The 127443-nt window shown below is 47.4% G+C and overlaps 3 protein-coding genes across 5 annotated transcripts; 1 reads left to right on the forward strand and 2 right to left on the reverse strand.

Moving 5' to 3' along the window:
* The first annotated feature begins 37202 nt into the window (after positions 1–37202).
* Positions 37203–38802, forward strand: LOC144890907 (kinesin-like protein kif7). Its single transcript, XM_078772804.1, has 4 exons — positions 37203–37331; positions 37983–38189; positions 38313–38533; positions 38673–38802. Exons 1-3 carry the CDS (start codon positions 37212–37214, stop codon positions 38346–38348), a joined length of 363 nt encoding a protein of 120 aa, XP_078628930.1. The 5' UTR covers positions 37203–37211; the 3' UTR covers positions 38349–38533; positions 38673–38802.
* An 8716-nt stretch (positions 38803–47518) lies between these two features.
* Positions 47519–69273, reverse strand: LOC137422278 (lysosomal protective protein-like). Of its 3 annotated transcripts, XM_078771499.1 has the most exons (10): positions 68555–69045; positions 63288–63374; positions 63068–63145; positions 62859–62927; positions 59359–59436; positions 57029–57113; positions 54327–54418; positions 54059–54138; positions 49982–50091; positions 47519–49811 (listed from the first exon to the last, which is right to left on the reverse strand). In XM_078771499.1, exons 6-10 carry the CDS (start codon positions 57104–57106, stop codon positions 49719–49721), a joined length of 453 nt encoding a protein of 150 aa, XP_078627625.1. In that variant the 5' UTR covers positions 57107–57113; positions 59359–59436; positions 62859–62927; positions 63068–63145; positions 63288–63374; positions 68555–69045; the 3' UTR covers positions 47519–49718. The 3 variants fall into 3 exon arrangements, with proteins under 3 accessions (XP_078627625.1, XP_078627624.1, XP_078627626.1); XM_078771498.1 differs by lacking the exon at positions 59359–59436 and having other exon boundaries at positions 68555–69273; XM_078771500.1 differs by lacking the exons at positions 59359–59436; positions 63068–63145; positions 63288–63374; positions 68555–69045 and adding an exon at positions 61219–61284.
* LOC144890644 (uncharacterized) lies at positions 69044–82185 on the reverse strand. The gene is made up of 9 exons (XM_078771497.1): positions 81785–82185; positions 81540–81618; positions 80183–80233; positions 79845–80028; positions 79179–79651; positions 77921–77956; positions 74335–74688; positions 73841–73968; positions 69044–70424 (listed from the first exon to the last, which is right to left on the reverse strand). The coding sequence occupies exons 2-8, from the start codon at positions 81588–81590 to the stop codon at positions 73894–73896; spliced, it is 1224 nt and encodes a 407-aa protein (XP_078627623.1). The 5' UTR covers positions 81591–81618; positions 81785–82185; the 3' UTR covers positions 69044–70424; positions 73841–73893.
* Between the last annotated feature and the right edge of the window lie 45258 nt (positions 82186–127443).

Below are 127443 nucleotides of genomic sequence, written 5' to 3' on the forward strand. Positions count from 1 at the left end.
CCTCGCCGAGTAGGGCCCGCAAAAGGGAGCAACGTGCGGCTTCGCGGCGAGGAGGTGATCGGAATCAGAATGGGATCGCGGGCCTCCCAGAGTATTAGCACGCGATGGGTGCAGTGCACGACGATTCGCGTGGAGGAGGTGGTTCCACCGAGTAACAAGTGGTCGGAGTGAGCCGGTCGTGAGAGGCACGGCGTGCTTCCGACGAGCAGTGCGCGATTCGCGCGGAGGAGATGGGCCACAGAGTAGCGAGTGGTCGGAGTGAGCCGGTCGTGAGAGACACGGCGTGATTCCGACGAGCAGTGCGCGATTCGCGCGGAGGAGATGGTTCCGCCGAGTAGCTCTATGTTCCGCTGATCTCCACTCGTCACGGAATCACGATCAGCGGAATGCGTGCCCCGAGCGGCCTTTCTGCAGACCTTTGCAAAATGGCCCTTAGTGGAGCACAGGTGGCACGTCGCCTCTCGGGCCGGGCATTCAGAGCGAGGATGCTGCCGATTCCCACAAAAATAACGTTTTGCATTCCGGGCAGGCCGTGGCCGGGCAGCGGCGGCAGCAGTGAGGCCGGAAGCGGAGTCCGCTTCCGGAGCTCCCAGAGACTTGGCCGTTGTGGTGGTCGGGTCCTCCTCCGTATCCTCGGCGGTAGCCCTCTCAGGTCGCGCGTGTTGCGAGGTCCCTGCCACGACTCGTGGGTGATCATATGCGGTCAATTTTTCTCGGGCATCTGTGTATACGCGTGCCAGCCGTAGTGCTTCTGTAAATGTCAGCTCCGCGACCTCCAAGAGATGGAGCCGCAAGACTCCAGAACTTATTCCGGAGATGAATGAATCTCGGAGCAAATCGTCCTGCACTTGCTCATAGGTCCGGACGTCCTGCACGCAGTCTGCCAATAAGCAGCGCAGCTCCTGCGCGAAGCGATCGATCGATTCAGACGGTTGCTGTCTCCGCTGAGAGAGTTGATGCCGGCCGTGCACAGCGCTCCGTGTCTTTACGTAGAGGCGCTTCAGCTCGGCTAGGGCCGTAGCGTACGTCCCAAATCGAGAAATGTTCTTGACAACAGTGTGATGGACCCCGGACAGCTTTATCGCAGCGGTGGGCTCTGTCTCGTGAGCCGCAAAGTGATTCTGCAGCGTTTGAGCCAACGAGCAAACTCCGATGCAGATCCCTCAGCTTGAGACCTGGGTGAACCTGGTGAACCTGGTGAACCCCTGGGTTCACCTTGGTATAATTTCACTACTGTGTGTGAACCATGAGGGGAAATACAAGGTGTGCGAATGAAGAGGTAGTGTGATGGATTTTGCTGTGAGGTAATCATTACCATTTTATAATTAAATAAGGTGTGTGTGAACCATGAGGGGAATACAAGGTGTGCGAATGAGGACGGAGTGTGATGGCTTTTGCTGTGAGGTAATAATTACCATTTTATAATTAAATATGGTGTGTGAACCATGAGGGGAAATACAAGGTGTACGAATGGGGATGGAATGTGATGGATTTTTCTGCGAGGTAATCATTATCATTTTATAATTAAATAAGGTGTGTGTGAACCATGAGGGGAATACAAGGTGTGCGAATGAGGAGGTAGTGTGATGGATTTTGCTGTGAGCTAATAATTATTATCATTTTACAATTAAACTAGTGGGGTCACCCTTGGGAATCCCACGGGCATGGACGTGCGTGACATTTGGACATCTTGATTTAGATGCTACACATTAAATTTTACAAAATGGTTACTGGCAATTCATCAGATCCAGAAATGGTGTAATGAACACAATTTATTTATTTCACATAATATGTGACCCCTCACACCTCTCCACCTGACACTCTCCTCTCTCCACCCTCACGCCTCTCCAATCCCACGCCTCCTCACACTGCCCTCCAATACCTCCTCACACTCCTCTCCAATACCTCCTCACACTCCTCTCCAATCCCTCACACTCCTCTCCAATCCAATCCCTCACACTCCCCTCCAATCCCTCATACTCACACTCCTCTCCAATCCCTCACACTCCTCTCCAATCCCTCACACTCCTCTCCAATCCCTCACACTCCTCTCCAACCCCTCACACTCCTCTCCAATCCCGCCTAACTCTCTCCTCTCCAATCGCTCCTCACTCACCTCTCCAATCGCTCCTCACTCTCCTCTCCAATCGGCCCTCACTCTCCAACCCCTCGCTCCTCTCCAACCCTAGCCCCTCTCCAACCCCTTGCTCCTCTCCAACCCCTCACACTCCTCTCCAATACCTCCTCACACTCCTCTCCAATTGCTCCTCACTCGCCTCTCCAATCGCTCCTCACTCACCTCTCCAATTGCTCCTCACTCGCCTCTCCAATTGCTCCTCACTCGCCTCTCCAATCACTCCTCACTCTCCAACTCCTCTCTAACCCCTCGCTCCTCTCCAACCCCTCGCTACTCACTCTCCAACCCCTCGCTCCTCTCCAACCCCTCGCTCCTCTCCAACCTCAAGCTCCTCTCCAACCCCTAGCTCCTCTTCAACCCCTCGCTCCTCACCAACTCCACGCTCCTCTCCACATATATATATACACATACACACACACACACACACATATACATATATATATATATATATATTGTTACAGACGCGGTTTTTGGATGTTGGTTTACCGAGCGGTTTGGTATGACCACGTCTGCAACGTTTACCCGATTATACCCGAACGTTGACTAATCGCGCTACGCTAAATCAATTGAGGAAAAGGACACAACGGCTGGGATAAATGCCCTACGACACCAAGGGTACAGTTCTCGGAGGTTATAATTATAATATTGCGGAAGGTTCAGATTACAAGGACAAGAGGTACAGCATAGGAAGGTGGGCACTTAATTACGGTCTTATAGTAACCCCGACAGACGACAGATAAACAGGACAAAAACTGACTCACACGGGGATTGATGGCAAGGGAGGGCAGGTAGTCGATGGCTCAAGGTGCACCTTGGCTCCGGGGCAGAATCCACACGGTCCGGTCCAGAGATGCGGGGAGGTATCACAGCGCTTGGAGGTGGCGTCCTTGTCTCGTCAAGCTCAGCGCGCATCTCACGTCACCCCCGTCTCCCTGCACATGCGCAGCGGGGAGTGCCACGCCCTCGGCTCGTTGGCTCCGCCCCAGACGGAATCGGTCCGCCGTTCCGATTGGGTGCGGGGGGGGGGGGGGGTTACCGGGGCTCCGCCCTTGACGAGGAGCTGACAGCCAGCCCCTACTGGGTAACCCCGTCGAGCACATGTTCAATGGCGGACAACCGAGCCGGAGTGAGGACGCAAACTCCCCGCGCCGCCGCTGTTGTTGTGGTTGTTGTTGTTGTTGTTGTTGTTGTTGTTGTTGTTGAGGAAGAGATGCGGGGAGGTATTGGAAGGTCCTAAACTTCCTAACAGGTGCCATATAATCACATTCTGGTGCAACGAAGTGTCAGAATTAATGGAAACGAGTCCTTAACTGACATAGACGAAGAATAACTAGCAAGAGGTCTAGAGTTGTCTACGTGAGATGCGGTGAACCTGGGCACGACATTTAATGGGGGAAAAAGGGGAAGGTCGGCTCTACTGGGTGTTGTTTACAGACAATGGGACTAGGGAATGGGGGATTGGGGATAGTTGGGGAGTATTGGGGAAATAGGGGAATATTTACAAGCGGATATGGAGGCTAAATTCCATATCCGCAACATTGCACCCTTCTCTACCCTCGGGGCGTCCCGACCCGATAAATTCTTACCTATTTTAGTGTGGCACTCAGATGTAGTTCCCTCTACTATTAACTCTACCCTGAGTGCGACAGTTTTACAGATATTCACAAATGAGTAAATATGTCCCCCTGCGACGTTGCACCCTTCTCCTCACAGAAACACACCCACAGGATAACCGAATTGCGGAAAGAATTCGCAAACTAAACATACAGCCGGTAGGGAGCAATATTTACAAGACTACGCTGATATTTACACTACGATCCAGGACCTGTTTTTGGAGGAACACATGCAGATGTTATGCATTGAGAGAGCACGCATGCCAGCATCGATACACCAACCCACGAGTGCTCTGTGGCCTTACGGCCTTTAATAATGTGCAGAGCACCCCTTCCAAGCACCATAAGCACCACCCCATCATGCACAGTCAGCACCATCCGGTGCACCACCATTGTTTATTAAAATAAAAACAACAACCCCTAACCCTGCAGGTGTCTCTTGCTCTTCTTGTGGTGCACTTGGCCTTCTTGCTTCTTTCAAAAATAAAGAAAGGCGCCAACCGCGTCCATTTCTGTATTGTGGCCTTCAGGGGGCCAACTAAAAGTGGTTCACCTGTATGGCATAGGTGCCACGTTGACCCATAGGTCCATCAATGGGTGGTGCTTGGCCGCAAAAGACTGCGGTCCATGGTGGGCGGCCACAAACATTGCGGTCCATATGGTGTATCGATCCCAGCAGCAAGCAGCGAAAGTGCAGGCCCACAACTGCAGAGCCAGCACCTCTCTCTCCTCTCTCTCTGCCCCAAAGCCAGATCCTCGGAGGTGGGAGACAAAAACAGAGCAAGTGAGTAAGGTGGTAAGGGCGCAAAAGTGCACGCAATATAAAGTGATGCACACTGGGGGCACATGGGAACCAGGTGAGACAGGTACGTTCCTACCGTACGCCCCCCCCCCCCCCCACCAGGTAACCTACATTTCCCCTCCCTTACCCCTTACTGTATCCACACAAAACACAACACTACCCATAAACATCTACTTTACAAATCAACAAACGTCCCTACTGTCTTCCCCGTTCCTCCCATAAACCAAATTCGTCTTCTCTCCCTCCTAACCAATCAAATTTGCCATTTCCAACTCTCATCACAATTTGCCATCTCCAACTCAACATCAAAATTTGCCATCACCAATTCATCATCAGTCCCTCCTAGGGAGGGAGAGATGGAATCACCCCAATGTCTCATCCACGTCGTGATGCGTCTCACCAATCCAACACAGCAATTCTCATTGCCTGCACACAGAACAAAGAAAACACAGGTGTGGAGTCATCATCACCACAGGTAAGTGGCTGCGTATGGTGCGACAGGTTCATCAATCCTAACTATTTCCTAAATGACTTTAACAACTTTACATTACCCGGGGTCTTTCTCCTGCCAAACCATTGGCCCTCTTACACTATGGGTTCTAAAAACCAATTCCCATTGACCAAACTGTGGTGCTTTTCAATTTGGGGTCTCACTCCCCCGATTCATCTCCCGGTGCCCTCGCACAATTTCTGGGCTGTGACGTGTAGCTCTCCCAGCAGGTCTACCCACCTGCACACCTCCACCACTGCAGTTGCCACCCGAGCTTACCTAGCTCCTCACCTAACCTATCTACCTGGGGAAGGCCCTCTGGCGCTCTCCCCACTCGGTGCCCTCTCTGGCACTGGGCTACCCGGGTCCGTCCTCTGGATCCTCGGGCCCCATCCACAACTCTACCGGCTCCCAGAGCCCACCTGCGGCCTCACCTGGCCGACATCCTCACAGTGGTGGAGTGCCCAAACCAACTACACACACTAACAGGCTACACGCCCAGCCATTTCCACAACACTAATGCACCCATCCAAATATCATTCTGTCACCCGCACCACAAATGCCAATATCCAACCACAATTTACCTATACCTTCTACCTAACACTTACACTACCCTCCCCGGGTACTCGTGAAAAAGGAGTCCACTCTTCCCCCATTCACACCTTCGCACCATGCACACCACTCCGTACCACTCACTCCACACACCTGTCCTTGCACACCTGTGCTCTCACACCTGGTGCCGCCTGCACCCTTCTCTCCCCAAGCGCATTCACGCTGATCCACACACTCACTACTCATACACTGCTCCACACACCTGTCCAGTTCTCACACAGCATCATCTCATCTAACTACTCCCCTCTGAAACTTGCGCTTTCCCGTCGTCCCTTTAAACTATTGCGCTCCCACGTCATTATCAAACACACTAAACGACCTGCGTCCCCACTACAGGTATCAATCACTAACTAACCTTAACGTTACCTAATGTCATCTCTAGATCCCTAACAATATAACCTAACCCACCCGGGCTAGTTTTCACTGCCATACACCCCATAAGCTATTGCGCATTTGCCCCACCCTGGGAAGGGTGGCAGGGATGCCACCCTTACCCACCGGGCCCATCGCTCACTACTAATTTTGCACATCAAATTTCAACAAATCAAAAATTTGCCACTCACTACCCATCATCTGCCAATCTTTACTGCCAATCCTTTGCCAATCATCAAATTTTGTTTTTCTCTAATTTTGGGTCCAAAACACTAACCTCATCACCCAGTCTACTCACTAATGCCTCTCGGTGCGCCAATTCCTGTCCAAAGCCCGGCTTCGTAAAGCCGAGCAATGAACGCGGGTCGTTTTGTGCCAGCGGCTGGATGCGTCCCGCATTCGGGGCAGGGACGGAGGCTTACCCGGGCCGAGATCCCACGCACCACCTCGGCACGGAGCCATCCCATGGCCCGATCTCGACCTGCCGGAATGCCTCAACAAAAAGTGGTCGCCGTGACGACCCTTCCTATCGGCCTGCCCGCTCCGCCTAGTGGAGCTCGGACGCGGCCGTTCAAAGCGAGGCCCGGCACGCACCGAGGGCCCGCTTCGGCTCAAAGTCGACCTAACCTCTAACCCGGTTACCGTCGATGCCTCCTCACCTGCATGCTTACATGCATACGCTACCCCTTTCGTGCTCACACCTCCACCTGTTCCCATGCTCCTCGTACCTTTCCTTACACACCCAGGTACTCTCATTCCACTCACAGACTTGGTCACACACCTGACCACCGAACACCTTGGCACACATTCGTCGCTCGCACACCTCACCAACACACCTCTTCGCGCCCCCTCCTCGGTCACCTCCTCTGTGACAATCACAGGTGTGCTCTCACTCGCACACCCAACCACGTGCCTCACTACCAATTCCAGCGTGCATTCCCACTCACGCTCTACCATTCCAGGTGTGCTTCCTTTCTCACCTGTCACCACCAACTCACGCTCCGTGTCACTCGTACTACTCTCACCTCCATTCTTGACAGCGCACTCACCCTTCATGCACCCGTCCGTTACACACCTTTCTCGCGCACACTCTCCCGTTACACCCTCTGTAACACTCACCACAGGTGTACACTCTTCCTTACCTTTGACAGCGCACTCTTTCCCCATGCACCTGTCCGTCACACACCTTTCTCGCGCACACTCTTGCGTTATATCCTCTGTAACACTCACATCCTCTGTAACACTCACCACACCGCGCTTCCATGTGCTCCCTCGCACACGCGCTACGACCGACTCACTCTCGCCAGCACCCTCACTCCTTGGCACGCACTTTTTCCTCACACACCCCAGAGTCGGACTTTCTCGCACCCCTCCTTTTTCGCACACCAGACCTGTCGCACACTTTACCAACGGCCTCTCACGAACACCCGGGTCCATCTCGACCCCCAAGCTCATTAAATCACCTGGCGCATCATACGCACGACCATATTGGTCACCACTTACACCGGGTCCTCTTCCTCTTCGCTTCTCCTCCATCACCTGCGAATCCCTCATCCGGTTAATGAGCACATCATCACGATCCGAATACAGACTTTGGACCAATTCTTTTACCTCCTCTTTTATCTCTTTCTTATCCTCTCTCCGTCGCTTCTTAATTTCGCTCACCCCTTCTTCCACTTCTTCTAATTTCTGCTTCACCTCTTTTATTTCCCGGTACGTCTCCTCAAGCTCGTCCTCTAAGGCTACCTTGACCGTTTCCATGTGCGTCCTCACCTGCCGGTCCTTTGTCTCCATTACCTCTATCACCTCGTCCAACCTCGTTGTCAGTCCCTCACGTACCATCTGACATTCCCTCTTCGTCGCTACCAAGTCATTTTTTTAGGTCATTTTGTGTCGCTTTTAACCCTCCTATTACCGCTGTGTTCTTCTTTACCTGGTCCGTTAGTTCTTTTTGTCCCTCCGTCAGCTGTTCCACCTCCTGCGTCAGGTCCTCTATGCCCCCTTGTAACTTTACAGTCCCCTTTCTCACCTCCTTCTCCATGTGCTCCTTACAGTGCCTCACCTCCTCGCGCACTCCTCCGATCTCCTCACTCACTCCTCTTCTGATCTCTTCTCCCATCACTTGCATCTCCTGCCCAGATGCCACCCTCATCTGCTCCATTTCCTCCCTGTGAGCATCCAGTTTAGTTTCTACCCCCATTCTGACCCCCTCTATCTGCTGCCCCATTTGTTTAACTTCCCTTTCCGCTTGGTCCCTCATGTCCCTCAATTTGCCTTCCATTCTGTTTTCTAACCCCTCTAACGCCTTTTGCATCCCTTCCATTTGATTCTCTTGAGCGGCCATTCTGTTTTCTACCCCCGTAAACCCATGTTTCACCCCTTCTATCCCATTGTCTAACCCCTCAAATTTCTTGTCTAATCCCTCAAATTTCTTTTCTAATCCCTCAAATTTCTTTTCTAATCCCTCACCGGTACCCCTCGCTTCGTCCCTCATTGCCCCCATTTGGCCCCCCATCTCTCCCATTCGCTCACTCTGAGCCTCTATACTGTTTTTCAAACCTCCAATTTGGTCTCCCATTTGTCCCATAAGGGCCCTCATTTGCAGGAAAAAAAGGTTTGAATCCACCAGGGGCGCTACTACGGTCGCGGGCGTGGTCGCCGTGGATATGTGCGAGGCGCCATTTTGCGCGCCCGCAACGTCGGGCGCAACGACGCTATTTTGCGACCCTGCTACCCTCAATGCTTCGCTCTCATGTCCCTCATTTTGGTCCTGGATCGACCCTGCCTCACTCTCCTCTACCGGAGCCCAGCCGTCTTGATCTGCCATAGCGCGACTTTCAAAATTCGGGTTTTTATTTTAAAACAAAACAAATTTCGGTTACTTGTAATTTTGAGCGCGTTAAGCGCGCTCCGGATCGATCTCACTCCTCGACACCAGTTGTTACAGACGCGGTTTTTGGATGTTGGTTTACCGAGCGGTTTGGTATGACCACGTCTGCAACGTTTACCCGATTATACCCGAACGTTGACTAATCGCGCTACGCTAAATCAATTGAGGAAAAGGACACAACGGCTGGGATAAATGCCCTACGACACCAAGGGTACAGTTCTCGGAGGTTATAATTATAATATTGCGGAAGGTTCAGATTACAAGGACAAGAGGTACAGCATAGGAAGGTGGGCACTTAATTACGGTCTTATAGTAACCCCGACAGACGACAGATAAACAGGACAAAAACTGACTCACACGGGGATTGATGGCAAGGGAGGGCAGGTAGTCGATGGCTCAAGGTGCACCTTGGCTCCGGGGCAGAATCCACACGGTCCGGTCCAGAGATGCGGGGAGGTATCACAGCGCTTGGAGGTGGCGTCCTTCTCTCGTCAAGCTCAGCGCGCATCTCACGTCACCCCCGTCTCCCTGCACATGCGCAGCGGGGAGTGCCACGCCCTCGGCTCGTTGGCTCCGCCCCAGACGGAATCGGTCCGCCGTTCCGATTGGGTGCGGGGGGGGGGGGGGGGTTACCGGGGCTCCGCCCTTGACGAGGAGCTGACAGCCAGCCCCTACTGGGTAACCCCGTCGAGCACATGTTCAATGGCGGCCAACCGAGCCGGAGTGAGGACGCAAACTCCCCACGCCGCCGCTGTTGTTGTGGTTGTTGTTGTTGTTGTTGTTGTTGTTGTTGTTGAGGAAGAGATGCGGGGAGGTATTGGAAGGTCCTAAACTTCCTAACAGGTGCCATATAATCACATTCTGGTGCAACGAAGTGTCAGAATTAATGGAAACGAGTCCTTAACTGACATAGACTAAGAATAACTAGCAAGAGGTCTAGAGTTGTCTACGTGAGATGCGGTGAACCTGGGCACGACATTTAATGGGGGAAAAAGGGGAAGGTCGGCTCTACTGGGTGTTGTTTACAGACAATGGGACTAGGGAATGGGGGATTGGGGATAGTTGGGGAGTATTGGGGAAATAGGGGAATATTTACAAGCGGATATGGAGGCCAAATTCCATATCCGCAACAATATATATATATATATATATATATATATATATATACGTATATATATATATATATATATATATATATATATATATATATATATATATATATATATATATATATATATATATATATATATATATATATTGTTGCGGTTCTGAGAGTGTAAATATTGATCATTAAAGGTTAAAGGTTTGCCCCTATAGTTAGTCCACATGCAACACGTAGGCCACCTTAGAACATTAGTTATGTCATAGTATGTGTGAGGATAAGGCCATTTCCATTTGTGATAACTGCGTTGTGTAAAAGAAATAAGCTTAGGTCCCGTTCATTTTGCGGCCACCCTCCAAATCGACCTCTTTGGGCAGCATCCATCCCGTGCCCCATTTTGGCTATGGCACCTCGCCTTAGGATGCTCACTAGTCGAGGGACATGAGGTAGGCCTGAGAGAGGGTGGAGCCGGCGTTGAGTTCCGGGAGCGGCAGCGAGACGGTAAGAGCCAACAACCAACCAGGGCTCGGTGGGCATGGCTTAATGGGCGTGGTAAGGGCGCGGCTGGCGAGTTCCAGAGGGTTCGCTGGGCGGCGCTATATAAACGTGCGCACAAAGCCCTCGAAAGAACTTATGCGACAAGGACTTATGCGACAAGGACTTATGTGACAAGGACTTATACGACAAGGACTTATGCGACAGGACTTATGCGACGTGACTGTGCTAAAAGGACTCACTGGGGAAGGTTGGCTTTGTAAAGGACTGTCCAGGATTGACGCAACAGCGCGCATGATAAAGGCCTCGTGAGGAAAGTGCATCGGAAGAGGACTGCAGCAGATACGCGCTTTGAAAGAGCACGTATGCTATTGAACTTGCATTAGGGAGCGCCTATTGAGCGGTATTGGGAGCGCATATAGCGCCAGTGCATCTAATACGTATGCGACCGTGGTTGCCAGTAACCGCCAGCCAGCCTTGCCTTTCGCCCGGTAATTGTCCGCTCCACGTAAACGACCCACGGGGAGCTTCTGCTGCCCTGACCATCTGCTTCGCGGTACGAGTCGGGGACCGGAGCGACTGCCTGGACGCCGTCATCCCTGGACCATCAGCCTGACCTTCTACATCCCCGTGTGAGTGTGTCTGAGAGTGAAATGGGCCCGTGTCCAGGGGTAAGTATAAGACTGTATAAGCTGCACTGTGTGTTCTTCTTCTCCTTCCTGTACAAATTATAATAAACCAATTGTTATTCCTTGTTTCTTCCTAATTCAACCGTATCAGTCCTTTCCTCCATTGGGTAGGCGCGGCACGATTCGGAACCGCTCAGATCGGGTTTAGTACCTGTTAGCAGCTCGGATCATGGCTCGCTGTCGCTCGGCGTTTCCACTATAACCGTGATTCGGGCGGGGTTATTTCCTTGCTTCCTGGGAGGCGTTGGTAATTAGTTATTAGGAATTCGGCCTACGACCCTACCCAACGCTGACGGGAAGGAACGTCATAGCCCCGGATCGCGTCGGCTAGCAAAAAGACATGGGGACTAATCCCCCCTTGGTAAGGGGAAAGGCCGACGTTGAGATCCGCAACAACATCTATATTATAACAGCCGTAGATGATTCTGTCTGTCTGATGGGTGTCTGTCCGGGGTGTGGCTTACTCGGTTTGCAGAGTAGCTCCACCCATAGCTCCACCCATTCTGGGAGTGGCTTCATATAGTTATAAACAAATATCCACCATTTTATTAACTCGCATAGCTTTGAGGCCTGTTTTGTAGGCCCGTGGTGTCTTGCTCTCTCTCCTAGTTTTATTTCAAATCAAATTCGATATATCATTTCATTTTTCACAGTCGCTAACATAGTTTTAGACTCGGTTGAAAAAAAGCGGGAAGAAAATCCAATGAAAGTTGCCGTTTATAGAACGAAATGAATTCTCAAACGCCTGTAACTTCAAGGCCATTGAGTCTCTCTCACGCCTTTATCTCCAATCTAACTCACCATATGATTTCATTTTTATCGATGGTTTCAGACTCGGTGTCAGCAATAATTGAGAACATTCCACACACGCGGGAAAATGCAGATATATTTTTAAAAATCGCGTCATGGTGTATCATACACCGCCCAACATGACACCGACGGCAACGTGTCAATATATATTAAAAATTCGCTTTTGCTTTTCCGTTAAGATATATTACTTTTTCGTTTGATGACAGTCGTCACAAAAACGTCAACAATGATGCCGACATATATTTCTTCGTTTTTATTTCATTCAACATTATTAGCCGGAAGTAAAATATGTTTCAGGAAATTACCGAGAGATATTTCTTCGTTTTTTAAATTAGTTATGTGCGCATACACTTTAAATAGGTTTATTTGAAATCTTTAATTTTCCACAAACATTCCACACACGCGGGAAAATGCAGAGATATATATTTTTAAATCGCGTCATGGTGTATCATACACCGCCCAACATGACACCGACGGCAACGTGTCAATATATATTAAAAATTCGCTTTTGTTTTTCCGTTAAGATATATTACTTTTTCGTTTGATGACAGTCGTCACAAAAACGTCAACAATGATGCCGACATATATTTCTTCGTTTTTATTTCATTCAACATTATTAGCCGGAAGTAAAATATGTTTCAGGAAATTACCGAGAGATATTTCTTCGTTTTTTTTATTCGTTATGTGCGCATACACTTTAAATAGGTTTATTTGAAATCTTTAATTTTCCACAATATAATTTACTTGCCATTTATCATTTGATGATTACGAGACACTTCCTCTTGAGGATCGGGACAATTCATGCGCTGCGTGGAAACTTCTATTTCCAAAATGAATGAGACGATCGATGAAGAACGCAGACTTGAACAGGATGCAGCAAGAAAGCGAAGATGAGACGGGCGAACGAGTCCGTCGACGAACGTCAATGCAAACTTGCGGGGTCACCCGTGGGAATCCCATGGGCATGGATGTGTGTGACATTTCGACATATTGAGTTAGATGCTGCACATTCATTTTTACAAAATGGTTACTGGCAAGTCATCAGATCCAGAAATGGTGTAATGAACACAATTTATTTACGCGCAAGCAAGAAAGCAAGACGGGCCGATTTCCGATTCCGACGGGCCGATTTCCGATTCCGACGGGCCGACGGGCGAGACGGGCCGATTTGGAGCAAGAAAAAGAACGAGACGGGAGAAAAACGAGAGAAACGAGACGGGGAAAGCCGATTGGAGAGGCGAGTGAGGAGCGATTGGAGAGGCGAGTGAGGAGCGATTGGAGAGGCGAGTGAGGAGCGATTGGAGAGGCGAGTGAGGAGCGATTGGAGAGGCGAGTGAGGAGCGATTGGAGAGGCGAGTGAGGAGCGATTGGAGAGGCGAGTGAGGAGCGATTGGAGAGGCGAGTGAGGAGCGATTGGAGAGGCGAGTGAGGAGCGATTGGAGAGGCGAGTGACGAGCGATTGGAGAGGCGAGTGAGGATCGATTGGAGAGGCGAGTGAGGAGCGATTGGAGAGGCGAGTGAGGAGCGATTGGAGAGGCGAGTGAGGAACGATTGGAGAGGCGAGTGAGGAGCGATTGGAGAGGCGAGTGAGGAGCGATTGGAGAGGAGAGTGAGGGATTGGAGAGGAGAGTGAGGGATTGGAGAGGAGAGGAGTGTGAGGGATTGGAGAGGTGAGGGATTGGAGAGGAGAGGGATTGGAGAGGAGAGGAGTGCTAGGTGGAGAGAGGAGAGTGTCAGGTGGAGAGAGGAGAGTGTCAGGTGGAGAGGAGTGAGGGGTCACATATTATGTGAAATAAGTAAATTGTGTTCATTACACCATTTCTGGATCTGATGACTTGCCAGTAACCATTTTGTAAAAATGAATGTGCAGCATCTAACTCAATATGTCGAAATGTCCCACGGGTGACCCCACTATATTTCTTCGTTTTTATTTCATTCAACATTATTATCCCGAAGTAAAGGTTCACATGTTCATTTCACGTGTGCAAAAACAAACTCCATTTCACGTGTGCATGGACATGAAACACAGACGGGAAATTGCTTAGAGATATTTCGTTCGAAGCAATTCTACACCGCCCAAATAAAATATTTCACTGATACACCGAGCGAATTTCAGCGAATTTCACCGAGTTTCAGGAAATTACCCAGAGATATTTCTTCGTTTTTATTTCATTAGTTACTAGCAGAAGTACTCAGCGTTGCCGGGCGGGGGAGGGGGAAGGGCACGTACACTTTAAACATGTATATACATGTGGGATGTGGGATATATACATGTGGGACGTGTGTGTGTGTGTGTGTGCGCGTGTGTGCGCGCGTGCATATATGTGTGTGTGTGTGTGTGTGTGTGTGTGTGTGTGTGTGTGTGTGTGTGTGTGTGTGTGTGTGCGTGCGTGCATATATGTGTATGTGTGTATATATGTGTGTGTGTGTGTGTGTGTGTGTGTGTGTGTGTGTGTGTGTGTGTGTGTGTGTGTGTGTGTGTGTGTGTGTGTGTGTGTGTTTGTGTGTTAGACTAGGCTAAATTTCCAGAAATGCATCTAATACAAGTTATAGGGGCATTTCTGAGTAAAAGTTGGTAACAAGTGTTTTTAACCTATTTTGGGGGTGCTGATCATGAAAAAATAGGATACCAAGCTGAATTTTTGGTATTTGATGCTCAAATCTGGAAAAAACAAAAAGGCCGCCAAAATATTTAACTTTTAGCCGCTGAACTCAGAATCACACAGGAAGACATTTCAACAAGTACACTTTACGTGAAACAAGATGAATATTTCCAGGCAATCAAATTTGTATATACTATTTTAGCAGAAATCGATGTTTCGGCCATTTTCCAAGATGGCCGCCATCAAATCTTATATTGACGATATCTCCAGTTCTAGTGAACATAGAATCATTATTTTGATGTCTAGCCCCAGGTTATCGAGGTCAAGGAAGCATATGAGCGCACTATTATTAGTGTTGGACCAAAGCTATATACTGAAACAGGACACATTCAAGGTGGTTGCTCACAAAATAGCTCTAAATATCGGCTAACTGCAGCTAAAATGATATCTACAGACACTTACACATGGACCCTTGTGCCACACAGCTCATATAATAAACAACACGATTACAAGGCAATACAACTTAAATTTTGATCTTCATTGATTAATACGATTACATGCAGTGAACAATCACATATGAACGTTTAACTATATACAGGTAGCACAGTCATGACGTCTTTTACGATATGCAGGCTCGACGGTAAGTTGAATAATGTCGTTAACACATTACACATTGTCATTAAAGCAACCGTCCTGGTCAGTTTCTTGCCGACATACACATGCAGCTGTGCAGCCAAGTTTTGCTTTACGGCAGCTACAGCGCATGGTACGACACCGTGACCTGCAACTGCAAGAAACAAGTTCAAGACACGACTCAGGAATTGGATGGAGTGTCATCAGCACTGGTTGCAAATTGGTAGCGACCCTTTTCCATCCCAACTCCGTGACATTCGGCAGGTTCGGAAGTGGGCAGTGTGCCTCCTTCCATATCAGAGATTGGTAATGCACACACTGGATGTGGAATTTGAGAGCATCGCTCGTGGGTGGCATCGCTTCTGGTTTGCAGGCCTTCTCAAACATGACCCGACGAACGCTATCTGTTGTCTCCAGATTGTTCATCCCGTAGATTTTGCAGACAAATATTTCTGTCGATTTTGACACTTCAGGGGTCAAATTCCCTACTCCCAAACCCACAAGAAGGTGGTGATACTCAAGGAAGACTTTCCATGCTGAACGTTTCGTGTATCCACAGATGTGCGATGTCGTGTCCGATCCCGTAAGAGCGTGAAATGGCAGAAGTGATTGGACTGAATTTGATGGCAAGTTGTGATATAATGGACCTATGGGTATGTACTTTCTCTTCTGGGCAGTACCAGCCATCATCCATAGATTTCTGCAACTGACATGCGGAAAATGTGCCACCAACAACAGCATGACATCAGTGTCTCTCGCACATACAACTACAGTGTCCAGCCGACTATCTATGACATGTAGAATTATGCGTGTGTCCGCTTCTTCGTGTGTTGCTTTTAGTGGAGTGAGGTCAGTATTGCCACGTGATGACCTGATTTCACGCTCATCGTCAAACCCCCCTGCAACCACAATCTCTGTATCACCAGGAGCATGTGCCAGAAGTTCTTCCGAGAGGAAGCGAGCAAGGTCTGCCTTGTTTTCTGGAAGGGCAATGAAGTTTATCCAGGAGTTAGGCAGTGGCACCTCCCGTCCTTCTACAATACGACGTATTGGACGACTTGTCTTTGTTCGTTTGGTTCTTGTTCCTGCTTTGATCGACTCATCTCGGTATCTGTCAAATACAACGTCTATGCAAAGATATTGCATTCCTGACTGGAAGATTGATCTTGTGAAAACGTCTGCCAAGTCTCCAAATGTCTTGGCAGCAACCGGTTTCCCAATGGCCACGACTCGAGCCTGTCCATCTATAACAAGACAAGCTGATTTCCCGTGCAGATCGAGCGTAGCAGGACATGGAACATCTGCTGTCAACATATCAGCCAGCAACGATTTGTTTCCTGTCCTTAAATTGCCATTGAGCTCTGCCAGCGAGACTGGTACTCGAAGAAGTTCGTGGTTCAACACGTTGTCCAAGTTGATCGTGCGGCCAGATGCATATGCCGTTACCAAACGTTGGAGGAAGTTTTGATCAGCTTTCAGAACAGTGCGTTTGTTCTTTTCGGCACTGTGTTGTACTACCTTATAAAGATCGTCGAATGTTGGAGCATTGTTCTACTTGATGGTGTCATACAATGAGTGCTGAGGCACTGAGGTTTCTGCGTCTCCAACAAGTCTATCCTCCACAAATTCATCCAGTTGTTTCTGACCCATGACTCGTGCGTTCAGTAGCGATGTTTGGATTTCTTCGCTAGCAACGTCTTTTGTTGCAATGTTTTGCAGCGCAGCGTGATGCGTATCAGGTGCAAACACATGGAAGCGTTCCAATATGCTGAGCAGAATGTTCTCGTCTGCATTGTCACATTGTTGTCTTGCTGGTTTCGATTCGTTATGGCTGAGCAAGTCTTTTGGATATATCTGCAACATTTCACGCGTATCTGCTGCAATATGTGCTCTCAGGTTGTAAGACAATGCCCATCTGTTCAAGGCTGTATTGGTTTTGGTGATACCAACGATTCCTCCGCCCCTTTTACCAGTTCCATTCAACCACTCTTGTGCCTGGTCGGGATCAACCTGATTGAACTTACGCGCCGACCGTTTGACCACAAAATTTCCTTTTTTGAATTCTTCGAGAACTGACTCTGGTAGGTTTCTCATTTCAGCCAAGTAGACAGGACCCCAGCGTCCATAGTTTACATGGTCATACCTGAGAAAGAAAGGTAGCATGCAGGTGAATGAATGGATGTGAAGGTCCCAAAGTCCATCTCGTTGGGCTCTTGTGAACATAAGTAGAATTGCTACCATTTCCAGGTATCCCCACCAGAAAGAGAAGTTGACATTGTCCTCCTTTCTGCGTTCCAGGAAATCTGACATCAATGATGAAAACGTTGGGTTTGTCAGCAAGGTGACAAGGATCTCAACATCTGCCAGGTCGGATGCAGCCTTGGATATTTGAATATGCAGTTGCTCGTCGGCTTCTTTCACATAGTCTAGTAGATTGGGTCCTAATAGTCGCCATAGGGCCTGGCATGTAATTTTGTGTGCTCGCATGGCTTTGTTGAACTTTTTGCCAGCCAATGCTGCTTCAATGGTGTTCTGTCCCATTAGACCAGCTTCAACGCAGGCCTCTGCCAATCCAGATCCGTGCATGTGTTCTCCAATAACTTTTAAAAAGTTCATTGAAATGTGTAGCCCTCCTAGACGTGGAATGAGTCTCTTCTTGTACTCCGGATTGCACCACTTCAACTCCATGAGCTTGCAATAAAGTGCTTGATCCACACTCAGTACCGTGTATTCTTGTCCGAAGCGAGATGAAACTTCCAAACATCGCTCCACGACTGTTTTGAGTGTATCAAACTCGTGCGCTGGTGCCAGGATTATGGGCATATAGCCAACTGTAGTTTGTGGAGGATCATTTTGTGTCAGGGACTCATTGAATACTGTCCAACTGGTTTCCGTTGTTGAGTTGAGTCGCATGAAATTGAACGCTAAATCCACCGATTGGGCCCTTGCTGCACAATCAGTGTCCTTGGACGGTTGATGATACCAAGTTTTTTCCACTTGGCCACTGAAAGATGGTTCGGCCCTGACGGCAGGCATAGTTGCAGCATTTAAGGTGTCCATGACCTCTGGGACATGCAGCATTCGGTCTTTAGAAAGAACCATGCTGTCCCACTTCACGTCTGCGGATGGTCCTCTCTGCCACGCTGCCAGCTGAGTGGCATGGAAGGTTTCTTTTCCGTCCAATGTCTCATCCAGTATGTCGATATTGTCAGCAGTGTAGAACAGAAAGCGGTCAGGAACTAGATTAGGTGGTATGACGGCACCGGTGTTTGGATTCATAGGCTTAATTGTGGACTTGGCTAAGGTTGTGTCCAACTGCAACACTTGATGGTAACTGAGGGTGTGTCCTGCCTTATGGAACATTTCCACCAACTCCTTAGATCGTGTAGTTTGGTGCAGGGTGCTGCCGAGCCCTATATGTTTCGGCGTCAGTTTACTGCCTCCGCTCACTCCATATACCATGTCCTGAGCACTGCTGAGGACTTGTTGTTCTAGTTTCGTATCATCTTCTTTGGCATCGCATGGTTCTATTTCAAGCTGACACGGACCACCATATAAGAGCTTGAGGAACATGTAGACAGTCTCTGGTACGCAACTTAGTGCGTTTCCGATGCTCACTTCAAATCCCACGTGGCCAGGCTTATCAAGCAAATCTCCTCGAAGTTTTAGGGCAACATGCACCAGCGACAGGAAGATGTCCTCTTCAGGCTCGAACCTAGGCATTGTTAGTTGTTCGTCTGCTTCATACGTCAGTCCAGATACAGCATTGCCGGTATACTTAGATGGTACCAACAACGTTTCTCTCTGAGATGTCCCACCATCAGGTCGAACAAAGAGGATGGTATCACCTACTCGAGATTGCAGTTTTTCCCTGAATGTTGTCCGACGACTTACAAAGGACTTCGGAATAACTGTGTTAGCTTCCTCTGAAAGATTTACATACCGATCCCAGACGTCACTTAGCCTCAGCACATGACCCTTTTGGGCTGCATACATAAGTTCTGAAGAAAGCCATATCAAAGGTAAGTCTTGACTGGTGTGAAAATCTTCTTTGACTTTGGATGTACTTCTTTTGAACGAACTTAAGCAAGGAAGGTGATATTTACCTTCCGCTGCGATGAGGTCACTAACGCCTGCCAAACTGAAGCATAGCTTGTGATGTAATTTAGATGCCTCTAAAATATCTTTGCTGACATTGAATGTCATAACTGAACTTAATCGTTGTTTTGACGTACGATCCTGACAAAACATGCACAGCGTCCAGTCAACTGGCTTGACAGAGCTCCGACGTATGACACGACCTTGGGTAGACCCAACAACTGAGCTGCATGTTGGTACATTTTCTCGGTCCTGATGATGATCTTCCAGTCTTTCTAGGCGAAGAAGTTTATTTTTATCGGTGAATTGGACATAACAGTTTTTGTGCCATACGATTGAGGTGGTATTCGAACCCAACGCCAGATCCAGACGATCAATTATATTGCGGTTTTTTGGGTCGCGTAATTTCTTTCTGGTTTCGTAAGCCTTAGCGAGTGTGGCTAGACCTTGATTGCTGGCAGATCGCAAATCCCCATCTGTTTGGCATAAAATGCATAAGGCGAAGTCAATCGATGATGGTCGTTTCAGAGTAGCAACAGGATCCATCTTGATTTAGTCTGAAAATAAAAGAAAGAGAGGTTGCATGTCACCGTCCCGGTAAATAAACCGTCCTTAACTAGACATGATAACAACCTTAACTAGAAAATACAGTTGACAGTGATCTGAAAGCAATGTAATGCCAATCAAGGTAAAACGGCAATAAAAGCCAATATGGTGTATGAAACATCTTCCATTGAAAGCCTGCAATTCAGCTTGGTATCCTATCTTTTCGTGGTCAGCACGCTCACATACAGCTAATAAGCATAGATACCAAGTGCTACTATGACATTCCTATTTTTAAAAGAAAATTAGAAATGTCAATATCGCGTATACTTTTTTTGACGGCCATTTTGTTTTTTGGCTGATTTAAGCCCTAAATATGTAATATTCAGCTTGGTATTATTTTTTATCGTGATCAGCACCCTCATATACAGCTAATAAGCATGGATACCAAGTATTACTACGACATTCCACTTTTCTGAAAAAAAAAACAAATATCGCATAAACTTTTTTGGCGGCCATTTTGTTTTTTGCTGATTTAGGCCCTAAATATGCACATTTCAGCTTGGTATCCGTTTTTTTCGTGATCAGCACCCTCATATCCACCTAAAACGCCCGGATACCAACTTTTACTCAGAAATGCCTCTGCCAAAAAAAAATCAGAAATTTAGCCTAGTCTATGTGTGTGTGTGTGTGTATATATATGTGTGTGTGTATGTGTGTGCACGTGTGTCGATGTATATTTGTCTGTACGTGTGTGTGTGTGTGTGTGTGTGTGTGTGTGTGGGTGTACATGTGTGTATGTGTATATATATGTGTGTGTATATGTGTGTATGTGCATATGTGTATGTGTGTGCATGTGTGTCGGTGTACATGTGTGTGTACACGTGTGTATGTGTGTGTATATATGTGTATATATGTGTGTGTCTGTATGTGTGTCTGTATGTGTATATATATATGTGTGTGCATGTGTGTGGGTGTACATGTGTGTGTACGTGTGTGTGTGTATGTATGTATATGTGTGTGTGTGTGTGTGTGTCTGTGTGTGTGTGTATGTGTATATGTGTATGTGTCTGTGTGTGTATATGTGTATGTGTGTGCATGTGTGTATCCATATGTGTATGTGTATATGTGTGTATGTGTATATGCATGTGTCGGTGTACATGTGTGTGTACGTGTGTGTGTGTACGTGTGTGTGTGTGTGGATGTGTATGTGTGTGTATATATGTGTGTGTGTGTGTGTGTGTATGTGTATGTGTGTCGGTGTGTGTGTGTGTGTGTGTGTGTGTGTGTGTGTGTGTGTGTGTGTGTGTGTGTGTGTGTGTGTGTTTGTGTGGGTGTGTGAATAAGAGAGAGACCGAATTGTGAGATACAGAAATGAAAAAACGAGGTGTGTGTGTGTGTGTGTGTGTGTGTGTGTGTGTGTGTGTGTGTGTGTGTGTGTTATTGTGAAACAGGTGCAGCATCTAACTCAATATGTCGAAATGTCACACACGTCCATGCCCGTGGGATTCCCACGGGTGCCCCACTAGTATATATATAATCCGCAACAACAACACACAGTTTTGAGAACCCCTCATTGTAAATACTTGTAAATAATAATTCTTGTAAATATCCCAGCATTTTAATAAGGTCGCACCCATAGTTAGTCCACAAGCAACACGTAGGACACCATAGGAACTTTCAGTTATTTCCTTAGTCTGTGTTTAGTTAAGGCTGTGTTCCCAATAGTTGAATCTGCGTTGTATTAGTCAAATAAGATAGGCCCTATTCCGTTCATTTTGCAATCTCTCTCTCTCCAAATTGTGGTATGCGCCTCTGCCAGCCGCAGCCGCCTTAGCGCTCGACCCGGCCGCCATTACGCACGTGGTCAAGCTGGAGAAGAAGGGGGGGCGGAGCGCCAAGAACGAGGCGTGGCCCTGTCAACGAACCAACCAGGGCTGAGGTGAGCTTACTGGTGGGCGTGGCGCGGCTTGATCTCTAAGCGCACGCGCCAAGCCCTTTCACGGACTGCGCGGAGACGGCTGATTGTGTACGGACTGTGCGAGGGGAGGCCATTGTGTACGGACTGCGCAAAGTGCACCTAGTGATTGATTACGAACTTCTTTCGGCGGGCTCCGGTTTCATGAACTCGTTTGAAAGGCACTTTATGAACATTGAGAGAGAGAGAGGCAGCAGGCGCACATATTACGTACGCAGCAGTCCAGCTCTCGCATATGTAAAGGTCTGGCCGCGTGCCAACGACACGCGAAGCTGCCGGCCATTCTTCGCCGCGGACCCGGAGCCGGACTCGAGTGGACCGAAGCCGGATCCCATCGCCTGGACCATCTGCTTGGACCTTCCTCCCCTACCCATCACCATCCCGTGTAAGTCTGTCTGTTTGTCCGGGGGTTAAGTAAGACTGTATAGATAAGCTTGGGTTGGGTTGGCTGGGTTGGCTGGGTTGTCCTGCTTCTTCTTCTTCTTGTACATTCTTCCCTTTCGTTTCCTCTTCTTTGGTTGTTGTAAAAAATCCTTTGTTCTTCCTTACCTTTTAGTTTCCCCTCCATTCGATCATCTTCGTCCTTTCTCTCCAATGAGTACCCGTGGCACGATTTGGTAAACCGCTCAGGATCGGGTTTAGTCCTTTGTTAATGGCTCGGGCTTCGGATTGCTAAACCGCTCGGCAATTTTCATCTTGTCCGCGGTCCGAGCGGGAGTTATCTCCCTGCTTTGCGGTCGGATTGGCACTCAGGTATTTGGGACTCCATTGACCAATCAACCTGGCCAATCTCGACCGGAAAGGAGCGTTATAATTTCCAGGATTGGGGGACGGCCAGCTTAAAAGACAAGGGATTAACCCCCCCCTTGGGAAGGGGAGCGCCGACCCCCCGAATCAGCAACAATTGGTGTCAGGAGTGGGATCTGGAACCTGGGACTAAATTTTTTCGACCAAATTTTGGACACCAATTGTGCTATTGGCCGCAACAATTGGTGTCGGGGAGTGGAATTTGGACCCGAACCAAATTTTGTCAATTTTGAGAAAATTTGGTCCAACATTTCGAGCGGCCAAAATTTTTATTAACATCCAAATTGAATCGTGCCATGGCTAGTCAAGGCGATCGGATGCCGGTGGGGGAAAATGAAGGGTTAGAGGCAACCCAGGACCCCAGTGAAGAAGTGGGAGAAATGGAAGAGGAGGTTGAAGGAGGTGCGGTAGGGGGGTTGTAGGCGCACAAAATGGCGGCGCCTCGCACATGGCGACGAGGGCCGCACCCGCGGCGCAAGTGGGAGGGATGGACATGTAGGCCCTCATTGCGCAGCTACAGGCAGCCATACAATTGGGGGTGGACAGAACTCAGGAGCAAATTGGAGGATTGAGTAGGGAGATGGAAAAGAACAGGGAGCAATTGAGAAATGAATTGGGCTGTCAAATAGGGGGGTTAGAAAGTAAATTTGGGGGGTTAGAGAACCAAATTGGGGGGTTGAGACATGAAATGGGAGACCAAATAGGGGGGTTAGAAAGCAAATTAGGGGCCCAATTGGAGGACGTGAGTGGCGAAATGAACGAGGGGTTAACGAGGGTGAAAAGCAAGATGGACACCCGGGAGAATCAAATGAAAAAAATGAAACACGGGTTAACGGGGTTTGAAAACCGAATGGGTGGCCACATAGAAAAATATGGGAGAGACATTGACCGCAGATCGGGTGAAAAGGTTGTGGGGGTACGTGACGAGGTAACGCGGCTAGAGGAGCGCGGGTTGAGCGACGTTGAGCAAGGCACAGCCGGGTGGACCGGGATAGAAATCGCGACCCGGGGTATGGGGAAGCCGGCGACCGCTGAAGTAGAGAATTTGATTTTATTATCGCCAGCGGTCGTCGAGGGAAAAGAAATTAAGGAAAAAGAAATAGTGGAAATTGGGTCGGAAGCGACGGCAGAGATAGAAATTAAATATGTGGCCACTACTCTCCCCTCACACTTGCGCCGCGGGCGCGGCCCTCGTCGCCATGTGCGAGGCGCCGCCATTTTGTGCGCCTGCAACCCCCACTACCCCACCTCCTTCAACCTCCTCTTCCATTTCTCCCACTTCTTCCCTGGGGTCCTTGGTTGCCTCTAACCCTTCATTTTCCCCCACCGGCATTATGTGGCCACTGCTCTCCCCTCTGGGCTGGTGCTCCTGCCTCACACCTAGCTCGTCTTCACGCTGTTGAAAGCAAAGCATTCAGAATCATTGGAATCTCCCGCGATGAAGCTAACTCCAAGGGCCTCTCACTCACTCACCGCAGGCAGGTTGGTGGTCTTTCCGTCTTCTACCGACTCCTCTCTGGCCTTGCCCCCCCCAGCTCTCTCTGGGCTCTATCCCGCAAATATTCCTACAGGTCGCACAAGATCTGCCTGCAACCCTCTTATGGTTAAACTGCCAAAATCAAGACTCTCTGCTCACCTTCACTCCTTCATTCCTCTTTTCTCCCACCTCTGGAACAAATTCCCTCACTCTCTTCAATCCCACTCCACCCTCCAGGTCTTTAAAACAGCTGTTCACCACCATCTCTTATCTTCCCCCATCCAAAACCTTGATCTTTTCTATCCCCGCTAAATTCACCCCAATTCCACTTTTTTGAAATTCCAACTTCTGTCTTGGAAGTCCTTGGTGTCCTTGTGTTTTATACTTTTCCCTCCCCCCCCCCCTTCCCACGCCTCCTCCCCCCAAGCCCTCTCCCTCCCACACATCTCCCTGCTCTTAAATGTTGTGTGCTCTCAAGTGTTTGTGTGCTTGCCCTTCTCTTGTCTTCCCCTCCCTCTTTTTATATATTTTGTTTGTCTGGTTGATTTGTTTGTGAAGTAAATGTCAGCTCTTTCACGAGCCTCGATTCAGTATACAAAAAAAATAAAAAATAAAAATAATAATCGAGGGAACAAATGGAATATGCTCAAAGTCTGTATTTGCATCCTGATGCCGTTCTTGCTAATCCTTATAAAGATTTGCAGGTGCATGTGGAGAGGAGGATCCGAAAGGTGAGTCGAGCTGTATATGGCGCGAAAAGATTTTGCGGGAGAGTGTTTGGCACGAGAGGGTTTTTCGCGCGCTTGGGATCCCAGCGTAACCCGGGCGGTTGTGGAAGGTCCGTGGTGCGCTGTGTGAATGGATATGGCGCACGTGTGCGAATGGCGCCGGAGCGCGAGTATGACACGGAGGGTCAGAATGAATGCACGACAGAGTGTGATAGTGGGAGTGATTGTGATACAGAGAGTGAGTTGGTTGTGGCGGGTGTGCGAGAATGCACACCTGGGTTGGTTGTGGAGCGCGTGATTGGGTGTGCGATAGGGGATTGCACACCCATGGGTAGGTGTGCGCTGAGTGGGTGGATGCAAGAGTGCACCCCCATGAGTGTTACGGAGTACGTAACGGGAGAGTGGGCGCCGAGATGCGCGCGAGAGAAGTGTGTAACGGAGTGTGGGAGTGTGCCTGGGTGGTGTGCACGAGAGAGTGCGGTGGCGGAATTGACGGAGTGTATGGGATGTATGAGTAAAGAAAGGAGCGCGTGGTGTGAGTGTGAGTGCGAGTCGAGCATCGACGCTAACCGGGGCAGCGTTTAGGCCGACGTACAGCTGACGCGAGCTCTCGGGGCGTGGTGCGCTTTGTGTGCTGCGGGGGCCGGCAGGGATCGTTGCCGTGGCAGTCTCGCAAGGACCGCCATGCACGATTCGTGCCGGGCTCCGCCCTGTATGGTCGGTGCCACGCCGTAGCGGTGACCGGCACGATTCCGGGGGAGAAAGGCCAGGTCGGACCTTCGCCCCCTGGCGGGCGCGGTGTTCCGACTGGGCGATGTTGGGTCATCGGGCCGGGGACCGCAAGGTCCCACGCCAGGATGGACCTTGGAACCTCGGTCCGAGTATGCCTCCTCCCCAGCATCGAAAATGCCGGACGGACCCAACCTACAGGAGACAGACCACTATATACATTGCTCGGTTTTTCGAAGCCGAGCAGTGAAAATGCGTTCCACCCGACGAGGCTCAAGTACAGTGAACTAGTAGTAGTTGTAATGGCGATAGTGATGTAGAGGGATGGTAGCTTTACCATCCCTCACATTATTTATTTTGGGGGCGAAGGAGCTATAGGATTTATGGGGTTTGGCGGTGAAAGCTAGCCAGGGTGGGCTAGGATAATAATTGTAGGGACCTAGAAATGACTATAGGTGACTTGAGAGAAAAGTAGTGACATTGTACAAGTAGTGGGGACGTAGAGAGATTAGGTGGATGATAACAACGAGGGAGTGCTTAGTATAAGGGATGACAGGGAGAGCACCAGTATTAGAAGGGAAATAGTTAGATTAAATGATGCTGTGTGTATGAGCTTGAAGTTTAGGATGAAATGAGGAATTAATGAGTCTTGCTGGTGAGCATGTTGAAATGAGGAATTGGAGCGTGGGAAAATCTGAGCGAATGAGGCAATGGTTTGGAGAAGTGAAAGTGTATGAGTGGAGTATTGAGGACATGTGTAATTGTGTATTGAGTGCATTGGCTTGCATGGTGTGCAAGTGGAGAGCATGGTGGTATGGAATAAATGGTCTGGAATAAATGGTCTGGAATGAATGGTGTGGAGTGAGTAGTGTGGAATATGTGGCGTGGCGTGTATGGTGTGAAGGAGTGGATGGGGGAAGGATGGACCCCTTCACGAATACCCGGGGAGGGTAGTTTCAAAGTAGGTAGAGGGAGTAGGTAAATTTTGGTTGGATATTGACATCTGTGGTGCGAGTAGTAGCAAAGCATTGCTTGGTTGGGTGCATCAGTGAAGTGGAATGGCTGGGCGTGTGGCTTAATTAGTGAGTATGGTTATTGGAGCACTCCGCCACTGTTAGTCTGTCGGCCAGATGAGGCCGCAGGTTGGCTCTGGGAGCCAGTTAGTGTTCAGTTCAGTAGTGTTCAGCGGGGCCCGAGGATCCTAAGAGAGGACCCGGGTAGCCCAATGCCAGAGAGGGCATCGAGGGGGGTAGCGCCAGGGAGGGCCTTCCCCCGGTAGGTTAGGTTAGTGAGGAGCTAGGCAAGCTCGGGTGGCGACGTTCAGTGGCGGAGGTGCGCAGGTAAGTAGGACCTGCTAGGAGAGCCACACGACCCAGCCCCGAAATTGTGCGAGAGCACAGTATAGAAAAATCTGGGGAGTGAGACCCCAAATTGGTGAGCACCACAGGGATGGTCAATGGGAATTGGTTTTTAGAACCACATAGTGTAATGATGGCCAATGGATTGGCAGGGCAATACCCCGGGTAGTTTAACTGTGTTAATGTCATTTAGAAGAATAGATAGGAGAAAATCTCTTCGCACCATCCGCATCCACTCACCAAGGTGACAGGACTCCACACCATGTTTTGCGAATGTTTGGAATGTAAGACGCATCTTGACGTGTTGGAGACATTGTGTTGATTCCATCCCTTCCTTCTTGGGAGGGATTGGGGACGAATTGTTTTTTTTTTTTTTTGATCAGTCATACACCGCCTGAAATAACAGACAGGAAAATGCCGAGATATATTAAAAATTCGTCCATTTGATGACAATCGTCACGATGAAATATTTAATTTATACGTCGTCACAATAATGTGGAGAGAGGAGCATAGCTTCGTTCACGTGTCGCTACACACGGGAAATTGCCGAGATATATATTTTTTAAATCGCGGCATGGTCGCGGCATGGTCATGGCATGGAAAAATAACATCAAGTAATCGAATCAATAGGAATGTCCTGTGCCTATAACATCGACGTTATAGGCACAGCTGCATCTAGGCATTGTGTAACATCGACGCGGCTTTTGTTTTAATTAAAACTTTTTGTGCTTGTTCTTGACTTGGGTTTCCCTTCTGAAGTCAGAATATCAATCTGGTGAGTTTCTTTTACACTTTGGTGATTTATTTGTTGAAAGAACCATGTCACTGATTGTCTGTCGCAGCAAGAAGTCAATAATCGGATTATATCACAGGTGGCATGACAAAATGTACGGACAGGTACATTTGACGATTGACTTCACAATCAGGTATATAAGGGTTGTTGCGTTCTGTATCGGTGGAAAACAACTGCTGCACGTCTACAAAAGTTATTGCCGCTTCCTCTGGAGATGGTCCGTCAACTCGACAATGCTGTTTGTCATGGAGTGGTGGCTTTACGAAATTCCGGCATGAAACAGCGTGCTATTGCTCGGCAGTATGGTATCACTCAAGGTCAGGTGTCAAAGATCCCGAAACGAAATGCTCAGAGGGGTGTCCCTCCTCCAATATCGAGGCCAGGACGTCCCCGCAGAACCACAAGGAGGGATGATCGCCAGCTGCACCGGATAGTCCGCAATGGCCATACCAAGTCAGCTAATCGGCTAGGGCTGAGTGGCAGCAACTGACAAATGTGCCTGTATACAGAAGGCTAGTTAACCAACGACTGGTTCAAGCAGGCTATCGTGCCAGGCGTCCCCTGAGTAAGCCATGCCTGACAAGACAACACCACCAGCGCCGATTGCAGTGGGCCAGAGAGCACCGTCAATGGCAGCCAGGACACTGGAATCACGTGATCTTCAGTGACGAGTATTGATTTCTGGTCTATCGTCAAGATGGCCATGTCTGAGTGTGCAGACAAGTGCATGAAGCCTACAACGAAGATTGTATAGTGCCAAGATTCCAAGCTGGAGGTGGTGGGGTGACCGTTTGGGCTGCTTTTCATACAGGGGGCAAAACTGACCTGGTTGTTCTGAATGGAAACCTGAACCAGTTCAAGTACAGGGCCATTCTGGAAGAAACATTGCTTCCATTTACTCATGTCGCCTTTCGAGGAAACTTTGTCTTCCAAGATGACAATGCATGGCCTCATCGTGCTCGCATGATCCAACACCTTCTTGCTGACCGTGGTGTAGAGCATATGGAGTGGCCTGCCATGTCCCCGGATATGAATCCGATAGAGAACTTGTGGGCAAAATTAACGCGTCAAATCGACAACTTGGACCAGCAGCCCACCACTGTGTGTGAATTGCAGCAGGCTATTGTCACTGCATGGCAAGCGATTCCTGTCCAAACCTTGGCAAATCTCGTGAACAGCATGCCTCATGCCTCGACGCGTACGTGCTCTCCTGAATGCTGGTGGGGGTTACACAACGTACTGAACTGTAATTTTACTGTCCTTAATCACAGTCGTAATTTAACTTTTGTTTTTGTTAAAAAAAAAATTGGCTAATGTGCAAAATAAAGAAATACTTCTGGAAAACGCATAGAGGTTTAACACAGTACTGTCGGTGAATTGAGTTCAATATCAGTTTGCATCAATTTCAAGGATCAATTTATTTGCTTCAAAATGTCAAATGTGGTTTTTGTTTCTTTTAAAGGTCACATTAACAAAATCTAGAATAATTTCAACATAATTCCAATGAACTTTTTGTTCTAAGTCATCTTGAAAAGTAAGTTCACCCCCACAAAAAAAATATTCCATATTAAATGCCAAGTCTGTGTGTGTATATATATCGAAATCGAAAAAGAAAGTTTTGACTTTTTGACTTTTTTCGGGATCGAAAAAGTTTTGACTTTTTCAACATATTTCAACATACAGCTATTTGATCTTCATTTCAACAATATTGATAGATAAAGGTGATATAATATAACAAATATCATGAAACATTTACATTTTGCAGTCCATTGTATAATTTAAATAAACATAAATGCAAATTTTGCATGTGGAAAAAGTAAGTACACCCCTACATTTATCACTACTTCAAATACCTAAAATTAGAATCAGGTGCACCTGCTCAGGTGCAAATGATGAGAACATCGTTAGAGAGGATCTTGGAGGAACCTGTCTCATTTAAATCTCAGACATTTACTTTGGTTTGCCCTTTGTTGTAGAAGTGTGCGGCGTCACCATGCCGAGATCAAAAGAGCTCTCTGAGGCCTTCAGAAAGAAGGTTATAGATGCCTACGAGTCTGGGAAGGGATTTAAAAAGATATCCAAACAATTTGAAATCAATCATTCGACTGTCCGGAAGATCATCTACAAGTGTAGAAGATTCCAAACAACTGCCAACTTGTTCAGGCCAGGCCGCCCCAGCAAGTTCAGCCCGAGAGCAGACAGCAAGATGCTGAAAGAAGTCTCTAAGAAACCCAGAATGTCATTACGGGACCTACAGGTAGCTCTTGCCACTGTTGATGTCAAAGTGCGTGAGTCCACCATGAGAAAGAGGCTGCACAAATTTGATCTACATGGGGTGAGGTGTTTTGAATTACTTGGTGGTGAGGTGTTTTAAATTATGTGGTGGTGGGGTGTTTTGAATTACGTGGTGACTGCACTGTACACCACTATATATATATATATATATATATATATATATATATATATATATATATATACTGCACTGTACACCGATGAGCTTTACATAGTGCTGGATTGTGTTACGGATTCGTCACTTCCGTTTTTGCTGTTTTCATCCACTGTAAACATTTTTGATTCCATGTACTATTATTGTTGTCGTTTAAGGGAGATAGAGGTTACTATTTTCAAAAGGTAAAAAAGTCAATGTTTTAAATGAAACCGGAACCGGACGACGACAAAGAGGAAGGCGGAGCGAGTGAGTCGGGGAAGAAGCCTAGCTGCTTCGATGTCTGGAGCAAACGTTGACGAACGGAGGTCACTAGCGAACTTCAGGTTTCCCGGGAAAGGGATTCTTGCGACAGAGTTGTTATCGCTGTGACAGATCAACCTGCGTGTCAGGTTTTGGCAGTTGATTCCGAGGAGAATCGTCGTCATGCCGATACGCCTTGAGAACGGGCCGTTGCCCATTTTGACTCGCGCGCTTTGCGCATCGCACAAGGTTTTTCGCTTCGCTTCAACCATTTTCACCGCATCCAGACGTTTATCTGGTGTGTGTATGTATAACATGGATTTTGAAGGTAAATCTGCGGTTCGCCGGTTTGGAGCTGGGAAATGTCCATACCCGAGGGTGTGATTTCCCAGTCGCCTGGAGGGCGCATTTGGATTTCCCCGTCGCCTTGAGGGCACCTTTGCGCAGCTTTGGCCGCGTGACTGTGACTGCCATCCGAACGGGATTCTGGTCTCGATTGGACATCGTTCGGACGATCGCTGGAGCGGATCGACTTGGGCTTGATGCCGGAATAGAGACATTGGGGAATGTTCTTCTTTTCGCTCACTTGGAGCACAGTGAGTTATATTGTACGAACCTGATGATACCATCATACGAAATATATATTGGTTGTACAATTGATTACTATTGTTGTTGTACTGTTATTCTTGTGTGATCTTAATACAATATTTGTTTGTTGGTAACAATTGGTGTGGCTTCACCATTGATCTTTGACATACAGAATAACACCTTTTTCTGCCGTGACTCCTCTCGGGGCTCGGAGGTACACCGTGACCGGGGGTTGGGGAGGAGCATGTAACAGAAATTTGGGGCTCGTCCGGGATCGAATTCCCTAACATTCCCAAAATTCCCAAATTTGGAATTTTTATAACATTACCAAATTTGTCCAAAAATTTGGAACATTTTTGTGTGAAGGTTAACAGGTGCTAACTAATAGTCACCATGGTGTTTGACGCAGAAAAGTCTGCGGCGTCCCCTCATGAGGCACAGTTCCAAGCATTAAAAAAAATTGGAACTCTTGATATTGGCCAAACATTTTAACTTGGAGGTCCGAGCTCATATGAAGAAAGCAGAGATGCCGACATTGGTGGTAGAATCTCTGGTGGGACAAGGAACATGGAAAGAGGTAGCCTTGGATTGGTTACCCGAGGAAAAAGAAAATGTGGAGCTCCGGAAAATGGAGATGCAACTGCAGAGCCAGGAAAGGTTAAAAGAGTTTGAATGGAAAGTCGAGGAAAGATGAGCAGAGGAAAGGAGAGCTGAAAGGGAACTCGAGGAAAGAAGAGCAGAACAGGAACGAGAACTCGAGGAGAGAAGAGCAGAGGAAAGGAGAGCTGAAAGGGAACTCGAGGAAAGAAGAGTAGAACAGGAACGAGAACTCGAGGAGAGAAGAACAGAGGAAAGGAGAGCTGAAGAAGAGAGAAGAACAGAGGAAACGAGAGCGGAAAGGGAGTTAAAGGAACGTGACATGGCGTATCAGAAGGAACTTGAACTCAAGGCGCTGGAATTAATGGGAGAACGGAGAGAAGTAGCCGGCTAGTTCGACAACTAGTCAGAACACTTGGGAGGTTGGTAGGCATGTGAGGCTGGTTCCACCCTTCAATGAAAAGGACGTAGCCAAGTTTTTTTTACACTTTGAGAAAGTGGCTCATATGCTAAAATGGCCTGTGGGGTCCTGGACTATGTTAGTGCAAAGTGTTTTGGTGGGTAAAGCTCAAGATATCTATTCGGCTTTACCGATTGACCAATGTGCAGATTATGAGATAGTGAAGAAAACCATTCTCAAAGCCTATGAATTGGTCCCTGAAGCTTAACGGCAAAAATTCAGGAATGCCAGGAAGAGGGAGAGTGAGACCCATGTGGAATTTGCCAGAATGAAGGAAACCATGTTTGATCGGTGGTGTGACTCGAAGGGGATTGGGAAAGACTTCAAACTGTTGCGACAATTGATTTTGGTGGAGGAATTCAAACAGTGTGTCCACGCGGACATTAAAGTACATCCGGATGAAAAGAAAGTACCATAGTTGTATGAGGCAGCAACCATGGCAGATGACTTTGCCTTGACACGCAGGATGGGGTTTCCTCAAACCTAACTTCCCGCCTAGAGTTAGCCTGGGGAGTTATGGTAAATCAGGTTCGGAGAACAAATATTCATGGAGGCGGCCTAGAGATGACTATGAGGACAAATCTGATACCGCGACTTTTAGGGATCAGAAGACTACAGTTCCAAGACAGACTTATCTTCCGGGGTGCCCGAGGCAGACCACGAGTTTTTCCTCCGGGCCTACTTGCGCTTTTTGCAAGAAACCTGGGCATTTGATGTCCCAATGTTATGCCCTGAAAAGGAAAAATCAGGAGCGGAGTCAGACTAGTACAACTCCTAATGCATTGGCCAATGCGAGAAATCGTCCTTGGAGGACAGTGCCGTGTGAAGGTTCCCATGCCAAAGTTATGGCATCACAGAACGACCTTGTTCAAGAGGGTTACAGACCTTTTATTTCAGAGGGGTTTGTGTCACTGGTTGGAGACTTGACTAACCAGTGACCTGTTAGGGTATTGAGGGACACAGGAGCACATCAATCTTTGATGCTTGAAGGCATTTTGCCATTGTCAGAGAAGACGGCAACTGGTGTTCGTGTTCTTTAACAGGGGGTTGGTGGCTATGTTAAAGCTCCCCTTCATGTCATCCATTTGAAGTCTGATTTGGTGTCAGGACCGGTCACCGTAGGTTTACAAGCCACTCTTCCTGTAGAGGGAATCTCTTTTGTTATCGGGAATGATTTGGCCGGTGGTCGAGTTTATGGTAATCCGAAGTTTGTTGAAAAGCCTAGTATGGAAAATAACACCGCACGGTTGGAGCGGGAGAATCCGGGTATCTTTCCATCCTGTGCCGCGACTCATGCTATGGGTCGGAAGCGCTCTGAAGAGAAGGAGATGTACTGACGCCACGCTTTGCACAGGCACTTCTTGTCGAGTACCCTGAAACTAAGTGTCAGCACACACAAGTCATGGATGGAGGCAATGTTGGCAAGCTCTTTGTAGGTAGACTGAACTTTGACACAAGTGAAGATGTTCTGGACTCTATCTTTGGCAAATATGGACCACTCTCGGAAGTGCTGCTGATAAAAGACAGGGAGACGCAAAAGTCGAGAGGGTTTGGATTTGTCACGTTTGAATACACAAAGGACGCCAAAGATGCAGAAAAGGATTTGAATGGCAAGGATTTGGATGGTCGGACCATAACAGTAGAGAAGGCAGGCCATGGGTGTCGAGGGGGCTACAGAGGAGGAAAACGTGGAGGTAGTTTCAGGGGTGGCTATGGCTCCCGGGGTGGGAGTAGTAGTTTTGGTGGCGGCCGTAGTCGTGATTACTACGGAGACTCCGAGCAGCAGCAGCGCAGTTTTGGCAACTCTCGACGGGATGACTATTACGGTGGTAGCCCAGATGTGGACCGCTACTCACGTGACTACAGCACCCAACTCTACAACTGTGATTATGATTTCTATGATCAAGAGTAGAGTTGGAAGCACTGAGTGCTCAGGAGCAGCCGAGCCAAGATTCCTACACGGATTAACCCGTGAACTCCACGTTCCTAAATGCGTCCATGCAGTGAATACTTCCAGGCCTCACCACCCAACCACAATGAAACCTGGCTCTCAGCTCGGCCTCCTTCAAAAAGTGCTATAGATTTGCTTTGCTTTGGATTTCTGATCACAACCCTTGGCCTTCATTCAAAAAATGAAAAATAAAAACCAGAGGTTGATGAGATGGAGTTTGGCTTTGCAGGAGTTCAACTTGGAAATTGAGCATGTAAAGGGCAGGGACAATGTCGTTGCTGATGCTTTGTCCAGAGTGAACTAACTTTGGAAATTTCTGTAGGTTGTTTGGAAGTTTTGTTTCTTTATTTTGGGAAATATTAATTATCGTTGCTCACGGGAATTGATGATTTGGGTGTGAGTTTTACTTTTGTTTGTTAAAAGAGTTTTTTCCTGCAAAGAAAGTTTTCACTATGTTCAAACTTTCTTTATTGAGGGTGGGAAGTGTTACGGATTTGTCACTTCCGTTGTTGTGGTTTTCATCCACTGTAAACATTTTTGATTCCATGTACTATTATTGTTGTCGTTTAAGGGAGATAGAGGTTACTATTTTCAAAAGGTAAAAAAGTCAATGTTTTAAATGAAACCGGAACCGGACGACGACGAAGAGGAAGACGGAGCGAGTGAGTCGGGGAAGAAGCCTAGCTGCTTCGAGGTCTGGAGCAAATGTTGACGAACGGAGGTCACTAGCGAACTTCGGGTTTCCCGGGAAAGGGATTCTTGCGACAGAGTTGTTATCGCTGTGACAGATCAACCTGCGTGTCAGGTTTTGGCGGTTGATTCCGAGGAGAATCATCGTCGTGCCGTTACGCCTCGAGAACGGGCCGTCGGCCATTTTGATTCTCGCGCTTTGCGCATCGCGCAAGGTTTTTTGCTTCGCTTCAACCATTTTCACCGCATCCAGACGTTTATCTGGTGTGTGTGTGTCACGTGGATTTTGAAGGTAAATCTGCGGTTCGTCGGTTTGGAGCTGTGAAACGTCCATACCCGAGGGTGTGATTTCCCAGTCGCCTGGAGGGCGCCTTTGGATTTCCCCGTCGCCTTGAGGGCACCTTTGCGCAGCTTTGGCCGCGTGACTGTGACTGTCATCCAAACGGGATTCTGGTCTCAATTGGACATCATTCAGACGATCGCTGGAGCGGATCGACTTGGGCTTGATGGCGGAATAGAGACATTGGGGAATGTTCTTCTTTTTGCTCACTTGGAACACAGTGAGTTATATTGTACGAACCTGATGGTACCATCATAGGAAATATATATTGGTTGTACAATTGATTACTATTGTTGTTGTACTGTTATTCTTGTGTGATCTTAATACAATATTTGTTTGTTGGTAACAATTGGTGTGGCTTCACCATTGATCTTTGACATAGAGAATAACACATTTTTCTGCCGTGACCCCTCTCGGGGCTCGGAGGTACACCGTGACCGGGGGTTTGGGAGGAGCACGTAACAGTATCCACAAATGCAATTTCTTTGGTTTGCAGTGGAACAAAACAAAAAAAAGCTGAAAATATTACTAAATCTTCGCTTATTCCGCACAAAAATCCTAAAATGGCCCGGACAATATTATTGGCAACTTTTAGAAGTTGTTAGAAATAATTAGATTTCAGGCAGGTGATTGTCCTTTACTTTGGAAATGAACTCACATGTGGTGAGTTGGAGGTGCTTGCAATATAAAAATCATTCCTTCAACCAGTTTGAATGGAGAAAAGGAGTCATTCTGCTGTTTTTTGTCACTGTTTGTACCGCAATGAGCATGGAGAAAAAAAAGAAAACCAGAGAATAGTCTGAAGAGGTCAGACACAAGATTGTATTCAAGCATGGACAATCTCAAGGCTACAAGTCCATCTCCAGAGATCTTGATGTTCCTGTGTCCACTGTACGCAATGTTATCAGGTAAGGCCCATGGCACTGTAGCCAACCTCCCTGGACGTGTCCACAAGAGAAAACTTGATCGAAGATTGCAGTGAATATTTGTTTGAATGGTGGAGAAAGCACCTCGATGAACTGCCAAACAGATGCAAGCTGACCTTCAGACACAAGGTATTACAGGTAGGTTCAACTCACACCATCCATCGCCAACTCGATGAAAGCAGGTTCTATGGTAGGAGACCCAGGAGGACCCCACTGCTGAGAGAGAGACATAAGAAAGCCTGACTGGAGTTTTCCAAAACACACCTGAAAAAGCCAAAATCCTTCTGGGAGAATATCCTGTGGACAGATGAGACCAAATTTTAGCTTTTTGGTAAAGCACATCATCTCTAAGTTTACAGAAAACAAAATGAGGCCTTCAAAGAAAAGAACACCTTCCCTACAGTCAAACATGGAGGAGGTTCAGTGATGTTTTGGTGTTGCTGTGCTGCCTCTGGCGCTGGGTGCCTTGAATGTCGTGTCTGGGCATCATGGCGATGCATGGCATCATGAAATCAGAAGATTACCAAGGCATTTTGGAGCACAATGTTCAACCCAGTATCAAAAAGCTGGGTCTCCGTCAAAGGCCGTGGGTCTTGCAGCAGGAGAATGACCCCAAACACACTTCAAAAAAACATGCAGGAATGGTTCAAGACAAAATGCTGGACTGTTCTGAAGTGGCCAGCAATGAGTCCAGATCTAAATCCTATTGAACACCTGTGGGGAGATCTGAAAACAGTAGTTGGGAGAAGGCATAATTCAAATCTGGGAGAACTGGAGCAATTTACACAAGAAGAGTGGGACCAAACTGCCAGTAGCGAGGCGTAGGAAGCTCATTCATGGCTATAGGATGCGCTTGACTGCAGTTATTTTGTCCAAAGGCTGTGCTACCAAATATTAAGTCTCGGATGTCAATAATTTTGTCAATGCCATTTCTTTTTATTTTCTGATTTAAAAGGATATATTAAGTTCTGAATCAAAAACAAAGGTGCTGTAATATTTTCAGTGAAATAAAGAATTGTGGAGACCAAATACTTTTGTCAATTTCAACTTATTTTTAGAGAAATTTGAAGAGTTATTTTTAAAAAGTGCAAGGGTGCCAATATTTTTAGTCACGACTGTAAACATGTGTACAATTCACACTTTTCTTGCATTGTGTGACCAGACCCTGAGTAACGACCAACTGCGCATGTCATCCCTCCTACTCTCCTTGGATGAATCCAAGGCTTCTGTTAGCGATACGGGGTGAATCAGTGGGAAAACGCTGGAACAAAACCACCTGGAACTCTTGGCTCAACATGCTGAGATGGAAGGGAAACGTATTATCCAAAGAGGTATCGGTCCTACAATCTCATCACAATGCAACACCCCACAATGGATTCCTAGTTATTGTCTCCGCCTGCCCGCCATATTTTTAATACTATGCCTGTGACTGAACATATACTTGCTCTTTGTTACTCTGCGCTAATACAAGCCTTCATCACAAGCGGTTGGATATGGAGGTACAGCATTCACATGGTTGAATTCCCGTAGCATCACAGTGGAAGTATTGATTACTGCGCACCACGTTTTGCTGAGAAAGCTGCGAAACTTTGTGTGGAAGTTTCAGAGCCATCACAGGCATCGGAAATGTCGTTGTATCCATTCGGCTCCAGTAGCAGAGAAGCGGGTCACCCTTCTGTTTGGGATGCCCGGGAGCAGGTCACCCTCCTTCGCCAGCCATTTTCTCCCCCAAATGATCATGTTAATTCTGGGTTGCTGACTGCTTTAATGTCGGCTAACCATACAGCCAAGGAGCTGCTGCTCTTTGCCACGTCTGATGAAGCCGCCTGCTTTTTGTTGAACTTGGAAGTTTTCATTGCTAGATTATTAAGCTGTTGTATAATTTTTACTTTTAGCATGTTATGCGACATTAATGACACTGACAATGATTAAGATACAATGCCATTTGCCAACATTCATGCGTTGTGCTGCATGTCACACAGGACGAGCACTACCTGCTGCAACTGGACGAAGCCATCGAGTCGCTGGACGCCACCATTGCTTACCGCAACGAGGTGCTTAGCTCCCGGCAAACCGCACCTAAAGATCCCACTGCAGTCCTTCGCCAAAGTTGGGACAACATAATGGGACACCTGGCCAACCTGGCCACCAAGGAAACCCACCATCTTCTGTGCAAGTACTTTGATAAGGTTGACCTTCAAAGAGGCATTACGTCATGCATCTGCAGAACCCCTCCGCTAAGGTTTTCTCAATTTCTTTGCACACATTGCTGCAATAATCCATCCCATCATTATGTTTTGGTGGACCTCCAGGTGGTATTGCTCCAAGAGGAGAAACGGCACCTTTAGCTCTCCTGCTCCTTTGCTGGAAGCGAAGGCCGGGGAAAGCGAACTACTCGTGGCCGAGTTGCAAGTGGCGATGCAAAACCTCTCCTTGGAGAACGAGCGTAAGCTCACCACACAGCAGAGTGAGCATGACCGCAGCCTGCAGCTGTACATTATCCACGCATCGACTGCGCACTCACTCCCAGCAGGTGAGCACCACAGCACCACAGCACCACAAACATTTAAAAAAAAAAGGCCGAACTTTTAATAGTCACAAGGTGTACCGCCTCTCTTGCTCCACCTCAGAGCATATGGGAATTCTCTTGATATTTTGGTCATTTTATCCAGCAGGCGAAAGTGAGAGCTCTACTGTCATTAAATCTTATGAAGACAAGGTGCAACTACTGCAGAAGGACCTCGTCTTCTACAAATGCACGAGTCGTGAGCTGAAGCGTAAACTGCAGAAAACGTTTCCAGAATCGCGTCGCTCACAAGGAGCCTCAACCAGCCTTCCAGGTGACGTTACTCAAATTTTTCCCTTCGCCTTCCACTCCCAACATTCCCCTCCAGCTGCACAACAAATAAACAAAAAGAGCAAATTATTGACAATTTTGGAAATGTTCCGGCACCCAAACTAAATGATTTTGGAAGTTTGAAGGAACCAGATTATCGTTGTCACAGTTGGTAAATACTATCGTTGGTCCAATGTGATGCAGATGCGTTAACGTCGGACCACCCATCACTTGGCGAGGAGGTGCAGCCCGACAGATCGGACGACATTGACCACGGACAGGAGGAGGTAAAAGATGGATCATTAAACAGCTCCATTTCCAAATCGAATATGGCTGAACATTCACCGAGTGTCAGCCGCAACGAAGCGGTCTCTCACCTGCCACCTCAGCGTGCCGCCCCTGTTCCGCTAAGAAAGCTATGGCGAGAGCTTCATCAGGTTCCCATCTCCAAAATCAAAGCGAGACGTTCCAGCGTCGTCCATAAACCCGAGGCTCCTCAGGATCTATAAACTAAGCAAGAGATGGTAAAGAAGAGTACAAAGTTCCTCATCGCAATCCCACGGGTGAAGCCTCACTGTGTGCCTGGGTTGTCATCCGTCCCGGCAGATGCAAGAAAATGCCACCAAAACCCAAGTTGTTTCCTTCTGTTGTATTTTATGTGACTTGACTTTCCAAAGATTTTGCAGTTTCACTGTTTAAAATGGCTTGGGGAGTGGGAGGTGGAGTTTATATTCCTTTTCCGGTATAATTGAAGGTTTTAAAATGCACTTTAACAATCTGAAAGACAATACCGTACATGCATGCAGCTTCATTCATTCACTGACAAGTCATTTCAGATATGTTGGTACTATTATTCCAAACAATCAATTATTTAAAATGCTTCATTTGTTGCCATTCTGAAAGAGAAGGAAATATTTTTAAGCATTTGGTGTTTTTAGGGTTAACTATTACATCATTGGAGTGATGTAACCTTTGTCATTTCCCCATTTGTTATTTACCCATGTCATATGATGCCTTCGACATGAGCCTTGTTCATTAAAACAACTACCCCGAGCACAGAACAGGCCACACTGCCTTCTTCTTCTTCTTCCGGTGGTTTTTATCTCTATATATGTGGGTTTCAGAAAGTGGAACGGTGACCTCCCAGGTCTCAAAGTATCCTCCTCCGCTTTGGTGAGGGATCACAGTTTATGGTACAAGCTTTTTTTTCATTTTTTTTCAGAGTTTTGCTCCAAGGGTTCTTTTCAGGATCATCACCGAACCCAGATTGCCTCCAACTTTTTAGTTCATTTGTGGTAATGTTCCCAAGGATGCTTAAGATCTCGAACATTCGTCTTTATAATTCCCGTTGCCCCAATCATCACTGGTACAATTTTGGTGCTTTTCAGCTTCCAGGATCTTTTCACTTCATTATTGACGTCTTGGTATTTGGTGCTTGATTCTGCTCGTGTGTGCTTCTTCTTCTTTAGTATGCAGCACATCACCGTGGGTCGCATCATTTGCTTGAGAAGCTGTGTTGCTGATGCAGTGCCCCCTGTAGGTTGGAGCTGGAATTTGGAATTTAGCCATGGCGACGGTGACCGCTCGCCTTCTGTTTGTGAAGGACACTATGGGATCTCTAACATCCAACGAATGCTGACGGACGGAACGTCCAGTTTAATGTGCATCCGAGGGATGGCATGCACATTGATGAACGAACCGTCCTGCCTGTAAAACACCGGGATGGCAGTTTATAGCTGGGTCGGGATTTGAACCCAGGCTAGATAGCTTGGAGGAGAGTGCGTGCACCTCCAGGCCATCCCACCAGCCCCATCACACTGCCAAGGAAAAGAGTTTTTCCTTTTATCAGTTTTTCCCTTCTGTAGTAAAAATCCCAAGGAAACGTATGCAGGAATTTCAAAACATGTTTACAAAGTTGTCATCTTTAGAAAAAAGGTGAAGCTGACAAAGCATTGCATTACTATAATTATTGGGGAAAATGTCAGGGGCATAGAAAATGCCCCTTTATATAGTACTAGCTGAGGTACCTGGCTTTGCCCAGGTTGAATAAGAATAAGACAAATATATGATGAAAAGAACATGTATATTTTAGAGCAATATCACAGTACATTGCCTACATGACGTTTTGTCAATTTTCAATTTCTCAAAACCTCTTGGTACACAACATTTCTGGTTTTCTTACTTGGTGCCAAGACATAAAGATTGCTTGGTTTTCCAACCCTCGAGCAGCCCACGTACAGCTGGCCATGGGCAAACACTTGTTCTGTGAAGTTCAGGCCTACAACCTTCATTGATTGCCCCTGTGCCCTGTTGATGGACATAGCAAAACATAGCCTGATGGGGAACTGAATCCTCTTGAAGGAGAATGGAAGGTCAGGTGGAATAAGTGGTATCCTTGGAATGAATACTTTCTCTCCTCTGTATTGTCCTGAGAGGATGGTTGCCTCTAGGACATGCGGCATCATTTGCTGGATTGTCAATCGTGTTCCATTACACAGCTTTGGTGGATGAAGATTCCTTAGAAGCATGATTGGTGCTCCCACCTTGAGAATCAACCTGTGTGTTGGGAGTCCTTGAGGCTGAAGACTGTTGAGAAACTCAGTTGGGAAGTTTACTGCCTGATCTTCATCTGTCACTTTGCCAAGAGAATCATAATGTCTTTCATGACCGGGAAGTTGGTGGAGGAGCAAATTGTTGATCTCTTGAACAGCATTGTTCTTGGGGGCCAAAATGGCTCTTTCGGCAAGCCATGATGAGTCCTGGAACTGGGTCTCCATATTGGGAAAGACCTTTTTGATCAAGTCATCTTTTGTTTCAACAAACTGTCCAAATGGTAGAATTATTTGTTCTGATGCATCTTGAGAGTATAGACTATAGGCCATTGCCAACTTTCAAAAGCTGGCTTGAGAACGCCCCTGCAGTGTTGTTACCAAGAAGGTGGACTCTCATGTTGGTATTCAGGGTAAGTCTTTGCACATGTGGCCAGAGGAGATAAGAAGACTTGATACAGGCCTTGACTTGATCTGCTCTTGTGCCCCGTTGGATGACTGGGAGAGTCTGACGAAAGTCTCCAGCCAGAACAGTTGTCACACCACCCATGATTTTCTTGTTGTTGCGAATATCTTGGAGTGTTCTGTTCACTGCTTCGAATGCCTGCTTGTGGTTCATAGTAGCCTCATCCCAGATGATGATTTTGCACTGTTGAAGGATCTTGGCTTTTGCTGAATTATTGCTAATGTTGCAGGTTGGGGTGTCTTGCTTGGTCAAATCCAAAGGCAGTTTGAAAGTTGAGTGTGCTGTCCTTCCTCCTTCAAGAAGTGTAGCTGCAATTCCACTTGAGGCCACAGCCAGAGCAATTTCCGAATTTTGACGAACCTTGGCCAGGATGTTATTAATGAGGAATGTTTTTCCTGTCCCGCCAGGAGCATCGAGGAAGAATATCTTGCCAGCATCATCATCAACACTCTTCAGGATAGAAGTAAAGGCTTGCTGTTGGTCCTCAACCATTCTTGGGACATTCTGCTCTACAAATGTGGTCAGCTCTTCCATGTTGTAGTTTGTTTCCCTCAGAAGCTCCTGAGCCATTCCCTCAATGCAGACAGTAGGGATGGTGTTGGATGGGTGTTGAGCTGTGCTCGGCTTCCGTCAGACGTGACACTGCATTCAGGCCAAAGCATTGAAGTTTCGTCTCATCAGACCACAGAATCATTTGCCTCATGCTCCCAGAGTCTTTCATAAGCCCTTTTGCAAACTCCAGGTGTGCTGTCATGTGCCTTTTTCTCAGGAGTGGCTTCCGTCTTGCCATTCTTCAATTTCTCAAAACCTCTTGGTATACAACATTTCTGGTTTTCTTATTTGGTGCCAAGACATAAAGATTGTTTGGTGTTCCAATCGACCGTCGTTGGTGAACCCAAAAAATATTTCCAACAGTTGAAATAATTATTGTTTCCAACAGTTGAAATTTAATGGAATTCGAATTCGAATAAAATCTCAACTAAAAAAAAAAACCGTTTATTCGTTCTTGGCGCGAAAAAATGGCGTGCATTTTGTCATTATGTGCGACTTTACGTCACTCCTACGGACGTGAAAACATTTGTTTTCCTTAAAAATATATTTAAAATAAATAAAATAGTACATAAATTAACAATAAAAGAAGCTAAAAAACAATTTAAAATACAATAAAAAGCACATTAAAAATATATAAATATGTACGTACAGTATACTGTATGTACGCGCAACTGCCGATTCTCATTCAAAACAGAGGCGACGTACAGTATTCCTTTACTGTGTCTGTGTTAGCCATGGGTCCGAAGAAGGATAATGCTAGTGTTTCCAAGCATAATGTGGTTACGATGGACGATAAGTTAAATCTGATTAAAAGGTATGGAAAAGGTGGAAAAGTGTCGGTGATAGCGCATAGACCTTATCGCGAATCGGAACCGCAATGCGTCATGGGATCGGAAAGGGGCAATAGCGCCGCCACAAACTACACCATGGAATTACAGCTGGCCCGGTTTTTTAAACCATTGATATTAAAATAAAACGTAGCCTATAACCACCGGAATTTTATGCTGATTCCGAATCTGTGTCTAAAACTTTTCTTCGATGTGTAGTTCTTGAGTTATAAGCGGACATCCCGACAGACAGACAGACACTCCTCCTTTATATATAGAGATGTGCCATGTGGCAAACTATAGAAAAGAAGGGACATTCCACATTCCATGGCTTGTAGAAAATACTGTCTTGTCCCTGTCGATTAAGAACACCACCGGATGACGAATACCTGAACGTTTTTTTACTCCTGAGGCAAACTCCCAATTTGGCGGTTATGAGTGTGCGCGAGATGGAGGCTGCAAGACGTTTATCCGGAACGGAAAACGGGTTTATTCCGAACCCACAGAACATGCAAACACCACAATGAATTGATAATCAAACGATTTAATAACCAAATAAAGCAAGACGAAATAAATGTTGAGGTAAACGAATTGAAATTCTTACTTTGAGGATCCTCACACACAGTCACGAATACGAACACACGGGAAATTAAAATGAAAAAAAAAATGTTCCTTTTTAGTGACAGTGCCTAGCTCACCCAAACGAGTTCGTTTGATGAGGTCGGCAGTGGTGGCCGACACCAACGCTTCCCATGCCCAATTGGCACCAGGCGACGAAGAGAGCGCACGGAGCCGTGAATCGAGCAATGAAGACGACCCTCTTTCCCTGCACTCTGTCCGAAGTGCCAAGAGCCCCACAACACGCCGCCTTTATTGCTCCTCGAGTGCCACAAAATTGCGCCCAACTCCATGCAGCTCACGATCGGAAATAGCCAAAATGGCAAAGCTTCTTGTCCGAGCAAAAACACCGAGAGCGACTCTTCCTCTTCCTCTCTAAAAAAAACCTCGATGACGTCACCCCTACCAATGGCAAAGTTCTTGACAAATCACCCCATGTCTTCTGGGCCAATCATCACCTTCAGGGGTGTAGCCTGACGGCTCTTCTTGACCGCCCATTTATCTGCCTCTCGTGGGCGGGCTTTCACCTATTAGGTCCTTTGGGTGGGGCTTAATCCGGGAACCAGTTTGCTTGCAGTTGGCGGTTGCTGTTGTTTAAATGAGGTTTTGCATGGCCGGCCTTATCAGCAAAACGTAAAGGGAAAATTACAGAGGGAAAATCCCTATCGCTAATTAGCACTGCTTCACCCCTCATGTGAAGACACATAAACAGCCTTAAGCTACAATTTCCCGACTTATTACATTGAAATGCTCTGACGCTTTACACGGTCCAAGCTATAATTATACAGTCCTACCTTCCCTACGGTATCCTTTCAGCTACCCCTATAAACATAACAATACCAAACAATAGAAAAGAAGGGACATTCCATCGCATGTGGAAAATGCCAGACGATAAAGAAGGGACATTCTAAAAATCTTGTGTGCATGCTGTATAACCCTTGTGTTCTTCGGAGGAACCATGTAATGCTCTGGAAAAGTTCATATAAAGGGGCACCCTTAATTTACCTCGCCCTTATTTTGGGTTTAGTTTACCTCGTGCAGGATGTTGTGCTGCTACATTAGTTTTATGTTGCTGATCAAAGGTCCGCAGTCGGCCTCCAGGGTTTAGTTTAACTGAGATTCAATTTCTGGTTTCGATTTTCATAGTCGCTGAGGTCGATAAGGCCCCAGTAAAACAAATTTAGTGAGAATCAGTTCAGTTTTGCCGACAGTATAGTGACATGTGGTGAGGCTTTGTCTCTCCCTCCCCCCTTCCGTTCTCCCTCCCCTTTTTTCCCCCCATCCCTTTCCCCTCCCTTCTCTGCTCCCTTCTCCACTCCCTCTCCCCTCCCTGTCCCTTCTCCACTCGCTCTCCTCGCACCACCATTCCCTCCCAGAGTGTGCAGTATAGTGAGGCTTCACTCTCCCTCCCCCTTCCTTCCTTTCTCCCTCCCCTCTCTTCCTCCTCCTATCTCCACCTCCCCTCTCTCCCCCACCTCCTCCCATCCCCATCCCCTCCCCATCCCTTCTCCACTCCCTCTCCCCTCCTCTGGTGAAGTTCTGGTGCCCAACTGTTTCTGCTGACGTCCTCCTGCAGTCGGGTTACCTCCTTCCAGGAGGTTGCTGGCAGGATTTGCACACGTACAGTGTCCACCTCAGAAACTCTGCGGCCGCCGCAGGTTTCTGTCAATTTAGGGGGGGTACGGCCGCCGTATCCTAGCCGTAGAGCAAATGTGACTGAGGAGTGAAAGACTTGCCCGAATGTTACTTTAATGTTCTCTCCAATCCAGGTGTGTACACACATCAAGCGATGAAGGCTTATAAGTCACTGGAGGCCCATCGGTACTTCACTGCTGGCTTCGGGCAGACAGTACATCATGTCAAGTCTGCAACAGGGTTGATTATCTTGAAAGCTGATGTACGTCCATCACAGCGGGCTGATGACCCTTCACATCACCCATGGCTAGCCACAAACAGTGACGGAGTAGTGCAAGCTGCCCACTGCACTTGCATGGCTGGGTAAGTTTAAATATAAACTATTACTTTTAACTTCAGTTAGTATTTTCATTACATCACAGCTACTGAAAATATCACTTTCTATCAAGACTATAGTATTTCATATTCATATAATTTACAATAAATTGGGTCGTGTGAGTACTTAATATAATTTTATTTTGTCTCTCCCCTCCAGGCTTGGCGAGTCCTGTTCACACGTTGCTGCCTTGCTCTTCAAGGTGGAGGCAGCAGTTCGTTTCGGGCTGACATCAGTGGCCTGTACAAGCAAGCCGTGTGAGTGGAATAATTACCACACGGATAAGGTTCAGCCAGCTCCAATCCATAACATTGGTTTCTACAACCAGGATGCTATCAAAAAAGTGGATTTGAAAAAAAGAAAGAGACGGCCCACATCACATATGACTCAGCCTTCTGTAGATGAACAGCAGAGTTTCCTTAAACTACTCAGCACCAATGAATGCCCTCCTGTTGCCCTTTCACTATTCTCGCCAACTTCAGCTGCGTTCGAGTCTCAACGGATTCTACCACCAACACCGCATCTGCCGTTGACATTGCGGTCACATTACAAAGAGACTAACAAACAACTACATTCTGCAGAACTGAAAAGAAAATGTGAGGAACTAGCGACATCTTTGGCAGTGAACAAAAGCGAATCTGAATTTTTGGAACAGAAAACTCGACTCCAGGCAAAGACCACCATCTGGCATGAACACCGAGCTGGTCGTATCACTGCCTCTTCTGCTCATACCATCCTGCACACTAACCAGGACAGCCCAGCTCCATCCGCCATCCTCAGATTGACAAAACCGAATCCTTCAGAGATACATTCAGCCCCCCTCATTTATGGCCGCAAAAAGGAACCCGAGGTATTCCAGTTAGCGGGTCAACTCCTCGGACAATATCATGAAAACTGTGAACTCTCGCACTGCGGAATGGTGATATGCGAGGACAAGCCATGGTTGTCAGCATTGTTAAGTGCTCCTGTCATGGGACAAGGATTTTAGAAATCAAGTGCCCGTATTCAGCAAGGGACAAAGAAGCAGAGGAATTTGTTATGACAAGGCATCCTACATGTATGGTGGACACTTGAAAGAGGAACACCAGTACTACACACAAGTTCAGCTAGAAATATATGTTCACAATGTGCAGGCCTGTGAGTTTGTTGTGTATGTGAAAGACTCTCTTCTGCATCAGACAATTGTTCGCAATGATATGTCCCTCAGCAAAATTCTGCCAACGCTTGAAGGATTCTGGAAACGTCACATCACACATGAACTCCTCACTAGATGAGTAGAACATGCAAATGCACAAGTTAAGCGTGATGAACGGATATATTGCTATTGCAGGAAGAAGTGGGATGGAGTTTCTGTTCTAGTTGGATGCGATGGGTGGTCTTGCCCGTTTGAGTGGGTACACTTGAATTGCATACGTCCAGCTAGGAAGACAGCACCGAAAGGCACATGGTACTGTTCGAAATGCTGCCACGAAAAGTAAATTCAAGCATGAAATGCTTGATATCATGTATCGTACTTACAATATAATTTACATGTAATACCTATAATGCCTACATTACCTCGTTCATTTCATAAGTTAGAAATGAAGTACAAGTATAATCAAGGTTCTGTGAAGACAAAGTACAAGAAATAATAAATGAAATAAAGTTGACACCATGAAATTCATTGTGCAGAAGTCATTATATTTGTAATTGTTTTCACATGTGTAAATGTTATGAGACAGTGCAGTATTTTTTTTGAGAAGAAAATGGGAGTGAAGGGGTGGGATGTGAATGAAAAATTTTTTTAATTGAAAGAGAAACATTGCATGTAGTTGAAATAAATTTATAGAAGAAAATGTATATTCACTGCTCGAACCAAAATAACACCATTGTGTTTTTTTATATCACTACCATTTGAAGTATTTCATTTATATCACCGATTCAGATAGAAGTTCGTTGTATTTTGTGTGTGGGTGTATTTTATTGCATGTGATTGGAGCAACAGAAATTCAATGCGTTAATTTTAAGTAAGGTTCATTCCAGCTTATATTCATTATTTTATATGATCCTCCCCCAAAATCATTGATTCATATAAACGGGTTATTGAAATGTTTTCCAACACTTTTAGAAGACACTTTTGTTATAAGTGCTTATTTTTAGATTTGTTTGTATTTACCAACATAAAGGTACATTAAGGGTACCTTATAATTTCCAATAGTAAGTGGATAGGTTTGTTGATTGCACTTAAAAAATGAAACAAAGAAAAAAACACGTCTTGCCAAACTCGCATACTCGCACAGATATTGCTCATACACAATTTCAAATTACAAACAGAATATGCACGCATTACATTACTTACAGGTAAAAATAAGCATAAATCACATCTCGACAAAATCAATGACTAAAAATGAAACACTTAAAAGGCAACTCTCATCACATTCTAGTCAGTCGACAACTCCAAGAAATTTAAAGAATAATTGCAGCAAACAATACAAATTACAGTTGCAAATGTTTATTAAGGGGCTGTCCCAAATGTGTACATTGAACAAAATACTAAGCTTAAATGGAGTGAGCTGGAAAGAACCTGAACCAAATAAAGAAAGAACAAATAACAATATACATGTGACAGTATGACATCAATCTGTACACAATTTGATATTAGCAAATGAAGCCATCATCCTCTATATACAATGCTTCCACCAAGATTGACTAACACTGCACATACTCTTAGCAGTCTATCGATGCTTGCCTCCCCCACTTGGTCCGTTTCATCTTTTAGAGTTTTTATCATTTGGATAGGCAAAGTCCCTTGGAGAATTGTGTAGCGTTTCTTTAAAAGTCCTATTACCCGCTCAACATGGATGCGGATGGAGGACATCTGCCGTGATACTTCAACCTCAGATGCCGACAGTTGCTTCTTTCCTTTGGTGAAGGCAGGTATCACTAGTTACACCCCACATATTACAGCAAAGTCTTCCTGCAGAGTGAACCCCCTATCTGCCAAAATCTGGTCATGCGGCCAATGAAGTTCAGGAGACATAAACCCAGAACGGCGCACAAGTTCAACATCAGACACTCGACCTCTCCATGCTGTTGACAAATATGTAATTGCCCCTAAAGGGTTGCATGCAATGAAAACTTTTGCCGTCGTATGTTTTTTGTAGTTGGAGTAAGTTTGCTGACACGCTAGTAGATTTCCTGCATTTTCAATGAAAATCTCAAAACAGTCTATTATGCCAGTCAAACGTGGATATAACACTTTAAATTCTGGTGGAAGTGTCTGTGCAGCTGCATCCTTTTCTGGCCACTTGAGTAAAAATGACAATTTAGCATACATCACATCGATCCACTTCCAAAAATAGTCTCTAACTGTGGTCTCCCCACAAGCAGCAATATCTGAAATAAGTTCAAATGGCAAGTCCAGGCGAAGTCGAACAAGAGTTATGAAGAACTGATCTATGGAGGCTAGACTGTCCTTTGTCCTCCCACTCACATGGCTAGCCAAAAAATTGAAAGTCTGAAGAAACACAGCCCATGTCAAACCTGTGTAAAAACGGGACTTCGCATCATTGTCCTTAATGACAACTCGATAGCTGAACTCCTTTGTATCGAACTTTAAGTTCATCTAGATGTTGAATGGCCTCCTCCTTCTCCTGTGTCAAATTTTGAATTTCTTCATGAAGATTTGTGATTCGTGTTTGCTCTCGACTTTCATGTGTCTGGGTTGATTTGTCATTGTCAGTTGCCTGTGCTCTATGCTCATCAAGAAGGGCAACACCTAAATTAGTAGCAGTGTTTCTCTCACTTAAAGTCTCCTCAAAGTCCAATCGCTGTTTACATTTTCGCTTGGAAGATGTGTCTTCATGGCGTTGGTGTCGCTTCAGGCTGTGCTCTGCTTTCTGTAGGCTGTGAGGACGATGAGGGAAGATCGACGGCACATAATCAGGATGAAGTGCATCCTTCGAAGGTCGACCTGCAAAAATTAAGCAAACAAACACAAAATGAGAAATAGTGACATCTTGACATCTTTAACAATAACAGTAAAATATCACTCATTCAGCCAAGCATTATCCTTAAATTTGCAATAATTTATTTAACTTCACTGTCGCCCAAACATGCAACGGTAATAATCATAAACCTTACCTGAGACAAAATGATCAGAGCAGATCGTCCTTGAATTGACTGGACGCCAGTGGGATCTATCTTCATTCTCACGGCTGATCGCGGCCAACCACCGGTCTCTTCTCTCTGGACTGCATAGTCGTTTTGGGATTTCAAAGAAAGATTGTTTCTTATCTCTCGACAGACTGTGATTATGGCAGCCAAACGCTATACAGTTTCGAGGCATTTTAACTCTATGACAACTGATGAAGACGCATAGGATATGTACAACAAACTGAAATATTCTCCCGAAAAAGAACTTGCGAAAAAATAGCAAACCGTTCATAAATTCAGTGAAAGCTGCAACGCAACATAAGTAACTGTTGTGTGTATCGCGCATGTATACACATTACACATGTACGCACACATTGCTACGCGTCTTTGCTTTCATCGGCCCTTCGGTTGTCAAGTGTCAGAGGGTGAAAGTACCCGGATGTACTTTCATACCTGGTGTGCTCGTGAGGTACATGTACACATCCGCGAACTGAACTGAACCGAAACAGGTCAAGAGACCTGTTTTGAATTATTGCTGCCTGCTGGGAAAAGGGGAACTTGAAGATAAAAGTGTGCAGCCCGAAAAGGTTTTTTTTGTTTACTTGTTAACAGTCGGAACTGCTGCTGAGGTCAATTCAGCAGTTAAAATTTTCAAATTTGGTTCAGACGAAGAGATTATCAAGCTTTGCGGAAATTAAATAAAGGCACAAACACTGGTGTTTGTAAGCATTGTGATGTATACAGGAATACAGCAAATCATAGGTATGAAGATCAGCGATATTACCATTCGTGGATATGAAGCTTTATTGGACAGAAACCGACCTGTTCTGAGGCAAGGCATGATTGAGATGTGCGGACAAAATGGTGGAATTAACACCCCAAGCTGAGTGTTCAGGCACTATAAAAAAAAATAAATCCAATTCGACCAACACACACACACACACACACACACACACACACACACACACACACACACACACACACACACACACACACACACACACACACACAAAGTGTCATAGTATAGAATATAGATAGAAGATGCTATTGTTCAGGAGAATGTTCAGGGAAACGAAGTTCACCCCGATTTTTTTAATGCTGTGAACAAACCTAAGTCACAACACAACAAATATCATTTGTGCCAAATTTGGTCGCAATCTTCGGAGAAGAAGTTTCAAGTGTTTACGGAGGGACAAACGGACGGACTGACGACGCGCCATCGCATAAGTTCCCTTGAACTTCGTTCCAGGTGAGCTAAAAAGCATCACATTGTTGACAAGTATAGCAAACCTTGTTGGGTAGTCCAAGGTAATCAATGGTTACATTAGCCTTCCATGTTGAGAAGGTGAGATGCTTGGCATCAACTACCTTGTGTTGTGGTTATGCCTGAGCCGGGTTGCTGTGGCCGTGCTGGGTTGTTTGTCGTGACCTTCTCAGTCGTCAGTCAGGGCAGGGATTTGTAATTTGTTGAAGGTGTTGGTGCCAACTCATCTACTCTTTACAAAAGACATCGCTGGATCTTTAACGCGAACCAACAACTGGTGCTGGCAGAAGGTCCTCTGGCTAAATACCTTCCAATGGATGGTGCACCCATTGATGTGAAACACCAGGGTGATAGTTTATAGCTGGGTTGGGATTCTCAGTGGGTTGAGTTGAGACAGCTGAAAGCGGAGTGCACACATCTCTCGGCTATCCAGCAAACACAAAACGGATAAAATAATCAATAAGAGCACTTGCTGCCTGCCAATCAATTTGTGCAAATTGCCATTGCTTGCATCCTGTTTTCTTGTACTAGAATATATATATTCTCACAAATTAAATTTTAAGAATATGGGATTTATAAACAAAAAAAACATCAGAAGCTTGTGATTTCCAAAATTTCAATTTTTTTTCCAAAATTTCCAAATTTCCAATTTATTAAATTTTTGTGAGATCCGGATCCGGTTATGAGAGCTTTTCAATTTTTTAAGTGATTCATCACCATTGAGAGATGGGGCCAAAAACAATATATAGCATAATATCTCAAAACGTTGTGGACGGAATCTGACAAAACATGGTGGACAGGTTCGGTGTGTGATAAGGAAAAACTGATTCAATTTTGGTGAAGATCCGGATCTGGATCCAGATATGAATATTTTTATGCCTCCACCCCCGAAGGTGACCGGAGGGATTATGTTTTCGGGTTGTCCGTCCGTCCGTCCGTACGTACGTACGTACGTACGTCCATCCATCCGTACCGGCTAAACCTCGTTTTTTTAATCAGCAACTACATGTCCGAAATTGAGGCGAAACGTTCAGGATAGGAGTGACACCCATGCAGAATGCTTTTTTTGATAATTCTGACGTCATAGGTCACGTGGTATTGCAGCCATCTTGGATTAAACGTAAAAAAAATAAAAAATTATTTCTTGGAAACCGCTGAATGGAAAAATTTGAAACTTGCCACATTGTCAAGTACTCCCAATGGGGAACAAAAGCATGATAATGGTGACACCATCGGTGAAGTTGTATACCAGCCAAATATGTTTTAATCGAATTCCTTTTCCTAAAAATCTAAAACTGCAGCACATGATCTGTGACCCATTTGTATTGCAATATTAAATTTATGACATCATCGGTCACATGGTTTGGCAGCCATATTGGATTTAACCTAAAATCTTTTAAAAATATCTTCTTCCAAACCACCAAATTGATTGACTCAAAACTTTACATGTGTCATTGACTAAGCATGGCGATTAAAAGTTGATCACGAAAACATCTTTGGTCACATGGTGTGGCAGCCATATTTGATTGAAGGAAAATATTAAATAATTATATCTCTGAAACAGCTTACCTTATCAATGTGAAATTTTAAACATGTCATCCAACACTATTGTTGCATATAGTTTGAAAATGATGACGTCGTAGGTCACGTGGTCTGGCAGCCATATCGGATAAACAAAACAAACCTGATCCGATCCTGATCCTGATCCGATCCTGATCCTGATCCGATCACGTGGAGTGGCAGCCATATCAGCTTGAAAGCCAATATTTAAAAAAAAATCCCTTCTCTGAAACTGCTTCACCGATCGATGTGAAACCTATCCTGTTTGGTGAAAACAGTTGAAGGGATTTAAATCAAACTTGTTTTAAAGTGATGTTTCACCATTGAGAGATAGGGCCAAAAATGCAATGGTTTCACATATATCCTAAAAATAATGCACATTATTGGCTTCATCCCAAGCGCTGCTACAAATAAAAATTACCAAGACAACTCGCAGGGAAGATTTTTTTTGCCAATGCACAAGATCTTTCGTGTGCAGCGTCCAACGTCCGTAAATGTCAAGCATGGACACAATGATGCAAATTGATGCACTTTACTTTTGTGACTGGACTCAGCGTCGTTTTCTCCCAAAATCGATGTGGATATTGTCTGCCCTCTAAATAATGCAAGTTGCTGCTTACACTTTTTCTTCACCAAAGCTCACTTTAAAATTTGCATTAGTTTGAAGGTGAAGAGATGAACAATCATGTTACTGTACGACACACTTTTGAGTGCATACACTCAAATACCATTCATCAGCGCACTTTCTTGTATTTTTGAGTGCAACACAAATGCGATGCATCAACATGCTCTTCTCCACTTTCCAGTGTGAACACTCAAATCTGATAACAAAGCGACACTGATACACTTTGTAAAGGTTAACCTTCGTCGGAGCAAAAATATTTTTAAAATGGGAATGCCCAAACTGGGCTCTTCCAGCGCTAAATATTCATGCCTACTACTTTTGAAAGGGAACACAGGATCTTTCACATCCACAACCTAAATGTAGAAGTTATAGACAGCGTTACATCCATACCTGAAGAAAGAGGTGCTCCTACTGCCATTGCATCATGAGAACAGTGGTTATTTTTTGGGGTTTTTTAAAACAAGTTTGTCCCTGCCACAGATCGAACCCTGGCGAGACAGCTCAACGGCAAAAAAAAAAAAAAAGAAGCTACCAAATGAGCTCTCTCACTGCTTCGAAGAAAGCAGAAAGAGCTGAACAAGGCCAAAGTAATTGTGATATGGGACAAGGTGTTTACCTTTTGGCCACGTTTGTTGAGATTTGTGTTGAGAAAAGAGATGCCCTGGATGTGGGATGATCAATTGCTTCCCTTCTGAACTAGAATGCAAGACAAACACAGAAAACATTCTTTCAAAACGTCACCTCCCCCCAGCCAAAGGTCATCAAAGAAGCAAGCATATGGGTTGTACATGGAATAACAAGACGCATCCTCTTGCTTCAACTGGTTCATCAGAAAAAGGTCAAATAAAATAAACAAAACTTCAAACAAAATCAATTGCACATACCGAATGCTCTTTGGCACACCGCCATCACATGGGCTGTACAACTTGTATATATTCAGGCCAATGTTCTCCACAATGTTGTCTGCTTCCTTCACCTGCAAATCAAATAAAAGCAAAAAGCCTGGGTCGTTAAAAGCCCTCGCTCGAAAGTTCCAGAGTTACATTCCAAGATGAGACATTTTGTACTTGAATCTGGTGAGTAGGTTCCCGTTTTTGTACACAAAGTCAACAGGACAAAAGGAATAGTAGATGAGTGTGGGGGAGGGGGGGGGCGGTAGGAGGGGGAATAGGGGCACAGCAGGGTTGAAGGACAAAATTAGGCAAATAAGGGGTGTGGGGAGGAATGGGGGCAGGAAAGGATGCATGGGTTGGACAACATTGGTACAGAAGGAAACTCTCAGGAGGGAAAACTGGAAATTTGGAATGAGGGTGGGGTTGGGAGGCGGGCTAACGCGGACAGAAAAGATCATTGTTTTGGAATGGGGATGTTCTGATATGGTGGTGAACAGCTGTGTTGAAGACCTGGAAGGAAGAATAGGATTGAAGAGGATGTGTAAATTGGTTCCACAAGCAGGAACAAAAGAAGAACAAATGAGTGGAGGTGAGCAGTGATACTGGATTTAGATCGTTTCATTCGATGGGGGTTGATGGTGGACTGCGTGTGCCCTGCGGAAACCTGGGGGAAAACAAAGCAAGGAACGAGCAAAGGGAGCAAGACCAAAAAGAATGCGGTAGAAGACAAGGAACACCAACCTGTCTGCAATGTGTTACGGTTTGTAACCTTTTTCTTATTCCTTCCCCCCACACCCCCCTGTGAGTTAGACCAAGTGGTTTGGTCCATGTGTGTAAACCTATGATTGGCTGTGGGGCAGGGGTGTGGCCAGGAAGATGATTCAGAGGTCTGAGTGGCTATTTTGGAGGGGGGCTGATGGCAGAGTGCTTTTTTGGGGGTTGTGGAGTGTAGGCAGGTCCAAGGATGGACCTGCCTATACTCCACAACCCGCTGCAATCTCTCCACCTGAAGGGTGACGTTGATCGAAGTCTTGCTGCCTACCACTGGGGCCTGCCTTGGGGCCTACTCGTGGACTTGCCTACTCCTACCCTCTCGTGCTGGGCCTGCCCTGAGGCCTACCACTGTGCCTACTGTTGGGCCTGCCGTGGGGCCTACGACAAGGCCTGCCCTGGGGCCTATTGTTGGGCCTGCCTTGGTGCCTACTCGTGGACTTGCCTACTCCTACCCTCTTGTGCTGGGCCTGCACTGGGGCCTACCACTGGGCCTGCTCTGGGGCCTACTTTTGGGCCTACTGTTGGGCCTGCCCTGGGGCCTATTGTTGGACCGGCCTACTCTTTGACCGGCCTTCTCTTGGACCGGCCTGCTCTTGGACCGGCCTGCTCTTGGACCGGCCTGCTCTTGGACCGGCCTGCTCTTGGACCGGCCTACTCTTGGACCGGCCTACTCTTGGACCTGCCTACTCTTGGACCTGCCTCCTCTTGGACCTGCCTCCTCTTGGACATGCCTCCTCTTGGACCTGCCTACTCTTGGACCTGCCTACTCTTGGACCTGCCTACTCTTGGACCTGCCTACTCTTGGACCGGCCTACTCTTGGACCGGCCTACTCTTGGACCGGCCTACTCTTGGACCTGCCTACTCTTGGACCGGCCTACTCTTGGACCTGCCTACTCTTGGACTGGCCTATTCGGGTTTTTCCCTCTTTTCTCCCTTCTTGGTTTTATGTGTGGGAAGAGATTTTCGTGTGATGATCCATAAATAAAGACAGTGTGATTGAAGGCTTGGCTTGGTGAGCTTCAGGCCGTAACAAATGGGAAAGTGATAGGCCCATATGCTCAGCTTCAGTGCAGGAGATTCCAACAATCTTCTGGTTTGTAGCACATATCTGTCTATGTACATGTTTGTCTGAAACATTTCGTGCATTGAAGTACTACACAGGCTCTAAGGAACTTGGACATCAGAAGTGGAAGAGGCCATTTGGCCCGTCACGCCTGTGCTCTATCAATTCAACATTAATTAAGTACAATGTATCCATTTATCGACTCAGTTTCACGATTCTATACATCCACAGCATCTCTGAGTGAAAGGTCCCATGTAGCTCTCCTATTCTTTACTCCAAGGCTTTACTCCCTAGTCCTGTCACTGTCCATTCTTCAAGGTTCTCCACTTTGAGCCAGAGCACAGCTAGCCCACCCCGCTATCCTAAAGCCTGTACAGCCCGAAAGTGCCAAATTCAACAGAATTTCTCATCGAATGAAAAGTCTGAACTGGGGCATTATTATTTCACATCACAGTCAGGTTGACGGCTTTAAAGTATTCCATCACCTCTTTCTCGTGTTGTACCTCTACCCTTATCAGCCATTTATCGATTCCCAGCTCCATCAGGTCAAACCTGCTCTTCCAATAACTTTGGCAGCATTTCCAGAGCAAATATTTTCATCCACCTTCACTCCCTTTTGTGGAATAATCTTTCCTTATCTGTTCACCCAAGTCCTTCTACGTGCTACAATCAGCACTCTTTCACAGCAAACGCACGACTTTTACAACTCCCATGAACCTTGTCTGAATGCCTGTCCCATGTCAACCCATATTCTCCACAGACGCCTTTCCGTCCGTGCACTGACCTCTCACCCTTTCTTTAACTCTGTCACATAGGCCTTAAAACTCGTGGAAATGGGAAAAAATGAAATCTTACCACAAATGAACATTTTATTCTTGTGGAGTTGTGGAAGTTACATTTGTCTTCCAAACAACAAGCTTTCTGCAAACGCATCCACAAACTGCAAAATCAAGGAATAACAAACGAAAGAGTAAGACATCTGAAATGGAACAGCAAATTATCAATATGTAGAGACCACTTCTAATAACAGGAGTAAAAATATCCCCAAGTGGGCTGTATGCTCAAAGTGGAATTGTATTTTTTTTAAATTGTTTACAAATAAATTTTACATTAAATCCATATATATCTAATTTACACAAGTATTCAACAACCCCCCCCCCCCCCCCCCCTGTCAATACTTCATAAAAGCACCTTCGGCGGTGATTAGAGCTTCGGGCCTTATTGAGGATGTCCATATCAACTTTGCACATCTGGATTTGGGTAGTTTCTCCCATTTTTGCTTGCAGATTTGCTCAAGCTCTGTCAAGTTGGATGGGGAGTCTCGGTGAACAGCAATCTTCAGGTTTTTCCAAAGATTCTCAATGGGATTCAAGTCCTTCTACGTGCTACACGTGGTCTACTCAAGGACTTCCACATTCTTGTTTTGAAACCATTACAGTGTTGCTTTGGCTGTATGTTTGGGGTTATTGTCCTGTTGGAACGTACATCTTTGCCACAGTCTAAGGCCTTTTACACTCTAAAGCAGGTTCTCCTCAAGGATTTTCCTGTATTTGGCTAAATTCATTGCTCCCTCTATCCTTACAAGTCTCCCAGTCCCTGCTGCTGAAATGCATCCCCATAGCATGATGTTGCTCCCACCATGCTTCATGGTAGGGATGGTGTTACCTAGGTGGTGAGCTTTGCTCAGTTTCCACCAGATGTAGTACTTTGCATTCAGGCCAAAAAGTTCAATTTTCAGCTCATCAGGCCAAATAATATTTTGCCTCATGCTCTCAGTCTTTCATGTGCCTTTTTGCAAACTCCAGGCATGCTTGCTGTCTTGTGCCTTTTTCTCAGGAGTGGCTTCTGTCTGGCCCCACTCCCATAAAGCCTAGATTTGTGAAGTGCTGCAGAGACTGTTGTTCTTCCAGCAGGTGTTCCTGTCTCAGCCAAGGAACTCTGTAGTTCTGTCAGAGTGGTCATTGGGTTCTTGGTCACCTCCCTGACCAAGGTCCTTCCTGCCCAGTTGCTCAGTTTGGTCGGACGGCCAGCTCTAAGAAGAGTCTGGGTAGTTCCATATTCTTTCCATTTCTTAATGATGGAGTTCACTGTGCTCTTGGGAACTTTCAACCCTATTTATATTGTTTTATATTGTTTTATCTCCTTCCCCAGATCTCTGCCTCCTTACAATTGTATCTCGGAGATCTACGGACAGTTTCTTGGCCTTCGTGGTAGAGTTTCTTCTCTGCCATGCACTGTCAATTGTGGGACCTTACATATCGAAAAGTGTGTTTCTTTCGAAATCATGTCCAATCAATCAAATTAGCCACAGGTAGATTCCAAGCAAGTTGGATAGACATCTCAAGGATTATCAAAGGAAACTGGACGCAATTGAGATCACTTTGGAATGTTATAGCAAAGTGGTTGAATACTTATTTACTCGTCATTTCAGCTTTTCATTTTTCATTAATTTGTAAACATTTCTAAAAATAAAAATACACTTTGACATTACGAGTTTCATGTGTCGATGGGTGACAAAAAAAATCTCAATTTAATCCATTTTAAATCCAGGCAGTAACACAACAAAATGTCAAAAAGTCAAGGGGTGTAAATACTCTCTGAGGGCACTACACACAAGAAAAAGAAGTTACAACTAGACAGTCGATGTCAAGTAATTTTGTACGAATGAGAACCACCACGAAGCAGGAGAAAACCACAAAGGGCTGGAAGCAATTTAGGGATACCTCAAAGAGCTGGAAGCAATTTAGGGATACCACAAAGGGCTGGAAGCACTTTAGGGATACCTCAAAGGGCTGGAAGCAATTTAGGGATGCCTCAAAGGGCTGGAAGCAATTTAGGGATACCTCAAAGGGCTGGAAGCAATTTATGGATACCTCAAAGGGCTGGAAGCAATTTAGGGATACCTCAAAGGGCTGGAAGCAATTTAGGGATACCTCAAAGGGCTGGAAGCAATTTAGGGATACCTCAAAAGGATGGAAGCAATTTTGGGATACCTCAAAGGGCTGGAAGCAATTTAGGGATACCTCAAAGGGCTGGAAGCAATTTAGGGATACCTCAAAGGGCTGGAAGCAATTTAGGGATACCTCAAAGGGCTGGAAGCAATTTAGGGATACCTCAAAGGGATGGAAGCAATTTAGGAGTACCACAAGAGGCTGGCAAGACAGCTTGGAGGTATGCGCACCCACCTGGTTCTGAATCTCGACCCAGATATAAACTGTCACCCTGGTGTTTCTTGTGCAGGGCAAGGCATCAGTGTGCACTGTCTGTTGGAAGGACAAGCCGAAGCACCCATTTGCCAGGATTAAAGATCCTGCAGCATCATGCATGAAGAGTGGACGAGTTATCAACAGCACCCTTGAAGGGGAACCCAAATACGCAGACCTCCCTGACGCTAATCTATCCATCGATACCCTACAAAATAGATTTGACGTGTCTTTTTCCATTTCTGATTTAAAAAGTGGGTAATTTTGTGATGAAAAGTTGAAATCTTCTTCACATTTAGCCATGACGTCACACCGGAAGTTGCCCGTCATATTTGTACTGTCTACAGGTTACATCGCAGTACGATTTAACTCAAACGACGAACAATCTTCGAATTTCTACAAATATGTCAGGTCGATGCGTCCTTGGTAGTTACAGTATATATAGTGTGCGCCATAGTGTAATAGTACACAAACCAAGATGGCTTAATACTACACCAATGGCCGAACGATACAAAGGTTGCCAGAAATTGGACGAGGTTTGTCCGAAACACCAGAATGTGGATAGTGCCTACAAAATGTTCGTTTTTGTGTTCGGAACATTTCACAGAGCACTGTTTTGAAACAACAGAGATGGCTATAGATCTTGTGGTTATCCATCACGATTGAGGGAGGACACCATTCCCACAATGAGGCGGAAGAAACAGCCATCGCTCAAAACTGTAAGACCATCTTTAACCAGCTATCAGCACGTGTGCACAGATGATTTCAGCAGTGAATCAAACACCCGTGTTGGCCTGCTGGCAACTGACCTCACCTCGCCACTACCCCATACCCCTCCCCTCCTCCACTGGGGTGGGACATCGACATGCCACGACACAGCACGGACACAGCACAACCACAGATACAAATGGCGTCCCGGGAAAGTATGAAACTGGGCCATCCTGGAACATATAGGACACCGGTCAGCCTGCTATGGTGGGACAAAGCTTTGGTCAATGTACGAGTGTTTCTGGGCAGTGTCGTGCCATGCTGTATCCGTTTCAGCCATGTCCATCCTGTATTTCTCCTGGAATAATACAACCGATTCATCAATTTATACAAAATCTCTGAAAAATTAATAGGCTACAAATATCATTTTGAATCTTCATTGAGGTACTAACACCGCCATCTTCACCAACGCCATCGTTGTCTGAATCGTTCACACATGGCTCAAAATGATACAGCTCCACAATTACCCCAAAATCGTTTTCCATCACTAATTTTGACTCCAATAGTTTCTTCAAAATCGCGCTGATCAGTTTCAACATGCTGAGAACCTCAGAGTTGCTCATGACGGTGGATTCAGTATCGAAATCCGAGATCGAAATACACTGTTCAATATGCAAAGTCACCATTTGGATAAAGAAGAGTTCACAATGTGACATCACTGACAAAATCGAAAAGACACTCGAGGTCTAGGGCTTTTTTTTTCACACGTTGTTTATTGGCAGAGAAATTCCCAAAAAAAAAATCTTTAAATTCAAACGTGATTAATGATTTTTCAATGGTTTTCAGAAAAAAGAAATTGCGTTTGGGTTCCCCTTCAACAAATGACAAGTTCCTGCCACCAATCGAAGGTCAGGTCTACCCAGCTGCTTCTAAAAACACTTGGTCCAGAAACGCTTCCTCGGCTAACCCCACACAAGTGCAATTAATTTGGGCCTTTGAAGAACCAGAGGAGAAGGAAGGAGAAAAAGGTATATTGCAGATGTCCCATTGTCCCAGGCTCACCACACACATGGCATATTTATCTCACAAATTGCCCAACACAACATATTCAAACCAATGCATATCCCTGCTCACATTATGGAGAACAGTAGTCTTCATCTGAAGAGTAGTTTTGTTCATCGGAGATTATTTTCTATCGTGCTGGAGTCAAACAACAGCAGTATTTCATCATCAAATGGCCAGTGGGCCCATCCATTCTCAACCCACAACATTGAATTGTTTATTTGTGTACATTCTGTTACGTTTGTGGGGGTAAAGAATGAAATACCTTAGTCGAGATAGAATCGTATCGATTAGCATGCTCCGAGTGTCGCAAAGAAGCCATTTCGATGTATCTAAGTAGGGTTGAATGTCCGGTTAAGTGTTTACATGGCTCCATACAAAAGGGTGGAGCTTGTGTTAAAAAAAGATAGGGATTATATGATGAACTCCCTTGTGTGTAGTTGCCCTCGGTGATTTCTCCCTATGATGTTTTATTACAAATAAAAAGCCATGTCACAAACGCTCCATTCACAGCCGATGCCATCAGGGCTGACAGACACCCGGGCATTCTCGATCGGGAGACTAGGCCTCGCCCCGATGACGTGTGGCGAAGAGGCCACGCCCCGGCCTTCGTGATTGGTGTAGGTGCGATGGGGTGATGGGCAAGGCTCAGGTGATTGTTAGAGAGAAAAGCAATCGTCAAACATTCGAGAACGGAAGGAAAAAAGACGCAGTCAAGCCATCTTGCTCTCTTCTGGTCTTGGCGGGCATGGCGAACGGTCGCATTTTTAACTCTCCTTTGTTCTGGCAATCAAATCTGGCAGTTGCTTTTGTTCTTTGTCCCTGGTTTGGCTGTTCCTGGCTCATGTGCGATCATGGAGAGGAAGAAGCGGACCCTCTCTCTCTCTCTCTGATCGAACGGGTGGACGTTTGGCTGCCTGCTGCTTGGTCAGTGTGCGGGCGCGCTTGACCTGCGCCATTGTGGATGCGTCGATGCTCAGTCCTTTCACCAACGGACCAGACGCGTTCAACGAACATCAAGCCCCTCGTTAACTATTTAATCATCAGAGCTAAGTGCCGGCCGGCAGAAACATTATTTATTTTTACTTTTGTTTTCCCCTTGTTTGAAAACGAGTGAGTGGAGACGTCTCAAGTTAGAATTTTGTTTTACCTCACATTCATTTTATTTGGTTTACAATTACTTTTAATAAATTCATTATTTGTTGAATTTTACTTTTCTTGTCCTGGTTCGTTTCTTTGTTTTGTGGGTTCGGAATAACCACGTGTGTTCCCGATCAGATAAGGCTTCGGGCCTTTCCCGCACGCGCCAAAGACAATCCCGCCAAGGTTTGAAATACGCCCCGGAGTTAAAGCTCGTTTCGGTTATTCGTCACCCAGGGGTCGTAACCCCGGGAACGCGACAATACATAAGATCAATGGTGTTCCGTATCATTTTGTTTCATTTGTGGGTGATCAAACCTGGATCCACTTTGACCCCGGTAAAACCCCTGAGACGCCGATTTTTTTAATGCCGTGAACAAACTTTAGTGACAACACAACAAATATCATTTGTGCCAAGTTTGGTTACAATCCCATCAGCGGTTTCAGAGAAGAAGTTGTAAGTGTTTACGAACTGACGATGCACCATCGCATAAGCTCCCCAGAACTACATTCCAGGTGAGCTAAAAATGAATACACTGAACACCAATCAACACAATGGTATTTAACCTTACCTCGAGACCCGTGACAGCATTTCCAATCCACACCAGCAATGCACTTTTTTGGTAAAGTCGAGTCAGTACCTAAAACATGAAATATGACGATGAAGCAATTATGGTGAATGTCTCATGTTTACCAAAGTATCAAACAGACAACACAGACATAACCAGCAAAGAGCCAAAATGGATACCATTCAACGATCTAACGCAAATTATAAACTCACATGTCGACGCTTGTCCAACGTGTCATAGTAGTGTTTGCAAAATTCTTCAGCTTGCCAAACAGGACTGTTCAACCAATCCTGAAAAGTCCAAAATAAAAAAATAAAATAAAGTGAATTAAATAAATAAAAAAAAGAATAAAAAATGTAATATAAAAAAAATTAAAGAAATAAAAATATTAAATAAATAAATACATACATACATACACACACACATACATACAATCGATTTTCATAGTCATCCCACCAGCTGCTCACTAGTCCTGTGTCCATCATGTCGATTTGCAGTCGAAGATCCATGTGCATGCCACTGACATGGATGACAAAGACATTGGTAAACAGTATTTTTATACAAATCACAAAGACAAAAGTAAACCATGGAAAGATACATAAGGTGGGATGGTCATTTCAGGAGTTGTGTGTGTGACTGAACTGAACACGATACGTACGATGGACAGAGATTCTACATGTCGGGGGTCAAAGCAGTACCCTCTACAACTACACATGTTCAACTTGTCTTAGTGTGGTGTACATGTGTGTGTACATGTGTGTGTACATGTATATGTGTATGTGTGTATATACTGTATTTATTTATATATATATATATATATATATATATATATATATATATATATATATATATATATGTCCCGGTGTGTACCCTGGTTAGAATAGGTACACCGTATCCCTGCGTGTCGTAAGAGGCGACTAAGAGAGCTAACGTCAGGAAGGGCATCCGGCCATAAAAACATTGCCTCAAAGAGAGAACCATGACAATTACAACTACATATGGGCAGGGTACAGCCAGAATGGAGATCAGTTTCTGAGGTTTGGGACATGGAATGTAGGGACAATGACAGGGAGATCAGGAGAAGTGGTGGAAGTATTGGTCAGAAGAAGAGTGAATATATTGTTGCGGATATGAGGACTGTATTTTTTTTTGATTGTGTGCTTTATTATTATTATTATTGTTATTCTGCGCCTCCTGCCTCCGGAGCTGTGTAAAGGTCAAAGGGCGTCCCATAATTAGTCCACAAGCATACACGTCAGCCAATCATAGAATACCCCTGTTCGATAGTTATATCTTATTCTGTGTTTTAGGGTAAGGCTGTGTCTCCCATTAATATAAGTACTCCATTGCACCAAGTGAAAGAGATAGATTCCCTTCATTCCCACTCCCAAAACTTCCATTCCCCCTTTTCATCAATTGCCATTCGCATTGCCAACTGCATTTTGGGCGGTTTTCTCTTTATCCACCATTGGCCACGAGGCAGGGTTGGGGAAGAAAGGCGGGTCCCCACCTCGTCATAGAGGGGAGGAGTGAACCAGACCTTGCCGACCAACCCAGAACGAGGGGTTGACTTTAGAGGGCGGAGAGAGAACGTTTTGGGGAGGTTCGCAAAAGGGTCAAGGGTGGGGCTTATATAACCCGAGGCAGAGGCCCCCAGAGAGAGTCGAGGAGGGAGGAGATCAGAAGACAGAAAGGCCTTGAGTTGGACTAAGCAAGAGAGGAAGTTGTTGGACTGGGTGGGACTAAGAAAGAGAGAGAAAGAGTCCTGAAGCTTGTGAGGGAAGGAGAGAGAACCCGTCACACCAACCCCCCACCAGCCGCCTTGGCTCCACCAAGCGTTCACCTCCACCAAGGCTCCACCAAGCTCTGCGTTGGCTCCACCAAGCATTCACCTCCACCAAGGCTCCACCAAGCTCCGCGTTGGCTCCACCAAGCGTTCACCTCCACCAAAGCTCCACCAAGCTCCGCGTTGGCTCCACCAAGCGTTCACCTCCAGCCATCCACCTCCTGCGATTCCTGTCATCATTCCCCGCGTGAGTCTGTCTTTTGTTTGTTCTGTCCTGGGTTAATTAAGACTGTAGGTAAGCTAGTATTTTCACTGTGTCACCTGCGTCTTATGTGCTGTAAATAAACGTGACTGCTTTCTTTTTGCTTATGTGTGTAAATAGTAAATAAATTTAGTAGTATTTCCAAACCTTTCTTTGCCTTCGTCTTCCTCTTTGCATTCGTCGTTTTAGTCTTTTCCCTCATTGAGCAGCCGCGGTGCGATCCGGCCAACGTTTGGGTGGAATCGGGTTCTAATCGGGGAATAACTGTTCGGTCGCGGTAATACCAACCGCTCGGTAAAATAACATCTTTAACCGCGTCCGCAACAATATGTTGTGTGCAAGAGACGAGATGGAAGAGAAGTGGTCTGAGAATGGTGAAGGGTAGGCAGGGACAGAAATACAAGTTTGTGTGGCAAGGGTGCCCGGAGGGCGTGAATGGTGTTGGTGCCCTGTTTTCTGAGGAGTTTGTAGACAGTGTGGTGAGTGTGACTAGAGTGAGTGAAAGGTTGATGATGGTGAAAATGATGATTGGAAAGCTCTTGATGAACGTCATCTCGGGATATGCTCCGCAGGTTGGTCGGAGCGATGAAGAGAAGGACATGTTCTGGTGTGCGATAGAGAAGCTGATGGAAAATGTGAAAGATGAGGAAGTTGTTGTGGTTGGAGGAGACCTAAATGGACATGTGGGAAGGAGTATGGACGATTTTGAGGGAGTTCATGGGGGTTACGGATATGGTGTGAGAAATGGAGAAGGTGAAAGGATTTTGGAGTTTGCTGATGGAGCCGATTTGTTGATTTGTAATACTCAGTTCCAGAAAGAGGATAATAAGCTTGTTACATACACGTCAGGTGGGTCGACGACAACCGTTGACTACCTGATGGTGCTTAGGCGAGATAGGGGGCACCTTCGGGACACAAAGGTGTTCCCGGGGGAGGAGGCTGTTTCACAGCACCACTTGGTTGTCTGCGACATAAGGTGAAAGGTGCGAGGAGAGCTCGGCGGGTGAAGTACCAACCGAGAATGAAGGTGTGGAGGTTGAAAGAGGTGACAGTAAGGGAGGCATTAAAAGAGAGGCTGAGTAGAATAGAGGATGATGTGGTTGAGCTTGAACGTGGTTGGATGTCAATGAAAGATAGTCCGTTGGGAGCCGTTGGTGAGGTATGTGGATGGACAAAAGGACCACCGAGGCACTCGGAAACATGGTGGTGGGATGATGAAGTTGGAAAGAGGATTGACGAGAAGAGGAAGAAGTTCAAGGAGTGGCAGAAGGAGAAGGGTACGGGGGCAGAAGAGGCAGAGCATGAAAGTTATAAGGCAGCCAAGAAGGCTGCAAAGAAAGAGATAGCAAAGGCGCAGGAGGCATGTACGAAAATGTTCGGAGAACGCTTGGATTCGGGAGAGGGTCAGAGAGCGGTATTCAGGATTGCAAAGCAGATAGCGAAAGGGAGGTGTGATGTGATGGGGGTGAGTTGCTTGAAGGATGAAGTGGGACAAATCGTTGTGGACCCAGATGGAATTAAAGGAAGATGGAAAAGATATATGGAAATGCTGTTGAATACAGAGAATGAATGGGATGGCAACATAGAGATTAACCAAGTTTTAGGACCAGCAGAGAAGATAACTGAGAAGGAAGTTGAGGAAGCGATAAAAGCAATGAAGAGTAGAAAAGTGGGAGGGCCGACAGGAGTTGTGGGAGATATGTTGAAGGCAGCAGGAAGTTGGGGTGTGAAGAGAATGACAGAGATCTGCAATCTGGTGGTGAAAGAAGGCCGCATTCCAGTGGTTTGGGAACTGAGTACCCTCGTCCCTCTATACAAGAGGAAAGGTGACCCTCTGGACTGTGGCTCGTACCGAGCGATAAAGTTATTTGAGCATGGAATGAAGGTATTGGAAAGGGTGTTGGAGAGGAGGATAAGGAAGGAAGTGAAGATTGACAAAATGCAGTTTGGATTTATGCCAGGAGGAGGAACGACAGACGCGCTCTTTGTTGTGAGGCAGTTGCAGGAGAAGTACATGGAGAAGAGGAAGAAGTTCTTTCTTGGGTTCGTTGATCTGGAGAAAGCATTCGATAGGGTTCCACGCAAAGTATTGACATGGGCAATGAGGAAGTTAGGAGTGGAGGAATGGTTGATCAGAGTAGTGATGGCAATGTACAAAAGAGCACGCACAGCTGTAAGGACGAAGGACGGGAACAGTGGTGAGTTTGGGGTGAAGGTGGGAGTGCATCAGGGGTCGGTACTAAGTCCACTACTATTTGTAGCTGTGATGGAGGTGCTGGCTCAGAACGTAAAGGAGGGTTTACCGTGGGAGTTGTTGTATGCAGATGATCTGGTGTTGATTGCGGAAAGTATGGATGGACTGAAGGAAAAGATGAACAAGTGGAAGGAATGTATGGAGACAAAAGGTCTGAAGGTGAATATAGGAAAGACGAAGGTGATGGTAAAGCATGTGGTGACGTGGAAAGAACTGGGAGGTGGCCATGTGCTGTGTGCAGGAAGGGTGTCGGAGTGAACTCCATTCAATGTACAATGTGCGCTGAGTGGGGGAGGTGGCCATGTGCTGTGTGCAGGAAGGTTGTCGGAGTGAACTCCATTCAATATACAATGTGCGCCGAGTGGGTTCATCAAAAATGTAGTGGTCTGAGAGGGTCATTAACCAGTGTGGCAGCTACATTCAAATGTAAGGTATGCATAGAGGGAGCTGCAGATGGTGGAAATGTTGAGTTGGATCTTGGAGACGGCGTGAAGCTGGAAGGTGTGAAAACATTTTGCTACCTCGGAGACATGCTGAATGGAGAAGGTGGATCAGACTTGGCAACGGTTGCTCGAATGAGATGTGCAAGGAAGAAGTTTCGGGAACTGAGTGGCGTGCTGATGAGGAGGGGAGTGTCATTGAAGCTGAAGGGAAAGGTGTATGCTGCATGTGTGAGAAGTGTTATGATTTATGGGAGTGAGACATGGGTCATGAATGTAGAGCAGCAACGAAGGCTGGAAAGGGTGGAAATGCGAATGGTTCGGTGGATGTGCAGAGTATCGTTGAGAGAGAGGAAGACAAATGATGAAGAGCGAAAGATGATGGGAATAGAGCCTGTGATGGATGCTGTGAAGAGGAACAGGTTGAGATGGTTTGGTAATGTGTTGAGGAAGGATGAAAATGACTGGTTGAGAAGAGTGATGGAAATGAATGTAGAAGGAAGTAGAGGACGGGGAAGACCAAGAAAGACTTGGCTAAAGATGGTGGAAGAAGAAATGTGGGCAAGGGGGTTATCAAGGGGAGATGCAGAAAATAGGGCAAAATGGAGAAGATTGTGATGGGGACCGCAAGGCTAACCCCCGCTCTTACAGGGAAAATGGCCTTGAAATGCATGTTGTTATATATATATATATATATATATATATATATGTGTGTGTGTGTGTGTGTGTGTGTGTGGGTGTCTCTGTGTACATATGTGTGTGTGTATATATATATATATATATGTGTGTGTGTGTGTGTGTGTGTGTGTGTGTGTGTGTGTGTGTGTATGTATATATATATATATATATACATATATATATATATATGTTTGTGTGTGTATGTATGTATGTATGTGTGTATATATGTGTTTGTGGGTGTACGTGTGTGTGTGTGTGGTTGTGGATCTACTGATTTACCATCAATTGATGTGGATCCATGGTCGAGGTTGTGGATCCGCCATTTGGAGAGGTCCTGGGCTGAAAGGATCGAAACCTCGAGGGAGAACGGTGCCCAGCTGATGATCCATGCAGTCGGGGAACTAGTCAATTGCTTACGTGTTAAGGTTCCTGCTTTCGGTGGAGAAACTATGTTTGAGGTTTACAATTAAATAAAGTTGAATATGGGATGTCGTGAAATTAACATCATTTATAGCAATCCTTTAAATTATTTATATTTAAGTTTATGAACAACCTTCACTGCACAATTAATTAAATGTGTGTGTGTGTGTGTGTGTGTGTGTGTGTGTGTGTGTGTGTGTGTGTGTGTGTGTGTGTGTGTGTGTGTGTGTGTGTGTGTGTGTGTGTCTGTGTGTGTCTGTGAATAAAAGAGAGAGATAGAATTGTGAGGAACAGAAATGAAAAAACGAGATGTGTGTGTGTATGCATGTATGTGTGTGTGTGTATATGTGTGTGTGTGTGTGTGTGTGTGTGTGTGTGTGTGTGTGTGTGTGTGTGTGTGTGTGTGTGTGTGTGTGTGTGCACGCACATGCATTCACATGTTATCAGAAGTAAATACATTGTGTAGATGACATCATTTGTGCATCTGATAAATTGCCAGTAACCATTTTGTGAAACTGAATGTACAGGTGCAGCATCTAACTCAATATGTCCAAATGTCACACACGTCCATGCCCGTCTGATTCCCATGGGTGACCCACTCGTTGCCCCTTTACACCCCTTCGGCTAAGACGCTTTACACCCCTCAGAACATCTTTAGACCCCTTATACCCCTTTTAACCCTTTACACCCCTTAGGCCACTTTTGACCCTTTACATCCCTTATACCCTTTTAAAGCCCTTTGACTCTGTTCGACCATTTACAACCCTTAGACCCCTTGAGACCCTTTACACCCCCTTAGAAACCCTTGACCCTTTCCACATTTTAGAACATATTTAGACCCCTTAGACGCCTTTTAACCCCTCCCACTCCTTCGACCCTTTGGACCCTTTACACCCCTTTAGATCCTGAACACTTCTTTGACCCTTCACACCCCCTTTCGATCCTTTGCACACACCCCTTAGACCCACCCCTTTGACCATTTTCATCCCTTTCGACCCCTAACACTCCTTAGACCTTTTACAACACTTAAACCCCTTTAGACCCTTCACACCTCTCAGATACCCTTTTTTTTCTTCTTTTTTTGCATACAAGATCGAGGCTGGTGTGAGGATATATCGAGGCCTTTCAATCCTCTACACCCCTTAGACCCCTTTAGACCCTTTACACCTCTCAGATCCCCTTTTTTTTCTTTTTTTTTTGTATGCAAGATCGAGGCTGGTGTGAGGATATATCGAGGCCTTTCAATCCTCTTCACCCCTTAGACCCCTTCGACCCTTTACCCACCATTAGAAACCTTTGACGCTTTACACCCATTCGACCCTTTACACCTCTTTGGACACTTTAAACCCCCTTAAACAACTTTAAACCCCTTTGACCATTTACAGCACTTTTACCCCTTTCGACCATTTACACCCCTTTAAACCCCTTCGGCCTTTGACACCCCTGAATATTTACACTCACTGACTGAATATTTACACTGAATTTACAAATTAAATTTACATAACATTTATAGAAAATAGAGAAATGTAATTAAATTGTGTGTGTCTTCGAACCAACAATTCCCTGCTACTGACGCTGCTTCAAATTAAACATTTCAAAGTTATTTTCTTCCAATTTCTTCTGCAACTCAGCGTTTTTCATGTTTGGCGTTTCGTGTTCGATGTTTGGCACCATCCAATGCTTGAAGTTGACCACCATGTGGGTCTCCAGACAGTTCTTTTTATCACATCTGTTAAATTAAAATGATATGACATGTCATTGACATAGATATTCACATTGACATGACATGTCATGTCATGACAGAGACATGGGTAATAAACGTAGAGCAGCAACGAAGACTGGAAAGGGTGGAAATGCGATGGATGTGCGGAGTATCGTTGAGAGAGAGGAAGAGAAATGATGAATTGCGAAAGATGATGGGAATAGAGCCTGTGATTGATGCTGCGAAGAGAAACAGGTTGAGATGGTTTGGTCATGTGGTGAGGAAGGATGAAAGTGACTGGTTGAGAAGAGTGATGGAAATGAATGTAGAAGGAAGTAGAGGACGGGGAAGACCGAGAAAGACTTGGCTAAAGATGGTGGAAGAAGAAATGCGGGCAAAGGGGTTAACAAGGAGAGATGCAGAAAATAGGGCAAAATGGAGAAGATTGTCATGGGGACCGCAAGGCTAACCCCCACTCTCGCAGGGAAAATGGCCTTAAAATGCATGTTGTTGTTGTTGTTAAATTAATATGACAATGTTTAAAATGATAAGACAAAAAATCATGATCACCAAGTAGTCAGAACAAGGAGCATCTCACAGTAATAGAGCTTTTTAATTTATCTCCACTTCCTGTCCAGACATGGGGCTATGACTGAACCACTAAATTGTGATAAAACGAGGAAATAATAATACTGTTACGGTCTGCGGAAAAGGATGTTGTTTGCCGAGCAGAGGCACCGCGGCCGAACAGTTACCCCGACTAACCCGATTCCTGGACGTTGGCCGAAATCGCGCCACAGGTATTCAATTTGGAAACCTCTAAAGCGACCGAATGTAAAGAGGAAGAAGAAGAAGACGTACGGAGGAATAACAGGTTTTATTAATTATTTACACAAGCCAAAGCAAAGAGAGCAGTTGGTTATATTCAGAAAATGGAAAGAGCAGAAACACAGTGAAATCTTTAGCTTACCTATACAAGCTTAATTAATAAACCCCAGGACAACGTTAAAGACAGACGGACGATCACACTTACACGGGGAAATGCAGGCAGGAAGCAATGGCTTGGAGATGGGTGGCTTTTAGAGGCAAGGGAGGTTCAGCGGGTACTGGGCACGGTCGGGCCAGAGGCAGAAGGCACCGCCGTCAAGAAGCCAAGCTTTGGTCCCAAACTGCGCGGGCGAAGTTCCTTTCTCTGTACTGCTGCCTCGTGCGCTCCTTGTGTTGCCCCGGTCCGCTTTTCCTGCAGCGCGGCACGTCTCACGGCGGCTCGGTCACACCTGCTCGTCTCCAGCGCATCTCCTGGACCCATCTCCTGGACTCATCTCTGTCAAAGCTCATCTGCTTGGGGAGCGTCCCGCGGCGGGTTATATAGGCCCCGCCCTTCACCCTTTGCGAACCTTCCCCAAGCGTTCTCTCTCCGCCCTCTCAAGCCAAACCCCTCGTTCTGGGTTGGATGAGCGGGGCCGACTTACTCCTCCCCTCTATGACGAGGTGGAGACCCGCCTTTCTTCTTCGGCGTTACCTCGTGCGTAATGGAGTCAAATGCAGCAAAGTGGACGGCAGATGAAAATGCAGCAAAGTGCCTAAAGAGCCAATTGCAGCAAAGTGGCAAACCTGGCACTTGGAAGCTGCCATGGGGCGTCGGAGGGCCTACTCTTATTTAATTCGGTGCAATGAAGAGTCAAACTAGTGGGAAACACATCCTTAGCCTACAGAGAATAAGGGACTAACTATTTAAAAGGATATATCGTGTCCTGTGTGTAGGTTTATGGAATTAACTAAGAGGACGAGCTGCGACCATTCTTTACATTACGAGGGTCAGTTACACACAACAAAACCATACTTTTCACATTCGTTACACTTTCTCAAAACTGTTACACTTCTCAAATTCGTTACACTTCTCAAATTCGTTTCACTTCTCAAATTCGTTACAATACTTAGGCAGTTAAGACCGAAAAATAGGGCGTATCGTTCATTTTTTCAGGAAAGCACCAAATTTGGCACAGATGTAGTATGGACCTATGCAATTATTTTCCTGAGGGGCGCCCAAAAATTCAGAACCCCTGGTGGCCGCCATATTGAATTTCAACATGACCGCCCTTTTTTTCCATTTTCCTTGAATCTCTCATAGTATTTTAGGTAAAATTTCAATTCCAAGTGATACACATTGTTTTATTGGTCTCTGATAACAACGAAATGGTATCAATTAATCAAAGTTACACACAGTTCCAGTTTTAACTTAAAATATCGTGGGCACTTGAAAGGTGGAGGCTCTCGCACAGACGCGTAGTACTACAAGCACTGTCCATCGCAGTCACACAGTGATGTGCAGGGCAGATTTGCCCTGGAGCATTTACAGTTGCCTTTACAGGCCGACTTACAATGGCAGCTTGTAAGCTCTGAACATGCCTCCTGTATCAGTGGTATTGTGGTCCAAGCTCTGAACATGCCTCCTGTATCAGTGGTATTGTGGTCCAAATTGGTGTCCAAGAAGTCCCTGTTTTCATCCAGCCCTAATTAGCTGGTGATGGAAGTTCTGGGTAGGGCACAAGTGCCTGACTCCATACGTGTCCAGCCTGAAAACATGCACGTTTTAGGTGTTGTTCGAAGGCGTCTGCTGTTGGGGGAATGTGATCAATTGTTCTTGCCTTCTTCGTGAACAAGTGTCGGCGCATGTCATTCACTGTCTTTATCTCGGTAGTCCGGTCATAGAGGATGGCAACATATCTTTCTATGCTCTGTAGTTCCATAGTAATAGCGTCCACAGATGGCCTATAAGCGAGAGCATGAAAGGTCTGCGTGATGCTGGGGTATGCCTCCCAAGCCTTCCAGGCTGTCATTTTCCCAATTTGGGCAAAAAATGACACTGTCGCAGCCAGTGAAGGCATGAAATAATGGCAAAGACTCGGACTTCCTGCGGCCAAGGCCGGTGGCAATTTTATGGATGGCAAGGTAGCGGTAGCTTTTACGAGTGCCAATGGCAATCCAGAGTTCCTCCACACCGTGTGACTGGTAGGTAAAGTAGTGTGCTATTGCCAAGACCACAATATCAGAATCTACAGTTCGAATCAATACCCGTTTTCTCCCCTTTTTCACGGCACCCCTCAGGATTTAATTTCAATTTCAAAATTTCTGAATTTTTGGGCACCCCTCAGGAAAACAATTGTATAGGTCCATACTACATCTGTGCCAAATTTGGTGCTTTCCTGAAAAAATGAACGATGCTTCCTCTTAACTGCCTAACTATAAGGTTTAGAACCTTCACCATCAGTCCTTCAAATTCACTGCAATATCCTCCATCTGCTCTATTTCTCCACTTTCAGTCTATTCCACTGTCACCCACTTCAGTTTCGCTCTTCCACACGCTTAGACTTCTGGAGATGACAAAGATAAGTAATCAACTCGTGCTGTTACAGAAATCAAAATGATGCAAGAGATCTCACCATTCCGACAAATGATAGATGACGCAACATCATGGGCACTTTAGCAGTTCTTCTCAAAATGTCTTCTTGCTGTTGCACTTTCCTGGGCAAAGCCAAGACAAAACTTTTTTGCATTTGCCAGGAGATTTCTGAATGCATGGGAAAGATGATAAAAGTATTTCGAAACTCGACTCATCCTCTACCATCAGCTTCTCAAACGATAACACAAGATTTATAGATGGCAACATGGGATCAACTTTATATGAACATACCTTATGAATAAACAAAATTCCACACGACAAACATGATTATTTTCGTCTTATAAAGAAAAATAGCCAAAGAGCACAAAATCGTAAATTTGGGTCAACCTCAAATATGTTCAGAATGATTATCAACCCCACGCGCTCCTCCAACTCCAAGCTACTCTCCTGCAAGTTGACATTATCTCGGATTTGGAGTATTCGGACCAGTTTCACTTTATTCTCATTTCTCGGTTGTCTCCAAGAATAACTTACCTGTTTCTCTTCACTCCTGCACATCTCACAGGCCTCATAAGCTGTGTGGTGCGTTTTTGTTTGCTTTTCCATTTCGAAAACATTTTTCCTCCCCTTCTGAGAGGCAATCATGATTTCATCGAAGTTCTTCTTGGTCCGACTCTGGAGGTGACGTTGCCGTGCAGCACCGCACTTCTCATTTTGCAGCTGCTGCGTCAAATTAAACACTTCATCGTTCTTTTTTTGCAATTTCTTCTCCAACTTGGTGATTTTCTGTTTGGCTATGTTCGTCTCTCTTTTTTGGCACTCGCCCTTGCTTGATAAGAAAATGGTCATTTTTTCTTTCAGACTTGCCTCACGCCGAGCAAATTCATCATTAAGGTCACTCCATCCCCGTCCTCTGGTCGGCTCAGCGCACTCTCACTCTTCGTCCCAGCGCACCTGGTCACAGCAACCCACACGATCGCACCTCTTGCCTACGAACCCTGGCTAAATCACCTGAATTCATCCCTGCTGTTCAAAACAACATCAAGCTCACCCTGTTCAACACCCGGTCCCTCAACAATAAATGCCTCATCCTGAACGAATACATCCTGGATAACAAACTGGACTTTCTCTGTCTCACCGAAACCTGGCAACAACCTCTGGACTACTACACACTCAACCTCACCACACCCAATGGATATTCCTACGTCAATAAACCACGCTCGGAGGGCCGAGGTGGTGGAATTGCCGTTATCCACCGTCAAGACATCAAGACCAACCTCATCTCCATCTCATCTGCTCCATCATTTGAACACCTGGCTTTAAAACTCTCTGGTCACACGCAGTCAGTCATGGCTGTCGTCTACCGCCCTCCCAAACCACACCCATCATTCCTGTCTGACTTCTCCTACTTTCTGACCCAGCTATGTTCCCTCTCCCCCTCAATCCTCCTCCTTGGTGATTTCAATATCCACATGGACTCCACTGACTCCACAATAACCACTGACTTCACTGATTTACTCACCTGCTTTAACCTCACTCAACATGTCGACTTTCCTACCCATATCCGTGGTCACATTTTGGACCTTGTCTGCTCCACTGGATTAAATTTGCACCATCTCTATGGCTCCGACCTCACCCTCTCTGACCACTTAGCCATCACTCTGACCATCAACATCCCCGCCCCAACACCAAGGCATTATCGCACAATCAACTTCCGTAAGCTAAACGCTCTTTCACCTACCTCATTCTCATCCACCCTCTCTGAAAAAATGTCCACTTCTCCCTTCATTGACCTCCACACCCCTTCCGACCTCACTGACTACTACAACCACACTCTCTCCTCCTGCCTTGACCAGCTTGCGCCTGTAAAAACCAAAACAGTTTCTTTCACCCATTCTGCTCCCTGGTTTACCCCTGAACTCCACCTGATGAAAACTCGTGCTCGCCAACTTGAAAGACTCCGCAATAAAACGGGTCTCACAGTTCACTCCCAAGCCTACAAGGACCACATACAACACTACAAAGATGCCCTCTCCCGCGCCCGCTCTGCCTACTACTCTCAAATTATCCACTCTGGCTCCGGAAACCCAAAAGCACTCTTCTCGACAATAAACAAACTCCTCCGCCCCCTGAACACCACCACCCAGTCATTCACAGTAGACAACTGCATCTCCTTCCTCTCTTTCTTCCAACGCAAAATTGACAACATCTACAACAGCTTGACCACCGCCGCACCCGCTCCCCCTCCAACCACCTGCCCCCCCTTGTCCTGCCATCCCCTGTCTCGGTTCTCCCCAATCTCTCCTACTGACCTCTCTGAACTCCTCATAGGAATGAAAACTGCCACCTGCACTCTTGACCCCATCCCCTCCAGCTTTGTCAAAGCCTCCCTCCCTGCTCTCTCTCCACTTATCATTGCAACAATAAACTCCTCCCTGTCTACAGGCATCGTCCCACCTTCCCTCAAAATTGCTGCTGTTACCCCCATTCTAAAAAAACCTGGTCTAAACCCTGACACCCTAAACAACTTCAGACCCATCTCCAACCTACCCTTTCTGTCAAAAGTTTTGGAACGCGCTGTAGCCACTCAACTCAAACATCATCTCTCTGCCAATAACTTGTATGAAACATTCCAATCCGGATTCCGCTCCAACCACAGTACTGAAACTGCTCTCCTCAAAATCACCAACGACCTTCTCCTCTCCTCTGACGCTGGCAACCTCAACATTCTCGTCCTCCTCGACCTCAGCGCTGCCTTTGACACCATCGATCACACTATCCTCCTCACCCGACTTGAATCCACCTTTAACGTCACCGGCACTGCCCTCTCTTGGATTAAATCATACCTCTCTGACAGATGCCAGTTCATCTCCATCAATAACTGCAAATCCCCCACTGCTCCCCTCCCCCAAGGTGTCCCCCAAGGTTCAGTTCTTGGCCCCCTCCTCTTCATCCTTTACCTGTCCCCGCTCGGTCACTTAATCCGCCGTCATGGTCTCCAATTCCACTGCTTCGCCGATGACATCCAGCTTTTCATCTCCACCAAGTCCGTCTCCACCGACACCCACTCTATCCTGACAAACTGCATCACTGAAATAAAATCCTGGCTTCAAATCAACTTCCTCAAGCTTAACTGTGATAAATCTGAAATAATCATCATTGGCCCAAAAACGCTCACAAAATCCACCCATAACTTTGCCCTCAACATCGACGGTATCCCAGTATCCACCTCCCCTCACATCCGGAATCTTGGCGTCATCTTTGACCAAACCCTTTCCTTCGACAAATACACTAAACAGATCACAAAGTCAGCCTTCTTTCACCTGAAAAACATTGCCCGTCTCCGCTCATCCCTCTCCTCCACGGCTGCAGAAACTCTCATCCACGCCTTCATCACCTCCCGTCTGGACTACTGCAATAGCCTCCTCTATGGTTCACCCTCAAAAATCACCAATAAACTCCAATACATTCAGAACTCCGCTGCCCGTCTACTCACTCATTCCCGGACCCGTGACCACATCACCCCCGTCCTTTACAAGCTTCACTGGCTCCCCATCCCCCAGAGAATCCAGTACAAAATCCTCCTCTTGACATACAAAGCCCTCCATAACCTGGCCCCATCCTACCTGGCTGACCTCCTCTCCAGACACACTCCCACCCGCAACCTCCGCTCTGCTGGTACCAACCTCCTGACCCCCTCCATCCGGACCAAATTCAGATCCTGGGGGGACAGGGCCTTCTCCATCGCTGCTCCCACCCTCTGGAACTCACTACCTCACACCATCAGAGACTCCTCCTCACTCACCACATTCAAAACATCACTAAAGACCCACCTGTTCAACGCTGCATTCAACATTCAACCCACAGCATTTAACCCCTGACTATCTCTTCTCCTTCTCCCTCCTTTTGCTTTAAATATTTCCCTATTGATTCTTGTCTTGTCTTTTTGATTCTTGTCTTATATATATGCCGTATATCGCTGCTGTTTGTTTTCTTGATTCTTGTCTTTTTGCAATTGTTGTTTTCATGTATTGTTATGCATTATGTTTTCCACTCTGTCAAAGCGCCTTTGGGCTTCTGGAAAAGCGCTATACAAAATAAATGAATTATTATTATTATTATTAATCCGTCGTATTTCCTTCTTATTTGTCACGACCTGTAACAGACAATGAAAAGAGAGATCAACACTTCATGTAACACAGATATGTTGATACACAAACACAGGTCTTGTAGTTAATGTGAGGGTTGGTCGGAAAAAAAGAAAGAAAAAAAAGAGAGCTATGATTGAATTTGTTCTTTTATTTTATTTTTTACTGCAGAAAGTGCTTTTCCTCCTGACATCCATGTGCATTTGAAATATGTGTTTGCTCATTGTACCAACTCGCAACGGTACCCGCCCTATGGGCGGGGCTTCAATTGGGAAGCCCAAATGAAAATAGCAAAATATCAGAAATTGAAGGCTTTTTTTATTTGAAAACGATTCATATAAACATCTGTTGAATCATATCACATGCAAATCATCAAAATCTAAACAGTACATGGCGCCCATTTTCAAAAAAGATTGATTTATGCAAAACGGAAACGGCCGCTACACATCTTTCTCAGTTGCACGTTTATGTGTGAAGAGTGCGCGCCGAATCTGTAACACAGAAGTGGCCGCTACACCTGTTTCTCAGTCGCTTTGCACACGCTGCCGTGTTACTTCGAGCGGCACATTTATATCGGAAGAGTTTGGCAGGAGTCGATCTATTCTCTCCTGGTACGTAGAATTTCAACAAAAGCTACATCACTGTTCATATCGGTAAATATTATTCCATCATGTTTGGAAAAACTGCAAAATTGGAAAACTTGGGGGAGGGGAGGGGGAAGGTGGAGGAGAGGGGATGAGGGAGGGGGGAGGGGAGGGTGGAGGAGGAGGGGATGGGAGGGGGGAGGGGAGGGGGAGAGAGGAGGGGAAGCGGGGGAGGGGAGGGTGGAGGGGATTGGGGGAGGGGAGGCGAGGGGGGGAAGGGGATTGGAGGGGGGAAGGGGAAGTTCGAGGGGGGGAAGGGGAGGTGGAGGGAAGGGGAGGGGAAGTGGGAGGCAGGAGAGGAAGGGGAGTGGCTCACGTTGCTGAGTGAATGTGGCTCACGTTTCTGAGTTCAGTGTGTTGCCGATCAGGAAGAAGAAGAAGCTGTTCCACCAAATTCGTACACTTCCGGAATTGTTTGATGTATTTGTATTCAAATGTCTGGTAATTGTTTTGTATTTATTTATGCAAATGTGAACTTGTATATAACTGTCATTAATTTTAAAAGGCATCGGCACTTTCGAGCGATATTTTATTTTATTTTTTTAACTCCAAAAATACTCCAGGTTTCTCACTTCATAAAGCTTACCTCGGCATTAAACTTCCGCTCGGCATCGTGCAGGTGTTTGACAAAGTGGGCCTTTTGTCTCTTCTGTTGCGCGAGACAATGGTCCAGTTCTCCCACTTGGCACTCACTTGAGCTTTCTTCATCACGCATCCGCTTGGCATCGTGCAGGCATTTGACAAAGTGGGCCTTTTGTCTCTTCTGTTGCGCGATACAATGCTGCAGTTCTCCCACTTGGCACTCACTTGAGCTTTCTTCATCACGTATCCGCTCGGCATCGTGCAGGCGTTTGAACAACTGGGCGTTTTCTTTCCTCTCTTGCGCGAGAGAATGCTCCAGTTCTTGCACTTGGCACTCCCTTGAGCTTACTTCCTCAAGCATCCGCTCGGCATCGTGCAGGCGTTTGAACAACTGGGCATTTTCTTTCCTCTCTTTCGCGAGACTTTCGCCCAGGTCGACGTTGTCGGTCTCAAGCCGATCATTTCTTTTTTTCAAATCTGTAAAATTAAAATGACAATGTTTTCGGAAAGGAAAGTAATGAGTGGTTGAGATTTATCGATAAATGTGAGAAAGATGTTACTCTGTTTTGGAATATCACCACCAATAAAGTTCTGTCACCAGTCAACCGCCATACCACCTGAAAATATAAACATGAATCATGTTTTGAAAGAAAGGAGAAACAAATCTCACCTAATTTTTCCATTTTCACCAGCCCCCGATCTCTCATTAGCCGATCCACTATTTTTTTCGCTTCAGCAAGGTCTGCACGCAAACTACGGGTGTATTCTTCTCCATTCCGAATTTTTTCAAGGAGGTCCTCATTGGTTTTCCACAGAGAGTGAATATATTGTTGTCGATTGATGCAATCGCCCCTCTGGTGATAATAGCGGAAGCACTCCTCACGTATGTGCAAAGACAATAGAAAATACAATGGTGATTTAAACATGTAATGAGACATACTTTGACAGATAAAGCATCCAAAGTGGAGCTGAGGTTGGGCCCCAACCGTTGGGGTTCCCTGACCTTACCGTAAGGTTATAATGTTCGTGTTCCATTTCGGGAGCTGATGGAGAAACTTCCTGTAACGCAAAATAGAGACAAAATTTATACTTGTACCAGTGGATCAGGTTTGAATTCTGCAAGCAGATACATAAATCAACAAGAACGGCACTCGGTGGAGAGCGTACCTCCACCACGCTGAACAGTTTACGTTTTGTATCCCACTGATAGGCCGGATCTGATTTTGGACCTGAAGGGGAGATAACATCTCTAACATGTTAGATGTTAGATAACATCTAACATCTCCACACAAATAACATCTCTCCTCCTGCAACAACCCCCACAATCTCAAGTTTACTGGTGACGGAAGCACATCATACGTTGCCCGCAACAGGAAATTCAACAATATTGGCTCCATCCTCCAAATCTCTTGCCAATTCAACATCCTCACCCGCACACCTTCCCACTTAGTCCAAGCACCTTGCTGTGCCTGACCGACTGCTTTCACATATCTCCCCTTCTCTTCCTTTCTTCTCACCTCCCTCTCAACCATTTGATATATATATATATATAAATCAAATGAATCCATTTTTAGTTCTCCAACCTTTAATGAGCAAACAAACAACTGCTCGACGTTTCGATCAGCAACACAGATAAACGTGCATCCACTGACGTTTCTCAAGAGTAAAGCAAAACAACTATATCCTCCCTTAGAAAAGGGAAAAAGAGGCGGGGACACCGAACCACCAATCAATGCCATTCTGGAACAACTCGTGCCATTCAAATTTAAACCGTACATCCAAACCGTTGCACCACTGAAACCACACCTTGGGATGTCACATCAAAACAACCGTTAAATCACATGTTGAATCAAACAAAACTTAGCATAATTCAAATAAATCGATGAAAAATAAACAACATGATTGGTAATAATTTATATGCTTGGTGACGCAGTTTCTCTGGTCCGTTTCTGCATGAGACGGCCAAAAGCTGGTGGTAAGTCCAACACCTCCTCTGTGAGCGACACCACAGACTCCTCCACGTGCCATGCCTCCAAAATCCTCCTTCGTTTACTGGGGGTTGCCCCCAAAATGCTGGCATTATCCCAAAGGGGAACTTGGCCAGCCTGAAGACCATGTTTGGCAATGGCAGATCGCTTTGGAAAGTTGCAGTCGAAGGCCTTGCTGTGCTCATGGACACGTTGTCCTAATGTTCTCCCTGTCTCACCAATATATTCAACCCGACAAACACAGGGAACCCTGTACACCACCCCTGCCCGGTCATTCCTTGGAAGCTTATCCTTAACATGGTGTACATCCTGCCAAGTTGGTAATCGAACGTGTCCATCAAACTGAACGATGTAAAACAACATGTGCAATAACTCACAATTATGTTCGTTTCCAGTGGTCGTTTCCAGTGGACGTTGAAAATATTCATTCAAAGCTGGTCGAGCATGCGCCGCTTGCTGTATGAGATTCGGGAGGTCATTAGAGGATTAGTGAAGTAATGTACTATTTTACTTTTTGCTTCGATTGAGACAATTAAAAACCTATAATCCGGCAACGGATTCTTCTCTAAAACATAATTTATCCACAAATATCGCGCTCCGACAATGTATTCGAACCACTCACCTTCGAATCGTTTGAACAATGAGGCCAAGTCGTTTTTGATCGGACTATTATGACCTCACACGATTACAATTAGCCACGCCCACACAATACTGGGACCGCCCACCATAATTCTGGAACTCGGAAAGAATCGGTAAAATCATGCGAGATGGACACATTCGTGTCGATCCCGCAAAGAGTGACGCGCGGGGTCCGGCCTTCGGGCGCCCACAAGGTCCCACTCGCGCCGTACGACGGCAAGACAAGAGCGATCTGAGGGCGTACCTGGCGCAGTTTGAATACGTGTGCAGACTGCAGTGGTGTAGTCTACGAGATACGCAGGTATACGCCGTATACCCACTAGGAAAGGTCCAGGATTTCCGTATACCCACTTAAAAATGCGCGAGGATACGTAACAACATAGTTTCGTGACAGAACTTTCACACTTTCATTCATAAAATGGGCTATATGAATAATTTTCATTCCGAAAATGCACTATATGAATAACTTTCATTCCTAAAATGCGCTATATGAATAAAATTTGATTTGATTTGATAAAATTCACCCCGTCTGTGTTAAGAAGCACTGACTAATGGCATTGGGGCTTTCGTGACCTGTGACCTGGATCTGACGTCACCTACTGTATGCATTAGTGAGTGTAGTGGTGCTTATGGGGTGTCGCTCTGGGGCGCGTCGCTCTGGGACGGATGACTGAGGCTGGAAGGGAAAAATCACAGTATACCCACTACAAAAAATTAGACTACACCACTGGTGCAGAGGCAACGGTTGGAATCCGGACGAAGTTGGAGTACACCTTGTGGGAGCACTGCGCAGTGCGGCGGCGGAGGTGCTGACAGCTCCCGTGTCCGTCCCGTCTCCCGTGTCCGTCCCGTCTCCCGTGTCCGTCCCGTCTCCCGTGTCCGTCCCGTCTCCCGTGTCCGTCCCGTCTCCCGTGTCCGTCCCGCCTCCCGTGTCCGTCCCGCCTCCCGCGTCCGTCCCGCCTCCCGTGTCCGTCCCGCGTCCCGTGTCCGTCCCGCGTCCCGTGTCCGTCCCGCGTCCCGTGTCCGTCCCGCGTCCGTCCCGCCTCCCGTGTCCGTCCCGCGTCCCGTGTCCGTCCCGCGTCCCGTGTCCGTCCCGCGTCCCGTGTCCGTCCCGTGTCCGTCCCGCATCCCGTGTCCGTCCCGCCTCCCGTGTCCGTCCCGCCTCCCGTGTCAGTCCCGCCTCCCGTGTCCGTCCCGCCTCCCGTGTCCGTCCCGCCTCCCGTGCCCGTCCCGCCTCCCGTGCCCGTCCCGCCTCCCGTGCCCGTCCCGCCTCCCGTGTCCGTCCCGCCTCCCGTGTCCGTCCCGCCTCCCGTCTCCGTCCCGTCTCCCTCCCGTCTCCGTCCCGTCTGCGTCCCGTCTCCCGTCTCCGTCCCGTCTCCCGTCTCCGTCCCGTCTCCCGTCTCCGTCCCGTCTCCCGTCTCCCGTCTCCGTCCCGTCTCCCGTCTCCGTCTCCCGTCTCCCGTCTCCCGTCTCCGTCCCGTCCCCCGTCTCCGTCCCGTCCCCCGTCTCCCGTCTCCGTCCTGTCCCGCCCCCCCGTCTCCCGTCTCCGTCCCGTCTCCCCTCTCCGTCCCGTCTCCGTCCCGTCTACGTCCCGTCTCCGTCCCGTCTACGTCCCATCTCCGTCCCGTCTCCGTCTCCCGTCTCCGTCCCGTGTCCGTCCCGTCTCCCGTCTCCGTCCCGTCTCCGTCTCCGTCCCATCTCCGTCCCGTCTCCCGTGTCCCGTCTCACGTCTCCGTCCCGTCTCCGTCCCGTCTCCCGTCTCCCGTGTCTGTCCCGTCTCCCGTCTCCGTCCCGTCTCCGTCCCGTCTCCGTCCCGTCTCCCGTCTCGTCTCCCGTCTCCGTCTCCCGTCTCCGTCCCGTGTCCGTCCCGTCTCCCGTCTCCGTCCCGTCCCGTCCCGTCTCCCGTGTCCGTCCCGTCTCCCGTGTCCGTCCCGTCTCCCGTCTCCCGTCTCCGTCCCGTCTCCGTCCCGTCTTCCGTCTCCCGTCTCCGTCTCCGTCCCATCTCCCGTCTCCGTCCCGTCCCGTCTCCCGTCTCCGTCCCGTCTCCCGTCCGTCCGTCTCCGTCCCGTCTCCCGTCTCCGTCCCGTCTCCGTCCCGTCGCCCGTCTCCGTCCCGTCGCCCGTCTCCCGTCTCCCGTCTCCGTCCCGTGTCCCGTCTCCGTCCCGTCTCCGTCCCGTCTCCGTCCCGTCTCCGTCCCGTCTCCCGTGTCCGTCCCGTCTCCCGTGTCCGTCCCGTCTCCCGTGTCCGTCCCGTCTCCCGTGTACGTCCCGTCTCCCGTGTACGTCCCGTCTCCCGTGTACGTCCCGTCTCCCGTGTACGTCCCGTCTCCCGTCTCCCTCCCGTCTCCCGTCTCCCTCCCGTCTCCCGTCTCCGTCCCGTCTCCGTCCCGTCTCCCCTCTCCGTCCCGTCTCCGTCCCGTCTCCCGTCTCCGTCCCGTCTCCGTCCCGTCTCCCGTCTCCGTCCCGTGTCCGTCCCGTCTCCCGTGTCCGTCCCGTCTCCCGTCTCCCGTCTCCGTCCCGTCTCCGTCTCCGTCTCCCGTCTCCGTCCCGTCTCACGTCTCCCGTCTCCGTCCCGTCTCCCGTCTCCGTCCCGTCTCCGTCTCCGTCTCCGTCTCCCGTCTCCGTCCCGTCTCACGTCTCCCGTCTCCGTCCCGTCTCCCGTCTCCGTCCCGTCTCTGTCCCGTCTCCCGTCTCCCATCTCCGTCCCGTCTCCGGCCCGTCTCCGTCCCGTCCCGTCTCCGTCTCCGTCCCGTCTCCGTCTCCGTCCAGTCTCCCGTCTCCGTCCCGTCTCCCGTCTCCGTCCCATCTCCCGTCTCTGTCCCGTCTCCGTCCCGTCTCTGTCCCGTCTCTGTCCCGTCCCGTCCCGTCTCCCGTCTCCCGTCGCCCGTCTCCGTCCCGTCTCCCGTCTCCCGTCTCCGTCTCCATCCCGTCTCCATCCCGTCTCTGTCCCGTCTCCCGTGTCCGTCCTGTCTCCCGTGTCCGTCCCGTCTCCCGTGTCCGTCCCGTCTCCCGTGTCCGTCCCGTCTCCCGTCTCCGTCCCGTCTCCCTTGGAAACCTTGGAAACATGATCTGGGATCTTTCGATTTGCTGTCCAAGGTTGAAATCCTCGCAGCTCTCTTGCTAATGAATACCTTAGGCTCCAGGAACTGTTCGAGGTTGGGTGTCAAATTCACGCTTTGTTTAAATGTTTAAAAGATTTATGATGTCATTATGATGTCATAAGCTAATTATTTCGCAATCATATATAAACAAGTACAAAAAGTTTTAATTAAAACAAAAGCCGCGTCGATGTTACACAATGCCTAGATGCAGCTGTGCCGAAAACGTCGATGTTATAGGCACAGGACATTCCTATTGATTCGATTACTTGATGTTATCTTTGTGCAAAGTGAAAATATATCTCGGCAATTTCCTGTGTGTGGCGACGAATTTTTAATATCTCGGCATTTTCCCGTCTGTTATTTCAGGCGGTGTATGACTGACCATGCCGCGATTGAAAAAAATATATATCTCGGCAATTTCCCGTATGTGGCGACACGTGAACGAAGCTATGCTCCTCTCTCCACATTATTGTGACGACGTATAAATTAAATATTTCATCGTGACGATTGTCATCAAATGGACGAATTTTTAATATATCTCGGCATTTTCCCGTCTGTTATTTCAGGTGGTGTATGACTGACCATGCCGCGATGTAAAAAAATATATATCTCGGCAATTTCCCGTATGTGGCGACACGTGAACGAAGCTATGCTCCTCTCTCCACATTATTGTGACGACGTATAAATTAAATATTTAATCGTGACGATTGTCATCAAATGGACGAATTTTTAATATATCTCGGCATTTTCCCGTCTGTTATTTCGGGCGGTGTATGACTAAGCATGCCGCGATTTAATCAAAATATATATATCTCGGCATTTTCCCGGCTCTTATTTCGGGCGGTGTATGTCTGAGCATGCCGCGATTTTAAAAAAATATATGTCAATGGACTTGAAGTTACAGGCCTTTGAGAATTCATTTCGTTCTTTCAAGGGCAACTTTCATCGGATTTTCTTCCCGTTTTTTTTCAACCGAGTCTAAAACTATGTTGGCGACTGTGAAAAATGAAATGATATATCGAATTTGATTTGAAAGAAAACTGTGTGAGAGGAAGACACTACGGGCCTACAAAACAGGCCTCAAAGCTATGTGAGTTAATAAAATGGTGGATATTTGTTTATATGAAGTCTCTCCCAGAATGGGTGGAGCTATGGTTCCCAGAATGGGTGGAGCTTTGAGGTTTTGTCTTCTCTGCAAGCACAACAACAAGAAGAAGAAGAAGAAGAAGGGGGTGGTAACAACAACAACAACAGCAGAGTGCACTCTATGAGCAGCGTCTGCGACGCGGCTAAAAATCAATTAGAACTAGGTTGTTAAGTGCATTTTGACATCGAAATATATGTTTCCGAGGTCAAGGAATTCAATGCAATTGTCATTTTTCATTTTAGACAATGTTTAAAAGATTTATGATGTCATTATGACGACATAAGCTAATTATTTCGCAATCATATATAAAAAAAATCAATTAGTTAGAACTAGGATGTTAAGTGCATTTTGACATCGAAATATATGTTTCCGAGGTCAAGGAATTCAATGCAATTGTCATTTTTTATTTTAGACGATGTTTAAAAGATTTATGATGTCATTATGATGACATAAGCTAATTATTTCGCAATCATATATTTAAAAAATCAATTAGTTAGAACTAGGTTGTTAAGTGCATTTTGACATCGAAATATATGTTTCCGAGGTCAAGGAATTCAATGCAATTGTCATTTTTCATTTTAGACAATGTTTAAAAGATTTATGATGTCATTATGACGACATAAGCTAATTATTTCGCAATCATATATAAAAAAAATCAATTAGTTAGAACTAGGTTGTTAAGTGCATTTTGACATCGAAATATATGTTTCCGAGGTCAAGGAATTCAATGCAATTGTCATTTTTTATTTTAGACAATGTTTAAAAGATTTATGATGTCATTATGATGACATAAGCTAATTATTTCGCAATCATATATTTAAAAAATCAATTAGTTAGAACTAGGTTGTTAAGTGCATTTTGACATCGAAATATATGTTTCCGAGGTCAAGGAATTCAATGCAATTGTCATTTTTTATTTTAGACAATGTTTAAAAGATTTATGATGTCATTATGACGACATAAGCTAATTATTTCGCAATCATATATTTAAAAAATCAATTAGTTAGAACTAGGTTGTTAAGTGCATTTTGACATCGAAATATATGTTTCCGAGGTCAAGGAATTCAATGCAATTGTCATTTTTCATTTTAGACAATGTTTAAAAGATTTATGATGTCATTATGACGACATAAGCTAATTATTTCGCAATCATATATAAAAAAAATCAATTAGTTAGAACTAGGTTGTTAAGTGCATTTTGACATCGAAATATATGTTTCCGAGGTCAAGGAATTCAATGCAATTGTCATTTTTTATTTTAGACAATGCTTAAAAGATTTATGATGTCATTATGACGACATAAGCTAATTATTTTGCAATCATATATAAAAAATCAATTCGTTAGAACTAGGATGTTAAGTGCATTTTGACATCGAAATATATGTTTCCGAGGTCAAGGAATTCAATCCAATTGTCATTTTTCATTTTAGACAATGTTTAAAAGATTTATGATGTCATTATGACGTCATAAGATAATTATTTTGCAATCAAATATAAAAAATCAATTAGTTAGAACAAGGCTGTTATAGTACAGCTGATAATCTCTCATATCATAAGAATTGTGCAAATTATGACTAAAGCATGAAATTTCTACCAGTGTTAGTACATGCCATAAGCTTCATTTTCAGATCGGGAGGTAAGGCAGATTTGACCTCTGAGGACCGTGAGGTCAATGACCTCAAAATAGCAAAATATTGATGTTTGGCTTCATTCGTTAATGGTAAACATGTTTATGATGTACAAACCATGCATTTGTGTTCCAATAAAAGTGTCTACATATTCTACACAGTGTTGGTAGTTATTTACAGATGTCTAGCATTGACCTCTGAGGACAGGGGGAGGTCAATTACCTCAACATATAAAATATTGATGCCAATGAATGTAAACTGTGGTGGCTGGTACTAACACTTGTTGTACTTGTGTGTTGCAGGATTCCCTGCCTGATGATCGAAGCCAAGATACAAGCATCCCAGACCTGATCGTCACTATGGCAAAGCGTCATATCCTCATAGACCCAGCCCAGCCCTCTACGTCCAAGCAATCAAGACCACCCCCAAGAACTAACTGGGAGCTTTGTATTCTTTGCCAAGCAGAGACAGATGAACCTTTGCAGTGCCCACTAAGATCAACCATGAAACCGAGTGGTAGTGGCTATGCATCATTGACAGAAGACCTCCTCCAGTTCAAGGGACTTCGGCACATGCCAATGGAACTCAACGTGAACAGACTGGATGATGGTGATGGCGTAGAAGCTACCTTGAGGACACACAGTGCTCAGTGGCACAAGAAATGTCGTTTAAAGTTTAACAAAAAAATGTTTAACCAGCAGAGCAGAGCAGAATCAGCTTCAGGACAGCAATCTAGTACCGGTACTCTAACCGTGCACACACGATCAGCAGCTGCCCACAGGCTTCCACAGTCAACCGAGTCTATCTGTTTCTTCTGCAATAAGCCAGCTGGCACTGCAGACTTGCACGGAGCAGCTACAAAGGAAATTGACAAGAACGTTCGGAGATGTGCCACTGAATTGGGGGACACTGAACTGCTGGCCAAGCTGTCTGCAGGAGACGTGATTGCCATCGAGGCAAAATACCATCGCAACTGTCTCCGTGCATTATACAACAAAATCAGACCAGCCGCACTCAAGGACGAGGATGCGGATCATCTGCATGGCATAGCCTTTGCTGAGCTGGTGGTATTCATGGAGGACATGCATGCAGATGAGGACAATGCGCCTGTATTTAAACTCTCAGACGTGGCTAACCTCTACAAGACGAGACTGGAGCAGCTGGGTGCCATGGTAACCAACAGAATACACACAACCAGACTGAAGGACAGACTTCTTTCTGTGCTTCCTGATCTGAGAGCCCACTCTCAGGGCCGAGACACACTTCTCTTGTTTGAGAAAGATATAGGTCCCGCCCTGAAGAAGGCCTGTGATCATGACAGTGATGCCATGCACCTAGTAAGAGCAGCACATGTAGTACGTAGAGAAATGTTTGAGACCAGGTTCACCTTTGACGGTGCGTTCCAAGCTGACTGCCAGAAAGATTCTGTGACACCATCCCTCCTTGCTCTGGTGAACATGATCCTCGATGGGGTGAACATCAAGCACCAGACTCAGTTGGCCAACACAATCACCACAACTGCTGCTCTTACAGTATCGCAGCTACTGGTGTTCAACAGTGTAAAGCATGCACGCAGTGTGGAGTCAACCTCAGTGCGCCACAGCCGCGAGAGAGAAACCCCACTCCCACTCTACTTGTCCCTCAAGATTCACGCTGTGACCAGGAGCAGAGGTCTGATTGACAAACTGTTCAGCCTAGGGATGTGTGTGTCATATGATAGATTCCTACAGCTCACAGCAGACATTGCCAATGGTGTCTGCCAGCGCTTCAACATGGAAGAAGTTGTTTGCCCACCCAAGCTGCGCCAGGGACTGTTCACTACTGGGGCTGTCGATAATATTGACCATAACCCCAGCTCTGCGACAGCCAATGATTCTTTTCATGGCACAGGTATCTCCCTAATGCAACATCCATCACACACGAATGGCAGACCCGACCGTGGTGTAGTGGTGATTGGGCAAGACATCTCTTCCGCCAAGTCGGTAGCACCTCTGCCATCAGTGTACACAAGTGTGCCACCTGCTGCCATGAAGACGAAGCACTTCACTGCACCGGCTGTACAACGTCCTGCAAGGCCTCCCGACCTCCTGGCTGCTAAAGCTGCCATGGAAGAAGAGTATGGGTGGCTGAGGACAGTGAAGACAGCTCTAGAGAAGCAATCCATAGATGAATGGGTGTCATGGTCTGCCTACCATGCCGATGTCCAGCAAGCAGTGATCCCACCTGCCGCGATCAATGCACTGTTGCCTCTGTTCCTAGACAGCGCACACTCGGTGGCAATGATAAGACATTCCATGGTACATAGCTGTTCACCAACTGGCTGCCGCCATGAACCCAAGACAATGTGCTACTCTCCCCATCTTCCATGCCCTCACAGGGTGCGACACTGTGTCTTATTTCGCTGGCAGAGGGAAGAGGACTGCCTGGGAGATTTGGAAAGTGTTCCCACAGGTGACTGATGCCTTTGAAGAACTCTTACGCATGCCAAGTGATGTCAGTGAGGAGTCAATGTCACTGCTGGAGCGCTTCGTTGTGCTGATGTATGACCGCACCAGTGACACCATGGAAGTGAACGTTGCTTGGAAACAGCTCTTCGCACACAAGTCTAGGGCTCTAGAAAACACTCCCCCAACGCAGGCAGCACTCCAGCAGCACATCAAGCGTGCATCTCTCCAGGGCAACTGCTGGAACCAAACTCTGGTCCTGAATCCAGAGTTACCAATCCCATCTGACTGGGGCTGGACAAAGGAGGCCTCTGGGTGGCAGCCTCTTTGGACGACACTGCCAGAGGCATCAAAATCTTGCCACGAACTGATCCACTGCGGCTGCAAGAAGGGATGTACCGGCCGCTGCAAGTGCACCAAGGCTGCACTCAAGTGCACTGCATTATGTGCATGTTCGGGAGACTGTTAGGTGCAATCAGACACCTTTATATTTATGCGTCTATATCTTACAACACGATTTCATGCAAGCTGTTCTGGACACCACAATAACCAAAATGTGTATTTCAATAAATTTGTTTTCTGAGGTCACTGACCTCATTTAAAACACTTGTTCAGTCATGGTTGCATCCTGTGATTATGTATAAAGGCTCTCCAGAAGATAAAGGGACCAACACATGGCAACATACCTTTTTAATGATTCCCAAAACAGACAAACTGCACCAGAATCGTGAAAAAATGACAATTTCAATGTAATTGAGGTCATTGACCTCTCACTATCCTCAGAGGTCAAATCTGACTTACCTCCCGATCTTAAAATGAAGCTTATGGTATGTACTAACACTGGTAAAATTTCATGCTTTAGTCATAATTTGCACAATTGTTATGATTATCTGCTCACCTATTAAGTGTATTTTGACATCGAAATATATGTTTCCGAGGTCAAGGAATTCAATGCAATTGTCATTTTTCTTCTTAGACAATGTTTAAAGGATTTATGACATCAATCTGATGTCATCCAGCAACACCAACAACAACAAAAAAAAATTCGTATTAGATCCATCTGCACACATTCGTTTGATTAGTTAACATCCACATATCGAGACTTTAGTACATAATAATCTTCCGTTGAGTTACAGAATTTAAAACAGCACTGGAGCATTTTTTTTTTTAGTAATTTTGACTGAGCTATTATTAGTTACACTTGATCATTATGTCGTTAGCTGGTTTAATAAAGGGGTAAATGACACAAAATTATATATGTTGCATCAAATGTATATGCATATACATTATACAAATATTCGTGATTCTGTCCCATTTTGTAGCAGTGATTCCTTGAGATGCGAAAGAATATTAGCATATCGGCCGACATGTTGTTTCTTCTATCATTATTTTTATTACCTTGTTAAAAACACACAGTGACAGCTCCCCCTTCCTCACGCAAGTAATTCATTGTTCAAAATAGAAACATACAGAACTGGAATAAGTGTGATAGCTATCGTGTCGGTGATGAGCTGTAGCTGCAAGCAAGTTATTTCTGACAGTTACAACTGCAAAGTTCTGTGTGGGGTAGACCAGCTTTCGTGCACTTGCAACGACTGACACAACCTGCTTCTGACTTGCAACCACATTTGATGAGCTCTTTGCATGCTTTAGCTGCTTCCGGGATGGTCATCCAAACAGGGACCCAGTGGTCATTCTGCATTGTCCATCCCCACCCCTCCGGGGAGGGAACCGTAGGCTGTGCCTGACGACTTGTGGTCCAGATGCCACCTTGGTATACCACCCTCTTGATATGTTGGAGCAAGGCATCCTAAGTGAATAAAAATGAATTAACTTGTCAGTTCTGCTGTTGCCGTCATGTACAAAATTGTTGAAAATTGCCTTCTGGAAATAGATGAACAATGTTCTTGCCATCTGTCTGTTCTTGCACACCGGTGTCGGCCAAGTGCTCAAGAAGCCTGCTTTTCAGCCGGCTGTTGTAATTGACACATCATGCCCAACATTTTGAAGAGGGCGTTCATACATCTCATGTAGATCTGATAACCTGAACAGGTATGTCCCATCCTCAATGGCAAACAACATAAGACACCAACTCCACAAACGCTCTGGCATCTCTGGCATCTGGCACGGAGTGTGATGGATTTTGCTGTGAGGTAATCATTATCATTTTATAATTAAATAAGGTGTGTGTGAACCATGAGGGGAATACAAGGTGTGCAAATGAGGAGGGAGTGTGATGCATTTTGCTATGAGGTAATCATTATCATTTTATAATTAAATATGGTGTGTGTCGTGAAAATCAAGCTCAGACACGACTTGACCTCTGGGTAGGTTTTAATATCATTTAGATCTGGAGTACATCCTGTAAATATACATGCATGCAACAGGCATTAAATCAGAGCATTCATGAGCAGCAATGGTAGTTTCAATATAACAATGGTTAGCGCAGCGCATTGTCAGCGCAGCATTTGGGGGCGTACATACCATTCAAACTACTGGATAATGTCACAGTGAGTTCCGCTGAAGTGTCCGCACGCCCCGGTTGTCCCGGGTCTTATAGACGGCCCCTTCCGTAGCGAGCACCCCTGGGTTCACCTTGGTATAATTTCACTACATTCTCCCCGCCGTTAGAACTATACTGCCACTCGGCAGGTTGCAAGCAAGCATCAGCAATAAACGAATGGGTCACGTCAATCCACGTCGATGGCAGGGTTACTGCATTTGAACCTGTTAGCCGGGTTAGCATCAATCCCCAGATATAGAAGTATTGAGGAGGAAATCCCAATCAAGAAGATATCGAACCGAGCAAGCAGTGTTCATCCCAGGGAGAAGACGATGAGCCCGTGGGTAGCAGTAGTCTTACTGTGGGGTAGTCGGCACAGCAGCTAGATGGATAAGGTGTACCTTTGCGTTATGCAACTCATTACATAAGGTGTGCCTTGACGAAGAGCGACTGTCCATTCGTCACAAGGCAACACATTACAGGCAGATGTGTCGATGTGGAAGATGTGTAAACCAGTAAGCCATGTCTATTCGTCGCAAGGCAACATTTCAGGAAGATGTGTCGATGTGGAAGATGTGTATAGCAGTAAGCCTCTTTACAGTAAGCCGTAACAGTAAGTAAGAGTACATGACAGGAGGCCACTACAGTAAGTCCATTACAGTAAGCACTACAGTAAGTCTGTACCTGCCTTGGCTCCCAAGGGTACATACGCATTACAAACTCTTGTTTCGGCACGCGAATCTACCGTTGGCAGCGATCGCACGAGACACGAGCGGCCTCTGAAGGCTGCCTGGACGACCGGCATGGCTGATTACGACGACACACAAAACGACCGAAATGCGCCTCTCCAGCGAAGCGCGCAGAACCCCCGGGATGCATATGGCATCCTGTCCAGCTGTACAGCGCGCGCGGAGGATCGGAGAAGATCGGCAGACCGAGAGAGAGTCCCGGCTGGACAAACCATGTTTGTCCCAGCGTTGTCCCGGATGGATTGTCTAGATGTCGAGATGATTGTCATGCTAGATGACCCGGATGGATTGGCCATCCCCGGATGTCCGACCGATCCATCCATACAACGCCATCATTGCATGGCACGGATCCAGCCGGACCGCGGATGGATCGACCATCCACGGACACAATGGCACAGAGACCCAAAGACAGCCATCGCCCCGGATGGACTGTCCATCCACGGCTGTCCGACCAATCCATCCATTCAACACCATCATGGAATGGCTCGGATCGACCATCCATGGATGCAAAGAGTCCATCCTGGGCCCCCACAAGGGGCGAGGTGGGAGGCGTTATACCGGACGGCACCCGGGCGAGCAACAATAACCTCCCGGGCCCCCACAAGGGGCGAGGTGGCCCGATCACAGGGAGGGGCCATGTCGAGCAAAGGTCGCAGACGCTCCTTACCCGGAGCGACAGAGCCATGGGTCACGGTGTACCCCAGAAATAATACCAGCGCGACCTCAAGGAAGCGCTGCAAATCAGCATCATGGTCATATCCCTTGGACATATCCACAAACCGTAAGATTATCGAGGTAGAGGCATCATGGTCATATCCCTTGGACATATCCACAAACCGTAAGATTATCGAGGTAGACGAAACATCTGTTAAGGCACCCGATCCCACCCCCCCCCCCCCCCCCCCCCCCGCACCGAGGGTGCAGCAGCGCACTGCATACCGAAGACAGACGACCTTCACAGTCTGGGTCAGGCTGAGTCACAGGCAGTCCGGGCAGAGGGAAAATGGAATCAGACGAGGCGTCTCGCAGGCTCGAAATGTACGAGCCAAGAGCTCTGTCCGATAAACAACGAGCCCAGAGTAAACAACGAGGTCAAGGGCGAGCAGGCCGTACGGTGCCCCGTTACATGCGCAGGTGACAAGGGAGTCGGGCGCGACGCTCAATGTCACCATTTCACGAGGTCACCGTGTACTCCCTAAACGGCGCTGGCGCGCGACCCTGAGGTAGCGCCGCGTTACGTTGTTTACGGCGTTTACGTAAAGGACATTTGGTACGTAGTCTACCAAGGTACAGGGAAATGTAATCGAATCCCCGATGAGATCGCGGGAAGCACGCAATTACGTTAATGACGCCGTAAAGCAAATGCGTGATATAGTCGATGACGTCATCAATTAGTTCGGGCGCGTGCGTGCGGGCGGGTTTGACGGCGAGTTTTAGCTGAGCGGCATCCCCAGACGGAGTAAAGTAGCACTCCGAAATCTAAAGTCTCGCGTCCATGGGGCAGCAGCATTCGAGCGAGCTCGAGATCGGTATACGGAATACGAACCCGGCCGACGGGCGAAAGTAATATCTAGGGCGCACCGCGTACGAGGGAAACCGAAAGTTGAGTTGAGCTCGGCCTGTTGATCCAGTGCGGGTGAGCCCGCCGAGTCGAGGTGGCGAGCATGCTTGGCAGCAATAGACTGCACGACCTGAAGTAGCGTCTCGTTTTCGGGTCAGAGCATGAAGGATGAAGAGGAGGCCATTTGGTCCGTCAAGCCTGCTCTACACCAACACCACATTCATTCAATCCAACAGTTATCAAATTAAATTAATTGGGTGAAACGCGGGGTGTGAAAAAGGAATGAAAGCAGTCGGTGTACAATGGTCGCAGGTGTTTCACGTATACGCCGTTTGAAGATCGGGAACAACAAATCCGGTAAAACAAAGGACGAAGAAGAACGATCATCTTATAGGATACACATGGTATACGATCAACCACCATAAGCATAAGCCCGAGTGCTGTGAAAGGCTATGAAGGTCCCGCTCGACGTCCTTAGAAACTCAACCGTGCTGCGACGAGTCGTCGCATGGTGCCAAGCGAGCCTCCATTGAGGCGATTCCGGGCAGCGGAGTTCGCCGGCCTCGGGGAGTAGCCACATGTAGGTGGGATTGCGACGGCCGCGATCAGAATCGCCGGCCTCACAGAGTAGGGCCTGCGAGAGGAACCGCATGCAAAGGGGTCCATCCAGCGAAGATGCGGCGCGCGCAACTGGCGCGTCGTGCATTGTAGGGATTCCATCCAGCGACGGTGCGGCGCGTGATTCGCGCGTAAGAGGGGTTCCGACGAGCAGCGATAGGAATCGCCGGCGTCGCAGAGAGGGCCCGCGATGGGTGCCACGTGTGGCTTCGCGTAGGAGGTGATTCCGAGCAACGTTCAGAATCGTGGGCCTCGCCGATATCGTGGGCCTCGCCGAGTAGGGCCCGCAAAAGGGAGCAAGGTGCGGCTTCGCGGCGAGGAGGTGATCGGAATCAGAATGGGATCGCGGGCCTCCCAGAGTATTAGCACGCGATGGGTGCAGTGCACGACGATTCGCGTGGAGGAGGTGGTTCCACCGAGTAACAAGTGGTCGGAGTGAGCCGGTCGTGAGAGGCACGGCGTGCTTCCGACGAGCAGTGCGCGATTCGCGCGGAGGAGATGGGCCACAGAGTAGCGAGTGGTCGGAGTGAGCCGGTCGTGAGAGACACGGCGTGATTCCGACGAGCAGTGCGCGATTCGCGCGGAGGAGATGGTTCCGCCGAGTAGCTCTATGTTCCGCTGATCTCCACTCGTCACGGAATCACGATCAGCGGAATGCGTGCCCCGAGCGGCCTTTCTGCAGACCTTTGCAAAATGGCCCTTAGTGGAGCACAGGTGGCACGTCGCCTCTCGGGCCGGGCATTCAGAGCGAGGATGCTGCCGATTCCCACAAAAATAACGTTTTGCATACCGGGCAGGCCGTGGCCGGGCAGCGGCGGCAGCAGTGAGGCCGGAAGCGGAGTCCGCTTCCGGAGCTCCCAGAGACTCGGCCGTTGTGGTGGTCGGGTCCTCCTCCGTATCCTCGGCGGTAGCCCTCTCAGGTCGCGCGTGTTGCGAGGTCCCTGCCACGACTCGTGGATGATCATGTGCGGTCAATTTTTCTCGGGCATCTGTGTATACGCGTGCCAGCCGTAGTGCTTCTGTAAATGTCAGCTCCGCGACCTCCAAGAGATGGAGCCGCAAGACTCCAGAACTTATTCCGGAGATGAATGAATCTCGGAGCAAATCGTCCTGCACTTGCTCATGGGTCCGGACGTCCTGCACGCAGTCTGCCAATAAGCAGCGCAGCTCCTGCGCGAAGCGATCGATCGATTCAGACGGTTGCTGTCTCCGCTGAGAGAGTTGATGCCGGCCGTGCACAGCGCTCCGTGTCTTTACGTAGAGGCGCTTCAGCTCGGCTAGGGCCGTAGCGTACGTCCCAAATCGAGAAATGTTCTTGACAACAGTGTGATGGACCCCGGACAGCTTTATCGCAGCGGTGGGCTCTGTCTCGTGAGCCGCAAAGTGATTCTGCAGCGTTTGAGCCAACGAGCAAACTCCGATGCAGATCCCTCAGCTTGAGGGTCGGCTCCGGGAATCGGTACCACGATCATCTTGTGGTCAGCCATTCCGGCGATCTAAATGATATTAAATGTCGTGAAAATCAAGCTCAGACACGACTTGACCTCTGGGTAGGTTTTAATATCATTTAGATCTGGAGTACATCCTGTAAATATACATGCATGCAACAGGCATTAAATCAGAGCATTCATGAGCAGCAATGGTAGTTTCAATATAACAATGGTTAGCGCAGCGCATTGTCAGCGCAGCATTTGGGGGCGTACATACCATTCAAACTACTGGATAATGTCACAGTGAGTTCCGCTGAAGTGTCCGCACGCCCCGGTTGTCCCGGGTCTTATAGACGGCCCCTTCCGTAGCGAGCACCCCTGGGTTCACCTTGGTATAATTTCACTACAGTGTGTGAACCATGAGGGGAAATACAAGGTGTGCAAATGAAGAGGTAGTGTGATGGATTTTGCTGTGAGGTAATCATTACCATTTTATAATTAAATAAGGTGTGTGTGAACCATGAGGGGAATACAAGGTGTGCGAATGAGGACGGAGTGTGATGGCTTTTGCTGTGAGGTAATAATTACCATTTTATAATTAAATAAGGTGTGTGTGAACCATGAGGGGAATACAAGGTGTGCGAATGAGGAGGTAGTGTGATGGATTTTGCTGTGAGCTAATAATTATTATCATTTTACAATTAAACTAGTGGGGTCACCCTTGGGAATCCCACGGGCATGGACGTGCGTGACATTTGGACATCTTGATTTAGATGCTACACATTAAATTTTACAAAATGGTTACTGGCAATTCATCAGATCCAGAAATGGTGTAATGAACACAATTTATTTATTTCACATAATATGTGACCCCTCACACCTCTCCACCTGACACTCTCCTCTCTCCACCCTCACGCCTCTCCAATCCCACGCCTCCTCACACTGCCCTCCAATACCTCCTCACACTCCTCTCCAAAACTCCTCACACTCCTCTCCAATCCCTCACACTCCTCTCCAATCCAATCCCTCACACTCCCCTCCAATCCCTCATACTCACACTCCTCTCCAATCCCTCACACTCCTCTCCAATCCCTCACACTCCTCTCCAATCCCTCACACTCCTCTCCAACCCCTCACACTCCTCTCCAATCCCGCCTAACTCTCTCCTCTCCAATCGCTCCTCACTCGCCTCTCCAATCGCTCCTCACTCTCCTCTCCAATCGGCCCTCACTCTCCAACTCCTCGCTCCTCTCCAACCCTAGCCCCTCTCCAACCCCTTGCTCCTCTCCAACCCCTCACACTCCTCTCCAATACCTCCTCACACTCCTCTCCAATTGCTCCTCACTCACCTCTCCAATCACTCCTCACTCTCCAACTCCTCTCTAACCCCTCGCTCCTCTCCAACCCCTCGCTACTCACTCTCCAACCCCTCGCTCCTCTCCAACCCCTCGCTCCTCTCCAACCTCAAGCTCCTCTCCAACCCCTAGCTCCTCTTCAACCCCTCGCTCCTCACCAACTCCACGCTCCTCTCCACATATATATATACACATACACACACACACACACACATATATATATATATATATATATATATATATATATATATATATATATATATATATATATATATATATATATATACACAAAGAATTAAGTTAAGCACCCCCCCCCCCGTTTTTTTACAACCTCGCACATTACAAGTTTGTTGTCGTCAAAACAGTGTAATATACCCATGATATTGCTATATTTTCTGGAGAAGTGATATTATGGTCACATAAAAACATAACAATCATGCCGTTTTCAATATTTTATTCTGAATAATTTAAGGTGAAATTTTTTGGGAATTTTAGGCATATTTTCACCTCAATTTAAGTATGGAGCTATAGGTCCATCACGGACAGTGTGGATGACGTTAATGTTTTCTAACGTACAGTCATTGTTCTGAGAAGACCTCTAGCGATCTTTGCGTCAATAACGTGTGTAGGACCCACGTGATCGGATCACTGACTCAACCCTACGTCTCATAGACCCTGTAAGCCGTCGTATGCGTTGCTGTGGCAGGTTGTTCCATTCCCGATGTAATGCACGTTCCAATTCATCCAGATTGGCTATTGGAGGGTGCCGCACTACACAAAGAATATATATTAGGGGGTGCTTAACTTAATTCTTTGTGTAGGGGTGCTTAACTTAATTCTTTGTGTATATATATATATATTGTCGCGATCCCGGCTGTGAAATGTATCCCAGCACGGAATACGGACGTGAATGTCCGGGCTTCAAGTAATCCACGGAGTGAACCAAAAGAGACGCAATAAACACAATTGTGTTTTAATCGGCCTTCTAGGGGTAAGGCACGATTATTTATTGGCTCGATCACAAAAACCATGAAAGGTAACAAAATGGAATATGCTGCACAAGCCTGCAGGAACTGTCGGCAACAGACGCTCCAACAGGACGCAGGTAAGATCACTCGCGGCTCCAATCGACGGGCTCCGGGACTCGGAGGATACCAGGATGGAATACCGCACAAGGCCGCCAGGAACGGTCGGCCAGTAGCTCCAACACGAAGCAGGGAATATCACTCACAGTTCCAATCTACGAGATCCGGGAATCACTCGTTCTCTTCCGGCGTTACTCACTCGTAAAATACGGAACTATAAACGATCAGCACAACTCGGCTGTCGTGAGGCTTACAGAAAATCCCGTTTTCTATTTTCCACTCGACGCCTTCGAGTCGCGTCCGTCGCATAAGATGGCGGCCGCGCTCCCTGACCCTCCACCAATCACGTGCCGAATCGCCTCCCAATCGCGGGAGGCTCCAAGGAGGTTACGTCACGTTGTGGGCGGGGCACTCATTTGGGTGAGAACAAAGGTGGTTTCACCGGGGGTTTCTCACAATATATATATATATATATATATATATATATATATATATATATATATATATATATATATTGTTGCGGTTCTGAGAGTGTAAATATTGATCATTAAAGGTTAAAGGTTTGCCCCTATAGTTAGTCCACATGCAACACGTAGGCCACCTTAGAACATTAGTTATGTCATAGTATGTGTGAGGATAAGGCCATTTCCATTAGTGATAACTGCGTTGTGTAAAAGAAATAAGCTTAGGTCCCGTTCATTTTGCGGCCACCCTCCAAATCGACCTCTTTGGGCAGCATCCATCCCGTGCCCCATTTTGGCTATGGCACCTCGCCTTAGGATGCTCACTAGTCGAGGGACATGAGGTAGGCCTGAGAGAGGGTGGAGCCGGCGTTGAGTTCCGGGAGCGGCAGCGAGACGGTAAGAGCCAACAACCAACCAGGGCTCGATGGGCATGGCTTAATGGGCGTGGTAAGGGCGCGGCTGGCGAGTTCCAGAGGGTTCGCTGGGCGGCGCTATATAAACGTGCGCACAAAGCCCTCGAAAGAACTTATGCGACAAGGACTTATGCGACAAGGACTTATGTGACAAGGACTTATACGACAAGGACTTATGCGACAGGACTTATGCGACGTGACTGTGCTAAAAGGACTCACTGGGGAAGGTTGGCTTTGTAAAGGACTGTCCAGGATTGACGCAACAGCGCGCATGATAAAGGCCTCGTGAGGAAAGTGCATCGGAAGAGGACTGCAGCAGACACGCGCTTTGAAAGAGCACGTATGCTATTGAACTTGCATTAGGGAGCGCCTATTGAGCGGTATTGGGAGCGCATATAGCGCCAGTGCATCTAATACGTATGCGACCGTGGTTGCCAGTAACCGCCAGCCAGCCTTGCCTTTCGCCCGGTAACTGTCCGCTCCACGTAAACGACCCACGGGGAGCTTCTGCTGCCCTGACCATCTGCTTCGCGGTACGAGTCGGGGACCGGAGCGACTGCCTGGACGCCGTCATCCCTGGACCATCAGCCTGACCTTCTACATCCCCGTGTGAGTGTGTCTGAGAGTGAAATGGGCCCGTGTCCAGGGGTAAGTATAAGACTGTATAAGCTGCACTGTGTGTTCTTCTTCTCCTTCCTGTACAAATTATAATAAACCAATTGTTATTCCTTGTTTCTTCCTAATTCAACCGTATCAGTCCTTTCCTCCATTGGGTAGGCGCGGCACGATTCGGAACCGCTCAGATCGGGTTTAGTACCTGTTAGCAGCTCGGATCATGGCTCGCTGTCGCTCGGCGTTTCCACTATAACCGTGATTCGGACGGGGTTATTTCCTTGCTTCCTGGGAGGCGTTGGTAATTAGTTATTAGGAATTCGGCCTACGACCCTACCCAACGCTGACGGGAAGGAACGTCATAGCCCCGGATCGCGTCGGCTAGCAAAAAGACATGGGGACTAATCCCCCCTTGGTAAGGGGAAAGGCCGACGTTGAGATCCGCAACAACATCTATATTATAACAGCCGTAGATGATTCTGTCTGTCTGATGGGTGTCTGTCCGGGGTGTGGCTTACTCGGTTTGCAGAGTAGCTCCACCCATAGCTCCACCCATTCTGGGAGTGGCTTCATATAATTATAAACAAATATCCACCATTTTATTAACTCGCATAGCTTTGAGGCCTGTTTTGTAGGCCCGTGGTGTCTTGCTCTCTCTCCTAGTTTTATTTCAAATCAAATTCGATATATCATTTCATTTTTCACAGTCGCTAACATAGTTTTAGACTCGGTTGAAAAAAAGCGGGAAGAAAATCCAATGAAAGTTGCCGTTTATAGAACGAAATGAATTCTCAAACGCCTGTAACTTCAAGGCCATTGAGTCTCTCTCACGCCTTTATCTCCAATCTAACTCACCATATGATTTCATTTTTATCGATGGTTTCAGACTCGGTGTCAGCAATAATTGAGAACATTCCACACACGCGGGAAAATGCAGATATATTTTTAAAAATCGCGTCATGGTGTATCATACACCGCCCAACATGACACCGACGGCAACGTGTCAATATATATTAAAAATTCGCTTTTGCTTTTCCGTTAAGATATATTACTTTTTCGTTTGATGACAGTCGTCACAAAAACGTCAACAATGATGCCGACATATATTTCTTCGTTTTTATTTCATTCAACATTATTAGCCGGAAGTAAAATATGTTTCAGGAAATTACCGAGAGATATTTCTTCGTTTTTTAAATTAGTTATGTGCGCATACACTTTAAATAGGTTTATTTGAAATCTTTAATTTTCCACAAACATTCCACACACGCGGGAAAATGCAGAGATATATTTTTTAAAATCGCGTCATGGTGTATCATACACCACCCAACATGACACCGACGGCAACGTGTCAATATATATTAAAAATTCGCTTTTGCTTTTCCGTTAAGATATATTACTTTTTCGTTTGATGACAGTCGTCACAAAAACGTCAACAATGATGCCGACATATATTTCTTCGTTTTTATTTCATTCAACATTATTAGCCGGAAGTAAAATATGTTTCAGGAAATTACCGAGAGATATTTCTTCGTTTTTTTTATTCGTTATGTGCGCATACACTTTAAATAGGTTTATTTGAAATCTTTAATTTTCCACAATATAATTTACTTGCCATTTATCATTTGATGATTACGAGACACTTCATCTTGAGGATCGGGACAATTCATGCGCTGCGTGGAAACTTCTATTTCCAAAATGAATGAGACGATCGATGAAGAACGCAGACTTGAACAGGATGCAGCAAGAAAGCGAAGATGAGACGGGCGAACGAGTCCGTCGACGAACGTCAATGCAAACTTGCGGGGTCACCCGTGGGAATCCCATGGGCATGGATGTGTGTGACATTTCGACATATTGAGTTAGATGCTGCACATTCATTTTTACAAAATGGTTACTGGCAAGTCATCAGATCCAGAAATGGTGTAATGAACACAATTTATTTACGCGCAAGCAAGAAAGCAAGACGGGCCGATTTCCGATTCCGACGGGCCGACGGGCGAGACTGGCCGATTTGGAGCAAGAAAAAGAACGAGACGGGAGAAAAACGAGAGAAACGAGACGGGGAAAGCCGATTGGAGAGGCGAGTGAGGAGCGATTGGAGAGGCGAGTGAGGAGCGATTGGAGAGGCGAGTGAGGAGCGATTGGAGAGGCGAGTGAGGAGCGATTGGAGAGGCGAGTGAGGAGAGATTGGAGAGGCGAGTGAGGAGCGATTGGAGAGGCGAGTGAGGAGCGATTGGAGAGGCGAGTGACGAGCGATTGGAGAGGCGAGTGAGGAGCGATTGGAGAGGCGAGTGAGGAGCGATTGGAGAGGCGAGTGAGGAGCGATTGGAGAGGCGAGTGAGGAGCGATTGGAGAGGCGAGTGAGGAGCGATTGGAGAGGAGAGTGAGGGATTGGAGAGGAGAGGAGAGTGAGGGATTGGAGAGGAGAGGAGTGTGAGGGATTGGAGAGGTGAGGGATTGGAGAGGAGAGGGATTGGAGAGGAGAGGAGTGCTAGGTGGAGAGAGGAGAGTGTCAGGTGGAGAGAGGAGAGTGTCAGGTGGAGAGGAGTGAGGGGTCACATATTATGTGAAATAAGTAAATTGTGTTCATTACACCATTTCTGGATCTGATGACTTGCCAGTAACCATTTTGTAAAAATGAATGTGCAGCATCTAACTCAATATGTCGAAATGTCCCACGGGTGACCCCACTATATTTCTTCGTTTTTATTTCATTCAACATTATTATCCCGAAGTAAAGGTTCACATGTTCATTTCACGTGTGCAAAAACAAACTCCATTTCACGTGTGCATGGACATGAAACACAGACGGGAAATTGCTTAGAGATATTTCGTTCGAAGCAATTCTACACCGCCCAAATAAAATATTTCACTGATACACTGAGCGAATTTCAGCGAATTTCACCGAGTTTCAGGAAATTACCCAGAGATATTTCTTCGTTTTTATTTCATTAGTTACTAGCAGAAGTACTCAGCGTTGCCGGGCGGGGGAGGGGGGAAGGGCACGTACACTTTAAACATGTATATACATGTGGGATGTGGGATATATACATGTGGGACGTGTGTGTGTGTGTGTGTGTGTGTGCGCGTGTGTGCGCGCGTGCATATATGTGTGTGTGTGTGTGTGTGTGTGTGTGTGTGTGTGTGTGTGTGTGTGTGTGTGTGTGTGTGTGTGTGCGCGTACGTGCATATATGTGTATGTGTGTATATATGTGTGTGTGTGTGTGTGTGTGTGTGTGTGTGTGTGTGTGTGTGTGTGTGTGTGTGTGTGTGTGTGTGTGTGTGTGTGTGTGTGTGTGTGTATATATATATATGTGTGTGTGTATGTGTGTGCACGTGTGTCGATGTATATTTGTCTGTACGTGTGTGTGTGTGTGTGTGTGTGTGTGTGTGTGTGTGTGTGTGTGTGTGTGTGTGTGTGTGGGTGTACATGTGTGTATGTGTATATATATATGTGTGTGTATATGTGTGTATGTGCATATGTGTATGTGTGTGCATGTGTGTCGGTGTACATGTGTGTGTACACGTGTGTATGTGTGTGTATATATGTGTGTATGTGTATATATGTGTGTGTCTGTATGTGTGTCTGTATGTGTATATATATATGTGTGTGCATGTGTGTGGGTGTACATGTGTGTGTACGTGTGTGTGTGTGTGTGTGTGTGTATGTATGTATATGTGTGTATGTGTATGCATGTGTGTGTGTGTCTGTGTGTGTGTATGTGTATATGTGTATGTGTCTGTGTGTGTATATGTGTATGTGTGTGCATGTGTGTATCCATATGTGTATGTGTATATGTGTGTATGTGTATATGCATGTGTCGGTGTACATGTGTGTGTACGTGTGTGTGTGTGTGGATGTGTATGTGTGTGTATATATGTGTGTGTGTGTGTGTGTGTGTATGTGTATGTGTGTCGGTGTGTGTGTGTGTGTGTGTGTGTGTGTGTGTTTGTGTGGGTGTGTGTGTTTGTGTGTGTGTGTGTGTGTGTGTGTGTGTGTGTGTGTTATTGTGAAACAGGTGCAGCATCTAACTCAATATGTCGAAATGTCACACACGTCCATGCCCGTGGGATTCCCACGGGTGCCCCACTAGTATATATATAATCCGCAACAACAACACACAGTTTTGAGAACCCCTCATTGTAAATACTTGTAAATAATAATTCTTGTAAATATCCCAGCATTTAATAAGGTCGCACCCATAGTTAGTCCACAAGCAACACGTAGGACACCATAGGAACTTTCAGTTATTTCCTTAGTCTGTGTTTAGTTAAGGCTGTGTTCCCAATAGTTGAATCTGCGTTGTATTAGTCAAATAAGATAGGCCCTATTCCGTTCATTTTGCAATCTCTCTCTCTCCAAATTGTGGTATGCGCCTCTGCCAGCCGCAGCCGCCTTAGCGCTCGACCCGGCCGCCATTACGCACGTGGTCAAGCTGGAGAAGAAGGGGGGGCGGAGCGCCAAGAACGAGGCGTGGCCCTGTCAACGAACCAACCAGGGCTGAGGTGAGCTTACTGGTGGGCGTGGCGCGGCTTGATCTCTAAGCGCACTATATAAGCGCACGCGCCAAGCCCTTTCACGGACTGCGCGGAGACGGCTGATTGTGTACGGACTGTGCGAGGGGAGGCCATTGTGTACGGACTGCGCAAAGTGCACCTAGTGATTGATTACGAACTTCTTTCGGCGGGCTCCGGTTTCATGAACTCGTTTGAAAGGCACTTTATGAACATTGAGAGAGAGAGAGGCAGCAGGCGCACATATTACGTACGCAGCAGTCCAGCTCTCGCATATGTAAAGGTCTGGCCGCGTGCCAACGACACGCGAAGCTGCCGGCCATTCTTCGCCGCGGACCCGGAGCCGGACTCGAGTGGACCGAAGCCGGATCCCATCGCCTGGACCATCTGCTTGGACCTTCCTCCCCTACCCATCACCATCCCGTGTAAGTCTGTCTGTTTGTCCGGGGGTTAAGTAAGACTGTATAGATAAGCTTGGGTTGGGTTGGCTGGGTTGGCTGGGTTGTCCTGCTTCTTCTTCTTGTACATTCTTCCCTTTCGTTTCCTCTTCTTTGGTTGTTGTAAAAAATCCTTAGTTCTTCCTTACCTTTTAGTTTCCCCTCCATTCGATCATCTTCGTCCTTTCTCTCCAATGAGTACCCGTGGCACGATTTGGTAAACCGCTCAGGATCGGGTTTAGTCCTTTGTTAATGGCTCGGGCTTCGGATTGCTAAACCGCTCGGCAATTTTCATCTTGTCCGCGGTCCGAGCGGGAGTTATCTCCCTGCTTTGCGGTCGGATTGGCACTCAGGTATTTGGGACTCCATTGACCAATCAACCTGGCCAATCTCGACCGGAAAGGAGCGTTATAATTTCCAGGATTGGGGGACGGCCAGCTTAAAAGACAAGGGATTAACCCCCCCCTTGGGAAGGGGAGCGCCGACCCCCCGAATCAGCAACAATTGGTGTCAGGAGTGGGATCTGGAACCTGGGACTAAATTTTTTCGACCAAATTTTGGACACCAATTGTGCTATTGGCCGCAACAATTGGTGTCGGGGAGTGGAATTTGGACCCGAACCAAATTTTGTCAATTTTGAGAAAATTTGGTCCAACATTTCGAGCGGCCAAAATTTTTATTAACATCCAAATTGAATCGTGCCATGGCTAGTCAAGGCGATCGGATGCCGGTGGGGGAAAATGAAGGGTTAGAGGCAACCCAGGACCCCAGTGAAGAAGTGGGAGAAATGGAAGAGGAGGTTGAAGGAGGTGCGGTAGTGGGGGTTGTAGGCGCACAAAATGGCGGCGCCTCGCACATGGCGACGAGGGCCGCACCCGCGGCGCAAGTGGGAGGGATGGACATGTAGGCCCTCATTGCGCAGCTACAGGCAGCCATACAATTGGGGGTGGACAGAACTCAGGAGCAAATTGGGGGATTGAGTAGGGAGATGGAAAAGAACAGGGAGCAATTGAGAAATGAATTGGGCTGTCAAATAGGGGGGTTAGAAAGTAAATTTGGGGGGTTAGAGAACCAAATTGGGGGGTTGAGACATGAAATGGGAGACCAAATAGGGGGGTTAGAAAGCAAATTAGGGGCCCAATTGGAGGACGTGAGTGGCGAAATGAACGAGGGGTTAACGAGGGTGAAAAGCAAGATGGACACCCGGGAGAATCAAATGAAAAAAATGAAACACGGGTTAACGGGGTTTGAAAACCGAATGGGTGGCCACATAGAAAAATATGGGAGAGACATTGACCGCAGATCGGGTGAAAAGGTTGTGGGGGTACGTGACGAGGTAACGCGGCTAGAGGAGCGCGGGTTGAGCGACGTTGAGCAAGGCACAGCCGGGTGGACCGGGATAGAAATCGCGACCCGGGGTATGGGGAAGCCGGCGACCGCTGAAGTAGAGAATTTGATTTTATTATCGCCAGCGGTCGTCGAGGGAAAAGAAATTAAGGAAAAAGAAATAGTGGAAATTGGGTCGGAAGCGACGGCAGAGATAGAAATTAAATATGTGGCCACTACTCTCCCCTCACACTTGCGCCGCGGGCGCGGCCCTCGTCGCCATGTGCGAGGCGCCGCCATTTTGTGCGCCTGCAACCCCCACTACCCCACCTCCTTCAACCTCCTCTTCCATTTCTCCCACTTCTTCCCTGGGGTCCTTGGTTGCCTCTAACCCTTCATTTTCCCCCACCGGCATTATGTGGCCACTGCTCTCCCCTCTGGGCTGGTGCTCCTGCCTCACACCTAGCTCGTCTTCACGCTGTTGAAAGCAAAGCATTCAGAATCATTGGAATCTCCCGCGATGAAGCTAACTCCAAGGGCCTCTCACTCACTCACCGCAGGCAGGTTGGTGGTCTTTCCGTCTTCTACCGACTCCTCTCTGGCCTTGCCCCCCCAGCTCTCTCTGGGCTCTATCCCGCAAATATTCCTACAGGTCGCACAAGATCTGCCTGCAACCCTCTTATGGTTAAACTGCCAAAATCAAGACTCTCTGCTCACCTTCACTCCTTCATTCCTCTTTTCTCCCACCTCTGGAACAAACTCCCTCACTCTCTTCAATCCCACTCCACCCTCCAGGTCTTTAAAACAGCTGTTCACCACCATCTCTTATCTTCCCCCATCCAAAACCTTGATCTTTTCTATCCCCGCTAAATTCACCCCAATTCCACTTTTTTGAAATTCCAACTTCTGTCTTGGAAGTCCTTGGTGTCCTTGTGTTTTATACTTCTCCCTCCCCCCCCCCCCTTCCCACGCCTCCTCCCCCCAAGCCCTCTCCCTCCCACACATCTCCCTGCTCTTAAATGTTGTGTGCTCTCAAGTGTTTGTGTGCTTGCCCTTCTCTTGTCTTCCCCTCCCTCTTTTTATATATTTTGTTTGTCTGGTTGATTTGTTTGTGAAGTAAATGTCAGCTCTTTCACGAGCCTCGATTCAGTATACAAAAAAAATAAAAAATAAAAATAATAATCGAGGGAACAAATGGAATATGCTCAAAGTCTGTATTTGCATCCTGATGCCGTTCTTGCTAATCCTTATAAAGATTTGCAGGTGCATGTGGAGAGGAGGATCCGAAAGGTGAGTCGAGCTGTATATGGCGCGAAAAGATTTTGCGGGAGAGTGTTTGGCACGAGAGGGTTTTTCGCGCGCTTGGGATCCCAGCGTAACCCGGGCGGTTGTGGAAGGTCCGTGGTGCGCTGTGTGAATGGATATGGCGCACGTGTGCGAATGGCGCCGGAGCGCGAGTATGACACGGAGGGTCAGAATGAATGCATGACAGAGTGTGATAGTGGGAGTGATTGTGATACAGAGAGTGAGTTGGTTGTGGCGGGTGTGCGAGAATGCACACCTGGGTTGGTTGTGGAGCGCGTGATTGGGTGTGCGATAGGGGATTGCACACCCATGGGTAGGTGTGCGCTGAGTGGGTGGATGCAAGAGTGCACCCCCATGAGTGTTACGGAGTACGTAACGGGAGAGTGGGCGCCGAGATGCGCGCGAGAGAAGTGTGTAACGGAGTGTGGGAGTGTGCCTGGGTGGTGTGCACGAGAGAGTGCGGTGGCGGAATTGACGGAGTGTATGGGATGTATGAGTAAAGAAAGGAGCGCGTGGTGTGAGTGTGAGTGCGAGTCGAGCATCGACGCTAACCGGGGCAGCGTTTAGGCCGACGTACAGCTGACGCGAGCTCTCGGGGCGTGGTGCGCTTTGTGTGCTGCGGGGGCCGGCAGGGATCGTTGCCGTGGCAGTCTCGCAAGGACCGCCATGCACGATTCGTGCCGGGCTCCGCCCTGTATGGTCAGGTGTCAAAATTCGTCCATTTGATGACAATCGTCACGATGAAATATTGAATTTATACGTCGTCACAATAATGTGGAGAGAGGAGCATAGCTTCGTTCACGTGTCGCTACACACGGGAAATTGCCGAGATATATATTTTTTAAATCGCGGCATGGTCGCGGCATGGTCATGGCATGGAAAAATAACATCAAGTAATCGAATCAATAGGAATGTCCTGTGCCTATAACATCGACGTTATAGGCACAGCTGCATCTAGGCATTGTGTAACATCGACGCGGCTTTTGTTTTAATTAAAACTTTTTGTGCTTGTTCTTGACTTGGGTTTCCCTTCTGAAGTCAGAATATCAATCTGGTGAGTTTCTTTTACACTTTGGTGATTTATTTGTTGAAAGAACCATGTCACTGATTGTCTGTCGCAGAAAGAAGTCAATAATCGGATTATATCACAGGTGGCATGACAAAATGTACGGACAGGTACATTTGACGATTGACTTCACAATCAGGTATATAAGGGTTGTTGCGTTCTGTATCGGTGGAAAACAACTGCTGCACGTCTACAAAAGTTATTGCCGCTTCCTCTGGAGATGGTCCGTCAACTCGACAATGCTGTTTGTCATGGAGTGGTGGCTTTACGAAATTCCGGCATGAAACAGCGTGCTATTGCTCGGCAGTATGGTATCACTCAAGGTCAGGTGTCAAAGATCCCGAAACGAAATGCTCAGAGGGGTGTCCCTCCTCCAATATCGAGGCCAGGACGTCCCCGCAGAACTACAAGGAGGGATGATCGCCAGCTGCACCGGATAGTCTGCAATGGCCATACCAAGTCAGCTAATCGGCTAGGGCTGAGTGGCAGCAACTGACAAATGTGCCTGTATACAGAAGGCTAGTTAACCAACGACTGGTTCAAGCAGGCTATCGTGCCAGGCGTCCCCTGAGTAAGCCATGCCTGACAAGACAACACCACCAGCGCCGATTGCAGTGGGCCAGAGAGCACCGTCAATGGCAGCCAGGACACTGGAATCATGTGATCTTCAGTGACGAGTCTTGATTTCTGGTCTATCGTCAAGATGGCCATGTCTGAGTGTGCAGACAAGTGCATGAAGCCTACAACGAAGATTGTATAGTGCCAAGATTCCAAGCTGGAGGTGGTGGGGTGACCGTTTGGGCTGCTTTTCATACAGGGGGAAAAACTGACCTGGTTGTTCTGAATGGAAACCTGAACCAGTTCAAGTACAGGGCCATTCTGGAAGAAACATTGCTTCCATTTACTCATGTCGCCTTTCGAGGAAACTTTGTCTTCCAAGATGACAATGCATGGCCTCATCGTGCTCGCATGATCCAACACCTTCTTGCTGACCGTGGTGTAGAGCATATGGAGTGGCCTGCCATGTCCCCGGATATGAATCCGATAGAGAACTTGTGGGCAAAATTAACGCGTCAAATCGACAACTTGGACCAGCAGCCCACCACTGTGTGTGAATTGCAGCAGGCTATTGTCACTGCATGGCAAGCGATTCCTGTCCAAACCTTGGCAAATCTCGTGAACAGCATGCCTCATGCCTCGACGCGTACGTGCTCTCCTGAATGCTGGTGGGGGTTACACGACGTACTGAACTGTAATTTTACTGTCCTTAATCACAGTCGTAATTTAACTTTTGTTTTTGTTAAAAAAAAAATTGGCTAATGTGCAAATTAAAGAAATACTTCTGGAAAACGCATAGAGGTTTAACACAGTACTGTCGGTGAATTGAGTTCAATATCAGTTTGCATCAATTTCAAGGATCAATTTATTTGCTTCAAAATGTCAAATGTGGTTTTTGTTTCTTTTAAAGGTCACATTAACAAAATGTAGAATAATTTCAACATAATTCCAATGAACTTTTTGTTCTAAGTCATCTTGAAAAGTAAGTTCACCCCCACAAAAAAAATATTCCATATTAAATGCCAAGTCTGTGTGTATATATATATCGAAATCGAAAAAGAAAGTTTTGCACGAGTCCACCATGAGAAAGAGGCTGCACAAATTTGATCTACATGGGGTGAGGTGTTTTGAATTACTTGGTGGTGAGGTGTTTTAAATGATGTGGTGGTGGGGTGTTTTGAATTACGTGGTGACTGCACTGTACACCACTATATATATATATATATATATATATATATTGTTGCGAATATGGAATTTGGCCTCCATATCCGCTTGTAAATATTCCCCTATTTTCTCCAATACTCCCCAACTCTCCCTTACCCCATTCCTTAGTCCCATTGTCTGTAAACAACACCCATTAGAGCCGATCTTCCCCTTCATCCCCCCATTAAATGTCGTGCCCAGGTCCACCGCACCACACGTAGACAATTATAGGACATCTTGCTAGTTATTCTTAATCTATGTCAGTTAAGGACTCGTTTCCATTAATTATGACTCTTCGTTGCACCAGAATGTGATTATATGGCATCAGTAGTGAGTTTAGGACCTTTCCCATACCTCCTTCCATCTTCTTCCCCAACAATTACAACAACAACAGAGGAGATGGCGGCGGCGCGGGGGAGGATGCGTCCTCACCCCGGCTCGATTAGCGCCATTGACCACGCGCTCCACGGGGTTACCACGGAGGGGCTGGCCGTCAGTCCCTCGTCAGTGGGCGGAGCCGGTAACCCCCCTCCCGCACCCAATGAGAAGCCATGGGCCGATGCCATATGGGGCGGCGCTAACGAGCCGAGGGCGTGTCACTCCCCGCCGGATATACGCGGCCCCGCGCCGGATGTGACGTCAGATGCGCCCGAGCTGGAGAAAGAACGTTGCCTGCGATCGCTGAGAGGAAGGGAACCCGCCTGTGAAAGAACGTTACCTCCGAGCGCTGTGACCTCCCCGGCATCTTTGGACCGGACCGAACCGTGTTGATTCTGCCCTGAGCCAGGTGCACCTGAGCCACCGATACCCGCTTTCCTGCCATCAATCCCCGTGTGAGTCAGCCTTTTGTCCCGTCTATCTGTGGTCTGTCTGGGAATAGATAAGCCCGTGTCTAAGTGCCCACCTTTCTATGCTGTCCCTCTTGCCCCTGTAATCTAACCTTTTCCGTACGAATATAATTGAGAATCGAAACATTGGTGTCTGTCATTATAATCCAGCCGTGTGTCTTCTTTTTCCTTATTGAGCCAGCGTGGCGCGGCTTCGTCAACGTTCGGGTACAATCGGGTAATTTGTGCGGACACGACGGCCATTCCGCTCGGCCCACCTTAACATCAAAGTCGTGTCTGTAACAATTGGTGTCGAGGAGTGAGATTCGGACCCGGGACTAAATTAGTTAGGCCCAAATTTTGGGAGGGAAAATCGATTCGGAGCGCGTACTGCGTTTGACAAAATCGATTCGGAGCGCGTTTCCCGCACGAAAATTGTAATAGAAGCGATCCGGAGCGCGTTACTGCGCTCGACGAAATTATAAAGGCGAAATTTGATTTTTGTTTTAAAAATATAAAAACCCGAATTTTGAAAGTCGCGCTATGGCGGATCAAGACGGCTGGGGTCCGGTAGGGGAGAGTGAAGCAGGGTCGGTCCAGGACCAAATTGAGGGACAGGAGGAGAGCGAAGCAGTGAGGGCGGCAGGGTCGCAAAATAGCGTTGTCACGCACGAGGTGGCCGCGGCGACCACGCCCGCGACCGTAGTAGCGCCCCTGGTGGATTTGAACCTCTTTTTAATACAAATGAAGGCCCTTATGGCCCAGACTAGCGAGCGATTGGAGGGCCAAATGGGGTCCAATAGCGAGAAATTAAGGGAGGACATGGGGACCCAGATCGGAGGGTTAGGGAGTAGAATAGAGGGATTAGACAACGGGATAAAAGAGATGAGAAATGGGTTAATGGGGGTAGAAAATAGAATGGCTGCCCAGGAGAATCAGATAGAGGGGATGAAAAATGGGTTAATGGGGGTAGAAAATAGAATGGCTGCCCAGGAGAATCAGATAGAGGGGATGAAAAATGGGTTAATGGGGTTAGAAAACAGTATGGAAGGCAAATTGAGGGACATGAGGGACCAAGCGGAAAGGGAAGTTAAACAAATGGGGCAGCAGATAGAGGGGGTCAGAATGGGGGTAGAAACCAAACTGGATGCTCACAGGGAGGAAATGGAGCAGATGAGGGTGGCATCTGGGCAGGAGATGCAAGTGATGGGAGAGGAGATCAGAAGAGGAGTGAGTGAGGAGGTCGGAGGAGTGCGCGAGGAGGTGAGGCACTGTAAGGAGCGCATGGAGAAGGAGGTGAGAAAGGGGACTGTAAAATTGCAAGGGGGTATAGAGGAGTTGACGCTGGGAGTAGAACAACTGACAGTGGGACAAAAGGAGATGGGGGACCAGGTAAAGAAGAACACAGCGGTAATAGAGGGGTTAAAATCGACACAGAAGGAGATGAAAAAGGACGTAGGGGTAATTAAAAAAGAGTGTCAGACGGTACATGAGGACCTGACGAGGAAAATGGACAAGGTGGTAGAGGTGATGGAGGTTAAAGAGCGGGAGGTGCGGGAGCACATAGAAAAAAATAAAGTGGAGTTAGAGGAAGAACTTAAAGGGGCGCACGAGGAGATGAAGGAGGTGAAGCAAAAATTAGAAGAAGTGGAAGAAGGGGTAAGCGAAATTAAGAAGCGACGGAGAGAGGATAAGAAAGAGATAAAGGAGGAAGTAAAAGAATTGGTCCAAAGTCTGTTTTCGGATCGTGGTAATGTGCTCATTAACCGAATGAGGGATTCGCAGGTGATGGAGGAGAAGCGAAGAGGAAGAGGACCCGGTGTAAGTGGTGACCAATATGGTCGTGCGTATGATGCGCCAGGTGATTCAATAAGCTTGGGGGTCGAGATGGACCCGGGTGTTCGTGAGAGGCCGTTGGTGAAGTGTGCGACAGGTCTGGTGTGCGAAAAAGGAGGTGTGCGAGAAAGTCCGACTCTGGGGTGTGTGAGGAAAAAGTGCATGCCAAGGAGTGAGGGTGTTGTCGCGAGTGAGTCGGTCGTAGCGCGTGTGCGAGGGAGCACATGGAAGCGCGGTGTGGTAAGTGTTACAGAGGGTGTAACGGGAGAGTGTGCGCGAGAAAGGTGTGTAACGGACAGGTGCATGGGGAGAGAGTGCGCTGTCAAAGGTAAGGAAGAGTGTACACCTGTAGTAAGTGTTACAGAGGATGTGAGTGTTACAGAGGATGTAACGGGAGAAGGTGTGCGAGAAAGATGTGTGACGGACAGGTGCATGGGGAAAGAGTGCGCTGTCAAAAGTAAGGGTGAGTGTGCTGTCAAGAGTGGAGGTGAGAGTAGTAAGAGTGACACGGAGCGTGAGTTGGTGGTGACAGGTGAGAAAGGAAGCACACCTGGAATGGTAGAGCGTGAGTGGGAAAGCACGCTGGAATTGGTAGTGAGGCACGTGGTTGGGTGTGCGAGTGAGGGCACACCTGTGATTGTCACAGAGGAGGTGACCGAGAAGGGGGCGCGAAGAGGTGTGTTGGTGAGGTGTGCGAGCGACGAATGTGTGCCAAGGTGTTCGGTGGTCAGGTGTGTGACCAAGTCGGTGAGCGGAATGAGTGTACCAGGGTGTGTAAGGAAAGGTACGAGGAGCATGGGAACAGCTGGATGTATGGGCACGAAAGGGGTAGCGTATGCGTGTAAACATCCAGGTGAGGCATCGACGGTAACCGGGTTAGAAGTTAGAACGACTTTTAGCCGAAGCGGGCCCTCGGTGCGCGTCGGGCAGCCCGATAGGAAGGGTCGTCATGGCGACCACTTTCTGTTGAGACGTGCCGGCAGGTCGAGATCGGGGCATTGGATGGCTCCACGCCGAGGTGGTGCGTGGGATCTCGGGCCGGGTAAGCCCCCGTCCCTGCCCCGAATGCGGGACGTGTCCAGCCGCTGGAATAAAAGAACCCGCGTTCATTGCGCGGCTGTACGAAGCCGGGCTGTAGAAGGGAATTGGCGCACCGAGAGGATGTAATAAGTAGACGGGTGATAGTAGTGGATTTGATACGAAATTTATAATAGTGGGTAGAATTGGCAGTAAATGGAAAATTTTTGATTTGTTGAAATTTGACGTGCAAAATTGGTAGTGGGAGATGCCCCATGTGGTGGGATGGCAACTCTGCCACCCTTCCCACGGTGGGGCAAATGCGCAATAGTTTATGGGGTGTATGGCAGTGAAAACTAGCCCGGGTGGGTTAGGATATTGATAGGGACCTAGAAGATGACATTAGGTAACGTTAAGGTTAGTTAGTGACTGATACCTGTAGTGGGGACGCAGGTAGATTAGTGTGGATTATAATGACGTGGGAGCGCAATAGTTTAAAGGGACGACTGGGAAGTGCAAGTTTCAGAGGGGAGTAGTTAGCTGAGATGATGCCGTGTGTGTGAGGATTGAACAGGTGTGATTGAGCAGGTGTGATTGAACAGGTGTGATTGCACAGGTGTGAGATTGAACAGGTGTGATTGCACAGGTGTGCAACTGGACAGGTGTGTGGAGCAGTGTATGAGTAGTGAGTGTGTGGATCAGCGCGAATGCGCTTGGGGAGAGAAGGGTGCAGGCGGCACCAGGTGGGAGAGCACAGGTGTGCAAGGACAGGTGTGTGGAGTAAGTGGTACGGAGTGGTGTGCATGGTGCGAAGGTGTGGATGGGGGAAGAGTGGACCCCTCTTTCACGAGTACCCGGGGCGGGTAGTGTAAGTGTTAGGTAGAGGGTACAGGTAAATTGTGGTTGGATATTGGCATCTGTGGTGCGGTTGGAAGAATGATGTTTGGATGGGTGCATTAGTGTTGTGGAAATGGCTGGGCGTGTAGCCTGTTAGTGTGTGTAGTTGGTTGGGCACTCCACCACTGTGAGGATGTCGGCCAGGTGAGGCCGCAGGTGGGCTCTGGGAGCCGGTAGAGTTGTGGATGGGGCCCGAGGATCCAGAGGACGGACCCGGGTAGCCCAGTGCCAGAGAGGGCACCGAGTGGGGAGAGCGCCAGAGGGCCTTCCCCAGGTAGTTAGGGTAGGGTAAGGAGCAGGTAAGCTCGGAGGCAACTGCAGTGGTGGAGGTGTGCAGGTGGGTAGACCTGCTGGGAGAGCTACACGTCGCGGCCCAGAAATTGTGCGAGGGCACCGGGAGTTGAATCGGGGGAGTGAGACCCCAAATTGAGAAGCACCACAGTTTGGTCAATGGGAATTTGGTTCTTAAAACCGCATAGAGTGTAAGATGGCCAATGGTTTGGCAGGGAAAGACCCCGGGTAATGTAAAGTTGTTAAAGTCATTTAGGAGATAGTTAGGATTGATGAACCTGTCGCACCATATGCAGCCACTTACCTGAGGTGATGATGATGACTCCACACCTGTGTTTTCTTTGTTCAGTGTGCAGGCAATGAGGATTGCTGTGTTGGATTGGTGAGACGCATCACTACGTGGATGAGACATTGGGGTGATTCCATCTCTCCCTCCCTAGGAGGGACTGATGATGAATTGGTGATGGCAAATTTTGATGTTGATTTGGAGATGGCAAATTGTGATGAGAGTTGGAAATGGCCAATTTGATTGGTTAGGAGGGAGAGAAGACGAATTTGGTTTATGGGAGGAACGGGGAAGACAGTAGGGACGGTTGTTGATTTGTAAAGTAGATGTTTATGGGTAGTGTTGTGTTCTGTTGATACAGTAAGGGGTAAGGGAGGGGCCATGTAGGTTACCTGGTGGGGGGGGGGGGCGTACGGTAGGAACGTACCTGTCTCACCTGGTTCCCATGTGCCCCCAGTGTGCATCACCTTACATTGCGTGCACTTTTGCGCCCTTACCACCTTACTCACTTGTCTGCTTCTTTTGTCTCCCACCTCCGAGGATCTGGCTTTGGGGTAAAGAGAGAGGAGAGAGAGGTGCTGGCTGCGCAGTTGTGGGCCTGCACTTTCGCTGTTTGCTGCCGGGATCGATACACCATATGGACCGCAATGTTTGTGGCCACCCACGATGGACCGCAGTTCGTTTGCGGCCAAGCACCACCCGGGGATGGACCTATGGGTCAACGTGGCACCTATGCCATACAGGTGAACCACTTTTAGTTAACACCAAGTGCACCACAAGAAGAGCAAGAGACACCTGCAGGGTTAGGGGTTGTCGAATTTATTTTTATTCCAATGAACAATGGTGACTGCACCAATTGGTGGTGGGGTGGTGCTTTTGATGCTCGGGAAGGGTTCTCTGCACGTTATTAAAGGCCGTCGGCCACAGAGCACTCGTGGGTTGGTGTATCGATGTTGGCAAGCACGCTCTCTCTATGCATAACATCTGCATGTGTTCCTCCAAAGACAGGTCCTGGATCGTAGTGTAGATATCAGCGTAATCTTGTAAATAATGCTCCCTACCGGCTGTATGTTTAGTTTGAGAATTCTTTCCGGATTCGGTTATCCTGTGGGTGTGTTTCTGAGAGGAGAAGGGTGCAACGTCGCAGGGGGACATATTTACTCATTTGTGAATATCTATAAAACTGTCGCACTCAGGGTAGAGTTAATAGTAGAGGGAACTACATTGCGAGCCACACTAAAGTAGGTAAAAATTTATCGGGTCGGGACGCCCCGAGGGTAGAGAAGGGTGCAATGTTGCGAATATGGAATTTGGCCTCCATATCCGCTTGTAAATATTCCCCTATTTTCTCCAATACTCCCCAACTCTCCCTTACCCCATTCCTTAGTCCCATTGTCTGTAAACAACACCCATTAGAGCCGATCTTCCCCTTCATCCCCCCATTAAATGTCGTGCCCAGGTCCACCGCACCACACGTAGACAATTATAGGACATCTTGCTAGTTATTCTTAATCTATGTCAGTTAAGGACTCGTTTCCATTAATTATGACTCTTCGTTGCACCAGAATGTGATTATATGGCATCAGTAGTGAGTTTAGGACCTTTCCCATACCTCCTTCCATCTTCTTCCCCAACAATTACAACAACAACAGAGGAGATGGCGGCGGCGCGGGGGAGGATGCGTCCTCACCCCGGCTCGATTAGCGCCATTGACCACGCGCTCCACGGGGTTACCACGGAGGGGCTGGCCGTCAGTCCCTCGTCAGTGGGCGGAGCCGGTAACCCCCCTCCCGCACCCAATGAGAAGCCATGGGCCGATGCCATATGGGGCGGCGCTAACGAGCCGAGGGCGTGTCACTCCCCGCCGGATATACGCGGCCCCGCGCCGGATGTGACGTCAGATGCGCCCGAGCTGGAGAAAGAACGTTGCCTGCGATCGCTGAGAGGAAGGGAACCCGCCTGTGAAAGAACGTTACCTCCGAGCGCTGTGACCTCCCCGGCATCTTTGGACCGGACCGAACCGTGTTGATTCTGCCCTGAGCCAGGTGCACCTGAGCCACCGATACCCGCTTTCCTGCCATCAATCCCCGTGTGAGTCAGCCTTTTGTCCCGTCTATCTGTGGTCTGTCTGGGAATAGATAAGCCCGTGTCTAAGTGCCCACCTTTCTATGCTGTCCCTCTTGCCCCTGTAATCTAACCTTTTCCGTACGAATATAATTGAGAATCGAAACATTGGTGTCTGTCATTATAATCCAGCCGTGTGTCTTCTTTTTCCTTATTGAGCCAGCGTGGCGCGGCTTCGTCAACGTTCGGGTACAATCGGGTAATTTGTGCGGACACGACGGCCATTCCGCTCGGCCCACCTTAACATCAAAGTCGTGTCTGTAACAATATATATATATATATATATATATATATATATATATATATTGTTACAGATACGACTTTGATGGTATGGTGGGCCGAGCGGGATGGCCGCCGTATCCGTACAAGTTACCCCGATTGTACCCGGGGTTGACTAATCGCGCTATGCTAGACCAATGAAGGAAAAAGAAGACACACGGCTGGAATTAATAGGACACGACACCAGGGATACGGTTCTCAAAGGTTGTTATTAAAGCAATTGCGGAAGGTCAGATTACAGGGGCAAGAGGGAAACATAGGAAGGTGGGCACTTAGTCACGGTCTTATCTATTCCCAGACAGACGACAGATAAACGGGACAACGACGGACTCACACGGGATTTGATGGCAAGGAAAGCGGCAGTCGATGGCTCAGGTGCACCTGGCTCAGGGACAGAATCACGTACGGTGGTGTCCAGAGATGCGGGAAGGTATCACAGCGCTTGTGGGTCGCGACTTTGGTCTCAAGCTGGGGAGGTCGCTCAGCGCTCGGGAGGGTGGCGTCTCGTCCTTCCAAGCTCGGGGCGCATCTCACGTCACGTCCGGAAGTGGCTGCGTATATCCGGCGGGGAGTCACGCCCTCGCTCGTTAGCTCCGCCCCATATGGCATTGGCCCATGGCGTCTCATTGGGTGCGGGGGTTACCGGCTCCGCCCTTGACGAGGGGCCGACAGGGAGCCCCTTCGTGGTAACCCCGTCGAGCACATGTTCAATGGCGGCCAACCGAGCCGGAGTGAGGACGCAAAGCCGCTGTTGTTGTGGTTGTTGTTGGAGCTTGAGATGATGGGAAGAGATGCGGGGAGGTATGGGAAGGTCCTAAACTCCTACTGGTGCCATATCATCACATTCTGGTGCAACGAAGAGTCAAGATTAATGGAAACAAGTCCTTAACTGACATAGATTAAGAATAACTAGCAAGATGTCCTATAATTGTCTACGTGTGGTGCGGGGGACCTGGGCACGACATTTAATGGGGGGATGAAGGGGAAGATCGGCTCTAATGGGTGTTGTTTACAGACAATGGGACTAGGGAATGGGGTAAGGGAGAGTTGGGGAGTATCGGAGAAAATAGGGGAATATTTACAAGCGGATATGGAGGCCAAATTCCATATTCGCAACATTGCACCCTTCTCTACCCTCGGGACGTCCCGACCCGATAAATTTTTACCTACTTTAGTGTGGCACGCAATGTAGTTCCCTCTACTATTAACTCTACCCTGAGTGCGACAGTTTTATAGATATTCACAAATGAGTAAATATGTCCCCCTGCGACGTTGCACCCTTCTCCTCTCAGAAACACACCCACAGGATAACCGAATCCGGAAAGAATTCGCAAACTAAACATACAGCCGGTAGGGAGCATTATTTACAAGACTACGCTGATATTTACACTACGATCCAGGACCTGTCTTTGGAGGAACACATGCAGATGTTATGCATAGAGAGAGCGCGCTTGCCAACATCGATACACCAACCCACGAGTGCTCTGTGGCCGACGGCCTTTAATAACGTGCAGAGCACCCTTCCCGCGCATCAAAAGCACCACCCCACCATGTACTGTCAGCACCATCCGGTGCACCACCATTGTTTGTTGAAATAAAAACGACAACCCCTAACCCTGCAGGTGTCTCTTGCTCTTCGTGTGGTGCACCGGGCCTTCTTGCTTCTTTAACAAAAATAAAGAAAGGCGCCAAACGCGTCCATTTCTATATTGTGGCCTTCCGGGGGCCAACTATTAGTGGTTCACCTGTTTGGCATAGGTGCCACGTTGACCCATAGGTCCATCCCCGGGTGGTGCTTGGCCGCAAAAAGGACTGCGGTCCATTGTGGGTGGCCACAAACATTGCGGTCCATATGGTGTATCGATCCCGGCAGCAAGCAGCGAAAGTGCAGGCCCACAACTGCGTCGCCAGCACCTCTCTCTCCTCTCTCTCTACCCCAAAGCCAGATCCTCGGAGGTGGGAGACAAAAGAAGCAGACAAGTGAGTAAGGTGGTAAGGGCGCAAAAGTGCACGCAATGTAAGGTGATGCACACTGGGGGCACATGGGAACCAGGTGAGACAGGTACGTTCCTACCGTACGCCCCCCCCCCCCACCAGGTAACCTACATGGCCCCTCCCTTACCCCTTACTGTATCAACAAAACACAACACTACCCATAAACATCTACTTTACAAATCCACAAACATCCCTACTGTCTTCCCCGTTCCTCCCATATACCAAATTCGTCTTCTCTCCCTCCTAACCAATCAGATTTGCCATTTTCAACTCTCATCAAAATTTGCCATCTCCAACTGAACATCAAAATTTGCCATTACCAATTCATCATCAGTCCCTCCTAGGGAGGGAGAGATGGAATCACCCCAATGTCTCATCCACGTCGTGATGCGTCTCACAAATCCTCACAGCAATTCATCTCCTGCAACAAAACAAAGAAAACACAGGTGTGGAGTCATCATCATCCCCTCAGGTAAGTGGCTGCGTATGGTGCGACAGGTTCATCAATCCTAACTATCTCCTAAATGACTTTAACAACTTTACATTACCCGGGGTCTTCCCTGCCAATCCATTGGCCATCTTACATTCTATGCGGTTCTAAGAACCAAATTCCCATTGACCAAACTGTGGTGCTCTCCAATTTGGGGTCTCACTCCCCCGATTCAACACTCGGTGCCCTCGCACAATTTCTGGGCCGCGACGTGTAGCTCCCCCAGCAGGTCTACCCACCTGCACACCTCCACCACTGCAGTTGCCTCCGAGCTTACCTGCTCCTTACCCTAACCTAACTACCTGGGGAAGGCCCTCTGGCACTCTCCCCACTCGGTGCCCTCTCTGGCACTGGGCTACCCGGGTCCGTCCTCTGGATCCTCGGGCCCCATCCACAACTCTACCGGCTCCCAGAGCCCACCTGCGGCCTCACCTGGCCGACATCCTCACAGTGGTGGAGTGCCCAACCAACTACACACACTAACAGGCTACACGCCCAGCCATTTCCACAACACTAATGCACCCATCCAAACATCATTCTTCCAACCGCACCACAGATGCCAATATCCAACCACAATTTACCTGTACCCTCTACCATTAACTCTACACTACCCGCCCCGGGTACTCGTGAAAGGGGGTCCACTCTTCCCCCATCCACCCCTTCGCACCATGCACACCACTCCGTACCACTCACTCCACACACCTGTCCTTGCACACCTGTGCTCTCACACCTGGTGCCGCCTGCACCCTTCTCTCCCCAAGCGCATTCGCGCTGATCCACACACTCACTGCTCCACACACCTGTCCAGTTCTCACACCTGTGCAACCACACCTGTTCAGTTCTCACACAGCATCATCTCATCTAACTACTCCCCTCTGAAACTTGCGCTTCCCAGTCGTCCCTTTAAACTATTGCGCTCCCACGTCATTATAATCCATACTAATCTACCTGCGTCCCCACTACAGGTATCAGTCACTAACTAACCTTAACGTTACCTAATGTCATCTTCTAGGTCCCTATCAATATCCTAACCCACCCGGGCTAGTTTTCACTGCCATACACCCCATAAGCTATTGCGCATTTGCCCCAGTATGGGAAGGGTGGCAGGGATGCCACCCTTACCCACCGGGCCCCTCGCTCACTACGCTTACCCGGGCCGAGATCCCACGCACCACCCCGGCGTGGTGCCATCCAATGTCCCGATCTCGACCTGCCGGCACGTCTCAACAGAAAGTGGTCGCCATGACGACCCTTCCTATCGGCCTGCCCGCTCCGCCTAGTGGAGCTCGGACGCGGCCGTTCAAAGCGAGGCCCGGCACGCACCGAGGGCCCGCTTCGGCTAAAGGTCGCTCTAACCGCTAACCCGGTTACCGTCGATGCTTCCTCACCTGCATGCTTACACGCATACGCTACCCCTTTCGTGCTCACACCTCCAGCTGTCTCCATGCTCCTCGTACCTTTCCTTACACACCCAGGTACTCTCATTCCACTCACAGACTTGGTCACACACCTGACCACCGAACACCTTGGCACACATTCGTCACTCGCACACCTCACCAACACACCTCTTCGCGCCCCTTCCTCGGTCACCTCCTCTGTGACAATCACAGGTGTGCTCTCACTCGCACACCCAACCACGTGCCTCACTACCAATTCCAGCGTGCATTCCCACTCACGCTCTACTATTCCAGGTGTGCTTCCTTTCTCACCTGTCACCACCAACTCACGCTCCGTGTCACTCGTACTACTCTCACCTCCATTCTTGACAGCGCACTCACCCTTACTCTTGACGGCACACTCTTTCCTCATGCACCCGTCCGTCACACACCTTTCTCGCGCACACTCTCCCGTTACACCCTCTGTAACACTCACCACAGGTGTACACTCTTCCTTACCTTTGACAGCGCACTCTTTCCCCATGCACCTGTCCGTCACACACCTTTCTTGCGCACACTCTTGCGCACACTCTCCCGTCACACCCTCTGTAACACTTACCACACCACGCTTCCATGTGCTCCCTCGCACACGCGCTACGACCGACTCACTCTCGCCAGCACCCTCACTCCTTGGCACGCACTTTTTCCTCACACACCCCAGAGTCGGACTTTCTCGCACACCTCCTTTTTCGCACACCAGACCTGTCGCACACCTCACCAACGGCCTCTCACGAACACCCGCGTCCATCTCGACCCCCAAGCTTCTTAAATCCCCTGGCGCATCATACGCACGACCATATTGGTCACCACTTACACCGGGTCCTCTTCCTCTTCGCTTCTCCTCCATCACCTGCGAATCCCTCATTCGGTTAATGAGCACATTACCACGATCCGAACACAGACTTTGGACCAATTCTTTTACCTCCTCTTTTATTTCTTTCTTATCCCCTCTCCGTCGCTTCTTAATTTCGCTCACCCCTTCTTCCACTTCTTCTAATTTCTGCTTCACCTCTTTTATTTCCAGGTGCGTCTCTTTAAGTTCTTCCTCTAACTCCACCTTGACCGTTTCTATGTGCGTCCTCACCTGCCGGTCCTTCGTCTCCATTACCTCTATCACCTTGTCCAACCTCGTTGTCAGTCCCTCACGTACCATCTGACATTCCCTCTTCGTCACTACCAAGTCATTTTTTAAGTCATTTTGTGTCGCTTTTAACCCTCCTATTACCGCTGTGTTCTTCTTTACCTGGTCCGTCAGTTCTTTTTGTCCCTCCGTCAGCTGTTCCACCTCCTGCGTCAGGTCCTCTATGCCCCCTTGTAACTTTACAGTCCCCTTTTTCACCTCCTTCTCCATGCGCTCCTTACAGTGCCTCACCTCCTCGCGCACTCCTCCGACCTCCTCACTCACTCCTCTTCTGATCTCCTCTCCCATCACTTGCATCTCCTGCCCAGATGCCACCCTCATCTGCTCCATTTCCTCCCTGTGAGCATCCAGTTTGGTTTCTACCCCCATTCTAACCCCCTCTATCTGCTGCCCCATTTGTGTAACTTCCCTTTCCGCTTGGTCCCTCATGTCCCTCAATTTGGCTTCCATACTGTTTTCTAACCCGCTTAACCCATTTTTCATCCCCTCTATCTGATTTTCCTGGGCAGCCATTCTATTTTCCACCCCCGTTAACCCATGTCTCACCTCTTTTATCCCGTTGTCTAACCCCTCAAAATTATTGTCTAACTTCCCAAATTTCTTGTCTAACTCCTCAAAATTATTGTCTAACTTCTCACCGGTACCCCTTACTTCGTCCCTCATTTGCTTCCCCTGTAGTTTGAGGGACGCCTGCATTTGCGCCATAAATTGCTCCATGAGGGCCTGCATTTGGGCCATCCCTCCCACTTGTGCAGCGGGTGCGGCCGCCGGAGCCATGTGCGAGGCGCCATTTTGCGCGGCGGCAACGTCGGGCGCAACGACGCTATTTTGTGCGTCTGCTACCCCCGCTGCTTCGCCCTCCTCCTGTCCCTCAATTTGGTCCTGGACCGACCCTGCTTCACTCTCCCCTACCGGACCCCAGCCGACTTGATCCGCCATAGCGCGACTTCCAAAATTCGGGTTTTTATATTTTTAAAACAAAAATCAAATTTCGCCTTTATAATTTCGTCGAGCGCAGTAACGCGCTCCGGACCGCTTCTTTTACAATTTTCGCGCGGGAAACGCGCTCCGAATCGATTTTCCCTCCCAAAATTTGGGCCTAACTAATTTAGTCCCGGGTCCGAATCTCACTCCTCGACACCAATTGTTACAGATACGACTTTGATGGTATGGTGGGCCGAGCGGGATGGCCGCCGTATCCGTACAAGTTACCCCGATTGTACCCGGGGTTGACTAATCGCGCTATGCTAGACCAATGAAGGAAAAAGAAGACACACGGCTGGAATTAATAGGACACGACACCAGGGATACGGTTCTCAAAGGTTGTTATTAAAGCAATTGCGGAAGGTCAGATTACAGGGGCAAGAGGGAAACATAGGAAGGTGGGCACTTAGTCACGGTCTTATCTATTCCCAGACAGACGACAGATAAACGGGACAACGACGGACTCACACGGGATTTGATGGCAAGGAAAGCGGCAGTCGATGGCTCAGGTGCACCTGGCTCAGGGACAGAATCACGTACGGTGGTGTCCAGAGATGCGGGAAGGTATCACAGCGCTTGTGGGTCGCGACTTTGGTCTCAAGCTGGGGAGGTCGCTCAGCGCTCGGGAGGGTGGCGTCTCGTCCTTCCAAGCTTGGGGCGCATCTCACGTCACGTCCGGAAGTGGCTGCGTATATCCGGCGGGGAGTCACGCCCTCGCTCGTTAGCTCCGCCCCATATGGCATCGGCCCATGGCGTCTCATTGGGTGCGGGGGTTACCGGCTCCGCCCTTGACGAGGGGCCGACAGGGAGCCCCTTCGTGGTAACCCCGTCGAGCACATGTTCAATGGCGGCCAACCGAGCCGGAGTGAGGACGCAAAGCCGCTGTTGTTGTGGTTGTTGTTGGAGCTTGAGATGATGGGAAGAGATGCGGGGAGGTATGGGAAGGTCCTAAACTCCTACTGGTGCCATATCATCACATTCTGGTGCAACGAAGAGTCAAGATTAATGGAAACAAGTCCTTAACTGACATAGATTAAGAATAACTAGCAAGATGTCCTATAATTGTCTACGTGTGGTGCGGGGGACCTGGGCACGACATTTAATGGGGGGATGAAGGGGAAGATCGGCTCTAATGGGTGTTGTTTACAGACAATGGGACTAGGGAATGGGGTAAGGGAGAGTTGGGGAGTATCGGAGAAAATAGGGGAATATTTACAAGCGGATATGGAGGCCAAATTCCATATTCGCAACAATATATATACTGCACTGTACACCGATGAGCTTTACATAGTGTTGGATTGTGTTACGGATTCGTCACTTCCGTTTTTGCTGTTTTCATCCACTGTAAACATTTTTGATTCCATGTACTATTATTGTTGTCGTTTAAGGGAGATAGAGGTTACTATTTTCAAAAGGTAAAAAAGTCAATGTTTTAAATGAAACCGGAACCGGACGACGACAAAGAGGAAGGCGGAGCGAGTGAGTCGGGGAAGAAGCCTAGCTGCTTCGAGGTCTGGAGCAAACGTTGACGAACGGAGGTCACTAGCGAACTTCGGGTTTCCCGGGAAAGGGATTCTTGCGACAGAGTTGTTATCGCTGTGACAGATCAACCTGCGTGTCAGGTTTTGGCAGTTGATTCCGAGGAGAATCGTCGTCATGCCGATACGCCTTGAGAACGGGCCGTTGCCCATTTTGACTCGCGCGCTTTGCGCATCGCACAAGGTTTTTCGCTTCGCTTCAACCATTTTCACCGCATCCAGACGTTTATCTGGTGTGTGTATGTATAACATGGATTTTGAAGGTAAATCTGCGGTTCGCCGGTTTGGAGCTGGGAAATGTCCATACCCGAGGGTGTGATTTCCCAGTCGCCTGGAGGGCGCATTTGGATTTCCCCGTCGCCTTGAGGGCACCTTTGCGCAGCTTTGGCCGCGTGACTGTGACTGCCATCCGAACGGGATTCTGGTCTCGATTGGACATCGTTCGGACGATCGCTGGAGCGGATCGACTTGGGCTTGATGCCGGAATAGAGACATTGGGGAATGTTCTTCTTTTCGCTCACTTGGAGCACAGTGAGTTATATTGTACGAACCTGATGATACCATCATACGAAATATATATTGGTTGTACAATTGATTACTATTGTTGTTGTACTGTTATTCTTGTGTGATCTTAATACAATATTTGTTTGTTGGTAACAATTGGTGTGGCTTCACCATTGATCTTTGACATACAGAATAACACCTTTTTCTGCCGTGACTCCTCTCGGGGCTCGGAGGTACACCGTGACCGGGGGTTTGGGAGGAGCATGTAACAGAAATTTGGGGCTCGTCCGGGATCGAATTCCCTAACATTCCCAAAATTCCCAAATTTGGAATTTTTATAACATTACCAAATTTGTCCAAAAATTTGGAACATTTTTGTGTGAAGGTTAACAGGTGCTAACTAATAGTCACCATGGTGTTTGACGCAGAAAAGTCTGCGGCGTCCCCTCATGAGGCACAGTTCCAAGCATTAAAAAAA

Source organism: Myxine glutinosa, chromosome 2 (genome assembly GCF_964187855.1).
Source record: "Myxine glutinosa chromosome 2, kmMyxGlut1.1, whole genome shotgun sequence".
NCBI lineage: Eukaryota > Metazoa > Chordata > Myxini > Myxiniformes > Myxinidae > Myxine > Myxine glutinosa.

Excerpts from the sequence above, each read along its gene's own strand:
- LOC137422278 (XM_078771498.1), bottom strand. The coding sequence starts at position 62,878 with ATGCTGTCACGGGTCTCGAG. Across the intron at positions 54,419-57,028 it reads GAATAAAATGTTCATTTGTG|GTGAAGGAAGCAGACAACAT; the intron begins GTAAGATTTCAT and ends TTTGATTTGCAG. Across the intron at positions 50,092-54,058 it reads TCAACAAACGTGGCCAAAAG|TCCAGAGAGAAGAGACCGGT; the intron begins GTAAACACCTTG and ends ACGACTATGCAG.
- LOC144890907 (XM_078772804.1), top strand. The coding sequence starts at position 37,212 with ATGAATCCAAGGCTTCTGTTAGCGATACGGGGTGAATCAGTGGGAAAA. Across the intron at positions 37,332-37,982 it reads GAAACGTATTATCCAAAGAG|GACGAGCACTACCTGCTGCA; the intron begins GTATCGGTCCTA and ends CATGTCACACAG. Across the intron at positions 38,190-38,312 it reads TGTGCAAGTACTTTGATAAG|GTGGTATTGCTCCAAGAGGA; the intron begins GTTGACCTTCAA and ends GTGGACCTCCAG.
- LOC144890644 (XM_078771497.1), bottom strand. The coding sequence starts at position 81,590 with ATGAATATTTTCAACGTCCACTGGAAACGACCACTGGAAACGAACATA. Across the intron at positions 79,652-79,844 it reads GGTGAAAATGGAAAAATTAG|ATTTGAAAAAAAGAAATGAT; the intron begins GTGAGATTTGTT and ends TTAATTTTACAG. Across the intron at positions 77,957-79,178 it reads AGCGGAAGTTTAATGCCGAG|GTCGTGACAAATAAGAAGGA; the intron begins GTAAGCTTTATG and ends TGTCTGTTACAG.